Source organism: Molossus molossus, unplaced genomic scaffold (assembly GCF_014108415.1).
Source record: "Molossus molossus isolate mMolMol1 unplaced genomic scaffold, mMolMol1.p scaffold_m16_p_12, whole genome shotgun sequence".
In the NCBI taxonomy this organism is placed as follows: Eukaryota; Metazoa; Chordata; class Mammalia; order Chiroptera; family Molossidae; genus Molossus; species Molossus molossus.
This window is the reverse complement of record NW_023425347.1, coordinates 20,928,095-21,072,273: the sequence shown is the minus strand read 5'-3', so window position 1 is coordinate 21,072,273 and position 144,179 is coordinate 20,928,095. Positions and strand designations below refer to the sequence as shown.

Genomic DNA, 144,179 nt, shown 5'->3' with positions numbered 1-144,179 from the left:
CTCTCTCACGTCGATGTTTTTCTCTCTTCCTCCATCTCTCCCTCCTGCTCTGTCTGAAGATAAATGCAAGCCCTGGCCGGTTTGCTCAGTGGTTAGAGCGTCGGCCTGTGGTCCCAGGAGACCCGGGTACGGTTCCTGCTAAGGGCATGTACCTCAGTTGCAGTTTGTCCCTGGCCCTGGTTGGGTTATGCAGGTGGCAACCACTCGATGTGTCCCTTTCACATCGATGTTTCTCTCCCTCTCTCTCCCTCCCACTCTATCTGAACAAAAAAGTGAAAAAATGTCCTTGGGTGAGGATAAAAAATAAATAAATAAATAAAGATAAATGCAAAAATGTCCTTGAGTGAGGATAAAATTTTTTAAAAAATACTTTTGCACAAGAGACCTAAGATAAATACTGTAAAAGACATGTAAAGAGCTACCAAGTTAATCACAAAGTTTACCATTAATTATTGGGTTGAAATGGTAATGATCTAAATTACTTGTTTGAAATAGTAATGACTCTATCTACAAAGTTTTAGGCACATGTTGTTTAAACAGAGAGTGAGGAATACTGACTCCCTGGGGTTGAGTACCTGAGCGCGTCCTTCACAGAGAACCCAGACACGTTCTTCGTAGCCGTCATTCCTGTCCCTCCACTTCTGCGGCCCTTGTTTGGACGCACACAAGATTGTGGTATATCTCCTAGGGAAACGCAGGAACATATGCAGGATGACCTGGGGCAGCTTTTGTTTGTTTCGTTGCAGAATTTCTTTTTCACATCCTTATTACTTGATTTCCAGTGTCAGTAGTTCAGCACCATGTTACCCAGAAGCTCCCGACCATTAAGTTTCAACAAACACACCTGTGACTCCCTCTCCGGAGAACCATCCCTAGGATCATAGCAAAGACTATGTGGTGCTGTGTCCTTCCCAACCCTTTCCCACTCTTTCCCCTTGAGCGAGACTGATCTTCTGACACGTCCCCACCGCCGCCAAGGCTCCAAGCCAAGCATTCAAGAACTGGATGAAACCAAACTCCAAATAGATATCAGTCCACTCCAACTTTTGAGAGAAAATTATGTTCAAGGAAAATCATAGCTATTTCTCGAGAATATCATTTTACATAATGTTGTCATATAACTTCAAGGTAAATGGTACTTAAGTGTGTGTGTATGTGTGTGTGTGTGTGTGTGTGTTAATGCATACAGATTATGTCCTCACTTAACATTGTCAGGAGGTCCTGTGACTTTAAGTGAAATGATATAACTAATTTTACCATAGGCTAATTGATATAAACAAGTGTTCAGTTCCTACATTGTTATAATGAAACAACATTGAACAAAACAGTATTATTCAAGGACCTGCTGTGTGTGTGTGTGTGTGTGTGTGTGTGTGTGTGTGTATTCTAATGCATATATATGGTGTGTGTTTAAACTTGAAATTTCAAACTTCATGATTATTTTCCGAAACTACACCCACAATTAGAGCAGACTACAATGAGGCAGTAAGTGCTTTGACTGTGTGACACAGACTTCCAGATTTAAACTGTGTGTGTGGTTAATTAAGAAAGCGATTACCACCCTGGCCGGTTTGGCTCAGTGGTTAGAGCGTTGGCCTGTGGTCCGGAGAGACCCGGGTTCGGTTCCCACTAAGGGCGTGTGCCTCGGTTGCAGTTTGTCCCCGGCCCTGGTTGGTCGTGCAGGTGGCAGCTACTCGATGTGTCCCTTTCACATCAATGTTTCTCTCTCTCTCTCTCTCTCTCTCTCTCTCTCTTCCTCTCTCTCCCTCCCACTCTACCTGAACAAAAAATGGAAAAATGTCCTCGGGTGAGGATAGAAAGAAAAAAAAAAGCGATTACCATGCTTTTCCTCCACATGTTAGCTTAAGCAAGTCACTTAACGTAATCTTGGTTATTTTTACAAAATGGGAGTGATGATATCTGCCCTTCTGAACTTTCAAAGTAGTTAATGAGGAACAAATAGGATTATATTGATAAAACAACTTTATATAAAACAAGGGAGCTGTGATTATTATTATAGTCATGTACCAGTGAACAATGGGAATACAATGGGGACGCATTCTGAGAAATGTGTCGTTAGGCGATTTTGTCATTGTGGGGACTTCAGAGTGCGCCTACACAAACCTAGAGGTTATAGCCCACTGCACACCAAGGCTGTATGGTCTAGCCTATTGCTGCCAGGCTACAAGCCTGTACAGCGGGTTATTGTACAAATAATATACAGCATGTTACTATAAAATAGAGATTAAATCAAGCACAAGAGAAAATATTGCAATCAAGAGACACGGTAAACACAAGATGTATGAAGCTGCTGCTGGTGCAACTCAGCATAGTTTTACAGCAAACTATTTTTTATAGGTATAAAGAAGAAACTCTAAAATAATGATGAGAGTATAGTACAGTAAATACATAATCCAGTGTGTAGTCATTTATTATCATTATCAAGAGTTTGCACTTTACATTATTGTATGGGCTACACTTTCATACAGCTGGTGGTGTGGCTCATTCACACCAGCCTCTCCACGAACACGTGAGGAATGTGTTTCGCTACAACGTTACAATGGCTGCAATGTCACTAAATGATAGAAATTTTTCAGCTCCATTATAATTTTATGGGACCACCGTCATATATGCGATCCCTTGTTCAGACTGGAATGTCATTATGTGGCATGACTTTATTCAAAAGTGTCTTTGAAACCTTTGGGTGCTTTGCTATCTATAGACCATCAGGCAACCTAGCTATTGTGGGTATTGAAGGAGGCCTTCTTTGTCTTTCCATTAAAACTACTTCTAATCTTGGACCCAAGACATGTGAGACCAGAAGTAATTCTACTTGGAAAATTCTAGAGCCTCACCAAACATTGAGTCAACAAGTGTTTTATTAAACGTTCTGATACGCCAGGCACAGCGATAGATCTTGGAGATGCTAAGACACATAATTCAGAGTCCCTGCCTATAAAGGGCCTGGAATATAGCCAAAAGAAACAAATAAACACATGCAATAAAATTTTATAGGTGCTCTATAGAAGCACGTATGGAGAAGCAGCAGCACGAAGGAGGGAGTGGTGGAGTCCAGTGTGGGCGAGGAGTGGACAACTCTGCTGCTCGCCTACCTAGCAATCACCCGTGCCCTTCCCTCCCACTACCTCCCACGACCTCCCACTAAATAGACTTGAAAGTCGAAAACTCCTGTTCTCACCCTCCCTAGCTACTAAGCGTGCACATGACATAGATGTGTTCAATGAGATATGTGTAGCCCTGGCTGGGTAGCTCGGTCAGTTAGAGCATTGTCCCAATATGCCGAGGCTGCGGGTTCGATCCCTGGTCAGGGCACATACAAGAATCAACCAATGAATGCATAAATAAGTGAAATAATAAATCTCTTCTCCTCCCCTCTTTCTCTCTCTCTCTCTCTAAAAAAAAAAGATCACTTAAAAAAAAAAGAAGATATGTGTACATTTGCTGGGTGGTTTCTGGGAAAGTGTTGCTTTCTTAATAAAAGGGCTCATGGCAGTTTGTGGTTTTCAAAGATGGGCACAACAGTATCACCCACCCCATCTGCTCTTCCTACATTGTGATCTTAAATCTCCTCCCACTAAGATGGGATCAGTGTCCTCCTTTGATCCTGGAGTGAGTTTTGTGATTGTCTTAGCCAACAGAGTACACTGGAAGTGACACTGTGATGTCTGAGGCTAGATCATAAAAGTGCCACACATTTCAACTTTGTTCTTTTGGGATACTTGTTTCTGGAAGCCAGCACACATGCTGTGAGGAAGCCCAAACTAGCCTATGTCAAGAGACCACCTGACCCTGGCCAGATGGCTCAGTTGGTTTAGAGCATGGTCCCAATACACCAAGGTTGTGGGTTCGATCCTGGTCAGGGCACATACGGGAATCAACCAATGAGTGCATGGATGGGTGGAACAACAAACCGATGTTTCTCTCTCTACCTCTATCTCAAATCAATAAATACAAATTAAAAGAAAAAAAAGAGAGCACATGGAGAGACCATGTCTCAATGTTCTGGATGACAGTACAGTGGAGGTCCCAGTCAACATTCAGCACCAACCACAAGACATGTGAGTAAGGACACACTGCAGCCCCCACCACTGAACCATCAGGTCTTCCTAGCTGAGTCCCCAGACATTGTGGAGCAGAGACAACTTTTCCCTACTGTGCTCCATACAAATTCCCATACCACCGAATCTGTGAGCATAATAAAATGGTTGTTTTTATACTACTTAGCTCTGGGGAGATTATTTTACATTGGGAATGTGGGTATGACTAGAACTACCCTTTCTCTCTTCTTCCAGCCTTGATTCCAGGAGCTGAGCAGAGTGGAAGAGGGAGAAATCTTAAGACCATGTGGTGAAAGCATGACATTGACCTTGACATTGATCTGCTGAGCCAACACCCACAACTGTCCCTCTCCAGACCTCTTTGGATGTGAGAAAAATAAATAAGCCCTGGCAGGTTTGGCTCAGCGGTTAGAGCATCGGCCTGTGGTCCAGAGAGACCTGGGTTCAGTACCCGCTAAGGGCATGTACCTTGGTTGCAGTTTGTCCCCGGCCCTCCTGGTTGGTCTTGCAGGTGGCAGCCACTCGATGTGTCCCTTTCACGTCAATGTTTCTCTCTCTCTCTCTCTCTCTCTCCCCTCCCCACCCCCCTCCTCTCTCTCCCACTCTATCTGAACAAAACAATGGAAAAAATGTCCTCGGGTGAGGATAAAAAAAAATTTTTTTTTTAAAGAAAAATAAATAAGCTCTTGTTCGTTTATGCCACTGTATGCCAGATTATTTCTTACTTATAGTTAGAAGCACCCTTAACTCATATAACTGACCCCTACTGGTAAAATGTGGTAGATTTGATGGGAATAAAATTTGATTTTAAAATGTCAGAGACTATCTAATCAGAATAAAATTAGAGATAGCAATTTAGCCTAGTCTTCTGAAACATTCGTGAAGAAAATGAGAAACTTTTATTACCAACAGATGTTTGTCCGGTTTTAAAAAACATGGCACATCATGTCACAGAGGCATGTCTTCAGGTCTTTTTCCACTGGGAAACATCCTAGACCCATGGAGTCCTGGGCCAGATGATCGCAAACCTGGTTAGACTCCCGGCAGGTTCTTGTTAAAACCCTGCCACCTAAGCCCATGCATTATTTGCCCAGCACCTGCAACACTGGTTCAATGGACCGGATCCCTGTGAATCAATTCCTCAAGAATCATACCACATATCACCCAGATAATGGGGCAGCTGCCACAGCTAACTAATACCTTCCATATGGCCAGCTGAAATATTCCTTCCGTTGTAATTATGAATTCTCTTATCCATCCTTCTCTTTCATTCCAGGACTACAATTGTGCCTATAGCAAAAGCTCCAGGTCATTCTGGGACACACTTAATGGGGCAAAGGCTTGGTGTGAGGGACACACTTAATGGGGCAAAGGCTTGGTGTGGAATCTCTTAAAAAGTGTAGCCAATTAAAGGAGATCTTCAATAGGTGATATGACCTTGGTTGCTATATTCTTTATATGTCATCTCTCCAGCTCTCCAGAAAACCTCAGGGTATCTCTCTGAAGATATAGATAGCTAAAAATTATCCAGCTAGTGATTTCATTAACTCTCACTGATGTGGACAGACAGAACACTGCTCTCTCTTTCCCTTCTGTGCTTACCCATTGTTTCCCTTCAAGATTAGCCATTGTTCCCCATAGGCACTCCTTGAGGTGGGGCAAAGGGGACAACAGAGTGTTCTGCAAAGCTGTCATTCCAAGCCAGCAGCTATGTGCCGTAACTGTTGGTCAAGAATTCCTGAGCCAGAGTTCCCTCCCTTCCTAGATATAGGCACGGTGATGATCAGGTCTCCAGCCAGCTGGGCTGAGTTTCAGTCCTACCAAGAACAAACACTAGGAATGGGAACAATAGATCTGCTCGGTGCAGGGCCACATAGGATGAAGGTTCCTTAGTTTAGATACAGATGTCATGAACATTCGTGGGATTTCATTTTGTTTTTGTTTTTTATCCTCACCCGAGGACATTTTTCCATTTTTGTTCAGATAGTGTGGGAGGGAGAGAGAGAGACATCAACGTGAAAGGGACACATTGAGTGGCTGCCTCCTGCATGACCACAACCAGGGCCAGGGACAAATCGCAACAGAGGTACGTGCCCTTGACCGGAATCGAACCCGGGACTCACTGGTCAGCAGGCCGATGCCCTAACCGCTGAGCCAAACCAGCCAGGGCCGATTTCTATAGCCCTGTCTCCCCCAGAAATAAGCAGCAGATTATCACCAAGCTCCCTCATCCTCTCCCCCAGGGGGCGAGGAGCTGCTGACATGGACCACCTGAGCTGACTCCAACTGGCTCAGGGCCTAGGGGGAGGCAGATGGTTATTTCTAGCAGACGGGGGTGTGTTGCTGTGAGTTAGGGACAGTGAAGGCAGGAGTTTACGCCCTCTCCTCTCACCTCTTTCAGTGCCAAGGGATAAACTAGCATGAATTTTTTTAAAATTCTTATTGAGGGGGAGGGGGGAATCAGTGGGGGGGAAAAGGAGAAACATCTGTAACAAAAATTAATTTAAAAAAAGAAATTCTTATTTAATTTATTGGGGTGACATTGGTTAATAAAATTATATAGGTTTCAGGTGTACAATTCTCTAATGCATCATCTGTGTATTGTATTATGTTCACCAAAGTCAAGTCTCCTTCCATCACCATTTATCCCCCCTTGACCCACTTCTGCTTCTCCCCACCCCCGTTTCCCTCTGATAATCACCATACTGTTGTCTGTGTCTATGAATTTTGGTTGGTTGGTTGGTTGGTTTTGCTTAATCCCTTCACCTTTTCATCCAGTCCTCTTATCTGCATTTTTATTTCCTTGAGTTAATAATTGACTTTGTTGGCATAGGTTTCTGTGTCCTTATTGCTAATTCAACCCAAAACCTTATTAGATGTATAAATATTTTCTTCATATGTTCAGACATATCAGTTGTTCATCATTTTCATCCATCTTCTTGAAGAAATGGTTACTGTTCTGTCCTATTTGTTCATCTTGCCTTTTGTGGCTGGTACACAGCTGTCATCCTAGAATTCCCTTTCCCCATCATCCTGGGACTGCTTGCCTCTCCCCACGTTGGATTCCCTGATTTCTCACTTCCTGTCTCATGTCTGTCTTAGATTTACTCCTTCATTTGTGTGCATTACATCCCCGAGCAGCTCTTTTCTTCTTGGGCGTAGATACATCTCGCTCTTGCTTAGCCCAGGCTGCTTCACCATCTCTTGTGGGTTTCTTTACCCTTGCCCACACTCTTCACCTACTCCTTCTGGGTGTGCCATCTCTGCAGCTGCAGTTCTCAGTGTGGGGGGAGGGGGGCTAACCGCAGACATTGCTCACAGTCCTGGAGGCTGGAAGTCAAGATCAAGGTACCGACAGGGTTCATTCCTTCTGAGGCCGGCCTTTCTCCTGGCTTGTAAGTGACCACCTTGTCTTCACCTGGTCTTCCCTCTGGTTGTGTCAAGGCATGAATTTATGCCTCCGCTTTCATTAACTGGGCTCAACAACCACTGATAAAATAATTTTAGTGTTTCTTTTTCTTTACAAATGGAGAAATGCTAGCAGAAAACCAAAAACAAGATGATGGAATTCTACCCAGCCAGAGGAAAAGCCAGTAAAAATTGTGGATATTTGTTATATATCATTAGGGACCATTTCTATGTCCACAATAGAGAGACCATATGGTTCAATGCCTGCATATTACAGTAGCCTGAAATAATTTCAGCCCAAATATCTTAAAGAGGCATATGTTTCATAGGCATACTTTTTTAAAAAAAATCCTTTTCGGCCCTGGCTGGTTTAGCTCAGCGGTTGGAGCGTCGGCCTGTGGTCGGCCTGTGGTTCGGTTCCCACTAGGGGCACGTACCAAAAAAAAAAACCCTTTTCATTTCCCACCCATGGTCCCAACAGCTCACCTCTCAGTTCTCAAACCCTTCAGAAAATACGCCCCTAGCCCTGGCCAGTTTGGCTCAGCGGTTAGAGCGTTGGCCTGCGGTCCGGAGAGACCCGGGTTCGGTTCCCGCTAAGGGCTCGTACCTCGGTTGCAGTTTGTCCCCGGCCCTGGTTGGTCGTGCAGGTGGCAACCACTCGATGTGTCCCTTCACATCGATGTTTCTCTCTCTCTCTCCCTTCCTCTCTCTCCCTCCCACTCTATCTGTACAAAAAATGGAAAAATATCCTCGGGTGAGGATAAAAAAAAGAAAAAAAAGAAAAAAAAAAGAAAATACGCCCCTACTCAATGTGCCTCTCCTCCTTCTCCCCTTTTTTCTTTCTTCTAGATTCTCATCAGAACGGCCCAAGGAGTTTGTCTGACAAGGTAAGTCCTTCCACAGAAAATGAAGGAAACAAAGAAACCTACTGGGCAGAGTTAGATTTCTCCACTGAAGGTGGAGAGAGGGGAAAGCTGAGATTGCATACATTAGCAATCATTTTCTTGTCTTATCTGTTCATTTTCCAAAAAAAAAAAAAAGAATGTTTTTCTACATCAAAAATATTCTTCTATGTAATATTTATGAATGGCTTCATATTATTTCATTGGATAGATGAATTATAATTTCTTTAACCAAATCACTATTTAGTTTATTTTTAACTTTCACATAAAAATAAATTTCATTATTACCTAAGTTTTTGTGCATAACCTCAATTATTGACTTAGGAAAAGTCCTCAAAAGTAGGAACTCAAAAGTAGTTAGGATATTTTTGGCCACATGTGTGACATGCAGTGGCTTCAATAGCATGAGACTATGTGTGTGTATGGGCACGCGCGCATGAGTGTGTGTGTGTGTGTGTGTGTGTGTGTGTATAAACAGCCACTTTGAGGCTAAGAGGAAACGATCATATATATGATAAAGTCAGAGCTGGTACGGTGATTCTATTCCATGATGTCAAAGACCCAGGTTCTTTCTATCTCATGGCTCTGCTATCCCTAGATACTGCTCTTATTCACATGATCTAAATGCACATCTCTATTCCAGACAGCAGGGCAGGGAAAAGGGAAAACAAAAGACCATACTCCTGCCCTTTCAGGGCTCAACCCTGAGGTTACACACATCACTTCTGCTCTTATCCTATTGGCCAGCACTTATTCGTGTGCCCATTCCTAGCTGCAGGGGAAGCTGGGAATATAATCTTTATTCTGAGAAGCTGTGCTAAAAATTCTCATACCATGGAACAACAGGTTAATGTACATACATATTTTTAAGGTCTGCAGAAAGACAGTGGGAATTTATACTTCCATCACCTTGCCAGCACAAGACATTTAAAATATCTTGCCGAGCCCTGGCTGGTTTGGCTCAGCGGTTAGAGCGCCGGCCTGCGGTCCGGAGAGACCTGGGTTCAGTTCCCGCTAAGGGCACGTACTTCGGTTGCGGTTTGTCCCCGGCCCTGGTTGGTCGTGCGGGTGGCAGCCACTTGATGTGTCCCTTCACATCGAAGTTTCTCTCTCTCTTTCTCTTCCTCTCTCTCCCTCCCACTCTATCTGTACAAAAAATGGAAAATAAAATATCTTGCCAAGAAGAGCTGAAGGGACACCTCTCCAAACAGGACATACAAATGGCCAAGAGACATATGAAGAAATGCTCAACATCACTAAGCATCAGGGAGATGCAAATTAAAACAACAATGAGGTATCACCTCACACCTGTCAGAATGACCGCCATCAACAAATCATCAAACAAGTGTTGGCGAGGGTGTGAAGAAAAGGGGACTCTAGTACACTGCTAGTGGGAATGCAGACTGGAGCAGCCACTATAGAAAACAATATGGTGCTACCTCAAAAAATTAAAAATTGAACTGCCATTTGACCCACTGATCCCACTTCTAGGAATATACCCTAAAAAACCTGAAACACCAATCAGAAAGAATATATGTACCCCCATGTTCATAGCAGCAGCACTATTTACAATAGCTAAGATCTGGAAACAGCCCAAGTGTCCATCAGTAGACGAATAGACAAAAAAAGCAGTGGTACATATACATAATGGAGTACTATGCAGCTGTAAGAAAGAAAGATCTCTTATCCTTTGAGACGACATGGGGGGACCTGGAAAGTATTATCCTAAGCGAAACAAGCCAAGCAGAAAAAGATGAATACCACATGATCTCACTTATATGTTGAATATAATGAACATAACAGTCTGAGGAATAGGGTAGACCCAGAGGGTACAGACTGACAACCCTCAGAAGAAGGGGTGGTGGGGGGAGGGAAGAGATAAACCACAGAACTTATATGTATGTACGCATAGCCAATGGACATGAACAACAAAGCCGGGGATGGGGTGAAGGGGATGGCGAGAAGAGTGTCAATGGGGTAAAAAAGGAGAAACTTCTGTAACAAAAATAAAATAAAAGAATAAAAGAATCTATAGACACTTAAAAAAATAAAAAATAAAATAAAATATCTTGCCAAATTAATAACTGAAGAAAAATATTACCATGCTATTTTATTTTACATTGTCTCAATCTCTAGTAATGCTTGCACCATTTTTTTTCTGTTGAAATACATCTCAGAAGTGGATTGAGCAATTGATTCTAAATGCAGAGCTAAATGGGAAGCCCAGATTTCAAGATTATTGACTTTCCATGGGTTAGCCAGCTTGTCAACCATCTTCCAGAGCTGTTTTATTGAAGATAATTCTAGAGGAGCATTTGAGATCTTGCTCCTTGGCATATGTTGTCAGTTAGGCTCAAATAAACTTACGAAGGTCTTTTTTTAAAAAGACAATTCTAATCCTGGTACTCAGGGGTGGTCCCTTTTCTTTCACTGGGTATAAATCTACTGTTGCCAAAGTAGGTCTTCCCTTGGGTTTTACTGTTTCAAAGACATGGTGAGCATGGTGAGCAGCCACTCTGAGACTAAGAGGAAACTACTCAGAACTTGGAGGACTGTTTCTTCTGGGAATTCCAGCTAGACAAAGTTCAATGTTATCTTTATTCATTTAGTGGCACAGGTCATCCAGGACCACCAGTTCTAACTCAGACTACATAGCCTGATCCAGGGCCACAACCACACTTGCCAGGTCTGAGAGATGTCCACTGTATCTCTCAGGAAAGGCTAAGTTCTGCTAAGGTAACAAACACTCCCAAATTTTAGTGACTTAACACAACATTTATATATATATATATGCTTACATCATTGTCTATGTAGTCTCAGTATAGGGGGTCACCCTTATCATGGGACCCAGGCTAATAGAACCTCACCCTCTGGAACATGGCCAGTCACTAACATGGCAAATCATGCACTCACTCCTAAAGGCTTTTACCCAGAAGTGGCAAATGTTACTTCATTAGCCAAAGCAAATCCTATAGTTCTACTTAACTCCAAGGAGGAGGAAGGTGCAATTCTACCATGTTCCCTGAAGGAAGCAAACCAGAAATATTGGAAATAGCATTAATGACTACTATGAAAGTAGTGAGTGGAGAGAGAACTTCAGATTTCAGCAGTCTCCAGAGTCAAGTTGGGAAATTTTCTAAAGGGACTGTGCATGTTTTCCATGGTCCTTGTGAGCCTACAAGCTCCTTAAGGACAAAATCCCATCTTACTCAACATTGGATCCCCAGCACCTGGCATATCTCTTGGCACATGGCAATTGCTCAGCAAATATTTATTAAAATGGGACTTCCGGTCAAGATGGCGGCGTAGGTAAACATGGTATCGCGTCCTCCCACAACCACATCAAAGTTACAACTAAACTACAGAACAACCATCATTCAGAACCGCTTGAAATCAAGCTGAATGAAAGTCCTACAACTACGGAATTAAAGCAGCAGCCACATCCAGACTGGTAGGAGGGGCAGAGGCGGACGGGCTGGTCCCTCACCCACGTGTGGTGGATAAAAATCAGGAGGACACCTCGGCTAGGAAGGTCCTCCCTGAGGACTGAGGGGTCCTTGTCCCATACCAGGTGCTCAACTCAGAGTTCAAGTGCCAGGAAGAGAATCCCTGTAACTTCTGGCTGGAAAAACCAGTGGGAACTCAGGCTCAGGGAAGCCGATGTGGCTGGAGCCCCAGACAGCTCCTTAAAGGGCCTGCGCACGGACTTAACAGACTCACTCCCTCTAAGCTTGGAGGGGAGGCAGCTTGAGGGGCACTAGAGACATACAGGGAAGAACTGAGCTGTTTGGCACTGGAGCGAGGGCTGGAGAAGGGGCTTTCTTTGGGACAAACGTGCTGTCAAACCTTTGTTCCTTTGGTGAGCACTTCCCTTGGGCGGCAGACAGTCGCCATATCTGGGACTCCAGCAACCTGGCTCACACTGGTAGCCCCGCCCTGGTGATTCCCTGAGGCCCTGCCCCACCCCACCCAACTTTCAGGCCCACCCAAGCTGTTGCCATTTGCTTAACCATAGGATTGGCCTGTCTTGGATCCTGCTTCAGGTTTTTCTAAATTCTTTCAAACAAGCAGCATCTGGTCTCAGCTAGCCCCATACCGCTCGTTAATTAATACACAGAAACAAACACAGGGAGGCAGCCAAAATGAGGAGACAAAGAAACAGGTCCCAAATGAGAGAACAGAACAAAACCCCAAGAAAAGAACTAAGCAAAATGGAGATAAGCAACCTAACAGATGCTGAGTTCAAAATACTGCTTATAAGGATGCTCAATGAACTTAGTGAGGGCCTCAAGAGCATAAAAAAAGGACCAGTCAGAAATGATGGATGCACAGTCAGAAATGAAGGAGGCATTAACTGAAATAAAGAATAATTTACACAGATTCAATAGTAGAGTATGTAAATCCAAGAAGCAAACCATTGATTTGGAATATAAGGAAGCAAAAAACACCCAATCAGAACAGCAAAAAGAAAAAAGAATCTAAAAAAATGAGGATAGCGTAAGGAGCCTCTGGGACAACTTCAAGCGTGCCAACATTCGCATCTTCAGGGTGCCAGAAGGAGAAGAGCGAGAACAAGAAATCAAAAACCTGCTTGAAACAATAATGGCAGAAAACTTTCCTAACTTGGTGAAGGAAACAGACATACAAGTCCAGGAAGCACAGAGTGTCCCAAACAAGATGAACCCCAAGAGGCCCACACCAAGACACATCATCATCAGAATGCAAAAGCTTCAAGACAAAGAGAGAATCTTAAAAGCAGCGAGAGAAAAGCAGTTAGTTACCTACAAGGGAGTTCCCATAAGGCTGTCAGCTGATTTCTCAAAAAAAACTTTGCAGGCCAGAAGGGAGTGGCAAGAAATATTCAGAGTGATGAAAAGCAAGAACCTACAACCAAGATTACTCTATCCTGCAAAGCTGTCATTTAGAATTGATGGCCATAGAAAGAGTTTCCCAGACAAGAAAAAGTTAAAGGAGTTCATCACCACCAAACCGTTATTATATGAAATGATGAAGGGTCTGTTTGAAGAAAAAGATAAAATATATGAACAAACAAAATGGCAATGAATACATATCTATCAACAATGGAATCTATAAACAAAATGAACAGGTAGAACAGAAACATTCTCATAGATACAGAGAACATTTTGTTGGTTGCCAGATGAGAGGGGGTTTGGGGGAATGGGTGAAAAAGGTGAAGGGATTGAGAAGTACAAATTCATTGCTAGACTGACAAACCTCAAAGGGAAAGGAGCTGGGGGGTGGGAAAAAATAAACCAAAGAACTTATATGCATAACCAATGGACACAGACAATAATGTGTGAAAAGGCAGGAGGGGGGCAGGAGTGGGGAGGAGGGGGTCAATGGGGGAAAAATGAGGAACATCTGTAATACATTCTAAATTTAACAATAAAGATTTAAAATATATATATTTATTGAAATGGAGAATGAGCCCTGGCCGGTTTGGCTCAGCGGTTAGAGCGTCCGCCTGCGGTCCGGAGAGACCGGGGTTCGGTTCCCGCTAAGGGCATGTACCTCGGTTTCAGTTTGTCCCCGGCCCTGGTTGGTCGTGCGGGTGGCAGCCACTCGATGTGTCCCTCTCTCTCTCTTCCTCTCTCTCCTTCCCACACTGTCTGTACAAAAAATGGAAAAATGTCCTCAGATGAGGACTAAAAAAAAAAAAAAGAAAGAAATGGAGAATGAGATAGGGAATACCATCCCTGGAACAGGTACTGCAGACTGAAGAGCTAGAAAATGTGGCTACTTGCTTGGAGCACTTCAAGTCACCCACCACATGAAAAAAGGCGCAATAACAAGTCCATGCAACATAACTAGGATATGTGAGTGAAATGGTGGGTAGCTGCTAGAATGGAAGGACATCAGCCCACTATTCTCATTATCATACACTCATACCCAAACAACTTTGATTCACACACACCCTAGCATATCTGAATTTGCTTATGTACCAGCTTAAGTTCCAATAATCACATAACACTATGTGTGTGTACTTATAAACATGCACACACATACATCCAACACCAGTTGATTATAAATGTTTTGTTCATTCTCTAAGAAGCTTGGTAATAATCACCACCACCTTGAAGAAAGCAAGAATAAAAACACTGAGAGCCCTGCCTGGTTTGGCTCAGCAGTTAGAGCGTTGGCCCACAGACCAGAGTCCAGGGATTGGATCCTGCTTAGGGCACTTACCTCGGCTGTCTTTCGTCCCCAGCCCTGGTTGGGGCTGTGTGGGTGGCAGCCAATCTATGTGTCTCTCTCACACCGATGTTTCTCTCTCTCTCTCCTTCCATCTCTCCCTCCTGTTCTATCTGAAGATAAATGTAAAAATATCCTTGGTTGAGGTTAAAAAGAAAAAAACAAAAAACAGTGAGAATCCTCTATGATTTCACTCTTCATAGGCAAGAGGACAAAATAAATCCATTGTTTAAGTTTTATCTTGTTAATATTTTAAACTAAACCAATAACAGGTGTTGTGTCAGTAAAGATATTTTTGTTGCAAATCCCCGTATCAAACTGAAGGAGAAACAAATAGAAGAAACTAACCCTAAAAATCAGAGTAACTCCTGAAAGCCCAAGAAAGGCAAAAACCAAGGGAAGTCACAGAAGGCTTGACTCCAAAAACGATCCATTTCTATGTGTCTGTTTCAAGATTCAGATTCAAAGAGTATCTGATCAGCCAAGGTCGGATGATATGTCTCCACTTTTATGTTGGGTGGAACGAGGAGGCGGGAAATGAGGGGAGACACGCAGGACATACAGATCACACAACTGAAGGCCAGGCAGTTGTCCAAAGAGATGGACACGAATTAGAACAAGAGTAACAGATGTTTACGATGTATACTTATAATTTTTTAAATAGAAAAGTAGTATACAGGAAAATAAATAAATTCACCTATATTCCCACCACAGTTCATATTTTGGTATATAGCCTTCCGGACATTTCTCTAGTCATATGTATTTTTCCTTGCACAAGTTGAGTCATTGTATATATCTTACATTGTAATTTGCTCCTTTTCACTTAAAGTACCTTTTGAAAATTCTATATAAATAGCCACAGGATTGAAATTTAATTCAGGGTAAGGAGACTCAAATGAATTATAATTTTAAAAAAAATAGTGACCAGTAGACTAATTAATCAATATTAGAGTAAGAATTTTGGAGTCATGTTTCTAGACCTATAGTTCTATCCATGAACAACTACTACTGTATATCTGAATTTCCCTCTCTCTTGTATGTCTGTCTACCTACATACATCTACCCATCATCTACCTAGCTACCTAATTTACCAGTCAGGATGGGCTAAGTTATGCTCTAGTAACAAACAACCCTGTAATTTCCTTGGCTGAATAATTGCATTTTTCACATATCCAGTATAGTTTGGGGAGACTCTTTTCATTTAGGCACTTGGAACCAGGAAAATCAAAACTCCATTTCAATCCACCAGGGGCACAGAATATGACAAAGCACAACCTAGTTCTCAGAGCTTCGGCCCGGAAGAGATACTTCTTTTTCCTTCCACTCACAGTTCATTGGCCAAAGCACGTCCCGTGGCCAAGATAGCTCCAGAGCGGCAATCCTGCTGGGTGGCCCTCCCATGTCCACAGGAGGATTACAATGTTTGTGAGTGGCAAGTGGAAAAGATGACATTTTATTTGTATGCATGTACAAACAATTTAGTAGTAGAAATTGGGTTGGAACAGAGAATAAATCCTTGATTTGCAAATCCTTTAAGAGGATCAAATGGTTTAACCATTTCCATTTCTATCTCAAACTATATTTTGCCCTCCCCTAATCCTCTATTCATATAATATCACCCAAACCAGAAAATAAGCCTGTGCTGGTAAGACACAGAAGACAATTTTGTGATATCACAAAAATCCCAGTGTTATTCATTCTACATGATCTAAAACAAAATATGAATAGTTTTTATTATTTCAACTGCTTTAAAAATTACTCCTGAGGAATTGAATATTACTTTTAGAGCATGATCTTCAGAGAGTCTGACAGAAACTATTCTGAAAATAATACCAATATGTAGCTTTGAAACTAGTTTATTTTAAGTGTTGCCTACTGAATATATTAACTGGATAAATGTTACAGGTATTTTTTAAAAGTAACATATTATATAGACTATAAGGAAATACTTCTGTAGCCACTATATGGTGTGTTTTAGTTATATCAATCTGTTAGACTTATTGACTGGTCCGGAGAGACCTTGGGGAAGAGAAAGATGGAACGGGTTATCATCAGAGGACACCTGAGCCAAGAACACGTTGGGTACCACTGGAACCAAAGTATATAAGGAGGAAGCTGAGCTAGAAGCAAAGGTAGCTGACTAAGTCCTACTGGAAGCTACAGATTTCAGACAGACAGTTTCCCGGAATGACCAGTATGAGACTAGACACAAATGCTCATGTATATCCAACCTCATCAACTCACTGGTAAATGTTCATCTGGCATGGGAAGAGAGGCAAGGGACAAATGACAGGCCCCAGAAACAGTCTGCAACTCTCAGAAAGGGAGCCAATGGAAGGCACAGCAGAGGACGTCCTGAGGCCCCGGGAAAGGCATGATGGGACCTGGGCAAGGAAGGACTTCTGCATGTGGGACAGCGAGGAAGGATGTTTCCTGGGAAACAGTCAGAGAGACTTCCTGAAGAATGGAAGTTCTGCAGAGGGAAACTCTCAGCGGGGCTAAGGGGCTGGAGTTTAGCTTTCTAGTCCTGTCTTCTAGTCCTGACCAGACAGGAAGGGTGAAAACATCCTGTGTTAAGTACACACTCTCTCGCCAGACCTCAACTACTTGGAGGGGAGAGGAGAAGATCTCCCAATCCTAAAAAATAGAGGGACAGGCTGAGGGAAGAGGTATAGACGAGGCCAAATGGGAGTCAGAAAAACACAGCCAGTTCTGCTCCTGTTCAGTTAGTCTATCCTCCTGTTGGAGTCCAGAGGTTTGGGGATATAAATGCAAGTTTTAATCAAGTCAGCAAGTATTTATTCAGTTCGATATAATAAGCAAAGTGGTTAAAAGCCATTATTATTTTTCAAATGCCTCAAATATATTGGAATTTTTTTTTAATTCTAATTACATGAGTAGTACATGCAAATTGTAGGAGTTTTTTGGAAAGCAAAGTGTAAAGAAAACAATTCTAAGTACCGATAATTTCATTGCCGATAATTTCATTTCAGTAGATGGCTACTGTTAATATTTGTTTTCTTTTCTTTTTCTTTTCTTAATTGATTTTAGAGAGAGAAAAACACTGACGTGAAGGAGATACATCTATCGGTTGCCTTCCATACACTCCCTGATTGGGGCTCGAACATGCAAACCTAGGTATGTGCCCTGACTGGGAATTGAACCCACAACCTTCCTTTGCAAGGTACGATGCTCCAACCAACTGAGCCACACTGGCCAAGGCCTGTTAATATATATTTCCTTCTTGTCTCTGTTTATGCAATTTTTAAAAATGATTTTAGAGAGAGAGAAAGAAACATCGATATAAGAGAGAAACATTGATCGGTTGCCTTCCAAATGCACCCCAACCAGGGATTGAACCTCAAACCTAGGTATGTGCCCTAACCAGAAATTGAACCTGCCACCTTTTGGTTTATGGGATGATGCTCTAAGCAATTGAGCCTGCCAGACAGGGCTATGCAATTTTTAACAAATTAGATTTTTAAAAATATTTTAGCCCTGGTCAGTGTGACTCAGTTGGTTGAGCGTCATCCAGTGCACTGAAGTGTTGCCAGTTTGATTCCTGGTCAGGGCACATGCCTGGGTTGCGGGCTCGATCCCCAGTGGGAGATGTGCAGGAAGGAGACAGCCAATCTCATATTGATGTTTCTCTCTCTCTAAAAATCAATAAAATCTTTTTTAAAAAATTTTTTTAGATTATATGTTGCATACAACATGAATTTTACACTTATCTTTTAAAATTAAAATATGAACTCTTGGCCCAGCCGGCATGGCCCAGTGGATTGAGCGTCCCATGGACTGAGAGGGTCCCGGTTGGATTTCCAGTCAGGGCATGTGCTCTGGTTTGGGCTCGATCCCCAGTAGGGGGCATGCAGGAGGCAGCCTATTGATGTTTCTCTCTCATGTCAATGTTTCTATTTCTCTCTCCCTTCCTCTGTCTAAAAATAATCAGTAAAAAATATTTGTTTTTACTATTGCCCTGACTGGTTTGGTGCAGTGGTTAGAGCTTCGGCCCGCAGACTGTAGGGTTGGGTTCAATTCCTGGTCAAGGGCACATACTTGGGTTGCAGGTACTGTCCTGCAGGAGGCAACCACATATCAGTGTCTCTCTCTCCCTCCCTCCTTCCCTTCCACTCTATCTAAAAATCAACAGAAAAATATCCTCAGGTGAGGATTAACAACAACGACAAAAATGCTACCACAGTTTTAATGACTTTACACTATCTTAGTGGTGCACTAACATTTATTTATTTTTCTGTTGTTAGTCATTCAGCTTATTTCTAGCATTTCATTATTATAACTGATACTGAAATGTATGTATATATGTATACTTGAACATAAAACTTTGTCCACATTTTGAATTATTCCATTAAGATAAATTCCTAGAAGTGAGATCACTGGGTCAAAAAACAAAATTTTTTTTTTTTTTCTCATCTTCACCCGAGGATATTTTTCCTTTTTTTGTTGTTGTTGTTGTTTTTGTTCAGATAGAGTGGAAGGGAGAGAGAGGAAGAGAGAGAGGAACATCAACATGAAAGGGACACATCAAGCAGCTGCCTCCCGCACAACCCAACCAGGGCCGGGGACAAACTGCAACCGAAATACGCGCCCTTAGCGGGAACCGAACCCGGGTCTCTCTGGACTGCAGGCCAACGCTCTAACCGCTGAGCCAAACTGGCCAGGGCATAAAGACAAAAGTATTGAGGCAGTTTTAAAACATGACCTCAGAATTCTTTGGCTCACCTCCTACAGAGACCTGGGGTCTATTTCCCTTCTCCTTGAATCTGGGCAGGTTTGTGACAACTTCAACCACAGGGTAAGCTGAACTGATGCTGTGTGATGTCCACATTTTGGTGGCTTGGAGCATTCACACTTGAGCCACCATATGAACAACCTGATTACCCCAAGGCCACCATGCTGTGAGGATGCTTGTCCACACAGAGGCCAGTGAGGCACTCCAGGGGACAGTCCTGGTCTTTGCATCACACCAGCCCAGGCACCAAACTTGTGAATGAACACACCTTCAGAAGATCCCAGCCCCCAGCCTTCACATCTTACCAGCGGAGGCCCCACATGTCATGGAACAGACAAGCATCTCCTGTGTTTGAATTCCTGATTCAGAGAATCTGTGACATTAATAAAATGGAGTTTTAAGCCAAGTGTCTGGGTAATTTTTCATGTAGCAATGGTAAACAGGAACAAACATGTATAAGGTTCTTGATAGATCCTGTCAAATTGTTTTCCAAGCAACTTATAGCGATTTGGGCCCCCATTTAGAGCGTATGAGAGCGCCCGCCTCACTGCACTTTATCCACACTGGCACGTTCCAGAGTTTACCATTTGTTTAATTTACAAAATTTTTATTATGGAAACAAATAGCCACAAAAATGAGAAAATAGTATATGAACAGAGGCCCATGCACCCATCACCCAGCTTCAATAATTCCCACTCATATTCCCTCTCTTCCCCTTCTTACTCCCATCTCCTCTTTCTATCAGCAGAGCTATTTTCTTTCTATATCATTCTTCTCAAATAAAAGTATATTTGGCCCTGGCCGGTTTGGCTCAGCAGTTAGAGCATTGGGCTGTGGTCCGGAGAGACTTGGGTTCAGTTCCTGCCAGGGGCACGTACCTCGGTTGCAGTTTGTCCCTGGTCCTGGTTGGGTCGTGTGGGTGGCAGCCACTCGATGTGTCCCTTTCACATCGATGTTTCTCTCTCTCTCTCTTCCTCTCCCTCCCTTCCACTCTGTCTGAACAAAAAATGTCCTCAGGTGAGGATTAAAAAAAAAAAAAAAAAGTATATTTGCTTCTCTTGGTCAATGAAGACCAAGACTTGCCAGAAATAGCTAGATTAAACAATAAACACCAATAACGTAAGAAAATAAGATATTAGTAACTACATAGAAAATATTTACAAAAAGCTAGAGACTATTTTAAACACATCACATAGAATAACTCATTTAAACTTCATAGGAACTCTAAAAGGTAGGTAAAATTCATTATCATCACCTCATTTTACAGATGAGGAAACAGAGGGCCAGGGTAAGTAACTTGTTCCAGTTGTCACAGCTAGTTGTGAGTGGTACAGACATTGACACCAAGCAGTCTGGCTCCAAAGCCCACGCTGATCATCACTCTACATCACTGCTCTTAAAGGAGACTGATTTCTGGGGAAGTTTGGAGCAAACCAGTTTGTAAGGCACACTGAAGTGATTCTCTGATCCATCATTACCCCTCAGTCACTGGGGAGATCATTGAAAGCTGGAGATCACCTATGGAGCCATTTTACCAGATGACTCAAGTAGAAGTATTGCTGGTTTATGTGTGGAGACTTGTAATGAAAAAAGCCAGGCCAGAAAAGAGGAAAATGTGTTATAGCCTACTAAGGTCAGGCTAATAAGACCCTACTATATATGGAGTAAGGTCTTACTCATATTAAAAGGGGGGGGGGGGATCCAACTTATGGATTAATATGGAGGAATGGAACTGCCTCTTAGCTAATTCCTAAGGAAATAATGAAAAAAAAAAAAAAAAAAAGCAAAAGCAAGTCTTAAAAATTCACCAGTAATAGTTAAATGAGGAAAGGACACACTCTACAACATAAACCTCAAAAAGGCAGTCCAGGCCCTGGCTGGTGAAGTTCAGTTGGTTGAGCATCGTCCCATGCACCAAGAGGTCCCTGGTTCCATTCCAAGTCAGGGTACATGCCAGGCATTCGGGCTCCATCCTGACTCCCAGTAGGGAGTGTGCAGGAGACAGCCAATCAATGTTTCCCTCTCATCTTTCTCTCTCATCAATGTTTCTATCTCCCTCTCCCTCTCCCTTTCTCTCTCTGTAAAATAGCAATAAAAACAATCAATGAATACATACTTAAAAAATAAAAAAAAAAGGTCCTGGACGGTTTGGCTCAGCAGTTAGAACATTGACCTGAGGTCCAGAGAGACCAGGGTTCAGTTCCCGCTAAGGGCATGTACCTCGGTTGTAGTTTGTCCCCAGCCCTGGTTGGGTTGTGCAGGTGGCAGTCACTGCAGTCACTCGATGTGTCCCTTTCACGTTGATCTCTCTCTCTCTCTCTCTCTCTCTCTCTCTATCTGAACAAAAAACAAAAAAATGTCCTCGGGTAAGGATAAAAAAAAAATTTAAAAGGCAGTCCAGGAAGGACACAAGATTTGGGAGCCAAGGTCAGTAGCATCTTGGTAGGACTGCCAGTCCCAACTCATCCTGTCATAAGTCATAAAATTCTCAGCATTCCCATCGATACTAAAATCTCTAAAGAGCCCTGGCCGGTTTGGTTCAGCAGTTAGAGTGCTGGCCCGCGGACCAGAGAGTCCTGGGTTCGGTTCCCGCTAAGGGCACGTACCTCAGTTCCTTGGCCCTGGTTGGGGTCGTATGGGTGGCAACCAGTTGATGTGTCTCTCTCACATGGATGCTTCTCTCTCTCTCTTCCTCCCTCTCCCCCTCCCACTCTATCTGAAGGTAAATGGAGAAATATCCTCGGGTGAGGATAAAAAAAAAAAAATTAAAATCTCTAAAGTGCCAATCTATGCAGTTATCCTTATTATCCATTCCTCCATATTAATCCAGAAGTTGGATTTCCTGTTTTCCAATTGCAGTAAATAATGGCTGCTGAGTGAAACAGTCACCTAGAAGCACACAGCTGGGAGAGCTGTAGGGGGTCTACTCTCTTAGTATGAGAAGGGATCCAAAGCCTGTGGAAATGGATGCACCAGGTGGAATCAAGTCTCAGACAGAAATAAGCAGAGCTGAGGGTTTCTAGTGATGAGTGCACACACCCTCAGCTAACCCCCTACCATACAGCAAACAGGCAGCAAACATCAAGCCTGCCAATTACACCACTTGGGGGAAAACAAACTGGTCCCAGATAAGGTGGGAAGGCAGTCACGAAGTCACCCACACTCCCTCAGAGCCAACAGGGAACTTGAGCAAGATGAAAAGAATCAGCCCTGGCAAGGAGGCACCGGTGTGCCCTCGGGGCTGGGGGCGGAGCGGGGTGGGGGGTTGGTGGTGGAAGGAACAGAGTCTAACAGAAGACAAACACACACCGCAGCCTGCAGGAAAATTTAACTCCAGGAAAAGAAAGAACTGCTCTTACCGGAGTGTCAAGGACAAGGCAGAACCTGGTGATCGGGACCTTCAGGAGAAGACTACCGTGAAGAGGAGGGATTAACGAGAAGAAGAGAATTCCCACAGGAGAGATCCTCTTAAGGCCTCACCTGGAAGGTCCCAGACCAGATTTCTCTGTTTGACTCAGGGGAGTTGTCGGGGGAATATGTTCTACAGAAAGTAGCCTCATGGGGTGATCTGATCAAAAAATTTTAACTGGACAGCTCTAGGTGGGTAGTCACGCCCCAGGCATATAGCTTTTTTACTGAAAGGTTTATCTTTGCCTTAAGCAAGCCCTGTCCATTGTTTCTGTGCATCTAGGTTAACACGCCTTTGAAAAAAGTGAAACCACCCTGGAGGAGCACATAATCTTGTTTGTTAACTATCCAATCCCCGCCTTGCTTTCTCCTACCTTCCTGTCATCTTCCCTACATTCCCTCCTTAATTCCAAATGCATAAAAGAAGCATTTGAAATCTTGCTTTCTGGCAACTGTCATCCATATTGTCTCAAATACGCCAATAAAAACAATCTATAGGTTTGGACATTTCTTGCATCCACAGAGTGAACCAGCTCCAGCTTTAGGACCCTCACTGAACCCTTCAGAAAGAAGACAGCTATTTGAGCACCGATGTGTTAGGTACCGGGCTCTTTTCCTGTATTAGCTCTTTTCATCCTCACAGCAACCCAAGGGGAAACTTTTGCCCTGGGCCACACAGCTAGGGAGGTGGCCTGGATCAGAGTCTATCCTCTTACCTATTCTAGTCCCTCCACTCTCCTTTTCTCAAAAAAGTTTCCTCTTCCTCCTGAGCTGGAGGAGCTCATATGATTTACCAGGTAAGCAGGAGGACTAACCAGACTGCCTAGCTTTGGAGAAATTAAGAGTTCTTTGATTCTCCTCCCCACTCCTATCCTCAAAGAGAAGCTGGGAAGGAGTAAGGCATCTGCCACGTGGTTACATTTTCTTTTGCTAACAAAGCTTATTTTACATGTAAATTACCAGTTGAAATTAATCTGATCTTTATTAAGTGTTCAGATCTTTCTCTTAGGTAAATGAAAATCCCTTCACCAACAGGTTTAGCTTCCCAGGCTGTAGACTACACCCCTACCTAAAACACCCACACAGGTACACACAGCTTGCAGCAGTCTCTTAACACAGACATCATTATGACTCACAAGTAAGCATGGCTGGAGAATAAAGCACTCAAACAGAAGTTACATAAGCAGGGATGGCATCCACTTTTACTAGAGCAGTGCTAACATGACATAATGGATTGGAGATTAAATGAACAGAAGGCAGGATAGACCATTTACTGCCATGAGGTCCTGAAGTGAAGGATCTGCCTTGTAATCGCCAGTTCACTGTGGGGAGTGTCATATTCTACCAATTAACAATAAGCTCAATGATAAGCCCAAATTTTGATTCCAGAATTTTGCCTGCAAAACAGTGACTCTAGATGCTTTCCCTGTGGACTCCGCATCTTGTGTTTTCAAGTTACTGGCCTTTTGTAACTTCCACATGTGAATGATGATGAATTTTGATAACTTCAAGAAAGTACCTAGATTGTTTCAAACACCTCAACTTCCACATGTGAATGATGATGAATTTTGATAACTTCAAGAAAGTACCTAGATTGTTTCAAACTCCTCAAATCAAGAAGAGGAACCAGCGCCTTGGCCAGATTGGCTCAGCGGTAAGAGCATCAGTCTACAGACTGAAGTGGTGTGTGTTCGATTCCCAGTCAAGGGCACGTACCTGGTTGCAGGTTCAATCCCGGCCCTGTTCGGAGGTTGTGGGGGAGGCAGCCAATCAATGTGTCTCTCTCACGTGGATGTTTCTCTCTTCCTCCCTTTCTTCCAGTCTATCTAAAAGATCAATAAAACATATCCTCAGGTAAGGATTAACAAAAAAAAAAAAAGAAAAAAGAAAAAAAAAAATAGGAAAGAGCGAGAAAGTCAGGAACCTCAGCTCAGGAGCTTGAGGGTCCATAAAATGCCTACAACAGGGCAGCAAAAGCATTTGGCCCAACTGTCATACTTGCCTCCCTATTTAGTCCCCTCTGTCTCCCCCCAACCCCACGGGGGAGGGCAAACGCAGTCCCACCACCACAAGTTATGCTCGAGTTTCCCACACTTGGGGAAATCGCGGTCAGCGCATCCAGAGAGCAATGGATAAGCCTCCCCCTGGGAAACGGCCTTCGTGATCATGGTACCTCCCCTGCCAGGTAAGCATAGCCCTTCTGTATGGCTGGCAGCTCTGAGGTGTCACATGACTTCGGGGAAAGAGATGGCCCCAGGAGAAATCGAAACCACCCAATACCTCCTCTCTTCGTTATGCAGAATCACCCACCCCTCGACCAATCAAGTACCTCCCCTCTTCCTTATGCAGAATCACCCACCCCCTCGACCAATCAAGTTTTTCCCCTCTTCCTTATGCAGAATCACCCACCCCCTCGACCAATCAAGTTTTTCCCCTCTTCCTTATGCAGAATCACCCACCCCTCGACCAATCAAGTACCTCCCCTCTTCCTTATGCAGAATCACCCACCCCTCGACCAATCAAGTACCTCCCCTCTTCCTTATGCAGAATCACCCACCCCTCGACCAATCAAGTACCTCCCCTCTTCCTTATGCAGAATCACCCACCCCCTCGACCAATCAAGTACCTCCCCTCTTCCTTATGCAGAATCACCCACCCCTCGACCAATCAAGTACCTCCCCTCTTCCTTATGCAGAATCACCCACCCCTCGACCAATCAAGTACCTCCCCTCTTCGTCCCTCAACCTCCCCTATAAAACTTTCCTGGCAGACTTAACAGCGTGACTTCCCTGGCCCAACCCCGGACCAGCGAACCTCCCCCAGCAGTGCTCCTGCCCGCTTTTGTGGTTCCATTTCTTCCTTCCTCGGTGAGGAACCGTACATTTGGTGCCAAAACCCGGGAGGAGCTTGAGCCCTCTGGGCAGCTCATCTCCCTCCCTCCTGAGGAAGGCCAGGGGCCACCGACCTCCTATCCAGTTCGGCTTACGGTGTGGTAGCCTCCCCTCCGCTCCGGGACCTCCTATCCTTTCGGGGTGCGTGGGGCTCCATTCTGAGTGAGTGGGGCTCCGCAGAGACACTCCGGACGCCCCCCACTCTTTCTGTCTGTCCAGTGACCAGAGATTGAGTTGCGGGGCACCAGTTCTCCTCTCTGATCACCCCGGGACTGAGGCTGACCATGGGCCATCAGGAGTCTCCACCGGACTCGGAGACACCTCTAGGGTGTCTCATACTAAACCTCTCAAAAATAGATCCCTCCCCAAAGAAGAAACTGGCCTTCTTCTCCCCCCGGGCTTGGCCACAATATCCACTAGACAGTCTATCTAGATGGCCTCCTGAGGGGACTTTCGATTTTAACATACTCACCGACTTAACAAAACTTTTGCCAAAGAAATGGGAGACGGTCGGAAGTCCCTTACGTTCAGGCCTGTGGTATTTGCGCCCGGTCCTAACCCGTGTGCCTCCTGCTCCACGGCTCAGGTCCTCCCAGCCAAGGACACCCCTCCAGACCCTCCGCTCCTGACCTCTCCTCCTTTGCTGACCCCCCAGAAGAACTTTCTCCACCCCCATCCTCACATTCCTTTCTGGTCATGCCCTCTTGCCCGATACCTCTTTTGGGCCGAGACATAACTCCACAGCCTTGGAGCTGCCATCCAACCGACATCTCACCTCCGGCCTCCTCATCTCCTCTTACCCCTCCTTGCCGGAGACTCTCCCTCCACCACTGACCTCTCTCTCTCTCACACCCCACCCATTCCCCCAGATATTGTCGACCCTCGGGTCTGGGGCACCTCTACTCTGACAGTAGCCACACACCATACTCCCATTCTTATCCGACTAGAGGAGCCCTCTCAGCACCCGTCAAGGCCGCAATTCCCTATTTTGGCTGCCCACCGCCAAGGCCTCAAGCCTATCATAACCCTTCTAAGTCAGGGTCTACTGATCCCCACCGACTCACCCTGCAACACCCCTATCCTTCCTGTTCGAAAACCCTCAGGGGCTTATCGCCTCATCCAGGACCTACGTTTAATAAACGAGGCGGTTGTTCCCCTCCATCCAGTACTCCCCAACCCTTACACCCTACTTTCACACATCCCACCGGATACCACTCACTTCACCATCCTAGACTCAAAGATGCTTTTTTTTACTGTCCCTCTCCACCCCGATTCCTACTTTTTATTTGCCTTTACCTGGCCCGACCCAGACACAACATAGCCCAGCAGCTCACCTGGACCGTCCTGCCCCAGGGATTTCGCGACAGCCCACACCTATTTGGGCAGGCCCTGGTGCGGGACCTCACTCCTGTTCGCTTGAGCCCAGTACTCTCCTCCAGTATGTCGATGACCTCCTCCTCTGCAGCCCCTCGCTTTCCACCTCAAGACAACATACCGCCACCCTTCTAAGGTTCCTGGGTCCCAGGGGATACCGAGTCTCCTCTACTAAGGCCCAGCTTCATACCAAGACTGTCACCTACTTGGGAGTTTCTCTAACCCCTATCACAAGGAGTCTTACCACAGACCGGACCCAGGCCCTCCGCAGCCCCCAGCCACCTGAGACAGATGAACAGATCTAATCCTTCCTTGGCCTGATGGGCTTTTTCAGACACTGGATACCTAGTTTTGCCTCCCTAGCCAAGCCTCTCTACACGGCAGCCAAGGAGACCCCTCCAGGACCCATCATCTCATCCAATACCAGAAAAAGGGCTTTCACCACCCTCTGAGACACCTTCATCTCTTCTTCTCCTCTCGTTCTGCCTGACCCCAGACGCCCCTTTCACCTTTTTACAGATGAAAAACAAGGAAATGCAGTAGGGGTCCTAACTCAGCCGATAGGGCCCAGCCACCTCCCAGTGGCACCTTTCCAGTTAGATACACTGTCCGGGAACGGCCACCCTGCCTTCGGGCGCTGGGCGCTGCAGCTGGGCTTACAAAGGAAGCAGCCACACTGACTCTGCCAGCCCATATCCGTCTCTCCCCACAAAGGCTCAATGATCTCTCACCGAAATCTCTCTCCCTCTTAGCTCCTTCCCGAATACAGGAATTCCACCTCCTCTTCCTAGAAAATCCTTCCATCACTCTCTCACCTTCCCCCCATCTCAACCCAGCCCCCTTGCTTCCGTTCCGGCCACGCTACCGGAACCTACCCATCCTGTCCAGGACGGACAGACTCTCTCAGCAGACCCGGGAGGGTCTGTCTGACTCACCTTTAGAAAACCCGGACCTTGTCCTTCTTGTAGATGGGAGTTCAGCACTGGGGCCCGATGGGTTGTGGTGGGCGGTCTACGTGGTAGTCACTGACTCCTCTACTCTAGAGGCCCAGCGCCTTCCAGATGGCACCACTCCCCAAAAGGCTCTTACCCGGGCACCATTCTAGCCCGGGGGAAACGGGTAACCATCTATACCGACTCTAAATATGCCTTTTTCATCACCCCTAGCCACTCTGCACTCTGGAGGGAATGGGGATTCCTCACTACCAAGGACTCCCCCGTTATCAATGGTACCCTCATCTGCATTGCAAAGGACATCAAACCTCACAGGATCCTGTTTCTCTAGGGAACCCTTGTGCAGACACAATAGCTCGGGGTCTCACCTCGGACACCTCTACACCCATCATGTTTCTCTCCACTCCCATTAAGCCCTCTTACACTTCCCAGGAAGAGGAGACTCTTCTACAAAAGGGAGGAAGAAGAACTGAGCAGGGATGGGTATTCCTCGAAGACAAAGTTGCCCTGCGGGGGAGCAGGCTGCGGCCCTCCGCTCTGACATCCACCGCTCCCCACATATAGGGCCTGAACCCCTGGACCGGTTTCTGCAGCCACTTCTCCTCCCAGGCCTCCAGCGAGCTATTGAAGAAGTACATGCGGCCTGTGCTATCTGCTTAAAGACCTCTCCTCGAGGGGGGTCTCCAGCCCCGATTCTCTACCCACCAAATGAGAGGACATCAGCCAGCCCAAAACTGGCAAATTGATTTCACCTGTATGGCTCCTCACAAAAAAACTCCACTACCGTCTTACCTTTGTTGATACCTTTTCAGGATGGGTCGAGGCCTTTCCCACCCCCGGGAAACAGCGGACACCGTCGCCTCAATCCTCATTGACCAGGTCGTCCCACATTTTGGACTGCCGACGACCATTCGATCAGACAACGGTCCTGCCTTTACTGCCCAAGTGATTCAGCAGGTAGCGAACTCCCTTAACATCACCTGGAAACTCCACATACCATATCATCCCCAGTCATCTGTATCCTAAAAAACCACCTGACCAAACTTTCTATTGAGGCCAAACTCTCCTGGCCAGTCCTTCTCCCTCTCGCTCTCACCAGGACTAGAGCTACTCCACGAGCCCCTACTGGGCTCAGCCCCTTTGAACTGCTTTACAGGAGACCATTTCTAATTAACCACAATGTTCCCATAAACCCCCCACCTCTGGCCACACACCCCCCTTTCCTATCGCTGCTCTACCACCTCTTGAGGGAATATGCAGATCAGACCCTCCCACCTATAGGGGGCCCCGACGCCCAGCCCACGGTTCCCCTCCAGCAGGAGACAGCGTCCTCCTACGAGAACTCCAGCCTGGCTCCTTGCAACTTCGGTGGACGGGACCCCATACGGTAATATTAACCACCCCCATGGGGACCAAACTCCTGGAAGAGACTCCCTGGTACCATGTTTCCTGCCTCAAACTGGCCCCGGCCCAAGACCACTGGCAATCCGAACCCTTGGCCCCCACCCATCTCCGGATTACCTGGAGCCCGGCTCCCTTGGCCCCTCCTCCTGCTCTGATCCTCATTCCCGGAATTCCCAGTAAGACACCAGATCCAGGCCTACGTCTGGCATTTCTATGTACAAGAAAGCTGGACTGAAGGTGGGACAACCCACACCCACTTCCTAACCACAGTGGGCTGCCAGCCTGAGGGCTGCCAGGCAGCGGTTACCATCACAGCCCAGAGGTCAAAAATAAAAAGTGCACCTGATTCCAGCAGCTCCGCCGTTTGTTTCCTTCACGAACAGACCCGGGATCACTACCGCTGGTGGCCTGAGACATTTGGAGGCTGCCCCTACCGGGCCTGTGCCATAAACTACCTCGGGCCGTCCAAATTTAAGCTCATCATCAAAGACCCCTGGGACAGAAATGGGTAAAAGGTGTAGAAGGAAAAGTCTACAGATGGCACATGGACAGCTACCTCTCAGGTTCCTTAAAAATTTCCAGACCTTTACCCACATCATCCCAGAACCCGTAGAACAACTGGGACAAATGTCCAATACCATCCCACATAATGAGGCCGCCCTGGACAGTCACCTGCAACCCCGAAAAGACCCACTCCCCTGGCTGGCCCTGATACGTCAAGGGGCAGAAACCTTGAATCACTCAGGACTGGGTAGTGTTACTGACTGCTTCATGTGTGCTTTTCTTGGCTGTTCACCACTCACGGCAGTTCCCCTAATCCAGGGCTTCAACGACTCGACTCCGCCCAGCCCACCCTTTCCTCCACTGACAGAGGTACCCCTATTCCCGGAATTCCTCGCCCAAAACTTCTCTATCTGTTACAGGGGCTCTTCTACCTCCTCATCTCATGTCCCTCGCAACTCCGCTATCGTGGTCACTGCTTTACTCAATGCACCACCTGGAGGATTCTTTGGTGCAATGAAACCCTAACTAAATCTATAAACACCTCATCCCCTCGTCCCTGCTTACTGGTTACCCTAGTACCCCAACTTATGATGTGTGGCCAAGCGGAATTCCTCTCCTTGCTATCCCAACCAGCCCACCGGGAGAAAAGAGCAGTCTTTCTCCGGGTCCTGGTGGGCTCCCTTTAGCCTCCTCCCTCGTTGCCGCAGGTATGGGAGGTGGCGCCACAGGACACAGCATAACAACCCCTTCCCAGCTGGAAGAAAACTCCACATAGCTGTAGAGGCGTCAGCAGCATCCCTAGCCTTTCTCCAGTGCCAGATCACCTCCCTTGCTCAGGTTACACTCCAAAATCGACGGGCACTAGACCTACTAACAGCGGACAAGGGAGGGACCTGTCTCTTCCTCCAAGAACAATGCTGCTACTATATCAGTGAGGCTGGTCTAGCAGAAGAAAATATCAACGTCCTGAATCGCCTGCAAGACGAGCTCCGCAGGAAGCAGACAACGGATAACCCTTTCTCAGGATGGTGGCAGTCACCAGCATTTCCATGGGTTGCACCCATCCTAGGCCCTTTCTTAATTATCTGCCTATTCCTGATGTTGGCTCCTTTTTTCCTCAGATTTTTACAAAGCCGCATCCATGAGGTCTCTCGAGTAGCCATCAACCAGATGCTACTTCACTCCTACACGCCACCCCCTCTGAGCTGCCTACCACGGACCTTCCCTCCCCATGACGCCCCTACCCAGTAGGAAGCAGCCAGACAGGAAACGGCGCCCATATCCAACACAAAGGGTCCGAATGTAAGGTCGGTGGGCTCCGAGGAGTCACATGACTTCATGGGGGAAAAGATGGCCCGAGGAGAAATCCAAACCATCAAACAAATACCTCTTCTCTTCGTTATGCAGAATCACCCCCCTTACCCCTCGACCAATCAAGTACCTCCTCTCTTCGTTCCTCAGCCTCTCCTATAAAACTTTCCTGGGTGGACATAACAGTGCAACTTTCCTGGCCCGAACCTCGCCCGGGAGTGCTCCCATAAACCTTTCTTGCCCGCTTTTGCGGCTCCATTTCTCTTTCTTCCTTGGTGAGAAACCTTACACCCTCTATCTTAATTGTTCCTTGATCCTTCTCTAAAATATTTGATGTATGTGAGGATGGAAAACTTGTGAGAATAGGAGGGGCAGAAGAAGTTGATATGCCCTACCCTCAATGATCTATTCTTTATAACTATTTATCACACATTAGCATTGTTATTGCTTTCTCTGTCGTACACCCACCTGACCGCACATGTGCAGGTGTTCATTGTAAGGTATGTAATGGAGAGTATGATTGACCTATTATGGAGAATAGTGGCTGAGGCCTACGTTGGCACAGGTAAAACTCCCTCCCCACGGAATGTAAGCTTTAAGGCAGAAAATGATCGCACATTTTGAGAAACTGAGGCCACCAGTTTGTACACCTGAGGCAACCGTGGGTGTAGATTTCAATATAGAACAAGTTCGTAAGAACTATTTCTTAGAAACATCTTGGGGATATAAGTACTTTGAGTGGTCACATGTTTAGGGGGCAGAAGAAGGACGTAGACCAGTGGGAGAATTTGGAAGAGTAGCAAGAGAAGGAGAAGGACCAGGAAAAAAACAATTTCACAGAAGTCAAGAAAGTAGAGTTTCAAGAAGGAAGGAGAGAGGTAAATGTGCCCAAATATTAGGCTTCTTGAAACTTTTTACCTTATAAAAAGTTTTTCTGGCCCAGCTGGTGTGGCTCAGTGGGTTAAGCCGTCCCATGGACTGAGAAGTCCTGGTTCGATTCCTGGTCAGGGGACAAGCCTGGGGTTTTGGGCTCGATCCCCAGTAGGGGGGCATGCAGGAGGCAGCTGATCAATGATTCTTTCTCACATTGATGTTTCTCTCTCCCTTCCTCTCTCTCTAAAATATCAATAAAAACATATTTTTTGAAAAAGTTTTTTCTGGATTCTACATATTCTGCTCACCATCTCTCCCCAACTACTGTCCAACCACACACACTCTTCCTTAAAAGAAGTCCTCCAACCCGTTACTGAGTAATCCAATCTACTTTCATTGTTTCAGTCCCCAATTTAGTCCTCCTGCCTAGACCTCCCCCGGTGGTTTAGGCTCATTTTTTCCAACTACAAGCATACCTCAGAAATATTGCAGGTTCAGTCCCAGTCCACCACGATGAAGGTATTCTAACAAAGCAGTCATAATCATTTTGCTGTGGAGGGTCTTGCCTTCAATTTGTAAAAAACAACATCCATGACGTTCAATAAAACAAGGTAAGCCTGTGCTTGCTAAGCATTTTCTTTTTAATTTTTTATTGTTGCTAAGCATTTTCACTTGGATGTTCCACAGATCCAACCGAATCCTTCATTCTTCTTTTTAGTCTTCAACTCTCAGCGAGACTCAGTAGTATCTAATCCCAAGGCTTGCCCCTTTGGGTTCCTAAATGTTTCTCAAATTCATCACCCCTTTTCCAGACTGAGTTTCAGCCACATCATTTCTCTCCTCTCCCACCACTGGTCTTCTGTTATTGGTCTCCCATCTCTGGTCCTTCCTCCCTCAAATCTACCCTTCCCACATTCTCAGAGTCACCTGATGGCAAAGCTCACAGTCTCTCTCTCCTGTTTAAAACTGTCCATTTGGTGTCCATAATCCACAGACACTGTGAAAACAACCTAAGTGTCCATTGATGGACGAATGGATAAAGAAAGTATATGTACCTACAATGGAATATTACCCAGTTGTAAAAACAAAAGAAATCTTGCCATTTGGGATAACCTGGATGGACCCTGAGGACATTGTTCAAAGTTAAATAAGTCTGACAGAGAAAGACAAATATCATATGATCTCACCTATATGTGGAATAATAAAAAAAAAAGCTCACTGATACAGAGAACAGATTGATGATTGCCAGAGGCAGGGTGTGGGGAAATGAGCAAAATGAGTGTCAGCGGTCAAAGGTACAAACTTCCAGTTATAAAATAAATAAGTCATGGGGATGTAACGTACAACATGGTGACTATACTATATATTTGCAAGTTGCTAGGAGAGTAGATCTCAAAAGTTCTCATCACAAGACAAACAAAATTTTAACTATGTATGGTATGTACGTTAACTAACTGTGGTGATTATTTCACATTATATACAAATATCAAATCATTATGTTGCACACTTAAAACGAATATCATGGTATATGTCAATTATATCTCTTTTCTTAAAAATGAAACAAAACAAAACCCATTTGCTGCCCAGCAACCACTGGATAACGTCTAAATGGGCCTTTCACCACCCAGCCCTGCATCCCTCCTGTCTCCTCTCAGTGCTCCTTCTTCAAGCTCCAACGGCAATGAATTTCATAAGTTTCCAGTTACGCAGACACTTTTTTATTCCTCTATATCTCTGCTCGTACCCCTCCCTAAGCCCAGTTTAGCCTATCTCACTCTCATACTCTAAGGCTCATCTCCCTTTTGCTTTCTCCAAAAAGCTTACCTGATCCTCTAGACTAGTTCTCCCCCCATTACCTTATACATTGTAGGATTTTTTAGGTCACGCAGGTAAAACACTCAGAATAGTGCCTGGTGTACAATGATTACTCCAGTGTACGTTATACAGAGACGTGATTACATCCCACGTTGTGATATAAGAGCCTGTTGTTGTTTCTATTAGACACTGATCTCCTGAGGACTTGCCAGATGCCAGCCCCACTCTATCCTTCTCCTTCATGCTCTGCTCCAGAAAGCTGATGTATAGACTGTATCAAGCAGCTTCCTCTCACCAACTTCCAGCTGGCTTGGAAGGGGCACCATGGGGTAAGGAGAGTGAGGTCAGGCTTTTATTCCCCAGCTCCCTTCTTGCTAGGTTGCCATCTGCTAACTGTGCTTTGACTAAATGCCACTCTGTATCAGGAAGCATCTCTACATAGCTTGCTGGTAATCCTCCTATACTTCCCATGGTCCAGTAGCTATGCCCCACCCCCACCCCATTTCAGGCCTAAAGATAGCCATCTCCACTATTACTAGCCTTACACTACCCCTTGTGGCTTCCTTAAACTCTATCTACATTCTCCTCAAATGACCCAATTTGAAGTGCCATCTGTTTCCTGCTGGGACCCTAACTGATACAAGGACAATGACGGTTTACTCATCTCCGGAGCCTCACATTCAGCGTAGTGCTTGGCATCTAGTAGGAGCTCGATAATGGTTGAATGAATAATGAAAATATGTATCATCCTGCTGAAGTTGCCAAGTCATGGTCAACTATGTCTGACATAACAGAAAGTGTTAGTAATTGATGAACTAATCAAATTTAGGTTAAAGAGGAGGTAGAAGGAGATGCTTCTAAAAGCAGAGGTAGGGGATTAGTCTCCCCAGGGGGACTCAGAATTAGCTAGGATGAGAAAAGAGAGGGGATGGTCTGAATCTTCCTGGTGGATTTAGAAGTTCACCTTTGGAATGTGAAGAAGGTTAGAACAATTGATGTGAAAGACCAGATATGAAAGATATAGAAAAAAGAACTGTCAGCTAGCAGAAAAAGCTGAGTTGATGTTAGTATATCTTTTTTTTTTGCATTTGCATATATTTATGGTATGCCAGGGCAGCATTTCTCTGAGTTGGATGCAGGAACAGAATTAAAATAAACATTGTATTGAACGCTTCCACATGCCAAGCGTTGTGGTAGGATCTGGAGACACAGGAATGAATGAGACCCAATTTCTATCCTTGAAAAGTTCACATTAGAGAGAGGAAGTCAAACATGTAAACAAAGCATTTCAAAGCCACCTGGCTAGTATTATGACCTGTGGGGAATGCCAGCAGGAAGGGCTATCTAACCCAGCCTTGGGGAGAGAATGGGAAAGAAGTCCAGAAGACTTCCTGAGGAGGTGAGCTCTCTGAGACACCTTAAGAGGCATTCAAGTGAAGAAGGGCAGCCTAGAATTGAGGTACAGTCAGAAGAAAAGGTCAACGTAGAGAAAAGAATAGGACCCCTTCACCCAACCCCAGGTCCAAGATCTAAACGCTATGATCTACATAGAAAACACTAATGTTTTTATCATTAGCTTTAATTACAAAAGATACCATTACAACATGTCTATAAAGAATGCAAGGAAACCAAAAGAGGTTTTCAGAGTAACAACAGAAAATCTGCGTTCACCTCATTACCTGCTCCCTTCGTTCCTCAGACAGTTCATGAAGCCTTCTGACAGCTAGGTAGGTCTCCCAGATTTCTTCTATGCATGGTGAAATATTTTGGTATATTAATCAGAATGGCTGTCTTCAGTATTTGTTGCTTTAGATAATTTGGGGGGTAATTTTTGATTATGTGTTGACACGTGCAGTCGTATTTCTCACATACCCACACGTTAAAGAAGGCTCCTCAGGAAGGGGCTTCACAGGTATCAAGACAGCTCATGGCCAAAACTTTGGATTCCAAAGACCTGAAGGAAGGGTATTCTAGTTCCCAAAATTTGATGTTATGAATCAAAATCAAAGCCCTGAAACATTTGGGGCTAAAATCTCATGGCACAACCAGCAGTCTGGAAATAGAATGGATGAAGAGCCCAACTTCCTGCCACCAGAGACTAGCTAGGAAGTGGAGTGATGGAAGGAACAGGATATGACAAAGGGTGGGGTGGGGGTGGCTGTGTGTCTCAGAATGACACACAAGGCATGAAACAACCACACTTATAGAAGAAGAGGCTCCACCTTCTTTTCTGTGCCCAGCAGAGAGCCAGCAGGGGACAAGGCAGTGTCTGCAGAGGGTCCCGCAGCCAAATGAAGAAACAGAACCAAGAAACACTTTAGTTGTTCCCTGGTTGCCCTATAAGCAGCAGCCCTGGACAGCATCGGTTGTCCAGCATATATGATGTCTGTTTATGCCCCGGAACTTTGCCCTTTTCAAGGCCCAGGCCATTTATAGGCCTCTAAGATGAAGGGTGGAGCCAGAATACATAAGAAGAGTTGAGGTGGAGGAGCAAACTCCAGTATCCACAGGAGGTAGCCTCAGGAGAGCCAGCTTCAGACCTCTGCACTGCCAGGACAGAGGGGACCACAGCCCAATATACATTTGGATACAGGTGAAGATGTTGGCTAGTACTCACCAATCATACTACATAGACTATGCCATAACTTAATAGTTGTAACTTTCAGCATCTGGAGCAGTAAGAACAAAGTAAGTCCTCAATAAACATATGTTTACTAAGTGAACAGTATATGAGTGATCTTTCCACAAAGAACATATGAATTTCCACTATTCCTTTAATTGGCTGTACCGTACTCTATCATATGATATAATCTATTTAACTATTTCCCTACTAATCAACATTTCAGCAAGTGTATTTCTGTAGATTAGATACAAAGTACAACTGCTAAGCCAAAGGATATAAACAGTTTGATAGATATAGCCAAATTGTCCTTCAAAAAAGATATGTCAATGTATACTCCTAGTGAAAGTAAATGATATGATAGCCAACGTTGATTGTGAGTTTATTGTACCCAAGGCATCTTTTCAAATATTCTGCATGGATTGATTAATTTATTACTTAAAACAACCCTTTAAGATAGGTTTGGACATACAAATGGCCAAGAGATATATGAAGAAATGCTCAACATCACCAATCATCAGAGAGATGCAAATTAAAACAACAATGAGGTATCACCTCACACCTGTCAGAATGGCCGCCATCAACAAATCATCAAACAACAAGTGTTGGTGAGGGTGTGGAGAAAAGGGGACTCTAGCACACTGCTGGTGGGAATGCAGACTGGTGCAGCCACTATGGAAAACAACATGGTGTTACCTCAAAAAATTAAAAATTGAACTGCCATTTGACCCAGTGATCCCGCTTCTAGGAATATACCCTAAGAAGACTGAAACACCAATCAGAAAGAATATATGTACCCCCCATGTTCATAGTAGCACTATTTACAATAGCTAAGATCTGGAAACAGCCCAAGTGTCCATCAGTAGACGAATGATAAAAAAGCAGTGGTACATATACACAATGGAGTACTATGCAGCTGTAAGAAAGAAAGATCTCTCATCCTTTGAGACGACATGGAGGGACCTGGAAAGTATTATCCTGAGTGAAATAAGCCAAGCAGAAAAAGTCAAATACCACATGATCTCACTTATATACCAAATATAATGAACATAACAGTCTGAGGAATACGGTAGACCCAGAAACATGGAAGTAGGGCACAGACTGACATCCCTCAGAAGAGGGGGTGAGGGGAGGGTGGGAAGAGATAAACCACAGAACTTATATGCATGTACACATAACCAATGGACATGGACAACAAAGCCGGGGAAGGGGCTGGGGGTTTGGGGAGGAGGGTGTCAATGGGGTAAAAAGGAGAAACATCTGTAACAAAATAAAATAAAAAGATAGGTTTGTTTGTTTTTTTAATCTTTACCTGAGGATATGTTTGTTTGTTTGTTTTTTATCCTCATCCGAGGACATTTTTCCATTTTTTGTACAGACAGAGTGGGAGGGAAAGAGAGGAAGAGAGAGAGAGGGAAACATCGATGTGAAAGGGACACATCGAGTGGCTGCCACCCGCACGACCAACCAGGGCCGGGGACAAACTGCAACCGAGGTACATGCCCTTAGCAGGAACCGAACCCGGGTCTCTCCGGACCGCAGGCGGATGCTCTAACTGCTGAGCCAAACCGGCCAGGGCTACCTGAGGATATGTTTATTGATTTTAGAGAGGGAAGGAGAGAGAGAGAAAGAGAGACGGAGGAGAGAAACATCAATATAGGAGAGAAACATCAACTGGTTGCCTCCCATATGTGCCCCAACAGGTGATTGAACTCACAACCTAGGTATGTGCCCTGACTGGGAATCAAACTCGAGAACTTTTGGCTCATGAGATGACACTCCAACCAAGTGAGTCACACCAGCCAGGGCTAAGATAGGTATTTTTATCTTCATGCTACATAGTTTAGAAACTGGAACACAGACAAGTCAAATAACTTGACCAAAATCATGGGTTAGTAAATTGGATACCAGAGCATATGTCCTTAACCATGTGCCTCTCTGAGGAAGGGTATCAATAATATGAGAACATAATATAATATACAAGCTGGCAGCTCAAAATGGATGTAAAAGATAAAATGTTAGCAAGTTGACTCCATGTGGCCACTTCTCCAGAAGACACAGATTTTAATATTTTTGTGACTAAACCAAAAGTTCTGATGTTCTTGCTGACAATGTGAGAGTATCAGCTGGGGATCTGAGTTGCAGACAGCAGAATCCACTGTCGCTAGTTTCAACAGAAGTAAATGTATCGTTGCTATCTCAGTTTACAGAATTTCCAAGAGGGCCAGAACCAAGTTTGATGGCCACACAGCCAAGAACAATGCTGCCAGGAGAAACACCCAACTACACCAGGAGCCTGTCCAACACCAGGAACACTTGCAGCTGCTGTGGAGACCACTGGCCACTGGACAGCTGTGCAACCATCCAGCTTCCCTGGAAGATCACAGTCTCCACCACCAGATCCTCTCTCCCCAGAGGCTGCCAGCTCCTATTCTCTCCACCCTCCAACTTTCTCATGGACGCTACTCGCAAAGGAGTCTGAGAAATAGATTTGTTTTGCTTTCTAGCCTCTGAGGTACAACTGAGAAGGGTTTGGAGTGAATTCTACACCACTGGCAGATTCCGATATATTTCAAGAGGATGCCTGAAATCATAGATGGTACCAAACCCTGTATATACTATGTTTTTTCCCACACATGCATACCTATGATAAAGTTAAATGTATAAAATAGGCACAGTAAGATATTAAACAACAATAACTAATAATAAACTAGAATTATTATAACAATATACTGTAATTAAAGTTATGTGAATGTGGTCACTCATCTCCGAGGATCCCTCAATGAAGCCTTTGTACAGGCTCAGTGTTTCTGGTGCAACATGTTACCTGTCACTCAAAGCACACCGTGTGTTCATGTCTTCCACCCACAGAGTTCATGCCTTTTCCATCCTATGTAAGCACTCATCATGTACTGCGGCCATAGTTTCAGTTTGAGGTGCAACAGCAAAACCAGCACACATTTCTGTTTCCTTCACAATTTCACAAATGTAAAATGTGTATTTGTTCTTACCATAGGTCTTAGCAACCTTAGCATATGATTATTTTCTTTCCTCATTAAGTTAAGCACTTTCACCTTTTCACTCAGAGGAAGCACTTTACGGCATCTCGTTGGCACATCCAAATGGCCAGCTTCACTATTCTTGAGTTTGGGGCCATTATTAAGAAAAATAACGGTGACTTGAACACAAGCACTGAGATCCTGGGACAGTCCTTCTGCTCACCTAGTGATGAACGGGAGTGTATACAGCATGGAGACACTGGACCAAGGGATGATTCAGGTCCCAGGGGGACCTCATGAGATTTCATCACATGACCCAGAATGGCACACAATTTAAAACTAAGGAATTGTTCATTTCTGGAATTTTCCATTTTATATTTTTGGAACTTTGTGGACCATTGGTTACTGAAACCACAGGAAGCAGAAGCATGAATAAGGGAGGCTTACTAAAAACATACACCTTTTCTCCCTAAGGATTCAGTGAAGTTTTGTCCTCTGAATGAGGGAGAAAAAAAATATGAAGAAAAAATGTGATCTCTACATACCTTTATTTTGGCTGAATTGGACATTTTGCAATTTGTCATACAAATGAGGGCAGGGCTCTGAGTGAGAACTAGCTCCAGCTGTGAGGAGAATAAAGCAGAACTGGAAACTGGTAAAGATTTGACATTTCCAAGGTAACTGAGCACCTGTTTTTGTTTTGTTTTTTAAGGTGTCATAAATAGTATTGTAATTATTTCACAATTGGTCCTGTGGTCTAAATAGGATAGAGAATCACCGCCCCTCCCCTCCCCGGTCCCCCCTCCTATTTCTTCTCCCCAGTACCCCAAGGCTGGCCAGCTTTACAACTCTGTCTTCTATAAAGATCAGGATAACCTACCCTACCCTGCTCCCTGCCCTCTACTTGCTGTCCACCAAGGCAGCGGGTGAGGTGAGGAGTCAGACAGGCACGGTTTGGATCCCAGCTTTGTAACCTTGGGTAAGTTAGTTAACCTACCTGAGCCTCCATTTTCAACTCTGTAAAATAGAGAAAATAAGAGTACCCACCTCAGGTCCTGGCCAGTTTTGCTCAGCGGTTAGAGTATCTGCCCACAAACCAAAGGGTTTTGGGTTCAAATCTCAGTCAAGGGAACAAACCTGGGTTGCATGTTTGATCCCCAGCTGCAGTTGGGGTTCTGCGGGAGGCAACGATTGATGCCTCTCTCTCTCTTTCCCTCCATCCCTTTCTCCCTTCCACTCTTCCACTCTATCTAAAAATCAATGGAGCCCTGGTCGGTTTGGCTCAGCGGTTAACGCATCAGCCTGCGGTCCAGAGAAACCCAGGTGCAGTTCCCGCTAAGGGCACGTACTTCAGTTGCAGTTTGTTCCCAGCCCTGGTGAAATTGTGCGGGTGGCAACCACTCGATGTGTCCCTTTCACGATGATGTTTCTCTCTCTCTCTCTCTCTCTTTTTTTTTGTTACAGATGTTTCTCCTTTTTTACCCCATTGGCACCCCCCATCCCATCCTCCCCAGCCCTGTCCCCGGCTTTGTTGTCTATGTCAATTGGTTATGCATACATGCATATAAGTTCTGTGGTTTATCTCTTCCCACCCTCCTCCCACCCCCTCTTCTGAGGGCTGTCAGTCTGTGCCCTACTTCCATGTTTCTGGGTTTGCCGTATTCCTCAGACTGTTATGTTCATTATATTTGGTATATAAGTGAGATCATGTGGTATTTGACTTTTTCTGCTTGGCTTATTTCACTTAGGATAATACTTTCCAGGTCCCTCCATGTCGTCTCAAAGCATAAGAGATCTTTCTTTCTTACAGCTGCATAGAACTCCATTGTGTATATGTACCACAGCTTTTTTATCATTCGTCTACTGATGGACACTTGGGCTGTTTCCAGATCTTAGCTATTGTAAACAGTGCTGCTATGAACATGGGGGTACATATATTCTTTCTGATTGGTGTTTCAGTCTTCTTAGGGTATATTCCTAGAAGCGGGATCACTGGGTCAAATGGCAATTCAATCTTTAATTTTTTGAGGTAACACCATATTGTTTTCCATAGTGGCTGCACTTATCCATTTTGAGTTTATTTTTGTGTATGATGTAAGTTGATGGTCTACTTTCATTTTTTTGCATGTACTAGAGTCCCCTTTTCTCCACACCCTCACCAACACTTGTTGTTTGATGATTTGTTGATGGCGGCCATTCTGACAGGTGTGAGGTGATACCTCATTGTTGTTTTAATTTGCATCTCCCTGATGCGTAGTGATGTTGAGCATTTCTGCATATGTCTCTTGGCCATTTGTATGTCCTTTTTGGAGAGGTGTCTATTCAGCTCCTCTACCCATTTTTTAGTTGAGTTCTTTGTCTTCCTTTTGTTGAGTTGTATGAGCACCCTATATATATTGGAAATTAACCCCTTATCTGATATATCATTGGCAATGATGTTCTCCCATACAGTGGGTTGCCTTTCCATTTTGATGATTGTTTCTTTTGCTGTGCAGAAGCTTTTTAGTTTGATGTAGTCCCATGTGTTCATTTTTTCCTTTGTTTCTGTCGCCTTAGGTGATGCATCAGTGAAAATTCTGCTGCGTATGGTGTCTGAAATTTTGATGCCTACATTTCCTTCTAGAATTCTTATGAATTCACGGGTCACATTTCAGTCTTTTATCCATTTTGAGTTTATTTTTGTGTATGGTGTAAGTTGATGGTCTACTTTCATTTTTTTTCCCAACACCATTTATTAAAGAGGCTGTCTTTACTCCACTGTATGTTCTTGCCACCTTTGTCAAATATTAATTGAGCGTATTGCCTTGGGTCTATTTCTGGGTTCTCAGTTCTGTTCCACTGGTCTATATGCCTGTTCTTGTGACAGTATCAGGCTGTTTTGATTACAGTCACTTTGTAGTATAACCTGATATCTGGTATTGTGATTCCACCTACTTTATCCTTCTTTTTCAAAATTGCTGTGGCTATTCGGAGACTTTTTTGGTTCCACATGAACTTTTGAAGTATTTGTTCTAGTTCTGTGAAATATGTCGTTGGTATTTTGATGGGGATTGCATTGAATCTATAGATTGCTTTGGGTGGTATGGACATTTTAATGATGTTAATTCTTCCAATCCATGAACAACGTATGTTCTTCTACTTTTTTATATCTTTCTCTATTTCTTTTTTCAATGTCCTGTAGTTTTCTGCAAATAGGTCTTTTACTTCTTTGGTTAAGTTTATTCCTAGGTATCTTAATTTTTTTGTTGCGATGGTAAATGGGATTGTTTTTTCTGTTTCTCTTTCTGTGAGTTCATCATTGGTGTATAACAATGCCATCGATTTCTTGACGCTAATTTTGTATCCTGCTACTTTGCCAAATTCATTTATTAAGTCTAGTAGATTTTTGATGGAGTCTTTAGGGTTTTCTATGTATAATATCATGTCATCTACAAATAATGACAGTTTTACTTCCTCCTTTCCAATTTGGATCCCTTTTATTTTTTCCTCATGTCTGATTGCTGTGGATAAGACTTCCAGTACTATGTTAAATAAGAATGGCGAAAGAGGGCATCCTTGTCTTGACCCTGTTCTTAATGGAAATGTTTTCAGTTTCTGCCCATTGACTATGATGTTGGCTGTGGGTCTTTCATATGTGGCCTTTATTATGTCGAGATATGATCCCTCTATTCCCACATTGCTGAGCATTTTGATCAGAAATGGATGCTGGATTTTGTTGAATGCTTTTTCAGCGTCTATTGATATGATCATGTGGTTTTTATTCTTCATTTTGTTTATGTGGTGTATCACATTTATTGATTTGTGAATATTGTACAAGCCTTGCATCCCTGGAATAAATCCCACTTGGTCATGGTGAATAATTTTTTTGATATATTGCTGGATCTGATTTGCTAGTATTTTGTTCAGGATTTCGGCGTCTATGTTCATCAGGGATATTGGCCTGTAGTTTTCTTTCTTTGTAGTGTCTTTTTCTGGTTTTGGAATTAAAATTATGCTGACCTCATGGAACGAGTTTGGAAGCCTTCCTTCTTCATGAATTTTTTGAACAAGTTTGAGGAGAATGGGTGTTAGTTCCTTTTTGAATGTTTGGTAAAACTCCCCGGTGAAGCCATCTGGGCCTGGGCTTTTGTTTGCTGGGAGAGTCTTGATTACCTCTTCAATTTCTTTAGTTGTTATTGGTCTGTTCAAGTTTTTTATCTCTTCCCAGTCCAGTTTTGGGAGACTGTGTGTTTCTAGAAATTTGTCCATTTCGCGTGGATTGTCGAATTTGTTGCCATATAATTGTTCATAGTAGTTGTTAACGATCTTTTGTATTTCTGTGGTGTCAGTTGTTACTTCTCCTCTTTCATTTCTGATTTTGTAAATTTGGTTCTCTCTTTTTGTTTCTTGGTGAGTCTAGCTAAGGGTCCATCAATCTTGTTTATCTTTTCGAAAAACAAGCTCTTTGTTTCATTGATCCTTTGAATTGTTTTTTGTTTTGTTTTTTTGGTCTCTATGTCATTTATTTCTGCTCTGATCTTTACTATTTCCTTCCTTCTACTTGCTCTGGGATTTTCTTTTTGTTTGCTTTCTAATTCGTTAAGTTGTGAGGTTAAACAATCAATTAGAAATTTTTTTTGTTTCTTGAGGTAAGCCTGTAGTGCTATGAACTTCCCTCTCAGAACTGCTTTCTCTGCATTCCATAGATTTTTTGTTGTTGTGTGTTCATTTTCATTGGTTTCCAGGAAGTTTTTAATTTCTTCCTTGATTTCCTCGGTAACCCATTCATTGTTTAATAACATGCTATTTAGCCTCCATGTGTTCAAATGCCTTTGCTTGTTCTTGTTGCAAGTGATTTCTAGTTTCATGCCATTGTGATCTGAGAGAAGTGATTTCTAGTTTCATGCCATTGTGATCTGAGAAGATGCTTGATATGATTTCAATCTTCTTGAACTTGCAGAGACTTAGTTTGTGTCCTATCATGTGGTCTATCTTTGAGAATGTCCCACGTGCACTTGAGAAGAATATGAATTCAGTTGTTTTGGGGTATAATTCTCTGTAGATATTTATTAAATCCATTTGGTCTAGTGCTTCATTTAGAGTTTCTGTTTCCCTGCTAATTTTTGTCTAGAGGATCTATCCGGTGGTGTCAACGGGGTGTGGAAGTCCCCTGCTATGATTGTATTGCTGTCGATTTCTCCTTGGAAGTCCTTCAGAAGATTTTTAATATATTTTGGTGCTCCTATATTGGGTGCATATATGTTTATCAAGGTTATATCTTCCTGTTGGATAGATCCTTTTGATATTATGCAGTGGCCTTCTTTGTCTCTGGTTATGGCCTTCATTTTGAAATCTATTTTATCAGATATGAGTATTGCTACCCCAGCTTTTTTTTCTTTTCCGTTTGCTTGGAAGATTTTTTTTCCATCCCTTCACTTTCAACCCATATGAATCTTTTGTTGTGAGGTGGGTCTCTTGTAAACAACATAGAGATGAGTCATGCTTTCTTATCCAATCAGCTACTCTGTGTCTTTTTATCGGTGCATTCAGTCCATTTACATTTAAGGTGATTATTGATATGTACTTGTTTATTGCCATTTTTGTTTAGTGTGGTTCTATTTTTCTTCCTATTTCTTCTCGTAATTATAGTAGTCCTTTTAACATTTCTTACAGTGCTGGTTTGGTGCTAATGTATTCCCTTAGCCTTCTTTTGTGTGGGAAGCTCTTTATTTGACCTTCTATTTAGAATGATACCCTTGCTGGGTAGAGTAGTCTTGGATTCAGATCGTTGTTTTTCGATTACTTCATGCCATTCCCTTCTGGCCTGTAGTGTTTCTTGTGAGAACTCAGCTGAGAGCCTTATGGGGTTTTCTTTGTAGGTAGCCTGCTGCTTCTCTCTTGCTGCTTTTAGGATTCTCTCTTTGTCTTTAATTTTTGGCGTTTTAATTACTATGTGTGTTGGTGTGGGCCTCTTTGAATTCTTCTTACTTGGGACTCTCTGTGCTTCTTAAACTTGAATGTCTTCTTCCTTCACCAAATTAGGAAAGTTTTCTGTCACTATTTCTTTGAATATATTCTCTAACCCTTGCTCATTTTCTTCTTCTTCGGGGACCCCTATGATGCGTATATTATTACGTTTCCAGTTGTCTCACAGTTCTCTTAAGCTGTCTTCCTGTATTTTAATCATTTTTTCCTTTTGGTTTTCTGATTGGTTGATTTTTTTCTACCCTGTCTTCTAATTTACTGATCCAGTCCTCAGCTTCCTCTACTCTGCTCTTTAGACCTTCCAATATGTTTTTCATTTCTGATATGCCATTTTTTTTTTATCTCTTCTTGGTGGTTTTTAATTTCCAATTGGCTTATTTTCAGTGTCTCTATGTCCTTACTCATGCTGTTAAGCTTCCTCAAAATCATGGCTCTGAATTCGAGCTCTGTTAACTTGCCTAACTGCTCCACATTGATCTCATCTTCAGTGGAGGTCTCTTGTTCTTTCATTTGGCTTCTGTTTCTGTGTTTCACCATTTTGCCTATCACAGTGGGCTTTGGAGCCTGTCAAGTTTTCCCTGTGGGTGTTGGTGTTCTGCTGTTTGTGGCTCCCTCTCCTGGGTTTAGATGAGCGAGGGAGGACGCACGTTAAACACCACTGTCAATTCTTACTTTCCTGGTTAAAGTTTCTAGCCCAAGTAAGGTACTGTTATCCTCTAGCTTTTTGCCTGGAGGCTAGCAGTCAAGGTTACTTGAAGAGTTTTGGGTTGTCAGTTGATTGAAAAACTCCCTCAGGTGCTCAGCATAAGGGGATTTCCTGAGGGTGGGGCAGATGTTGGTTGTTAATGAGCCTCAATTAGCATTTCAGTGGCCCAAAGGGTGGGGTTGGATCTTAGAGGGAGGGGCTGCTGCCTCTCCCCAGAGCCCTGGGAAGGAGCAATATGGCCACCGTCCTGCGTGGCAGCAACTCAGCAAAAGCTCTGAGCGCCCTCCAAATCCCAAGTATCCCCACACAGTTCCAGTCCAGTCTGCCCTCCCTCTGCCGGAGCCCAAGGTGAGTGGCTGTGGCTGTTTTAGCCTCTGTCCCGGCTGCGCTGTGGAGCCGCCTGGGAGTGTAACCCGAGGGCACTGCTCCCAGCTGAGGCCGCTGCCGAGCTGCTGACCGTGGGCTCCCAGCCCCCGTCTCGCGCCTTCGCAATCCTACCAGGATCGAGTCAGCGTCCCTGGTTATATGGTCCTTGCAAGCTGCTTTTCTATTGCTTTTTTTCGTTGATTTGTCTGTGTTATAGTTGTAATTCCAGTTTGGTTCTGGGAGACGGACTGTGTAACTTCCGTTCACTCCGCCGCCATTTTGGAATCCAATGTTTCTCTCTCTCTCTCTCTCTCTCTCCCCCCCTCTCCCTCTTCCTCTCCCTCCCTCCATCCCTTCCGCTCTTCCACTCTATCTCAAGCACCTGTTAATGTAGCTGTAACAGTGGTGGGTATCAAGGCGTGTTGTCCCCCCAGCATGGACTTCTCTGCTCCTAAGACATGCATTCCCACCACCACTCCCATCCATGTGGCTGCTGGGGGTCCTTCCTTATTTATTTATGCTCTTTATCATTTTTGCACCACTATGTCTCCCCAAATGTGACCAGTCTGGGGGAAGGCACCTGGCCCAAGCTAAGACAATGACTGCCTTTACTAGTAGTTTTGAATTTGTGACTCAGTGGTAGAACCCATATGATATGGAACTAGAGAGCTATTGGTAGCCCCATCTCTTGACTGTAGAGCAAGCCAGTCCGCAGTGAAAGGGTGAGGCCAACCCAAACAAGGGAAGCACGGCCATAGAAAGTTCTGATAGTGTTTGACAACCATCAGCTTGTTCTTTATATATATGGGTCTTTTTCTGTTTTGTTTTATTTATTCATTTGTTTTGTTTTGCTTTGGATTTCACATATAAGTAAAATCATATGGTGTTTGTCTTTCCCTATCGGACTTATTTCACTTAGCATAATACCCTCTAGTTCCTTCTATGTTGTCGAAAATGGCAAGATTTCTCCTCCCCCTCCTCCTCCTCCTTCCTCTCCTCCTCCTCCCCCTCCTCCTCCTCCTCCTCTTCTTCTTCTTCTTTTTAATTTAAGTGCCGCATCATCATACATTGTATATACACCACATCTTCTTTATCTGTTCATGGATTGATGGACCCCACGCTTGCTTCCATAGCTTGGCTACTACTAGCAACACTTCAACAAACCCAGGAGTGCATATATCTTTTCAGATTAGTGTTTTTGTTTACTTCAGATAAATACCCAGAAGTGGAGTTGCTGAATTATAAGGCAGCTCTATTTTTAATTTTTTGAAGACTCTCCATACTGTTTTCTGTAGCACTAATTTACAATTCTACAAACAGTGTATGCATGTTCCTGTTTCTCCACATCCTCGCCAAAAAATTGTAATGCAAATTTTTAGAATTAATGAAATACAGTTGTTATTCAAGTCCTCCTTGGAGTCTAAGCGAATTCAAGTTGGCTTGCCTGACTTCTAATCACAAGAATAACTAATACATTATGGACTCACATATGTGGCTACGATGCAAAGATAAGTTCCGACCTGGGGGTAGAATAATGTGTAAAAGACACAGCAGCAATTCTTAAGGGAAAAATTATTTCATGCAAGGATTATAAAGAGCATATATTACTTGAAGTAATTGTGATTGTCAGGGTCCTAATTTGCTCTAGTATTACTTGCAAGCTCTCTAGTGACTCATTGTGAGGTGAAGAATTAATGACTATAACAATAGTTTCAAGCAAGTAAACCAAGATGTTTTCCTATAATTATCAAACATAATTTTGAATATTGGTTAATATACATGAGCATCTTCTCAAGAGTTAGCCAGTCCTCAGAATCCATTCTCCTAATATAATTAAATTGTATTCTAACAATTAGTAATGAAAGAATGATTTGAACTAAAGAAAGCTTTAGAAAGAAAGAAAGAAAGAAAGAAAGAAAGAAAGAAAGAAAGAAAGAAAGAAAGAAAGAAAGAAAGAAAGAAAGAAAAGGGAGGGAGGGAGGGAGGGAGGAAGGAAGGAAGGAAGGAAGGAAGGAAGGAAGGAAGGAAGGAAGGAAGGAAGGAAGGAAGGAAGGAAGGAAGGAAGGAAGGAAGGAAAAGCTTTGAAACTCCACAAATAAGCAAACTTTTCTTTGGTAACAAAACAATTTGGAAACTCAGATTTACCTTTGTCAGAGCAGGTAAAGGGCCCTGTCTGAAAGCCAACAGAGATTGACAACATCAAACCACTGAAAAGAATTTATAGAGCTGAACAAGACTTTATTCTGATCTGTCCAACTGTCCTGCAGCCCACTTTGACTTTAAATTGGGCGTGCGGTCCTGCCTCTGCCATAGTGTGAGCTGTGAACTCGCGTAGCCTGCCAGATGGCAGTGGGAAGCCCATTAGTTATGCATCACACATCCTGATCAAAACTGAAAGAAATTATGTTCAGATTGAGGAGAGATGCTCAAGAGTGAGGCAATGATTAGAATTTTCTGTATTTTTACAGAAGATTTCACATAATCATTGTCCATAAATAAACTCATTCTTAGGATCTGTGGACCCAAATCTGGGATAACTTCCAAAGGGACGCTTCTCATGGTTTGGGTCAAAACGTGCCTATTCCCATCATATTCGTTAGAGAATGCCATAGAGCTGATGATGCTCGTTCAAGGTTATCTCGGGCATCAAAGTGAAAACTAATACATTAAATGTTGTGCCTTTCAGAGGAGGTCTATTCTGTAATAGGTACTGGGGAGGAAATAGAGGAATTCAGTTACAAAGAAAGCTTATTAGAATCTTTGAGAGAATAGGCTTGATGAAAATAAATGGGGAATGCAGTATAGAAATACTGCTAATGAGGAAGGTTCCAAGTAGTGCTTTGAAAAGGGCTGAGGGACCCAAAGTCTATAAAGATGGTAAAGTTTATAATCTTTGAAATAAAATATATGGTTGTGTTGTTGCTCAACACAATCATGAGATTGAATCGTAACCATACATTACCAGTTTTCTGCTAAGCAGAAGACATTTATATAAGGGCTTGTTCTAATTTACTCTCCTGAGAAAAGATCTTCCTTTTCATTGCTGAAGAAGAACCAATCATTGTAAATGTGTCCATGGAAGCTAGTCCCAGCTCTGCTTTGAATCGTCTTTTTGGCAAGGAGAAAATAAATAAATACTCATAGTCCTCGATTTTGCCATCTATAGGATGAGAATAAAAAAGCCTGTCTTTTTCCACCCACTGAAATACCATGAAGAAAAATGTCAGAGAGTGACATTTCAAAGGGGGAGAGCCCTGTCTCAGATGAAGAGAGGAAAAATCTCTCCTGTCCCCAACGTGTCTGAGAAAACTAGACAAAATCAAAAGATATTCACCGAGTGTCTGTTATAACTCCCAATCAGCTCTAAGGGTAGCTTAGAAGACCACAACACGCAAGTGCAGTAGAAGTAGGGAAAATAGTGCTGAGTCCAGGGTGAATGTGGCCAGCCAGTCATGAGGGATACACTGTAGATGTCCTGCTCTCATGGAGCATCTTGTCCAGGGCCCTGAAGATCCCTGGTGCTGCCGTGTCCAAGCCTGGCTCTGCATCAGAATCACCAAGGAAGCTTCCTAAGAGCACAACCTCAGAGTGCCTCTCCCAGATCCAGTGAACTGGGGCATCTGGAATGAAGAGGGTAGACTGGTAGCGGTGATCTGATGATGTCCCTGGACTTCCCATTTGAACTTGCATCACTGTCGAAGTGCCCTGATTTATGTTCAGCAAGATTTTGTTTGAACAGAAAATTCACTATCCAAAATAAACCTTTGAGCCCTGGCCGGGATGGCTCAGCAGTAAGACTGTCGCCCGAGGACCAAGGAGTCCCGGTTTCAATTCCGGCCAAGGGCATGTACCTCAGTTGCGGTTCATTCCTGGCCCCTGTTGGGGTTGTACGGATGGCAACCAGTCCATGTGCCTCTCACATTGATGTTTCTCTCTTTCTCTATCTCTTCCTCCCTCTTTCCCTCCCACTCTATCTGAAGATTAATGTGAAAATATCCTTGGGTGAGGATTTAAATAAATAAATAAATATTTAAATAAATAAATAAATAAAAATAAAATAAAATAAACCTTTGTATTTGAAAAACCAGTTTCCTCATAGGCAGGAAATTATTTCTAGAGTTTCATTCATTCATTCATTCATTCATTCATTCATTCATCTATTCATTTAACAAATACTTATTGGATGCCTGTTGTGCACTAGGGTCTCAGCAGTGAAAACAGCCAAGTCCCAGCTCTTACGAAGCTATCACAAACATAAACTGCACATCCAGGCCTCCAGCTTTTGGGTGTTTTTTTTAGGTTTTACTCTTTAAATGAACCAGATGTTCTTCCCATAATTCCACACATTCCTTCTTGCCCCACCCCCTTTCTGCCACCCTTTCGTCCCTCCAGAAAGTCATTTCTACTTAGTCACAAACACATTTTAACATTTGCTCATCTGAAGTATATTAGTCCCTTCCTATTTCTGCCATTGGTTCTGAACCGGGTGGTGCAATAAACAAGTATGTCTGTGGAACATGTGCTTGCTCCCTTGTTTCATTTTCTTCTGTTTTATATGCAATTTGACATGTGGGAAATATGTCTCGGAGCAGGATGTTTACATGTACGTACCTTGGGTAGATAAGATTTGGTGGGCAACATGGACATAAGAAAGCAATCAACAGATATATATGGAGACAGTCCTGAACATAGACAATCACATCCTCATTCTCAAGAACCATATCAAATTTCTCGTGAGGGACAGGTCAATAAAAGTGCGCATGGCCGACTCTCTCTGCTGAGTAATCTAAGAAGAGAAGGAAGAATGTTAAAGGTTACAGGTAAATTATTTCTTCTTGGACTCCAAAGCCAAAATGACCGTATCAGAGTGAACAGTTTTACATTAGGTTCCGTGTGTGTGTGTGTGTGTGTGTGTGTGTGTGTGATGCCAAGAACAAGACTAGTGGGCACCTCGAGGGATAAACTTTTCACTGTTCCTGGTGGATATCTCACCAGCTTTGGGCAGCATGAAAATAAGGTTGACTCTAGATAAAACCAGCCAAAGGGAAGGTGGACCTCTGAGTGTCTCTTTCTCCTTTGTTCTTCCTGCTCCCCTTCAGGTGGCTTTCTCATGGCTTCATCAGCCCCAACACCCACCCATCTTTCTACTCCTAGAAAACTGTTCCCCAAGGCCTGGGTGTGTATCCTGCCTTCTTACTAGGGTATGAGGATGCAGCATTCATACCCACCCCCTGAACTCCATTCATTAACAGAGTGGATCCAGCTGCTTTTTGGTGAGTAGACCTTGCTTCCTGCCTACTCCAGAATGTCCCTCCTAAAGATAGCTCTTCACAGGGAGGAGATGATCTTCCCCAACCAAGAATGACTTTTGTCCATGTAAAGAGTCTACCGATATCTCCAACAACCCTTCAAGATCTTCTTCTTTTTTTTTTTGGTACATGCCCCTAGGGAGAGCCGAACCCAAGACTCTCTGGTCCGCAGGCCAATGCTCCACCCACTGAGCCAACCCAGCCAGGGCCCTTCAAGATCTTACTGTGCTTTCTCCACCACCAGAATTAGCCTCTCCAATCCAAAGTCCTGGACATTGCTGGTAAATTTTAGCAGATCAAGTAAATGGTTTCATGTTCATCAGCCAACAAGAAAAGAGCCACAGAAAATCTGAACACTAACCCTCTACCTCTCTCAGGTGTCACCTGTGAATTACTCCACCCTCTAAAGACAATGTCCCGACCTTCGTTCTCTAATGGCTCTAAAGGAGGGAATTTTTGGCCAGAATACGAAGGAATGTTAATATCACTCCTTCATAGTCAAGGGTGAAGTAAAAAGAAAGGAAGCCAAATAATTGCAATAATGTTTTGTCAAAATAGCAAATGTAGAATATACATGTAGGCAAAGAGCAGCTCCTAGAACTCATGAGTTAGAGGCTAGATGTAGGGGAAGTAACTTAAATACTGCTCTGCTTCTTGGACCCTCCCTCTGAGAGCACCCCACAAATTCCAAACTGGGCTCTTTCAGAACACAACAGCCCTATGTGACCAAACCCCCCATTACAGGCTATCCCCAACCCCAAACTAGTTCAATAAAAAAAAAAAAAAAAAAAAAACAAAACGTAGTGACTTTCCTGCAAGCCCTCTTCTACAAGGAGAGAAAAATAATATATACTTCAAGTAGCATTCACGCTTTCTAAATTTTCTGCCATAGTTTAAGTTGAAAAGTTTTTCACACTACCACAGTGTATAAATATTTCTCAATTATTTGCTCTTAAACCAAGGACATACTATTTTCCTTTGAACTCTTAAATCATCATTGAGTAACTGAAAGATAAAAAATCATAGTATTTCTGGCTTTTCATAAGAGCTTTTGTTTTGTTTTGAGCAACTTAAAGATATAAACAGGAAATTTTTATCCTGACCAAAAGACTGTGATCATTGTTTATGAATAAGTTGATAGCAAAGGCAGTTACCTTTGTTATGTAGAATTTACCTGGTGCGTTAGCATTCTAGGGCTGTTGTAACTTGGTGGCTTAAAACAACAGGAATTTATTGCCTCAGTTCTGGAGGCTAGAAGTCTGAAATCAAGGTGTTATCAGGACCATGCTCCCTCTTAGACCTGTAAGGAAATTCTTTCTTGACTCTTCTAGCTTCTGGTAGTTTGCCAGCAACCTTTAGCATTCCTTGGCTTGTAGCTACACATTCCAATCTCTGCGTTCATCACGACATGATGTTCTCCATGTGTCTCTGTGTCTTTGCATGGACATCTTCTTATGAGGACACCAGTCACATGGGATTAAGGGCCCATTCTATTCCAATATGATCTCATTTAACTTAATTAATCATATTAAATATTAAATCATTAATCATATTAAACCTATTTCCAATAAGGTTACATTCTGAGGTACTCGTGGTTAGAACATTGAGATATGTTTTTGCCGGGGGGGGCAGGTGAGGACATGATTCAACCCATAGCACTTGGGATCTGCAATTTTGAGAATGACTTGGAAACCATATCTTGCTGTCTGGAGAAGCCGGCTACTCAGTTGAAACCAGTGATCCATTTTTAGAGCTGTGTCATTCCTAGGCCACTGGGCTCTCATTTAGAGTGGCATGCACTGAAGAAGGGTCACTGAATCAAGAGTAGGAACATCTGAGTTGGAAATTCAATTCAGCCACATAGCAGGTATGAGACTTTGAGCTTGGCATTTAATACTTATAACCCTCTGTGTTGTTTTTCAGAACGTTAGAAACACCTACATATTACAGAGTGTAAAAGCTGCTAGCCTAGTTGTTTTTTGTGAATATTTGTTAGAAATTTTAAAACAAGACTACATATTGTAAAATTATATATTTTTTTATCCTCACCCGAGGACATTTTTCCATTTTTTGTTCAGATAGAGTGGGAGGGAGAGAGGTGAAGAGAGAGAGAAAGAAACATCCGCATGAAAGGGACATATCAAGTGGCTGCCACCCGCACGACCAACCAGGGCTGGGGACAAACTGCAACCGAAAGTACACGCCCTTAGCGGGAACCGAACCCAGGTCTCCCTGGACCGCAGGCTGACGCTCTAACCACTGAGCCAAACCGGCCAGGGCAAAATTAAAATATTTTAATGTAAAAAGCATAAGACTTTATAATCTGCAATGTACTCACAAATTAGGATAACATTATATTTAATAAATCATACCCAATGTCTTAAAAATTCTACTATTCCTTCCCAAGAACCTACCATTCACCTTATATTTCACTTGTGTGAATAAAGAATTCATAGCATTCTCACAGTTCCTCATTCTACCTCTTCCTTTTCCTCCTTTTTACTGTTCACCTTTTGCATGTGCTCTTCAGCTTTTCTGCTGCTGTTTGTCTCAGGGCTTCTTCTCCCCTCAACGGCATTACTAAAAACACACAGGATGCTCTACTACATGCCTGCCCTTGGCAGTAGGTTCTATCTTGTGTGTGTGTGTGTGTGTGTGTGTGTGTGTGTGTGTGTGTGAGAGAGAGAGAGAGAGAGAGAGAGAGAGAGAGAGCTCATTCCGTACAAGAAGAGGACCAGTGAGTGCCTAGAGGGATCAATTTTCACTTTTCCTCATGGTTATCTCTCCAGCTTTGGGCAGGATGAAAATAAGGCCAACTCTAGGCAAAATCAAACTAAAGAGAAAGACAGCCCTGTCAGCTTCCAAGTATTAAAACCAAAGACCTAGAAAAGACTTACTAGCCAGGCCTGGATCCCATTCCCACCCTTAGAGTAGGGGTAAAAGGGTTCAGCTTCAACTAAATCACGTCGTTCCTGACTATGGGGAAGAGGGGCCAGCAAGCAAAAGCAGCGGATGCTTTATGTATGTCTGTGTGTATCACCCTCATATAATCCACATACACCTATTTACACAACAAACAGTTACTAAGCATGTACTATGTGCTGAGCACCAAAATGATAAAGTTGACTGAAGAAAAATCTACTTTCAAGATGTTCACACTGTCATGGAAGAGAGTAGAAAACAATGAGAAATCAATAGAGTTTCATTTTAATTCATATGTTTTGGAAAAGGAGAGGAGACATCTAAGTCTACCTGGATTGTCTGGTCTAATTCACTACGTCTCACTTAGAGAAGAGGTGGACAAACTCTTTCTGTAAAGGGCCAGATAGTATTTTCAGCTTTATGGGTTAACTGCCTCTGTCACCAATACTCAACTCTGCCCTACTAGCCTGAAAACAACCATAGACAATATGTAAACAAACATGCTTGGCTATGATCTAATAAAACATTAATGGAAACCAAACTTTGAATTTCGTTTAAGTTTTCATGTGTCATGGATATATTCTTCTTTTGATTTTTTTTTTCCAACCACTCAAAAATGTCAAATGTGTAAAAACTATTCTTGATTGCAGGTTGTACAGAAACAGACTGGTTTAAAACAAAATAAAGAAGAACAACAAAAAGTCTGTGGTTCAGATTTGGCCCAGGGGCCAGTTTGCCCATCCCTGACATAGATTATCACCACAGCCTTGGCTCCTCCAATATATTCCCCATACCACAGCCAGGATTCCTCTGAAGACTGAATCTCATTATGTCACAACTCTGTTGCAATGGCTTTTCATTGCCTTCAGGATAAATTCCAATTGTCTTGATGATTGTTTATAAGATTCTTCACAATCCTCTGCTGACCCATTTTCATTCCCTTCAACGAGACATGCGTTCATGTTACCTGCTTCCATTCTATATTACCTACATAATTCCCACTCATCCTTCTCCCAGTTTCTCCTCCAGGAAGCCTTCCTTAAACTCTGCCCCAAACCTGGATTAAGTGTCCTTCTGCAGTGTGTTGATAGCCCTGTGTATTGTTTCACATTGCAGCACTTAATGTATTATGATTATTTTTATAACATCTAGTTATACTATTATTGTAATTCCCTATTTGCTAGCCTATATCTTCAAGCTTGATAAGGACACCCTTATCCTATCTGTTTTTCACTTATATCCACAGTTTCTAAATTGGAGTCTGGAACAAAGTCGATGATCAATAAATATTTATTGGATAAATGGATTGGGGAAGGGTGTTCTGAGGAGGCTTCACAGAGGAGGTGTTCCTTGAGCTGATCTTAAAAGATGAATAAGCTCTGCCCAGTGTGGCTCAGTCGACTGGCACATGGTCTCATACATGGAAAGGTGGCAGGTTCAATTCTCGGTTGGGAAATATAACCAGGTTGCAGGTTTGATCCCCGGTCGTGGCGTGTAAAAGAGGCAACCAATCTATGTTTTTCTCTCACACTGAAGTTTCTCTCTCTCTCCCTTCCTCTCTCTGAAATAAATGAAAAACATATCCTCTGGTGAGGATTAAAAAGAAAGGTGACTACTAGTTTCTAACATTGACAGGAATTAACAGGTATGTTCAAGCACAGGGGCAGCTGTATCAGACACTGAAGAGGGAGAGAGCACTTGAGGAACTCCAGGTAGTTCAAGTGGTTAAAGTGCTCATTGTCTGTTGGAAAATGATGTGAAATGAGACAACAGAGATACTTGAGAACTTGCAGGCTAAGACAAGGAATTCAGCCTTAACTTCAAATAATGGGAAGTTTCAGAAAGACAGAATTTGTTGAATATACATTTTAGAAAGTTCACTTAGATCTCTTGCCCATGTAGATAGTCTAGATCCAATTAAAGTGTCTGGAATAAAATAGACAAGATCATTTTGGCAGTAGAATTTATTGGAGTTTGATGCCCATTTCACATAAGGAAATAAATTTAGAGTCTTCAGCAAGAGTTCATTTAAGAAATAAAGACCACAATTAAGAAAATGTTAGTGAGCGAGCCCTGGCCGGTTGGCTGTTGGTAGAAGCATCTTCCCATATATATATATATAGGAGATATATATATATATCTCCTCGGATGAGGATAAAAAAAAAAATGTTAGTGAAAACATAGTGGAAGTGTGTATTTGAAACTCAGGAAAATGGCCAGGTTGGAAATACAGAATTAGAAGAAGGCACAGCTTATAGATTTGCTAGTCACATATAGCTATTTAAATTTTAATTTATATTAATTAGATGGGAGAAGGGGGTCAAAAGCTACAAATTTCCAGTTATGAAATAAATAAGTCATGATATAATGTACAGCACAGTGACTATAGTTAATAATTCTGAGAGCATCAGCCCATGCCTCAAAGAGTCTCGAGTTCGATTCTTGGTCAAGGGCACATACCTGGGATGCAGGTTCGATCCCCGCCCCAGTCAAGGTGGTCGCAGGAGGCAACCAATCTATGTATCTTTCTCACATCAATGTTTCTCTCCCTCTCTCTTCCACTCTCTAAAAATCAATGGTGGAAAAAAATGTCCTCAGGTGAGGATTAACAACAACAACAACAAATGAACAAAAACAAAAAATAATAATTCGGTATTGCAAAAAATAATAAATAGAACTTAAAAGTTCAATTCATTGGTCAAACTAGTTACAGTTCATGTGACCATCAGCCACATGTGGCCAATGGCTACTGTATTTGATAGTAGAATTATAAACATGTTCATTATTGTAGAAGGTTCTATTAGATAACACTACATTGACTATAGCTGAAGTTTAGATAAGGTCAAGATTGTCCAGGGAGTTACTCGAAAAGTTAAACATAGCACTAGCATATGACCCAGAAATTCCACTCCTAGGTATATATCCAAAATAATTGAAAGCAGGGACTTGAACAAATATTTGTGTACTAAGATCCCGACAACATTACTGACAAAAGGCAAAAGGTGAAAGTAACCCAAGTTCATCAACAGATGAATGGATACATAAAAGGTGGTATATACATACAATGGACAGACAATGTATATACATACAATTATTTTTAATAATAAAAAATATCGACAAGATATTTTTTAAAGAGAATAAAGAAGAAAATAAAGCCATCAAGAAGAACCAGAAAGTCAGGGGGAAGAACAGGAAATAAGAGGGGGTGCTGTTAAGGAAACCAAGGTGGAGAAAAGTAATTTTCTACCCACGGGCCCCTTTACAATATGTTGCCAACAATGTTCCCTATTTAGTGCTCCTCTGCTTCCCCCTGTTCCACATCTCATCCTAATCAGTGCCTATGTGAATTAAGTATTTTCACTTCTCTTCTTCAGCTTGCATTTTCAAATTCTTCCTCTACGAAACTGGAAAGAAAATGGCTCATAACTTTCCTTTCCCTAATGCTTGCAAATGTTTGCTACCTGGCATTCTTTCCAATGCCAATCCAATGTGGGAGGTTCAAAATTAATTAAAAGCAAAGGGAAAGTAAATCTGAAGACAGTGGTGAGGCAGCATCATCCTTCCATCAGTCCTTACCCTCACATGGAAACGGAAAGGACACCTAGACAGGAAAACCAAAAATTCCCAGGCAAGATTTACCACAAAATTGATGACAGGGTAGCCCCATGAATCCCAGAATACGAATGAGCGGGTGTGTGTGTGTGTGTAACCACCAACTGTGTAGTAAGAGGAAGGAAGGAAGAATTGAGTGGTGCCTGTTGGCCCAAAGAAGAGGAGAAGCCCCAGAGAGCCAGCAGATATTCACGGCCACGTGAGTGGGCTGCTGTGGGAACAGCAACTAAAACCGAGAGGGGTCTTGCCCTCCTAGAGCAGGTGAGAGCAAAGCACAAGGAAGGACGGTCTGAAGGGACTGCAGCAGTCTCACAGGTGCACCTCTCAGAACTGACCCTCGCGGCTCCCTTTTAAAACAGGAAGGTGCCTTGGAGGAGCTGCAGGGAATGGAACCAAAATTGATCAGGACAGGGACAAGAGAGCTGAAGGAACAGGGAAGCTCTAGATTAGACTGAAGTAGGGGGTGCCGAGGGCACAATAAGGATATCTGAGAGCAAGCTTCCATATTCATGGCAAAGGCAGACAAGTTTATCTGAACCCTCCTCACTCTAGAAGTCCAAGAAGACTAATTTTACATACAAATCAGCGACAGAAAAGTATTGAGGCCCAACCGGTGTGGCACAGTGGTTGAGCGTTGACCCATGCACCAAGAGGTCGCTGGTTTGATTCCCAGTCAGGGCACATGTCCGGGTTTTGGGCCAAATCCCCAGTAGGGGGCGTGCAGGAGGCAGCCAATCAATGTTCTCTCTCATCAATGTTTCTATTTTTCTCTCCCTCTCCCTTTCTCTCTCTGTAAAAATCAATAAAGAAAACAAAAAAGAAAAGTATTGAGGACAGATATCACGTAAAAGCAATATAAATGAAAGTAAGGAGCGTGGATGGCAGCTAAGATCACAGAAAAGTGACAAGCAAACATTATTTGCCTCAGATTTACCAGAAGAAGAACACCGGAGTCTGATCCAAACTGTGGATCCAGCTGCAAAACAGCAGGAAACACTGAGGACAGAGGAAGATGGTCAACTGCACCATGAGTGTGCAGTCTGCCAAATTCAGGCTGTGAGGTTAAGTGGCCCAGGTTCTTTAAATGAGTTCTCTGGAGCTATTATGACAAATGACTGCAAATATGGTGGTTTAAAACAATAGAAATTGCCCTGACCAGCGTGCCTCCGTGGTTAGAGCATCTGGCCTGTGCACCTACAGGTAATGGTTTCAATTCCCAGTCAAGGGCACCTACCTGAGTTGCAGGTTTGATCCCCATCCCAGGCAGTCAGGGTGCGTGCGGGAGGCAACCAATCATTGATGTTTCTCTCTCTTCCCTACCCTCTCCCTTCTACTCTCTAACAATCAATGGGTGAGGATTAACAAAATAATAATAATAATAATAATAATAAACAGATATGTATTCTCTCACAGTTCTGGAGGCCAAAAGTTCAAAATCAAGATGTCAGCAAGGGCCCTGTCTGGGTAGCTCAGCTGGTTAGAGCATCATCCCAATAAACCAAGTTTGTGGGTTCAATCCTGGGTCAGGGCACATATAAGAATCAACCAATACATGTATAAATAAGCAAAAAAACAAACTGATGTTTCTCTCTCTCTCCTCCTCTCTCTCTAAAATAATTTTTTTTTTGTTTAATTGGAGGCAGGGCTGGTTCCTTCCAAGGGCTCTCAGAAAAAATCTATTCTATTTTTCTCCTAGTTTCTGATAGCTGCAGGCAATCCTTGGTGTTCCTTGGGTTGTAAACACACCACTTAGTCTCTGCCTCTGTGTTCACATGATCTCCTCTGTTTCTCCTCTCTTCTTCTCTTATAAAATAACTGGCATTGGATTTAGAGCCTGCTCTAATCCAGAATAATCTCATTTTGAGACCCTTATCTTAATTATTCTTCAAAAAACCCCTTTCCAAACAAGATCAGATCCACAGTTTCCCGTAGACATATCTTTTGGGCGGGGCCACCATTTATCTCACTACATTCTTCAAAATAAATTCTAAGGTAAGTAAGAAGGATGGATGAGGAACCATAGACTAAGAGACTTAAAAAACATATCAACATTTTATAAATGGGCAAGTTTGGAGATACATATTTGGGTGGTGGAACTTAAAAAAAAAACCACACACACAGAAAAGTGAAAATTAAATATATCAGGCTAATGGTTACTTTTGCTAGGAGGGAAGAGGTTGTGACGAGGATGGGGCATGTGAACAGGGTGCAGATCAAGTTCTATTTCTCGACCAGGGTGGTTACAAGGGCGTTTGTTCACCTTACAATAATTCATTCATCCAAACATTTGTTTTCTTTGGTTTTATGGTTCTTTAATTTGTTTATAATACAGATATATTTGTTTCAAAAAGGCAAGGAAACACATACCTTTGAGATAACACCTTTCTTTTCCATCCAGTGTAAAGATAATCCAGAATGATTTAATCTATAGAGATTCTTCATTTAATTATACCTGCAAAGACCCTTTTTCCAAATAAGGTCATAATCACAGGTTCTGGAGATTAAGATTTAGGTGCATTCAACCAACCACACAGGCCAATTCTGGGACAGCTATCTGCCTTGGGCCACTGTCAGAGCAAGGGAAAGGGGAGTGGTAATTGGCAAGAGTAGTCTGGCTCTAGTGTTAGAGTAATCTAACCTTTAAGGGAAGGTCAAGCGGGTTCAGACTTAAACCATCCAGAATCTGTCCACTAACAGATGAGCAGGTTAGAGTGGGATGAGAAGCAGAGTTGACTTTATTTTATTACCCTAAACTTCTGAGTTCAGGATTCTATAATCCCTACTAACCAGAACATGGCTGTGCTCCTACTTTCAGACAAAGCCAAGCTGCCACAGCAAGTGATATCAAGGGGCAGTAGGAAGATTAGAGGCTAGGAGTCAGATTGGGCTACAAAGGGATGCAAAGCACAACCACACAAATAAGTGGAATCATAGATAGCTGACACCTATTGAGCACCTCTTATATGCCTGGTACTTTGCATTTATTGTTGCCTCTTTTCATCATAACCTTTCAAGATGGGTTCTCATTTTACATGAGAAAACGAGATTTTAAAGATTAAAGTTATAAAACTAGTAAGTGGCACAGCCAGAATTTAAACCCAGATTTCACTGGCTCCAAAGCCCATTATCTTTCTACTAAAGCATGCTACCTCTCTACAAATTAATAGCCTACCTCAAATTTTAGCATCTTGCCTTCTAACCTTCTCTTCTCTCTTTGAACTCTTCCCTCCACCTTCTCGTCCTGGGGTTCACTAGACATAAAAGGTCAAAACATCTGTTTCTCTGCCAAATACTCTACATTAAAGAATATAGCTTGGGTAAGGTAGAATGGTAAATATTTCTGCTTTCTAAACCAGAATCACAGGTGTGGATTTGGATTGTGAACACTTGTTCCCCTGTGGCTGTGTCCCTTGTGAAGGTCTAGCAGGGATCTGTACACAGTCCCAAATCCTAGGTTTGTCTCTTATCTGAAGATGCAGGTCTATAATGACTGTACATTGTAGCACCCTCCACCCACAACCCTCACCACCACCAAATGCATGCTACTAGTGATGTTTTGCAAGTGGTAATATCCAAGTAATAACAGTACTAGTTTTCTCCACAGTGACCTACAGTGGAAAGCAATATTGATGGAACAATATCAAGGAAGTTTATAATACATTAGCCTCTGCCCCAACTAAGAATTGGTATACTACTTAATCTGCCCTAAAGATAATGTCAGCTCTACTGTGATAAATATCTGGGTCAGTAATTGTTTAAGTACTAGTCCATGGATCCTCAGCTAGCTTGAATGCAAGACCAAAATATTCCACCTGGTGCAAGATTTAATGAGTTTAGCTCATTCTGTTTCAGACAAGGTAATAGGGCTGGGATATTAAGGAATCTGAGCCTGAACTGACACGTTTTCAGGCCTTTCATAAGACTGAGTATATGAGTTTTTGAAAATTAACAATAATAATAGTAATAATAAAGTCTTGGAAAAGGACTTGAGATATTACAATTTTCATCCCTCAGTGAACACCGGACGTCATTTGACAATTTTATATTTTTCTGGTGACAATTTATAGTTTACTAAAAAATGTTTTTCAAAAAAATATTTTGAAATAGGTTTGGGTCGTCTTGTTTGCTTTTAGTCAGAGAACTTGCTAGGAAACTGAGATTGTAAAGTGCTGGTGCCTGGAGGTGCAGCAGGGTTGGTTGGGAGCAAGACGTCATAGTGGGAAACGTGTACTTCTTCGGATTACTGCTTGGCGGATTAGAAACCGCCAGTCCTAGGTTAGCCCTGATTAACTGCCCTGAGTGCTTCTGGGCCAGTGTGGGGTGTTTGCTAGATTCAGATAATACTGGTGGTGATATTTCAGTCGACAAACCATTGAGTTAATTTTTACTTAATAAAATCCAGGCTAATAATGAAGCTACCAGGAATGATCTAGAATGTTAACTAAATGTTGCCCGCTATCACGTCAGTCCAACCTTCTGCCCCCACGATTCTGTCTGCCCATATGTTTCTGTCTATCAGCCTCGGCCTCCGGATCAGCTCTCGCTCCGGCATTGGTTGGATTCAGGAAGGGAGAAACCCATGATTTAAAGGTCTCAGTTTCCACCTGCCAGGCATCGTCCGCATGGTCCAACTTGCCTTTGGCACATATCTGGGAAAATCTTCGGCTATTCTTCATCTATTACACTGACTAGTCAAAGAAAAGGAGCTCCCGAAGGTGTCCCCTTAGTCACCTTGACAATTTCCAAAAGCGAAACTTGCGCTCTAGATTAGCGACACTGAGTCTGCGGGGCGCTGAGTTCCAGCCCAGGTCAGCAGCGCCCATCCGGCTGGTGGGCGGGGACTGGGGTGGAGCCTGTACCAGGCGTGGTCTTCCGTGGGAGAGAAGGAAAAGCTTTGCCCCACCTTCTTAAAAACCCCTGCTCTCTCCCAGCCAATCAAAGTAGCCTATGCAAATACAACCCCTGTCGCCCGGGCAACCATGATGCACGACAGCCAATGGAAACCATCAAGTCGTGGTCCTGCTCTACGATTGGGACTGAAGTAAGGAGATAGAGACCCAATGGGCTGTGGGAAAAGTCCTCGGCGGGTTGAGGGGCGGGGATATGCAAATATGGTTTGAAAAGCCGGCGGGAAATCTGAGTTTCGCGGGAGGACCTTGGCGCGTAAACCGTATCCCTTCATTCATTGTCAGCAGCAGCTTCCTGGAGCCATTTTTCAGCTGCCGGCCGCAGCGCCCGGGCTGCTGCCGCCACCTCGCAATCCGTTGCATCGGCCGCCCCCGACGCCTCCATCCCCTCTCGGGGCCCGATATCCCTGTGGCCGGGACCCTCCTCTCTCCAGAGCCCCGATTATTTTTGGCCCCCGGGGCCCATTCGGTGCCGAAAAATAAAAAGAAAAGAGAGAGAAGGGGCTCAGAAGCGCCGGGCGGGGAGGAGAGAAGGAGGAGAGACTTGGAAACTCCGACTGCAAATAATAAAGAAATTGAAAAAAAATACATTAATATACCATAGCAATAAAAAGAGCAGGAGCGAGAGATGAAAAAGGGGATCCAGCCCGCCCTGGAGCAGTACCTGGTGACCGCCGGGGGTGGGGAGGGGGCGACTGTCGTCGCCGCCGCTGCTGCAGCCTCCATGGACAAAAGGGCACTGCTAGCCAGCCCCGGCTTCCCCGCCGCCGCCGCCGCCGCTGCTGCTGCCGCCGCACCGGGCGCATACATCCAGATCCTCACTACGAACACTTCCACCACCTCCTGTACCTCCTCCCTCCAAAGCGGCACCGTCGCCGCCGGCCCCATCCTTCCCAGTGCCCCCGGCGGGGAGCAGACCGCCGGCAGCCTCCTCTACACCACGCCGCACGGACCCTCCAGCAGAGCCGGGCTGCTGCAGCAGCCACCAGCGCTGGGACGCGGCGGTAGCGGCGGTGGCGGCCCTCCGGTAATGCCCTCCTGTTCCCACCATCCCCAGCCCAGGTTGGGGGGTGGGCTCGCACCGCTTGGGTTGGTGGGCGTGCAGCGGGCTGCCCCGGGAGAGCGCAGGCCGAGCGCTGTGGGCCTCTGAGCTGCCCCTCCAGTAAGGGTTTATTGTTAGACTTATGCGCTCCCCTCTGCGCCAGTGAGGTCGGGGGGCTCCGCAAGGCGCGCGGGGCCGTGGGGATCGCCTTGGCGCAAACCACATCAAACACTCTGAAACTTTTTGTTGCCCCCCCTTTCTTTTCCTGCACTTTTCCCTACCCCCACTCTCCCTTCCCCTCCCCTCCAACTCGAAGCTTCCTCTTTCTCGGGCGTAGGATGGGGTCACGCCCCGGATGGAGAAGGGGTGGGGGAGGGAGTAGTGAACTGGGGAGTAGGGGACTCTTGGGGGGGTGGAAACCGGGGGACAATTGGGCTGATCGCTTCTCGCTGGCCTTCAAGGCCCTTTGGCGGCGGGGGTCCCTAAGGCTTGCTGGGAGCGCAGAGGTTATGCCCGGCTGCGCGTGTCACATTTTGGGATCTGTAACTCCTGGCAACAAAGGGGCTGGGGGCAGCGGAGGGGGGTGTGTTGGGGGAGGTGGTGGAGCTAGCACTCGGATGCGGGCTGGAGCATGGGGTGTCCGCGGGTGAGGGGCTAGTGAGAGGGCGCTCCGGCCTGGGTGCATCCTGACGGTGGCAGCGGCGGCGCCCGCGTGGCCCGAGAGTCCGGGCCTTCCTCGCTGGGCCCCGGGCCTGCCCTTGACCCGCCTCTCCCCTTACCCCTTCCTTCCCCGCCCTGTCCCCCTCCCCGCCCCCCGGCGACGGAGGGCGGGTGCAGCCGTGTTCCCGTCCCGCCGCCCGGGTCTGTCCCTCTCTCCGGGACCCGCCGGTGACGTTTCGCACACGTGCGCGGAGGACGCGCCTGTGACTGGGGAGGAGGCGGCGGCGGCGGGAGGGGGCGCTGGAGGGGAGAGGGGGCACCCACTTCCTCCTGCACGCCGGCTCCCAGGCTTGGGACTGTCCGGGCGCCCTCGCACCCGCCCCCGGCAGGGCCACCCTCCCTCTCCTCTCCCTACCCCCCCCCCCCACGGGCGCCCGTCCTTGCCCGGCGCCGCCGGTCTGCTCGGCCCTCCGGGCCCCTCTCCAGCCGGCCCCCCACCTCTCCCGGAGCCAGGCTGGTTTCGGAAATGCCCTTACAGCAGCAGGTTAGTGACCGGGACCGCGCGGGGGCTGCCACCAGCACGGGGACACTGGATTCTGTTGGGGGCTGGAGCCAAGAGGGTAGGCGGTTGAGCGGGGTTTTGGAGTGGGAACGGGGGGTTGGGTGCTTCAGGGAAATGAGTAAGCAAGAAAAATCTAACTAAGTAAATGCCCCGGCCTCCGGTTCTGGGGACCTTTGGGTGCGAGTGCCCGCCCCAGGGGGTTGGTTTGGTGTTTACGTGTATTTTTTTTTCTGGGGGGCCTGTGGATGGGCGATTGAAAACCCGAGGGGGCTTCTCGCCAATGGCCGAGTTGAGCCCTGCTTTCTGTCTTCCTTCCCTTGTGCTGGAGGGGGAGGGGGCGGGTCAGAGGGTTGGGTGTCCGTAGGATTCCCAGGCCACCCGCCACCCCCTCCCTTTGTCCCTGTAATTTATAAAGCGCCTTTGAGAGATGATTTAGGTCAGTATGCGGCTTCTCTTTTTGTTGGTACTAGAAAGAAGTGTGGCCCGGAGGTCCGTCCCCCCCTACCCCCACCCTTCTCCCTTTCTCTTCTTCATTCCCTTCCTCCATGCCTCCTGTCTTCACCCTCGTGGTCAGGCTTGGCCCCCACGAGGCTAGAAACAGCCAGACTCAGACAAATGGTTAGTTGATAATACCAATCGTTGACCTCACCTTGTCTAAGCTCCAAATGGGTTTATTTTTTGGAGGATCAAGGTATTACAGGGGTCTTTAAGAAAGTCAGCACATAAGCAGTACTTTGGGAAATGAGATGGGTTTTGGAATAATGAAAATGTTTATTTCCTTACTCTTCTCAATGTCTTCCCTTGTTGGATCTTAACTGCTTTACAGCCACAGAGATACTTGCTAGGAATGTGTGATACTGTCTCAGTCAGAGGTTTCTTTTTGGTTTTTGTGTGTGTGTGTGTGTGTGTGTGTGTGTGTGTGTTTTAGTGACTGGGGTCTGCCAGCAGAAGGAGAAACAATACAAGTACCTGCTTACACATACAGCTCTGTCTGCTGGATTTGCAGTCACAGGAGTATTCCATGCTTTTATTAGTGTTAAATACTATTACTGACTTCACCTAAACTTGCTTGGACATATTTTAAGCATATTTGCCCCCTACACAGTTCTAGTACTACATCACAAACCTAATCTTAAACAACCTGCTATTGACATACTTCTTGGATTGGATTCAGATTTATGGGAGGTTTTGATAATGAGAATTTGTGAGACTACCAGATTACAATTTTTTTTTCCTTAGCCAGCTTGTTGGGCCAGGTCTGCAAAGCAGTCTAGCCAAACTTATATGTAGTTCATTGTATTTAAAGTATAAAAAATTACCCTCCTCACCTTCCAAGTTATTTCAAAACTTTGTCCTCCTTGCCGTAAGAACATATATAATTCCAAAGTCATGAGCCCTAAATACAAAGTTTGATTTGCTTTTTCTTATTAAAACTACATTAGACTTCTATTTAATTCTTGAAATTTATTGATATGTATTCCCTAATCAGGAATGACAACATGGGGACAGCGAAGTGATTGGCTGAGCAAAGAGACTTTAAACTCTTTGTGTCCAAGAAGTGGTTGAGAACTTGTGTTCAGGTGGCCAGAATTGCAGACCCACTTGGTTCTTATTACATGTTCTGTCTCAAGAACATCTGAAAACTAACCCAGGAGCAAATTCTTCACCTTTTTTTTTTTTTAGTGAGAAAATATATAAATGAATAATATCTTACTAGCTGATTGCCTCTCATTTACAAGTTGTATGGTCTTAGGCAAAAAACTTAGTCTCTCAAAACAACTTCTTCTGTTAAATAGGGACAGTAACAAGACTAACTTGAAGGGGGTTTTTTGGTAAAGGTTTAATATGATAACACATGCAAAATACTTAGCACAGTGCCTGGTAAAGGGACACCCAATTAAATGAGTATGCCAAAATGTTATTTTTTATAGCTTACAGAAAAGGTGTAAGGCCACATGTAGAACTGCCCCTTTGTTTACATTTATGAGCAAAATGGTTAAAAGTTCTCTAAAGTGAAATGTAATTCATTAGTCCTACCTAATTAATTTAGGTTTTTAAATCTATAAAACATGGCTATCCTAGCACTGGGTCAAATAGGGACATGTCAGTAGACAGGCCTATGTAGAGACGGTGGTGTTGAACTGCCCAAGCATGAGCTTGTGCCTTGTTTGTGACAAATTTAGAGCAACTCATCCTCACTTTTTTGCTGAGTTCCACTCCACCCATGACTCATGGACCTGCCAACTTTTGAATGCATCTGTGCTTAGTGACTTTTAGATAACTGAACTCTCAGTTGTCACCAAGTCAGAGACATGCACTCGATAAACTCACTTTGAAATGGTGAACTGTTGGAAATGGAAGAGCTCGAGAGAAACCAGTCAGAAGCGCTATTTTCTGGAACAGAAAGGGCTTCTTCATTTTCTGCCTCTTCTAAAAAGCTGAAATTATTTCATTCTCCTAGAAAACTTCAGCTCTATTAATGCAAGAGACAGTGGCCTGTTACATCTGATTTAATGTAATGCAATCATAGCAACCCACTGATTATGCTTTGGGAAAGAGCCCACAATGCTTGAAATTTCTATGTAAGAATGGAGGAACCATAGGTGCTATAGCTGGATCTCTTTTTTCCTGTGCAAGTATAAAAGAAGAATGCTGGATTCCTGTGGTTCAGTACTCAATAATCTTGCTTCTACTGAGATATATGATTGATGCTAAGTTTAAGCTAGGAGAGAATTTTTAGTCACTACATACACCATTATGGAAGTTTTAACATAATGCAGTGCCCAGACTCAGGCAGTACAAATAGCTCAATGCCATAATCAGTACCAAGGGCGCCACTCTAATCATCCTCCGAAACAAAGCACCCTTACTTACATGTGGCCACTGTAAGCTAAGGAACCCAGGCTTGAGAACAGGAAAGGATTTTTTTGTTTTTCTATAAATCGTCACCTTGTGTAATACTTGGAAGAGTAGATTCTGAGATTAATGTTGTGCTGTGTAAAGCTAACTTGAAAACAGAAAATAATACTCTCGGCTTAGACATGACTAACAGCACCTGGAGATGGAAAGGCTGGGGGAAAAGTTGCTGTTATTCTCTTTTCTCAGAGATAAGTGCAGTCGTTTTCTTTTAACTCTGCAGTCTTTATTGCCATCCTAAACCGTCTACACCTTTAACCCCTTTCTGAGGACTTGGATTCATTTGGCCAGGCTTCAGATACTCAGTTAATTTTCTGACTGGTTTTATAATTTAATGTGATTTATATATATATTCCACTTTTATGTCTACTTTACATCCACTTTCCAGACTAACCAATTCCCATTCCTTTTTAACCACCCATTTTCTACTAACAGCTTAAATCTAGAATAAGTAAAAAATCAGTTGCCTATGTTCAGCGAGTCAAGTCACTCATAGATTCCTATGAAATCACCCCAAATAATGCCAGGCAAAGAAGGTAGATTTTCATTCTTACAGGTTATCTGTTTCATTTTAGTTTTTAAAGAAAAGAACTACCCTGAATTCTTTGAGATACTAAGCATGTGGTTTAATGCATATTTTCATGCTTGTTAGCAGCTTAAAAATAGTGTTTCAGGGACTATATTTACAATTGCTAAGAAGCATTTTTTTTTCTACTAATCATTTTTCATGGAACTAAGAAGGTAAGATAACTGGGGAGGCCGTAAATAATAGGAAACCACTAATGGTATCTCCTTCCTCCTACTCTGAACCTCTCTTTGGCTTCAAAGAGTGACTTGAAAAATGTATCTTACACAAGGAAAAGTTACACAGCAGAAGGTACAAAAAAGCAACAATTGAGATGGGGAGAGGAAATTTGGAGGGAGTAGGTGGGGGTTAATATCGAGGAGTAGCATGTAGCTTTTGCTTTAGTAAGAAGGAAATTGGTTTGTTTTCTGTTCTCAATTTTGCTTCAAACACTCTCCCTCAAAAACAGTTTGCTTTTAGAACTCAAGGAATGTGCAGGTTACAGGACTGCATTCTCATTCTCCTCCCATCCTTAACTGGGGGGGGGGGGGGGGGCAGTCTTGTGGCCACAATAGTCTACAATATAACTCGTTGCCAGATTGTATCACAAAGCCTATGCACTTGGCTTTATGAGAGAACCTGAGTGAAGCAAGCCACTGCTTAGCTTTGAAAACAAAGGTGGGGGTCAGTGGGAGGTTGATAACAGTTAAGAATTGACAACTGATGGAATAGGAGGGAATAAAAGTAATTGACTTTAATGTGCTTTCAGTTACTGTACCCCCACTGTCTGGGACCATTTGTAGTGTCCAGGTAACATTCTTTTTTAAAAATATGTTTTTGTTAATTTTATAGAGAGAGAAACATCAGTCCGCTGCCTCCTGTACGCCCCCTACTGGGGATGGAGCCCAAAACCCTGGCATATGCCCTGATGGGGAATCGAACTGGGACCTCTCAGTCCATGGGATGACACTCAATCCACTGAGCCACACTAGCTGAGCCAGGCAACATTTTTATAGCTTGACAGTCCCTAAAAATAATACTTTAGGCTATCATAGGCAATAATCGATATTGCCAATGGTCTTCGAATTATAACATTTGAGAGCTGTAAAGCAAAAGTCATCATCTGACCCAATCCCCTTCATTTTCTTTTTTTTTTTGTAGGAGAGGAAATTAAGACCCAATGCAGTTACATTACTTGCCCAAGGTCACAAGCTAGCTGGTGGCCAAGCCAGAACTGAAACTGGAGACTTGAATTCTTAGAAGCAGCCTCATTCCCCAAGAGAAAATTAACTATGTCTTACGTGCCCTATGTGTGAAAATTGGGATGTGTAGAATACATTTAGATTGCCTTCAGGAGTAGTTACATGCTTTAAAAATGTACACATACAGAAGTGTCCTTTGAACAATTAGTTTTGCAGTAACAGCTCATTCTCAGAGAGACAAAATAAGCGAAGCTGCTTTAGATGTTCAATGCAAGGGAATTTTTTTTTTAACGGAAGGAATGGCTGACGTATAAAAACATCATAGTAGTGTTATTTTAAGCTTTATTTGTTATATGCAGATATGATTGTTTTCTGTGGAAATGACATTTCTGGTGCTCAAAAAGTGAAACATGTACTTCACAGAGAATAAGGACTTGGGCAGTTTTCCAGGAGAGGGGCGCAGTGTAGCTCTGGGATTAGAGGGTTTGTCCTGGGCCATCCATGTCCCGAGTGCTGTGGTTTCCAGAGGGCCCTGGGCCCTTGCCTACCAACATGACGCTAGGTTCTCTTCCCTCAGAAGATTTCTGGTTTAGCCAGGTGGCTGGTCCATTAACTCTTTCAGACGAAGCCACCATCCCTTAAAAGCCAGAACTAGTTTTCTTAAAATGTCTTCTTTTACTTGTGGAACCGAGAAAGCTTAAAAATAGAATCACTTCAAGTCCTGAAGCCTAAAAGTGAAACATAATCCAAGGTGGTTGCAGTTCACCAACTCACTAGGGGCAGGGATCTATGGCTTGTGTCTAATCCACAAATCAGGAAGGTGCCACGTGTGGATGGGTCTCACGGCCAGTGAGCAGTAAGTAGCAATTAATGATGAGAGCTGTGTTTACTGGTGAGGCTGGTTTTCCCTGGAAGATTTTTTGGTGGACAGAGTTCGTCTTTAAGGGAGTGGAGGAGCTAAAAGCCCTTGGCCCTCCCAGCCAGCTCATGCCTGGCTGCTCCGCAGGTCCTTTGACTCCTCCAATATGCTTTTGACCAACTGCTGGAAAAGCTTCTCCCTGCTTGTTTTCAGGATCCTGAAGGTTGTGGCTCTGGGCAGTAGGGGTCATGGGAAGTGACCCCCCTCTAGATTTCTTCTCTGCTTTGCCCTTTTCTGTTCCTGATGTTTTAAGGCTTTAGAAATGTATAACCAGAAGCAGCAGCCCTGTGGCCCCATACTTCTGAGCCTTTTTGGGTCTGGTAGCCCTTAGGAGAGGGACAGGCTCCTGACCCCAACCTGCACCAAAAAGGTGTAGCGAAGAGCAGCTGAGTATAAGAGGGAGGCGATGGCACCTGAAACCCCGAGTACCTGGTTCTTACTCTGGCTCCGCTTAGCTTTGTGTCTTAATTTCCTCACCTGTAAAGTGGGGAAATAAATGCACCGACCTTCATGGGCTCAGGAAGATTAGATATCACGTTTGTGAAGGGCTTAGACCTTTGCCTGCCACGAGGGAAGAGGCTGTGAGTGTTCAATACATCCACGGTGGAGCCGCCCTTCCCTCCACTGCCTTCCGTCGGGCTGTCCTTTGGAGGTTTATTTTCTTTTAATATTTTTTCTTTATTGAGTTCAGAGAGAGAGGAAGGGAGAGGGAGGGGGAGATAGAAACAGCGATGAGAGAGAACATTGATTGGCCGCCTCCTGCATGCCCCCCACTGGGGATCAGGCCCACAACCTGGGCATGTGCCCTGACCAGGAATCAAACCGGCGACCTCTTGGTGCAGGGGTCGACGCTCAGCCACTGAGCCACACCGGCCGGGCGTGGTTTATTTTCTGAACTAGCCCTAGTGTTCATTGAAACCCAAAATACCTTTCTAAAAAATGATGGCCCTGGCCATAGCTCAGTGGTTAGAGCGTCTGCCTGTGGATTGAAGGGTCCTGGTTCAATTCCCAGTCAAGGGCACATACCTGGTCCCTGGGTTGCAGGTTTGATTCCTGGCCGCAGTCGGGGTAGTGCAGGAGGCAACCAATTAATGTGTCTCTCACATCGATGTTTCTCTCCCTCCCTTCCTCCTTCCCTCTCTTCCATTCTATCTAAAAATCAATGGGAAAATATCCTCAGGTGAGGATTAACAAAATAAATAAAAACAAATAAACAGGGCGTGAGGAGGAGGAGGGAACTATGGGGTGGCTTTCTCCTAATGTATTCTTTCGGATCTTTGTATGTCTTTATAAGCTGCTATCCATGAGACTTCTTATTATAATAGCACTTTCAGTAGTGACAGTGTTGTGACTAAAGTCATTATTTCTGTGATTAAGTGTGTTAATATAGTTGTACTGTTAACGTTAATTGCACTGTTAACATGATTTCACTTCTGTACAGTAAACTGTGGCCTAAGACTAAATGGCAGAAGTCAGGGTGTCTGACGTCTCTGGGTCCTGGCAGCCTTGGAGGCCCCATTGTAAAGGGGGTGGGGCGGTCTTGCTCTCCAGAGTCACGGAACCTGCCTCTGGGACTTCCTTTCCCATTTTCATCTCCCTCTTCCCTTGTTTTTTGTGTTATGGCTGTTCTTCCCCTACCCCTCACCTCTTCCTCTGCCTGGCTTTTACAGGGATGCCAGAATTTTAGCCTTCACTGGCTGCTTCCATGACTTACCAAATTAATTACGGCCTTTTCCCTGGTGTTTGAGATAAAGTGAAATCTTGTCTTTCCCATTTTGCTTCCCATTCCTCCCAACTGGATTCTGGCATGGCTCAGTGGTTCAGGTGGCTGAGGTTTCCTTCTAGTGTATTCATTTGCTCATGGGTTCTCTCTCTTCTCACTCTACCTGGCTCTGGTTGCCATCCTTCCCGCTGGCCCATCAAGGAGACCTGCACAGAGCCTTTCTTGATTGTCCAGGGGCTAGGACCCCGCCTTCCCTCACATGACTGCTTTCCTGTAGCTCATCTTAGTCTTATCCTCACCATTGGCATTCTTGACTTACTCCTTCACCCCTGCAAGCTGTGAGAAATCAGCCTGGTTTTTTCATCATGTGGTCCTTATAATGCCCTCTACATTGTAGACTCTCAAATATATAAGTAAAGGCATTTTCATTAGACAGCTACAGCGTGCTTGGCGCCCCAGTCCTGTTGCGGATGCAAAGAAGTATGAAGTATGATCCGCCCACTCTTGAGGTTGCAGTCCGGGGAGACGGGCTTTAAACACAAGTTGATTCAAAAGCAAGACTAAACAGGAGTCAGGAGAAAAGCAAGACTCATCTAGTCCTCAGCTGGACGGTTTCAGCAGGAAGTGCCAGCTGGGCCATGAGGATGGGGAGGCCATAGCTCCCTGGTCATCAGTCTTGGAGCACATTAGGGTACACATTTGAATCACCTAGATGATTTAAAAAATTACCAATACTTGGGCCCCACCGAGACTAGTTAGAATCTCTGGGAGTGAAGTCCAGACCCAGACATAGGCATTTTTTTTTTTTACCTTCCCGGATCATTTTAACTCACGCTCTCAATTGGAACTACTGAGCTAGGTGGAGATGGAAAATTGGGGAGGTTGTTGCTGGCTGGGGAAACATCATAAGGCAAAGGTAGGGAGGCAGAAAGGTTAGCACAAGCAGAGACCAGTTGGACTGGAGTCAATATGGGGGAACTCCCAGGACCTCACATTGGCTATGTTGGTAAAATTGGTCTAGAATAGAGATTGCCTTCCTACAAGGGCCAGGCAGGGAATTGGCTGGTGGACAAACGTGTGTGGGGTTGAGCTTGAACAAAGAAGAAATGCCCTATCAAAAGGGGGCCATGGGACCCCATCCCAGGCCATCGCCGCCAGAGGGGAAGGCAGACCTCACTTGCTGCCAGATCTTCGGGCTTAAAGTGCCAGAAATATACCAGTTTTAAAATGTTGGCTTGATTGAAAAGGAAAAAGTGAAAGCCAAACAAAATAGGTCTCTAGGCCAGATTTGGCTTCAGGGCTGCCACTCAGCAGTCTCTGGTCTCTTGGATAATAATAGATAATGTTTATCAAGTGCCCATGTGGATGGAGGGCACCGGACTAAGTGCTTTGCACGCATTAGCACATTATCCACATAACAGCCGATGAAGTGGGTATTATGACCAGGCTCGTTCTGCACGGGAAGAATCAGACAGACACTGAGGGGTAAAGGGGCTGGCGCAGCGCTCCGCTGATGAGTGGGGCACCTGAAACTGAACCCTGGGAGCCTGGCTCCAAAGTCTTCGCTTATTCCTGGTTTTTATCCCCTGTTCTCTGATTGTGTTCGTTACATTGTAGGGACCCAAGATACCTGTCCAGAAGAAATGACCCAATGTTTTCCCAAGCTTACCTGATCAGGGTTGTCAGTATCACTTGTTCCAGATGCCCGTTTCCAGGCCCCACGTGTACCCTCCTCAGTCAGAGAAGCACCGAGGTCTTCTGACCTCCTGGAATACTTGGGAGACACTGCTGTGGGCAGTTGAGCACAGGCAAAAGTTTCTTGAAGCTGGAATGCCCAGGTGATGGAGGAGTGGCCGCAGGATCGGTGGAGAGAACAGTCCTGCAGGTCCCAGGGACCTGGGTGGGTACATTGGTGCCCCATACTCACCCTTGTGGTACCAGCGCCTGGATTTCCAGGTCCTTGCCAAGGCAGGCCATCCAAAGATGGGTTATCCAAAACCCAAAGAAGGTCAAACAAGAGGGGGGTTCCCAGAGGGCAGAGAATCTTAGCTCAGGAGGTTCGAGCGAACACCACTGCCGTGTTCCATGTGCCAACAGCAGTTGGGAACCTGGGCAATGATTCTGGACACCCCGCTCTCAGAAGGTGTGCTTGACCCTGTTATAGGAAGGCTTTTCATTCGGTCAGGTCTGGGCCTGCCTGGACCAGGTTACAGATGGACAGAAGGCCAGGACTTTCCCTGGGAAGAGAAGGGCATACCACTAGAGTGTGGGTGCTACAGATTCGATGGTTCTGGGAGCAAGACTGCTGCAGTGACAGTTCGAAGGGCAGATGGAGGTGACAGGCTGAGGGGGTAAAGAAATATAAAACTTTGGACTCTCAAGACGTTTTGCTCCTGGAGCAGACAGAATGGATGAGGTTGAGCTTTTTCATTAAGCCTCACCCAAGGATATTTTTTTCCACTGATTTAAAAAATATATATATTTTTTCTTTATATTAGAGAGGAAGAGAGAGCTAGAAACATCAATGAGCGAGAACATTGATTGGTTGCCCCTGCATGCCCCCCATTGGGGATTGGGCCCACAACCTGGGCATGTGCCCTAATAATCGAACCAGTGACCTCTTGGTGCATGGGTTGACGCTCAACCACTGAGCCACACCAGCTGGGCTCCATTGATTTTTAGAGAGATGGAAGGGAGAGAGAGAGAGAAAGAAAACAACTTCGATGTGAGAGACAAATCGATTGGTTGCCTCCCGTACTCACCCTGACCCACTGGGGCCAGGGATCAAACCTGCAACCCAGGTACATGCCCTTGACCAGGAATCGAACCTGCAGCCCTTCGGTGCATGGGCCAACACTCTAACCACTAAGCCGCACTGGCCAGGGCAAGGTTGAGCTTTACTTATGTCCAGGGGGTGCACTGTGTGGAGCGAAAGGTTAGTTTGGTCTGAGTTGGCTGTGCGGGACACCAGCGGCCATCTGGCTTTCTGAGCCGCGAGGGCTGAGCCCTGGAAACGTGGCCTTGGCATCTAGGCTTTAGTGGACGTCTGGATGAGCAATCACAAGCGCACAACTGGTCTTCCCAGCTTCAAAGAAAAAATGAGGTGCCACAGAAACCTGTCATCATCTTCCCTTCTTCCATGATATGAAAACAAGACAGATTCATCAGGTTAATTTTGGGGGATTCATATTGTCAGGGCTCCCAGAGATGAGCCGTCAGATGTTATTTATTAGGTGCTTTACCGGGTCTGGGCTGGCTCCTGGGTGCTCTGAGAGAGCCCGCAGTTCGCAGCCTCTCAGAGCAGAGAGCCAGCTGCAGAGCGCTGTGCATAAAGAGTCACATCAGCCCTGGCCGGTTTGGCTCAGCGGTTAGCGCGTCGCCCTGCGGTCCAGAGAGTCCCGGGTTCGGTTCCCGCTAAGGGCACGTACCTTGGTTGCAGTTTGTCCCCGGCCTCTGTTGGGGTTGTGTGGGTAGCAACCAGTTGATGTGTCTCTCTCACGTCGATCTTTCTCTCTTCCTTCCTCCCTCCTGCTCTATCTGAAGATAAATGCAAAAATGTCCTCAGGTGAGGATAAAAAATAAAATAAAATAGAGAAAGAAAGTCACACGATTGTGCCCTGAGCTAAGACGGCTGTTTTGACCACTATGTCCTATGTTCTTTGATTTTGCTGATTAAAGAAAGTCTTGAATTTTTAGCCTTTTAAAGTTTTTAAATGAGAGTCTTTTGAGTACTGCTCTCAAGGAAAGAGCTATGTAAATTCTAAGTACCTTCATCATTGATTTTTGCATATGTAATGTGTTTAACCCTACTTGCAGCACTTGGAATTGACTGCTTTTGTTGCCATATTGACTAGCAAAACTTGTGACAATCCCACGAATAATGTGGTAAAGTTTCCAACTCTTCGTGATGTGTTTTCCTTGTACCCGTCTCAGACACCCTAATTCTGGGACGAGGCTCAAGGAGGTGAGGTTTTCTGCCCTGGGAGGTGGTGGTGGATATGGAAGGAGCGTAGGACTTGAGTATCTGGCTCTGGAAACATGCTTGGTCACTTACCAGCCTGTGACCTTTTACAAATTGTATCTGTGAGCTGCAGTTACCGAAAATAGTGTCCCTGTTTCCTTCGATCGTTGGGAGAATTAAATGAGATAGTGTTTATAGGAAATGTACTGTGTGTGCTCCCCACCATGTAAGAACTCTTGAGTGTTGGTTGAATCTAAGTTCTCAGCATTTTACCCGCGTCAGGGGAAACAAACTATTGGACAGACACTCATTGAACAGCCGCTTTGTGCAGAATGCAGTTCCCAGTATTCTGGGGACTGAGATGCTCTGGCCCTAGTTTATCAGGAGATAAGGGAGACGAAACATGCTCAGGAACTTAAGACAAGATGAACGAGAGTGAGCGCCATAAGAAAATGTTGATGGAATCTTAGGCATCCAAATGGGGGTGAGGGGACAGAGAAGGCTTTAGGAAGTTTGAAACTACTGTATGGTTTTCGGCACCATTGACATTTTGGCCAGATACTTCTCTGTGGTGGGGGCTGTCTTGTGCATTGTGGGATGTTTAGCAGCATTCCTGCCTCCACTCACTGGATGCGAGGAGCACCTCCCACTTACACCAATCAAAATCCACCCTCGATATTGCCAAGTGTCCCCTGGGGGCAAAATCAACCCTCCTCCCATTGAGAACTACTGAACTAGACCTTTTCCTTTGGCATGCCTAACCATGGAACCCCAGAGCTGGGACTCACTGATCCACTCTTCCTAGATGATACAGCTGCTCTGTGCAGCCTGCGGGAGCCCTCCCTGCCTGCTTTGTTTATGATCATGCATTCTATGGATAGACAGGCCACTTGGAGTTTCTCTGTCAATTGGAGAAGCCAGGATCAAAGTCTGCAGTTCAGGGCAGGCCAAGGAAGTTTTGCATTTATCATTTACTCGACTGGGTAATTAAGAGAGACCTTCTGCTCAGGACGAACATCTCGGTGTGGCTGTTGATCCCAGCTTCGCCATGGCTAGTTGATGATGTGGGCACATCATTTCCCCTCTAACCTGCTTTCTCACCTGCTTAATCGGAGTAATCAGGGTTCCCACCTCTTAGGATCGTTGTGAAAATTGGATGCCACGATGCCAGTGAAGTGCTGGCTCCAGCGCTGGTCAGTGCCGGACACTCTGAAATGTTTGTTGTCATCTTATTGCTGTTTTTGTTGCTGTCTTTGTTAGTACGTTGAGCTTCCCTTTCAGGACAGTTGAACTGTTAACAGCCATTTCCTTTGTTGCTGGTGCTTCTGCAACCACTTTCCCTAGCTCGTCCATTCCCACGCTGTGCAGAGGGCATCCGGACTCACGGGACTTGTTTAGCACATGTGTATGAGGCCCCTGGCATATGCCAGCCCCTGTTGTGGGTGCTGGGGAAACCGGGTCAGCACAGACAAGATTCCCTGCCTATGTGTGGCCTGTGTCATAATTGGTGACGATTTTGTCACATCATAAGTACCCTGTTCCTGTCTTGGATGGATTTGGACCTGTGTTTTTACAACAGTGATCATTATACAGTGTGTTTGGACCAGTAGCACTTGGGAGCTTTTTAGAAATGCCAGATTTCCGGTCATTCCCCAGACCTATTGAGTCAGGATCTCTTGGGTGGGGCCGGCAGTGTAGGGTTATAAGCCACCCCCCCCCCCCAGGTCATTCCAATGCACCCAGTCTGAGGGCCACCATTTGGGGAAAGATACTTCTCATCAAGGGCTGGGGAAAGCCCTGGACCTTCATTGGGCTACAGAGTTGCCTTCAAAGAAGGTATTGCTCATATAGTGCGACTCTAATAATAGCGGAGCTTAAAAAGCAAGTCTTTGGTGTGTGGAGATGGTTCAAAACCTGGCAGCACCCTAGGATCTCTTGGGCCTGCAGTGCCCCCTTGAAATGGGAGGGTCCTGTGTGCCTCAGTACAGAACCCAGTGACAGAAATGCTTGGCCACCTGGGGCTCTTCATCGTCCAGTGGACAGGGACACTTCCTCCCTCCCTGTTCTGCAGAAACTTTGACATGTTTGACAATTATTTTCCTTCTTTTAACTTCTTCTCTTTTTATCAGCCACCATTAAAAATCTTTATAATCAAATCACCAGCCAGATGTGCAAATAAAATGGTTGCTCTCCTTAGGCAACTTGACGTTTAAAGACATTGTAAGGAGTAAATGAAATGAGAGACCATGGAAAGCATCCAGCCTGGAGCGGGGCACAGAGCAACTGGCCACTCGGTAAACGTGGTACAATTCCAGCCCCTAGCCCCAAATCATCAAAACCAGTAAAGGCAGAAGAAACACCACAATTCTTTGTGTGCAAAGCATTCTACAACCCACAGTTTGAATGGGTGTGAATAACTATTGTATAAATTACAACTAAAGTCATGGAATCAGAAGTTTTGATTGTTTAAAACTTTTACTAACTCATGTGTAAGCCCTGGCCAGTTCGGCCCAGCAGTTGGAGCCTGAGGACCAGAGTCACGGGTTTGGTTCAGGTAAGTTTATGTATCCTGGTTGTGTATTCCCAGCCCTGGTTGGGTTGTGCGGGAGGCGACCAATCGATGTGTCTCTCACATCGATGTTTCTCTCTCTTTCTCTCCCTCCCATTCTATCTGAAGATGAATGTCGAAATATCCTTGGGTGAGGATTTTAAAATATTTTTTTAAATCTGTAATTAAATAAACTTAAATGCTCAAAAAAATAGCTGTCGCCTGATTTGTTTTCATGAAGATGGTTGGGGTGTGGGGAGGGACTTTAATCAGGCAGAAATTCTGCACTAGCGCAAACTTGGGTCTGCTTATAAGTAACTAGTTGATGTAACAGCCATCTTCAGTTTGCAAATGCTAATTAATTGCTACCATGTTAAAAGGAATGTTTGGGATGGATGGACAAATAGTTCCTTTGATAAAAGGCTGTGTCTTGAAAACATATGTGAAAGATTACAAAGCTTGTCCTGGCTAGTCTGGCTCAGCAGTTGGAGCGTTGGCCCACAGACCAGAGAGTCCCGGGTTTGGTTCCCGCTAAGGGCACGTACCTTGCTTGCAATTTGTCCCCGGCCCTGGTTGGGGTCCTGTGGGTGGCGACTGGTCGATGTGTCTCTGTCTTCCCCCTTCTCTCCCTCCCGCTCTATCAGAAGAATCTGAAGACAAATGCAAAAAAAAAAAAAAAAAAAAAAAAAGATAACAAAGCTTTCTGACCTAGGTTTGTCTTGGTTGTTGTCTTCTAAAAATGTTTCTCTGCCCCATGGTGGGCATTTTAGTTCCCTTTCCATCCACCTTCAGCCAAAACAACTTCTGGTTACAGGGACGGGTGTAAGTTCGCCATTTGTGGCTCTTGATGTGATAGAGGTTGGGAAAGTGAGGCCAGCAGTGCTCACTGAGAGGGTGAGGATCAGCTTTCTAAGCCCTTGACTTCAGAGTTCGCTGCTTTGTACAGCATGGGTGGCCAAGGTGTGGCCCTTAAATGACCGCCACCTCTGAAGTCCTAGCGTGACTCAGCTACTGCCATCTTTCCCAAGCCGGGTTTGCTGACCAGAGTATGAGTCTGCTCTCTGCCCTGAGTAGTCAGAGAAATTGGAATAGAGCCCTGCTGTCCACACACTTGAGTTTTATAAATATTTGTTACAAATATTTGTTACGATGGCTGTAGACATGTATTGTCACGTTTGACAGTAATAAGTTGCCAAGTGCTGAGCTCTTCTGAGTCTTGCTTTTTCTTTGCTGTAACATAAGAATAATATTAAGTCCTGGCCAGTGTGGCGCAGTTGGTCGGGCGCTGACCGGTGTACCAAAAGGTCACCATTTGCATTCCCAGTCAGGGCACATGCCCAGGTTTCAGGCCCTGTGCAGGAGGCAGCCGATCGATGTGTTGCTCTCACATCGATGTCTCTCTCCCTCTCGCTTTCTATCTCTCTAAAAATCAAACTGTGCTTTAACAGAAACAGAAGAAGAATGTTAAAATGGCCCATTAGTTGGCTATCCCTTTTAGATAGGTAGGTCTCCTGCTATTTTTGCACCTTAGAGATCTCAATGGGAATAGATACAGACCCCAACTTTGCATGATTAGGAACTCAGATGCATTGCTCAGGCAGACTATTTTGTGTTAATCAGAGTTCTGAAGACCAGTGAACCAGAATGTGAACTTATTAATTTACCTGAAGAAGTAATACCTGACAAGTGGACAGTTGCAGAATTTGTCGTATTCGCTGAGTCAGAATAAGGGAGCCGATGACTACTAGTGCCCACCACCTGTGACAGCTGCTCTGGAGTGGACCTGCAGAGGCTGGAGTCCTGCTGGCCGTGTCAGAACATATGGACACTGGCATTTACTCGGGGGTCCAGCGGTGACTGTTAGGAAACACTGGCTTTGTTGCCTTTTTTTTTTTTTTTTTTTTTTTAAGAATACTTATTTTTAGTGTATGCTTGCTATTTAAAGAAATCAAAGAATATATGTCAGTGGAGTAAAATTTAAAATACCCCTCTTTACTCCCTGCTAGTGCTGCTTTTCTCCCTAGAGGTAACCACAATAACAGCTTGGCCTTTCCCTTACATATCCATTTGCAAATATACTATTTTATATCAAAGTGCAAATTGTGGCTTGCAGTTTGTATTTAGCAAGGAATAGGAGTATTTCCGTACTGATGTCATTCTTCTTGGGAATAACTAACTGCACTGCAGCTATGCTATGGATCTGCCTGAATGTAGTTAGATTGTTACTTCTGCTATTTCTCATTTTAACTGTCAATGTTATAAACAGTGCTATATGAAAATCCTTATACATATGTTTTTGTGTACGTGTGGATTACATAGGCCAGATTTCTATATATTGAATTTCAGTCATAAGACACATACAGTCAAATGCTGATAGATAAGGCCAAATTGTCTTCCAAAAAGGCTAAACCGATTCTTATTCCTGTCACCAGTGTAGGTGGTGCCCGCTTTCTCATACTCTTTCCAATACTGGATAACATCAGTCTTGTTGCAGTTTTGCTAGTGGAACTGGATGGTATCGCTTGATTTTTATTTTGTGTTTCTTTAATGACTACTATTGTTACCACCACTGATACTACTTTACTGCTACTGGCTAATATTTATTGATCGTTTTTATGTACCAGGATTGTTTTAAGCATGCTGCATGACATTTAAACTTCAACATCCCCTTGAATTTGGTGTGATTATTGTCCTCATTTTTCAGAAAGAGAGATGGATTAGTACATTTAAACCTTTATCGGTTTTACAAGGCTGTTTATAATTTTCTTATTAATTTATTGGAACTTTTAATGGGTTATGGATATTGGGCTTTCTCTGGTGTATATGTGTAGTATAGTGAATATTTTTGTCCCAGTTTGTCATTTTTCTTTTAATTTTCGTCTGTGAGATATCTTTCTATAGAACTTTTACTCACTTATTAGAGCTGTAAAACTATAATCTTTATAGTTTATGAGTTTGATGGCTTGTTGGGAAATTCTTTGCTAGTCACCAAATTATAACAATATTCCATATTTTCTTCTGACTTCATAATTTTAGTATTTTGATCTTTAATGTCTTTGGGAAGGGTATATGTGTGTGTGTGTTTTGTTTGTTTTTATTTTAGAGAGAGAGAGGAAGGGAGAGGGAGAGAGAGAGAGAAACATCAGTGAGAGAAAACATCAATTGGATGCCTCCTGCATGCCCCCCACTGGGGATCGGGTCCACAACCTGGGCATGTGCTCTGACCAGGTACTGAACTGCTGACCCCTTGGTGCACGGGTCAATGCTCAACCACTGAGCCACACTGGCCAGGCATGTGTGTGTTTTATAGATCTGATTTTAGCCCTGGCTGGGTGGCTTTGTTGCTTGGAGCATTGACCTGTACACCAAAAGGTTGTGGGTTCTATTCTAGTCGAGGCCACATATCCAGGTTGTAGGTTTGATGCCCTCCCATTCCCTGCCACCTTGTCAGGGCACCTGTGGGAGGCAACCAATCAATGTTCCTCTCTCACACAGATCTCTCTCTCTCTCTCTCAAATCAATAAAACATATCTTTGGGTAGGGATATATATATATATATATATATATATATATATATATATATATGATTTTCTACTTTCCCCAAATGGATAGACAATTATAGCACCATTTATTGAGTGGTTCAGTCTTTCTCCATGAATCTGAAATGCCACCTGTATCATGTTGAAGCAAGTGCTCTCTTGCATGTGTGTGCAGGGATCTGTGTTGGTCTGTATGTGAACCTTCTACTCTGCACCATTGATATATCTTTGTTTCTAAGGAAACAGCATGCTGCTTTAAATACAGTAACTTTGTGGTATGTTTTGCTATAAAGAGGGAAGTCTGCCCCCTTTCATCTTATACTTGGTTTCTTTTTGTTGTTGTTTTTTATCCTCACCCAGGGACATTTTTGCATTTATCTTCAGATTGAACGGGAGAGAGAGAGAGACATCAATGTGAGAGAGACACATCGACTGGTTGCCACCCACTGACCCCAACCGGGGCCGGGGACGAACTGCAACTGAGGTACATACCCTTAGCGGGAACCGAACCTGGGTCTCTCCGGTCTGAGGGCCGATGCTCTAAGCACTGAGCCAAACCAGCCAGGGCTACTTGGTTTGTTTTTTTGATTAAAATTATAGTTTTCATTATTATGCTTTTTTTTCTTATTTACACTTTCTTGAAAATTTACAGATTCCCCATCCACTGTGAATTTAGGGTAATAAGAAAGATAATTACCTGCCTTGTTGGTAGTTGTGCACACTGGGAACGGTGCTGAACATTTTGCATATATTAGTTCTCATCTGTAGGTGAGGAGCGTGGGGTTCAGCGGGTAAGCCGTTGATTCCAGGCTGCCCTTCTTGACCGTGGTAGAACCAGGATTCCAGACCAAGTGATTTCACACCTCTCTTAACCCTGATCCACCCAGTCACCGGGCTGTTCACAGGCTTGTCTAGGATGGTTACTAGGTGTCTGTATTCTGCGGGCAGTGGTGAGTGGCATTTGTAGTGTTTATTGTGTGAAGTGGAAGACCTCACAAGGTTTCTCCTGAGAGCTCACATGTTGGGGCAGCGAGAATTGAAAAATTCAGCTTTGCTAAGGGAATTTGTTCCAACTTAGGACACGCGTCTGCGTGGGACCACAGTATCAAATGTAGGTGAGAGGGGAGGGAAATCATGTCCCGGATGCTTCTTCTCAGGTACAAGAGTTGTTCAGCCTTCCCTCAGCTCCAAGAGCCGTGGGTCTGGCTGTGGTCAGAACACAAAGTGAGAAGGACAGCCCTGGACATAAAGGAACAGGCCTTCTGGTGGCAAACGCCACACCCAACTCAGGAGTCTGTACCTTTTCAAAGAAAAGGCAACTTGTGTTCGCTCTCTGGTGGAGGAACACAGGTCTGTGGTTGGCCTGGAAAGCTTTGCCGAAGATAGGGGTATTTATTTATTTTTATCCTCACCCAAGGACATTTTTCCATTTTTTGTTCAGATAAAGAGGGAGAGAGAGAGAGAAACATCAAGTGGCTGCCACCCGCTCGACTCAACCAGGGCTGGGGACAAACTGCAACAAGGTACGTGCCCTTAGTGCGAACCGAACCCAGGTCTCTCCACATGCCGACGCTCTACCTGCTGAGCCAGACAGGCCAGGGCGGAGATAGGGGCATTTAAGCTGGGGCATCTTTCCTCTGTTGAAGTCAGTCTACCTCCCAGTCCAAACCTGCCCATCTGCTGCACGTGGTGCCTTTTGAGATGGTTTCTGTCGGGTGCCTCCTGTTGAACCTCAGAGGGGAAAGTAATCTTTGGAGAACTTTGAAACTGCCTCCCAAACAGAAGTCCAGCTGAGCTCTCCCTGGGAGCCTTGGGAAAGTAATCCTATTTATTAGGAGTCGTATATTGATTTTGTGTGTAAAAATGGACTCAGAGGCCTGTGACAATGAGTGCGTTTGAAATTATAATTTAAAATATCTAACAGAATAGCTGTGCTCTAGAAGTACAATCCCAGAATATAAATGATTGGATGCTTAGTGAATTTCTCGAATGCATGTAATTAAATTGGCAATGAGGAGATCAAATTTGTTTTCATAACCTAAGTCCTTTAATTTACCTTTTCTTTAACAATCACTGGTGTAAGCATAGACGAATAACTATTTAGTCTTATAGGCCTTTATAAAAATACATAGGTGTGCTTTGTTCACTTATTTGTTTAATCAGTTCACATTGCCCGATCTTGTATTATAAAATAGAAGGCACCTCATCAAAGAATTCTCCTTTTTCCTGCATGACTGCACTCTTCATTTTGTGAAAGCCGGCAAGGTTTTCTCCCAAGTTGAAAGGTAAATGTATAGTTTTTTTATTATTTATCAGCACACGATGGGATGGCCGACCTTGTTTACGTCTGCAGTCATGGCTGGTACATCTACTCCACTCCCTGCCTCCCTGGTCCTGGTATCCCTCCGATCACCACCTCGTGTCGCTCGGGGATTGTGATCACAGGTGGGCCTGCCGGGCTGCGCTGGTGACCTCGGGTGCTGGTAACCCTGACGTCCATGGCTCTGCCTTGGCTGACCTGGGCTTTCTCTCACTCGCAGGGTTTAAGCTTTGGTCTGTCCTGTTAGCAGTTTTCTCCACATTTCCTTCAAAGCAGACATTCACTCCTTCCTTCCCGTTCGCCCCCGCCCCCGTTACAACTGCCCTGGCATCCTGGCTTTTTCCATTCTTGACAAATGATCTGTCCACTGTAACTGTAGCTCCGCTGTGCTGATATCTGTTGAAATTAGACCTAAGAATCTAAATGTGGCTTCATGAAACGATGGGTGAGACATTTTTCTCTTCAAATAGTCTGTGGTCTGCTGGCATCCCAAATCACCTATCTGTACCTTCTTTCTCCCCTGTGATATTGGGGGGGAATGGGGGAATGATATGTGCCTGAACGTGACTAAGAATGAAAAAATTCTGTATAAGGAGCAGTGTTAGCTGTTTCATTGCATCTATAATAAAGTAGAGAGATGTTCACCACCATTGCTGCCTGCCTCCCCCAAGCATATTGAATAGACTTCAACCTAATTGCATTTCTTATCATGTAACAGGAATCAAGAACCCTCCCTATATTTGCTCCATAGCTACTTCTTACTTTAATGATGAGACTTTGTAACCCAGAGGTTAACTGTTTCATTTGTGCTTCCTGGACTGAGTTACACAAACACTTTGTATTTGGTCCCTTTTCTCTTCAAAAACCAATAATTTGGCCCTGAAACTACTCCTGCAAAATAGATAGATGGCACATGTAACTCTCTTTGTGCTTGGAGGCAGGCCAGACTGTATGGTGATTACTTGGAACCGGAGGCTGCTTAGGAAAGAGGTTGGGGTTTGCTGTGTAAGTCAGACTTCGGGGACATGGAACCTGGCTGGGGTCACAGCCTGGATGGGGTGGATCAATTCTCCAGTTTATTACTGTCAAATGTGAGTCCTCTTTATGACCCCCTTTCCACTCAGGCCTTCCGTGACTTCCTCTAAGTCCCAGGGGAGGTTTTGCAGCTCAAGGTGGCCCCTCATTCTGCCACCATGCACCACGCCAGGGAGAATCATTGGAGGTGACTCAGACCTTGTGCAAGGAAGGGAGTGTCAGTGGGAGTGGCCTCCCTCCTACCTCTTGCCAGACCCCTTTCCATCCAGACTTGATGTCTCTGCTTCTCTTTTCAAAGTCATAAGGGTTAATTATGATGTTTACTGTTTACATTTGCATTCCTGATAGTGCTCTTTCAAAGTGAGTTGGCACCAGTTCATTTTCAAATCTTCAGAAGGATCTCAGAGTCAGGGTGTGGTTCTGGTGTTTGAGGATGTTACAGGCCTGCAGAATCTTATTATCACTGCAGGTTGCCAGGACTTTGGTTCTTACTCTCCAACAGCTCACTGAACTGCCTTTAAGTTCTTGCAGTGATTCTGAGAAATACTGAAACATTTCCTGTTGCAGGTGAGGAAGCAGAATGAAGGTCAGAGATATTGAGTGGCTTTCCCCCCCCAAGATGAGAGAGGTGGTTAAGGGGTGAGACTTTGAAGTTACTTGGGTTTAAAACCCCATGTGGTGGGAGCTCGGGCAAGTTATTTCACTTTGCTAGACCTGAGTTTCCTTATCCATGACATGGGACCATTAATGACTTAGCCTCTCAGGATTGATGGAGGGAGAGACTGAAGGAGAATGCAAGCTGGAACCTGGAAAGTGTTCAGGAAAGTTAGCTCTTCTACAGGGGTGGGCAAAAGTCGGTTTACAGCTGTTTTTCTGTGAACTCTGTTTTGTGTACTCAGGACTGTAAACTTTCTTTTGCCTGCCCCTGTATATGCTGAGCAAGTGGAGAGATGGGACTAAAAACAGGTCCCTGCTGGAAATCTCGTGTTAGTGCCCAGCTTCAAGTATCTTTAGATAGATAGACCTGTTTGTTTTAATGATATATAAATATATTTAGAACAATTTCAATCAACATAGATTTGGTGGAAACTTTGTTACAGCTTTTTTCTCTGTTATCCTAAGCTGCCCTGCAATAATATTTTTAAAAATGGCTGGGAACTCAGGACTGTGATTGCCAAGGGAGAGCTAAGACACTAAAGGTTTTTCTAGGCCAGTGGTTCTCAAGTGGGCCCAGTTCTGCCCTCCAGGGGACATTCAGCAATGTCTGGAGACATTTTTGGTTGTCATGACCGTGGATGGGGGGCAATGCCATTGGTATCTGCTGGGCAGAGGCCCTCTCGCAACAAAGAATTACTGGGCCCAAAATGTCAGTAGTGCCGTGGTTTGAAACTGCTCCCAGGTAATCCTGTTCCTATTGCTGGCAGGCTTTCTCCACTTATTGCAAAGTCAGTTAAGTCTTTTCTAAGGTATGTTGGGTTTCCATATGAAAAATCTTCAAAGTCCTGAAAATCTAGGACCATTTCTTTCATATAGCTTGAGATTTATAAAGCTGTCAGACCCGATCAGAAATTTTCTCAACAGCTTTCTTTTGTGTGTGTGGGTTTTGCTTGTTTGTTTGTGCTGTTTTAGTGTTTATAAGCACTAGGTAAATAGTAGCAAGTATGCAAACAAAATCTTATTCTTATTACATATTAATTGCTCTTTTTTATACAAATAATACTTGGCTTTTGTTCTTACACATTGATTTCTAGAGGAAATTTATTACTTTTTAAATATGTTTTTATTGATTTTTTTCCAGAGAGAAGGGAAGAGAAAGAAACATGGATGTGAGAGTAACACTGATTGGCTGCCTCCTGCACGCCCCCCTGCTGGGTATTGAGCCTGCAACCTGGGCATGTGCCCTGGCCAGAAATTGAACCAGGACCTCTCAGTCCATGGGAGGATGCTCAATCCACTGAGCCATACTGGCTGGGCTCTAGGGGAAGTTTAATATTTGTTTTTAAACTCTTCTATTTCTTTTAAATTCCGCTACCCCAGTGTCAGAATAAACCATCGGTTCTAAAATGAATCCTGTCAGAATAGCAGCTTGTTCTGATAGTCATGCTCTGAGCATTCTGCCATGGGTTACCGAAATTAAAATGGGAAGTTTATATTTTAAATAGAAATTCTACTTTTAAATTCTAATTTTGCTAATTTTTCATTCTGGACTATTAAGACAACAGGATGCCAAGTTCAATTTGAATTTCAGTACAACACATTTACACTTATACTTTTAGTATAAGTATATCCCATGCAATAATTGGGATATACTTATAATAAAAATTATTTGTTGTTTGTTTGAAATTACAGTTCATCTGAGTATTATTTGTTTTTGTTTGCTAAATCTGGCAGCCCTAAAGATAGGCCTTGGGTGATTGGAAAATGTCAGGAAATGCCAATCATGTCTGACATCTTCCTGCATAACTTCATCCCAGATGCTGTACTTCACAAAAGTGTTAAATAAGAAACCCCAGACAACTGTTTGCCCAAAGAAGGAAATAGTTTTCTGAAGGTAATTTAGAAAGTTTGTTCTCTAATCACATTCATTGATCTTTAAGGATAGCTTGAGTCAACTGGAGTTAGAAATCTCTTACCTGATATTCAGAAGTACCAAATATTTAACTCAAAAACTCAATTCTGGAGGTAAAACCTGGATAGGAGAGAGAATCCTTTCAGTGGGTTGGCTTCCAGGAATTACCTAAAACTTAAATTTTAGTTTTAGGTGGTTATATGGCATCTAAACTCTTTCTGCTGTTTGTAAGCAGTAGGTTTTATTTTGGAGCTGAAGGGCCAGTTACAACAACTGGAACAGGTTGATTGTAAAAGAATTCCATTAGCTTGGGAAAACAGCAAAAAAAAGCCCAACCGAAAGTCTCATTTAAAATACAGAATTTATGCCCTGGCCAGTTTGGCTCAGCAGTTAGAGTGTCAGCCCGCAGACCAATGAGTCTCGGAGTCTTGGGTTTGATTCCGTTCAAGGGCATGTACCTCAGTTGCTATTCATTCCCGGCCCTGGTCGGGGTTGTGAGGGAGGCAGCCGCTCCATGTGTCCCTCTCACGTCGATGTTTCTCTCTTTTCTCTCTCTTCCTCTCTCTCCCTCCCATTCTATCTGAACAACAACAAAAAAGGAAAAATAGCCTCAGGTGAGGATTTAAATTAAATACGTAAATAAAATGATAAAATACAGAATTTGCAAGAGTCTGCTGAAAGGGAGCATGCCTGAGCTAGCGTTCTTCAACTCTTCTTCATTATCTAATGACACCCATATGTACCTTTTGGAAGGAAAGCAACTGTCACAGGATGCCAGCATCTTTACATCTTTGTGGCCTCAAACGGGTCCATCAGACAGTCTTGCTGCCTTAACAGTGATTTTGCCTCCGGGGAAAGAAGCAGCTATGTCAGCTGTGGTCAGCTAACCGCACATCCTTCTGGTCCCACATCATATCCTTGTGGCCCACCTCCCCGGCTGCATCAGTCAGTGTCCTTGGAGCTCAGACTCCCCCCACTGTCCCCACGCGGACATTAGCTCGCCTCAGGTGTATACGGTACTGCTCTTGTGCTCTCTCCCAAGGAGCTGCTCGGGTGCCACTGCCCTCCCCAAACCCGCAAGTCAAGGAAGTTTCTCCGGGGGGCATCACCCTTTGGGAACAGAAGAAAGCCAGTGAATGGGGAAATAGCCCTGTCTCCTAGAACAGTTTTAGGTGATATTCTGGATGCTTCCAGGAGGCCCCTGCAGAATTAAGTTCCCATTACCTATAACCATGACCTGGTTCATGTACCCTTAAATAACTCACCTGCCTCACTCTTCCTGCTCCCTCACTTCTGCTTCCTGGGGACACATCCAAATAAACTACCTGCACCCAAGTGCTTATCTTCATCTCCATTACTGGAAATATTGAAATTAAACTCCTGTTATATTAGTTTTTGGGGGCTGTCATAACAATACTACTGAGGGGTGCTTAAACAGCAGAAATGTACATTTCACGGTTCTGAAGGCTGGGCAGTCCAAGATCAAGATTGGATCCAATCAAGGCCAGCAGGGTTGGTTTCCTCCGAGGCCTCTCTCCTTGGCTTGCAGATGGCCACCCTCTTGCTGTCTCTTTACATGGTCTCTGTGCATTTGCACCCCAGTGTCTCTCTGTGTGCCCAAGTCTCCTGTTTATAAGGACACCAATCAGATTGGGTTAGGGCCTGCCCGCCCTAAGAGCCTCGTTTGAACTTAATCATCTCTTTGAAGGCCTCATCTCCAAATGCAGTCATTCTGAGGAAGTAGGGTTACAGCTCCAACAGGAATTTTGAGGTGGACACAATTCAGCTCATAACACCTGTGAAGAAAACCTTCATCTAGAATACAAGCTACCCCAACATAATTATTTGCTCTCAAGTTTGTAGCTATTTGCACAAAACTTTTCCATCTTGTCTACTATAGGGCCTTGAGGAGATGGGTCTATGAACTTAGAGGAGGTTAAATTTATGAAGCAGCCTCTGTTTCTCCACTTCTGCTTTGTACATTCTGGAGGAGAGACACAAGGCAAGGTTGCTGCTAGCTCAAAGGAGCTTAAAGCCTAGCCCTGGCTGGTTTGGCTCAGCTGTTAGAGCATTGGCCTGTGGTCCCAAGAGACCCGGGTTTGGTTCCCGCTAAGGGCGCATACCTCAGTTGCAGTTTGTCCCCGGCCCTGGTTGGTCGTGCGGGTGGCAGCCACTCGATGTGTCCCTTTCACGTCGATGTCTCTTTCTCTCTCTCTCTCTCTCTCTCCCTCTCCCTCCCACTCTACCTGAACAAAAAATGGCAAAATTTCCTCAGGTGAGGATCAAAAAAAAAGGAGCTTAAAGCCTAAATGAGATGAAACCATTAGACATTTATGAGCAGAGAACGGTTTAGGTTTGTTTGAGACAAGATCTATGGCAAACCATAAGTTTAGAGGAGACATACTGCTTCAGTGGGGTTGAGTTTCTTGTCATTGAAAGGATGGTCAGATTGTTATTTGTATGGATGAATTAGATGATTTATGGAAACTCTGCCCTGAAATTTACTGACTGAGAGAGCAGTGTGGCCTGGAGTATTTGAAAATGTGATAGATGAGGGGAAGAAGGGAAGGGTATAGGAGAAATGAATAGAGCCTCTTCCAGGGTCTTAAGAAGAGACCAGAGTTCTTATGTGAAGGACCCAGAGGAAATGTTGAAGGACGTGTGGTGCGGTTGGGTGTGCTGAGGAATAGAGAATATTGTATGTGTTCCAGCAAGGGCCCCACAATACAAAAGTGTTTCAGGAAGATGCACTGGGCAGTGCCGTGCTGGAGGGAAGACAGGGCCAGGGAGGGACAGCTGCTCTTTAGAGCACAATAAGTTACCGGGTAAGCGAGACCTGCGCCCGGTTGCTTCCTGCCTCTGAGCCTTTGCTCTTGTGGTTCCTTCTGCCTGGAGTGGCCCAGGCACATGCTTTCCCCATGCTTCCCTGGGCTCTTATCATCACTGGCTCAGCTGAAACCTCACAAAGCTCTTCACCACCCGCAGCGCTAAAACGCCCCTCCCCCGCCAGGCACTCTTCAGCCTATTTTCATGTTTTATTTCCTAACATTAATCACCATCTGCAGATAGGATCTTATGCCTGATACTTGGTGCTCCGTGAATGTTTGTGAAATGAATCAAGAACTTGAAGTAGGCTGGCAATAGGTGGACTAGCTGAGATTTGGGAGTTTGTAATGTCACCCCAGCCTTCCTCAGCTCCTTTCTGATGGGTTTTTAAGTCAAGACTTCTGTTGATTGGCTCAATTCAATTGGTTGAGTTCAATTCAGACCTACACTCAGTGCCTATTTTGTGCCATACTCGGTACTAACCAGATCCCAAGAAGTTGAAGGTGACTAAGACCTTAAGGAGATCACAGTCTAGTGTATGTTTCTGAACCTGGGTCCCTGAATAGAGTTCTGGACGTTACTTCTTTATTTTTACCTCTTTCTAACTGAAATTTAGCATTTCCTCCCATTATGAGTGTAGGTAATAAACCACAGTGGTATTGGCAGTATCTATAACTTTGTCACCCACAGAAATCTCATATATTTTCATATCACACTACACCTTGCAGATATCTTGAAATATTAGTCATTTTTTTTACCCACTACTGGATTTTTAAATTTAAAACACAATGTACTGTTTCATAGATTTCTTTTTAATATTTTGAATAGCTATATTTTATTTATTCTTCTCTTTGAATAGCTAGATTTTAATAAAGTGTTTCCTCTATTTCCTTTATTACAGAAGAAATAAAAGTATTAGTATATGCAAGCACTAGGTATATAAAAATACTAGTCTGCGAAGGGGTTCTGTAGTCTTCACCAGGGGCCAGAGGACATGGCACAAAAAGGGTTGAGAGCCCCTGGTGCAGTTATGTAACAAGAGGTCCAGTCATCTCAGTTTGAAGTGTTTGAGTAAAGATTCCTATCAAAAATGGTCTCACCCTCTGCTCTGGGCTTATTCCCATTGAATCTGCACCCCTGGATCCTTTGTAAATCTCAGGATGTACCTTTTGTGAAAGATTCCTTTTCCGTTTGGTTGGGAGAAGTACGCACCTCGTCAGGACCGTAAGAGGATATTGCAAGCTCTGAGGATTGCGCAGAAAAATCTTAGGACAGCTTGTCAAAACAAGCTTGTCCCGCCTTGTGGGAGGGGCAGAGCTTTTCAAGTGATCTTCTGGTTCTGACCTTAATTAAAAAACAGCCCAAATTCACTGTGGCAAGAATTTATTAAAATAAGCACGAGCAAATCCCTGTTGTGGTGCAAAGGAAGGAGTGCCCCAGTGGGAGTCAGGAGTCTCGAATTCTGAACTTGGCACCAGGGAGCCAAGAAACCTCGGGCTGGTCGCTCTGTGATTTGTGATCCGTGTAATTAGGGGGTGGGCTGATCACTAAGATCTAAGAACCTCTGAACTTGAAGACACTACTCTTTGTGGCGTACTTAGATATAGTTTAAACTGTGCCATCAAGGTGTCAGAAGAAAGATTTTTAATTAATACATCCAACTCGCTTCTCCTATGCCACTTAAATCTCAGATCCACTAAAAGTGTCTAAATGTATCAGTGGGTTTTTCAGTATTATCACAAGTGTATAGACTCTATACACTTCCAGTGGATCCCAACCTTCCCAATGCCGCAACCGTTTAATACAGTTCCTCATGTGGTGACCCCCAATCATAAAATTATTTTCGTTGCTACTTCATAACTGTAATTTTGCTACTGTTATGTCTTAGGCGACCCCTGTGAAAGGGTCATTCGACCCCCAGAGGGGTCATGACCCACAGGTTGAGAACCAACTGCTGGTATAGAGGAACGCAGGTGTCCTCCATATGCCTTTATTAAGTTTGTTGTGCCTTGGAGCTTCATGTCTTTATTTCATTCAGGACCAGAAGGGGACCAGGCAGCTGAATATCCCTCCCCTGCCTGGACACCCAGTTTACTGTTGCAAGCTTTATAATGCTGTGGTCACCCTTGGTATGCCTGAGAGCTGGGGACTGCACCATGGGCAACACTGAGCAGGACCGGTGGCTTCTGCTCTTCAAAATTAGTAAAGGCAGCCCTGGCTGGTGTGGCCCAGTTGGTTGGGCATCATCTGATGGCCGGTTCAATTCCCGGTCAGGGCACATGCCCAGGTTTTGGGATTGATCCTTGATAGGAGCATGTAGGAGTCAACCAATCAATGTTTTGTTCTCACATCGCTCTCACATCGACGTTTCTCTTCCTCTCTCCCTTTCTCTCTCTCTAAAAACCAATAAACTTTAAGAAAATTTTAGAAAGGGCACATGCATATACAATCAGCGTGGCTGATGGAGAAGGGGTGAGGAATCTGAAGTGACCAGACCCCGGCGTAGGCCTTGGAGGGGAGGGCGCAGCTGGCCCTTGCTCCCGGTGCTCTGGCACTCATGGGCACCTGGGCAAGGCCCCACACGAGTGAGGTTCTGCCGGATTATTTCAGGATATGTCAGGGTGGTTTTTATTTGTTCTTCCCAACAGTAGTTCTTTGAAGTACTAGTAGTGTGTCCATTTACAGAGGAAGAATGGGAGAACTAGGTTGGTTATAACTTGCCCAAAGTTGTGTAGAAAATAGTCAGCCCCGAATATCAAGGAGACTCGAGTACTCCTTGGCCTTTGGGTTGGATAGTGGGACCAGACCACTTTAGCATAATTAAAGTTACAGAATTTGACCAAGCCCTTTTATTAACGTTTAAAAAAAGAGAGAGGGAACAATGAGCATAACTAAACAATTCATTGAATTGCTGAATACCATAATTAAAGGAATATAGGAGGTAAGACAAATGGACTCCTTCTGTTTTTATAGAACAACAGTAATAGCAATAGTAATTAGTATTATTGCAGCTCTTTCATTCCTCGATTTCTTGTGCCTCTCAAAAAAGAACTTCATCAAACTAAGGTCGTACACTACAGAATTGTTTTTATTAAAAAGGAGTATTTGAATCTTCTCCAATTATGGTAGAATGGAGATTCCTGATTTTCATACTTGAGATGCTCTCTCTCCCTCGTTAGTAGCCCCCTTGCCCCTCCTTCCTTCAACAGAACTACTGGCAGAGAAGGAAGGCAAAGGGAACATGCTGACCAGAATTTGAGCTCTTGAATTAGGTGAAGTTCTGACATGGACGTCTGTGAAAATGTGACAATTAATCCCATTTAGGGAGTGGCCAAGTCTTTCATAAACATCAAAACATCAAAAATCACTATTCCAGACAAGAAATAGAAGTCTCCTGGTTGGACCTAGCTTATATGGAACGTAAAACATTGGTTATTGCCAGCTGTAGGTGATGGATAGTTCAGAACAGAATGTATCAGTGTTTGAAAAGGTACCAGTTTAAAGGGAGTAGGTTTCGTGTCAAGGGCAAGACTTTCCTTTTCTGGCTTCCGATATCTCTGGTCTGTCTGGAGAATAGAAAAAAATGGCTGATGAAAATCAAGTTTGGAAATGGAACTAATCAGTGTTGTAACCTGCAGAAAGCATTAAATCATTCTAAATGTGTTCTAAAGTGTTTGCGTACCATTTTACTTAAGCTGGGCAAAAGTTGGTAAAATGCAGCTTAGAACCCTGTTTCCATTTAGTTGGGGAGAGTGGAGAGCCATTGTCTTGGGGAAGAAGCTAATATTCAGAGGGGGAAGAAAGTTGACCCTTTGAATTCTGAGTAGGCGTGAACAGAAAAAACTGAAGCCACTTAGTTTCATAATCAGCTTGATGTTGAAGGGACTTTAGAGGTTCTCTAGTCAGCCCTTTCACTTTACTGATTAGGAAATCAAGTCTACGAGAAATCCTTGCCTAAGCTCACCCAGCGCCCGTCGAAAGCAGCCTTCCTATCTGCACCTTTCCGTGCAATCTATATTTTCAGTCCAAGTTTGGTTATCAGATTTATTTAATGACATGTGTTGACACTATTTGTGATGGTGAATACCACAGATTTGACTGGGTAAAGTGATCACTTTTATTTGCTTTAAGTTAACTTTAGCCTTTAGCGTGGTATGATGGGAAGGGCACTCGGATCCAGAAGGCTTGGGTTCAAATTTCAGCTTCAACATGAGCTTTGCTTCAGCAAATCTGAGGGCCCTATTTTCTTTTTTGTTTGTTTGTTTTATAATTTTTTTTTCTTTTTTTTATTCTCTCCCGAGGACATTTTTCCATTTTTTGTTCAGATAGAGTGGGAGGGACAGAGAGGAAGAGAGAGAAACATCGACATAAAAGGTACACATCGAGTGGCTGCCACCCGCACGACCCAGGGCCGGGGACAAACTGCAACCAAGGTACATGCCCTTAGCGGGAACAGAAGCCGCGTCTCTGGACCTCAGGCCGATGCTCTAACCCCTGAGCCAAACCGGCCAGGGCTTTTTTTTCTTTATTGATTGATTCTAGAGAGGAAGGGAGAGGGAGAGAGAGACAGAAACATCGATGAGAGAGAACATGGGCCCTATTTTCTTAATCTATAAAGTGGATTCACCCAGCGTACCTTGCACAGTTGTGGGGCTAAATTGTGAAGGGTTTTGCAAAAGTATAAAGTGCTGAATAAACATAAGGGTGTTGATCTTACACCTTTGGTAATAGGCTTACAAGACATTCAAATTTTAGCTTCTTTAATTTGCAAATTCTTAAATATTATCTGTTTTTATGCTGAATATTCTTTCCCTTTAGAATTTCTTTGTGCTAGGAATGCTAGAATGGAATTTTTGATATTTTTATTTAGTGTATGATAATTGCGTCATTTAGGGCCATAGGGCACTTAAGCTAATGTCCAAATTTATATTGTGAAAACTCTAGCATGATCTTCACTGGGGAAGTAGAGGTTCGAGTACAGTTTGTGGTAATGATCATCACCCTAAAACAGCCCACCTAGGCACACAGCCTTGGCGGCACAGATTGGAAGGAGATTTGGTAATTACACTCTTTAGTCCCTCTGTGAATATAGCCGACCTGGGCAATTTGGGCACCAGAGTGGATACTTAGGCCTGAATTATCTGGTTAAGTTAGCCAGATAATTGCCAGCTGTCTCCTTTGCTCGTGCTCTGTAGACCCCAGCCTGAATAACTGTCCTCTGTGTACTCATGCAAAGAAGTTACTGGTTTCCATTTTCAAGCAGAAACGAACTACATATTAGAATGGTATTTTAATTGAGCTATTTTTGCTGCTGATTCAGAGGTCTTCCACTTCTTGCCAAAGGAGTTGCCCAGTGCAGAACCCATTAATTTAGTTGATTTGGGGGCTTCCCTTGTTGACTTTGGGAAAGACTTAAACATAGTAAAATAGAATTGGAAGTTGATGGTACGAGATTTTGCGAAACATTCAAAACTTATCTTAAATTCTGACCAAACATTTTTTTTTTTACTAATTTTTCTAACTAAATGGAAACTCCAGCTGTATAAATAATGATTTTTGTTTGAAAACATTTCATCCCTTGTTTTTAGAACTGTCAAGGGAATTAAAGTATAAATAAGTAGCAGCAAAGAACTACTTTGTCAGTGTGAAGCAGAGTCGCTCAGATTTTGAACCGAGTTCGAGAATGCAGAGACAACCCTTTCGCCTGGGTTGATGGAGCAAGCTGCCCTTCGGGGAGAAGGGTGAGGCTTACTCAGAGGTTTCTTTTTGTTTGTGCCTTTATTCTGCTTCTCCATTTATTTGCCCATCTCTCTCTTGGGTTTGATTTAAACACTGCAGTTCTTTCCGTGTACTCTTCACTGCAGTGACATGTCCCTCAGCAAAGGTGAATTCACACTTCACTGACCTCCCAGAGGCCATCCTACTTGAGCATATATAAATACTCACGTTTGTGACCAACACTGGTACTTTTCTCTGTATGTTTTCTGTTGATCTTCTGCAGTGGAGACAGCAGCCCAGCCAGTGCTCCTTGGTCGCCTGCCGTGGACTCCTTATGAAGACGTTATGTGCTAGCTGGTGGCCTCCTCACAGCTGCTCGAACTCCCATCACTATATATCAAGGGTTTACTTGTGTTGTTTGAACTGTGAGCTTTCTCACAAATCTGAACTCTATCTTTTGTTTGAGGGAGTTGTTCTCATTGTATTTTTCATTCCACAAATATCTAACCAATGCATATTTTGGGACAGGCACATTACTACCAAAGAAATCATAATACTTGTTTAACTTGGTAATCCAGAAAAATTATAATAATTTAGATTAATAGTGTCCACAGTATGTCACATTGAACATTTTCCAGAATTGCGCAACAGAAACAAATGGCTGCTGTGGGTTTCTACCTGCACCCCAGCTTGCTTTTTATCCAGGCAGTCGGTTATAATTGGAGAATTGTATCCATCAGCCCAAAGAAGAGGAGAAAATGTGGCCCCTGCATCGGGGACAGCGAATGATTCAGCCATGTGTACCTGGAGCCTCGGTCCCTTTTCTGTCTCTTTTCTCTCTCTCTCGGGTTTTTTGGTAGGAAGTCAGTGCTACCAGTAGGAAAACAAAACATTTTTCTTACTTAGGATTTGGTCTGCTCTCTGGAACCCACTGGAGAAACTGAAGTTTTCTTTCCATAATGATGTTAAGTGTTGCTAGTTACCGTCTCTGTGAAAACTCATTGAGAATGACTTACTTTCCTGGGGGGGGTCACATGCTGGCGCTAGGAATGGAACATCAGGAATAAGGATCATTAACCTCTTGCTTTAACTCTGGTTCCCAGATTATTGGAGTCTGCTTCAGCCAGGAGTAAATTCAATGGACATCTTAGGTGGGGAAATACACAGATGGTCAAGGACAGGGCAGAGGGCCAGAGGTAAGGATGGGAGGACCCTGCAATCCACTGTGGACAGACAAGTGGCAGGAGAGGGCATCATTTCAGAACTCTTGTTTGTTTGTTTTATTGTGGTAAAGTATACATCACAAAAAAATTGACTGTTTTTAGGTATGTAAGTTAGTGACATTAAGTAGATTGCTAGCCCTGGCCAGTTTGGCTCAGCGGTTAGAGCATCAGCCTGCGGACCAAAGGGTTACGGGTTTGATTTCGGTCAAGGGCACGTATCTAGGTTGCAGTTTGATCTCCAACCCTGGTTGGATTCATGCTGGAGGCAACCAATTGGTGTGTCTCTATCCCTCCCTCCTACTCTATCTAAAAAATCAATGGAAAAGTGTCCTCAGGTAAAGATTAAAAGATAAATAAATAATAAAAAGATCACTCTTTTTTTTTTTAACCCCTGCCCAAGGACACTTTTGCATTTATCTTGAGGTAGAGTGGGAGGGAGAGAGGGAGGAAGAGAGAGAGAGAAACATCAATGTGAGAGAGACCATGAGTGGCTGCCACCCACACCACCCCAACCAAAGCCGAGGACAAACTGCAACAGAGATCATGTGGTATTTGTCTTTTTCTGCTTGGCTTCTTTCACTTAGGATAATACTTTCCAGGTCCCTCCATGTCGTCTCAAAGGATAAGAGATCTTTCTTTCTTACCGCTGCATAGTACTCCATTGTATATATGTACCACAGCTTTTTTATCCATTCGTCTACTGGTGGACACTTGGGCTGTTTCCAGATCTTAGCTATTGTAAATAGTGCTGCTATGAACATGGGGGTACATATATTCTTCCTGATTGGTGTTTCAGGCTTCTTAGGGTATATTCCCAGCAAAAAAATAAATAAAAATTCATAAAAAAAAAACTGCAACAGAGGTACGTGCCCTTAGCGGGAACCGAAACAGGGTCTCTCTGGTCCACGGGCCCATGCTCTAACTGCTGAGCCAAACCAGCCCGGGCCATTCTTTCTTTCTTTTTTTTTAAAAGTACATTTATACTGTTGTGCAGCCATCACCACTGTTCATTTCCAGGATTTTGTCACCATTCATTCCTATCAGAAACTCTGTCCCGATTAAACAATGATCTTCATGCACCTCTCCTTCCCAGTCCCTAGCAACCGCTATTCTACTTGCTGTCTCTATGAATGTGTAGACTCTAGTTGCCTCGGATAAGGGGAAACTGTCCTGTTTCACTTAACATGTCTCTGAGGTCCATTGAAGTAGCATATATCAAAATTTCATTGCTTTTTTTATGGCTTAATGATACTACTTTGTATATGTACTCCAGGTTGTTTATCCATTCGTTTGTTGATGGACTCTGGGGTTGTTTCCACCTTTGAGCAGCTGTGAATAAATAATGCTACTATGAATGTTGGTGGAGAAGTATTGTTTTGACTTCCTGCTTTCAATTCCTTTGTGTATATACCAGAAGTGGATTGCTGGATCATAGGGTAATTCCATGTTTCACTTTTTTTTTTTTTTTAATGTGTGTTTAACTTTTTGAGGAACTGCCAAACATTTCCACAGCCGTGCACCAGGCAGAGACCCTTCTTTGGACCCCTCTGAGTGTCACCTAAGTCACTTGCTCACCATGGCCTCATTCATCACTGGGTCTTCCATGACTGACTGTTTTTGTTGCATGGTGAGTTGGCCTTGGTTGAGGAAGGAGCATTTTTCTTTCGTTGTTACCGGTGGCCTGTGCCAGCCTGTTAATGAGGGGCAGGAAGGCTTCGTGTGGTTGCGGTGGCCGGTGCCGGGTCACTTTGTGTTCCTCACTGTAAAGGGAGCCAGCTCGGGGAAGTGTGCTCACCTTGCCTCCTCCAGAAACAGTCTGCCTTTGAGGCTTTTCATTCCCCTGGTAACCACCTTCGTAATAGCTGCAGGTTCATCTAAATGAAAAATTTATCTTGTGTCGCCTACCCAAAGGAAGGGCTCCTCACATGTCAGATACTGTTTTACCAATTTTCTTGGTAACTTCTGTATTGTTTTAAAGCAAAGTTTAGAATTATTTGAGTTTCTGTAACATTCAGCTTATTGATATCTTTTTATCATTATGTAACAATAAATTAAGCAAGGTTTAGTATTATTTGCACTGCTCTCACGCCTTCCGTTGTGTGTGTGTGTTTATATCTGGACATGATTCTTCTCATTGACCAATGTAGACAAAGCCTTTCGTGAACATTCAGGTTTCATGAATAATCATTTTTATAAAAATCTCAAGTCCTTTTTTTTTAAATTTAATCTTGGAAACAGTCGCATGAAGTAGGTGGTTCACGAGCACCGTTATCTTCTTTTGGCAGATAAGAAAATGAACATGGCTGTCAATGAGGAAAGCTGGACCTGTCCACGAATTCCCCTTGGGGTACAGTGGGTGGGGGCCAGTGTGGGAAGGGTGTCCACCGTTACCTGGGGGGCATGAATTGGGGCAGGGATGTCTGCTTTCATTTCTGTGACTCTCCCCATAAATGTGCCTTCACAGATCCTCATTTTTATTTCTCTTGATGAGTTAGTATTAGAAGTGTACATAACTATCCAGCATCCCAGCTCATAACTTCCCCATTCTTTCACTTTTTATAAAACGTACACTTTCTTAATGCAAAATCTGGTGTGGGGTGATGAGTAACATTTTTTGAAAACCTCTGTGCTTCTGATACTGTCTCGGCCTGTGTGAATTCTGATAGCTTTGTTGCCTATGGGAATTATTAAGCAGTGAATTGTGTTTACCTATATATTGCATATCTTCCATCAAATTGAAAGTTAATTGTTCTGTTTTATTTATTTTACTTTAATTTCCTATCAAGTATTTTATTGTGGGTTAGCTTTTAAAAATGATAGAATGCTCTTTGCAGCTCAATTGTGAGCTTTTCAGAGATAAAAGTTATATATTGGTGTCGCCGTGGTATCTTGTACACTGTAAGTACACGGCATATATTTATGATTTGATACATTGCTTTTAGGCGAGGAGATTTTTAATATTAGCTACTTGTGACACATAATGACTTCGGTCTTTGTGAAGTGAACTTTATTCAGATCCTTGAGATGTTCATTTTTCATTAGACTGACTTAGTCTTCTAGTACATTCCTTCTCAAAGCAGCTAGTATCTAGCACGATCCCTAGTGAGCCCTCAAAAAAATAATCGTTTCCCCCTCAGATCCAGTTGTGGGTCTGTTTCTCTGTACCCGTTGGTGTGAGCTCCTCGCCATGGCTGTGCCTGGGGGGAAGTGCAGCAAAGCAGGGTGCTGTCCTCCCAATTCTGCACCAAAGCAAGGGCCTTGGAAATGAAATGTTGTGTCAGAATCAAAAAACAACAAACAACAAAAAGAACAGAGGAAACACATTTTCTTAACCATGGATTCAAGGCTTTATTATTAAGATGAAATTGAGCCTTGCTGGTGTGGCTCACTGGTTGAGTGTCAACCCATGCACCAAGAGGTCGCTGGTTCGATTCCCAGTCAGGGAACATGCCCAGATTGTGGGCCCGATCCCCAGTGGGAGGCGTGCAGGAGGCGGCCAATCCATGTTCTCTCTCATCGATGTTTCCATCTCTCTCACCCTCTCCCTTCCTATCTCTCTAAAATCAATAAAGAAAAAAAAAAGACGAAATTGAGAAATGTTTCAAGTAAGTCCAAAGGTCTTGGGAAGTCCCCTGAGCTGTGGACAGGGTGAGAGGACAGGGGTGTGGGTCTCTGGCGTTAGGACCTTTGGGCTTCTTGCTCAGAGGCTAAGTCTGTGTCGTCGTGCCCCCACCCCGCCCCGCCCCGGGCAGAAGTCATGCTGGTACCCAGGCCCAGCAGTTCCTGGCCTTTGGCAGGTGCTCGGTGCCATCTTGTGAATGGAACTGCCAAGGCCCCTCCACAGCTCGGCCTGAAGTTCCTCCTCAGCCAGGGTGGGAAGGAGCATGGTGAGTTGTTCCTTTTGTGTAAGAATGCGTATTTTTCTCCGTATTCTAAGACATGCTTTCTGTCATATGTCCACATGCATCTGACGTTAATCCCCCTCTACATTTGTTTATAACACGGTGGCACATCACTGCAGTTACATCTTGCCCTCAGTAGCTTCTTAGAGCCGAGGGATTTTTCCCATCACTCTCGGAGGTAAATTGGTATTGGAAAGACTTGTTTCCAAGTCCACACTTTGCCACTTCCTAGCTGACATCAAGTTCCCTTGCCTGTGACGTCGAAGTTGAAAGGATATTGCTTAGCACAGCGATTCGGCTTGCAGCAGAGACTCAGTACATGTTAAGTAGAACTATTTCACCACAAGGTTAGGGACGCACACGAAGGCATTAGGAGGCCCTACATGACACATACAGTGTTGTGTAAAGGCCAGGGCTGGAAGCATTGCTGACCCCTGGTGTGAAATACCTGCTTCTGGACTAGCATATGACAAGTAAGATTTGTAATCCGCCCTCTGGATTATTTTTCTTCTCTGATTTTTTAGAGAGGAAGGGAGAGGGAGAGAGAGATAGGAACATCAATGAGAGAGAACATCGATTGGCCACCTCCTGCATGCCCCCCCACTGGGGATCCAGCCCATAACCTGGGCATGTGTCCTGACCCGGAATCGAACCGGCGATCTCTTGGTGCATGGGTTGATGCTCAATCACTGAACCACACCGGCTGGGCACCCTGGATTATTTTTGATGGGATAGGCAACTCATACATTTAGAGGGAACCCAGAAAGTTAAAAGTAAAAAATAAACCTTTGTAACAAAAGCAGTTTCATAAAATGTCACAGTTATAGTGCATCTTTATAAAGAAATACAGCCACCTTGGACCCAGATGATAGTTTTTTGAATCATATTTCTTTGGTAATATCAGGCTGCAGTATAATAAGTTAGATTAACGTATTAGCGTGTGTCTTCTTGTCAGGGAAAATAGATAGGTCCTCAGAACACAGAGGAGCGAGGAACTTCGGCGTTATCCTGTTTAATGTCATTTTGAAGGGGACTAGGCCCTCCAGTACCTGCTGTTCTGCAGCTTTTGACAGACGTGAGGGAAGGGCATGCACCTCGTGAGGTTTCTTACCCAAGGGACAAATGAGCTAAGAACTACTGCGTTTTTAGTTGTGTGTGGGGGGGTGTGTGTTTCTCTCTACCTTGCATGTTTTGCCAGTTTTGCTCTGTATCTGACAACCAGCCCTTAGCGCAGTAATGTTATCCTGAACCCAAGCCGCTGCTTTCTGTGCTCAGGCCCCTGAACTTGAGCAGAACTTGGAGGCAGTGCACCTGACCCAGACCCATGGCCATCTTTGGTAGTTTTTTTGTTTTCTGAATGTCAATGATTTGTACTGATCCAGCCTCTAAAGATGGGACCGGATGAAACAGAGAATGTGTTTTTATATTATGTCATCTTGTGCAGAGACTGCTATATAATCAGGAGTCAGAAACTAAAGCATTAGGCTGTGAAGTCATTTTGTCCACGGGTTGGGTTACAACACATTCATTCATTGTAAGTACTCACCAACAGAAGAACCCACAGTCATCACCATAATTTATTCTTGCCAGTAAATTGGTTTTTCAAGTGACAGAGAAAGCTACTGGAATTAAGCAACCTAGAATTCAGAGCTCTGTTCATGAGTGCTGGGATAGAACTTGTGAGACCCCAAGGACCACCACCACCACATTTTGGAGATGAGCAAAAGAGGCCCAGAGAGGGAAGTGACTTGCCCGGGGTCACACAGTGAGTTAGGGACATAACGAGGACTAGAAAACTATTTACTGAATCTTGGTACCCTGTCCCCGGGTCTTCCTACTCCAGTTCCTGGTGACACATGGGTAGGATTTTACTGGTTTCATTCCTGGGGGTTGATAAAAAGGTTTTCCACTTGTCTAACCCATTCTTTTCTTCGTGTAGATTACAGGTGGTACTTTAGAAACTGAGCCAGGGATGCTGAAAATCTAGTTTGTGCAGTGGCTTTTTTTGGTTTGGTTGTCATGAGCGCTCTCCATGCTTAGCTTACAAACATCTCCAGAGAAATGATAATCAGGTCTCCAAGGAGCACTGTTCCGACTGGCATGTCCCTGTGCTCGCTGGTAAATGTCCTCCTGTAAATACCTGGCCGTCAGAGTCGGCACAGGAGAGGTCAGCCATACTTGTTTTCTTTCCTTGACATATGACAGACGGTCATAGAAATGTAGCTGGTGCCTTGACATGTACCCAGAGTAAGTTAAATGCATTCATCCTTTAAAAAAAATAATTATATGCCCTGGCCGGTTTGGATCAGCGGTTAGAGTGTCAGCCTGCGGTCCAGAGAGACCCGGGTTCGGTTACCGATAAGGCATGTACCTCAGTTGCCGTCTGTCCCTGGCCCTGGTTGGGTCGTGTGCGTGGCAACCACTCGATGTGTCCTTTTCACATCGATGATTCTCTCTCTCTCTCTCTCTCCCTCCCTCCCACTCTATCTGAACAAAATATCAACAAATGTCCTCGGGTGAGGATTAAAATAAATAATAATCATTATTATATAATAACATTTATATAAAGTGTACATTAAGTGTTTATAATTCTATGCAACAACAGCCTGAACATAGGGGGTGACCTTAAAATATGATATTTAGGAAACCTGTAAAAACTGGCCTCTCTTCCGGTAGACAGAGATACTGAAGCCTCGGTCAGCGTGACGTATCTGTACGTTCCATGCGGTGTCCTCTGTGCAGCACCTGAAGATGTCTCCTCATTTCGAGTTAGAATAATACAGGTTCGCGGGGTTGGGGGTGAGGAGACAGAATGTATGTCCTGTCTGATGCAGGAAATTTTATATTCCTGAAGTCCATGATTAGGGGCTTATGTTGATTGTTTATTTATTAAAAACAAAGGTGGGAGAGATTGCCACAGAGTGAAAAACATTCTGTGGCAAACATCTGAGCTTCTCTTAAAAGCATGAGCTGCGAAGAAATGTAAATTCATTGCCTTAATTGGAGGAGAGTATTTATAGAAATTGAATGGTCCAGTACAACTGAAAGCCTGGCTTCTTTCATCTGCAGAGACCGGCTGCAGTAACTGTTCTGAAAAACCCCTGCCTGCAAAGTGGACTTTGCCACCTACTGTCCGGCCCCTGCAGGTCAATAACTTGGGCCTAGCTCGACTTGACTCATGTTTACTAAGTTCTTTTATTTTTCTTATTTGGCTTTGAATTGTGCTAAAAACATCTAAAGGGGAAAAAATGTTCATATACACCAGATTTTTCTTATTTTTTTAATGTAGTTCTGCCGTTTGATTTCAATAACTATTACTAAGGAAATTTTATAAGAAGGTATACTTGAAAATCTTGCTCTCAGGCCAGGTTCTATCTACCCCACCCTCCTATGCTTTTTATAGGTCATCATTTCCATTAGTTTCTTTTGAATTTCTCCACTTCATGCAAAATCAAAAATTAAATATTTTTTATTTCCTTTCCTTGGAAAAGATGATAACTATGTAGTATTGTGTACCTTGTTTTTATATTTAACAATATGCTTTGATAAGCTTTCAATGTCAGAACATACAGTACTGCCTCGTATTTTTTCAAGCTGTATAATATTCCATTGTATGGATGTGTCGTGGTTATTAAACCAATCTTTTGTGAACAGGCTCTTAGATTCTTTCAGTCTTCTGCTATCACAAACAAAATTGCATGAGTATTACTTTATACAGTAGTGGGCATATCTGCAGGGTAGCTTCCTACAGGGAGAATTAGAATTTGACCAGAGTGCATGTGCATATGTACTAGAGATTATGGACTGCCTTTGCTAGGGCTTGTTTCATTTTGCACTCCTACCAATAACTTATGAGAGCTTCAACAAAGTGGGTTATCACACTTTTGGATTTTGCCAATCTGATATGCAAAATATAGTATCTCGATATGGTTCAAATTTGCATGCCTTTTTGAAGAAGTGTGAGGTCAGAGGTATTTCATTTTTGGCAAATTATGTTCCTGTACTTAACTTGCTTTTCTATTGGGTTGTTTGTCGTTTTCTTATTGAATTGTAAGGTTCTTCATTTATAAGGTAATTAATTAGCTCTAAGTCCATGATATGATTGCCAAATATTTTTCTGAGGTTAGCATTTTTTTTTTTAATCTTTGAAGTTGTTTTTTTTTTCTTGATTAATTTTGAGAGAGGGAGAGATAGAAACATTCATGAGAGAGAACATGGATTGTCCGCCTCCTGCACGCCCCCCACTGGGGATCTGGCCCACAACCTGGGCGTGTGCCCTGACCGCAAATCAAACCAGCGGCCTTTTGGTGCATGGGTCGACGCTCAACCACTGAGCCACACTGGCCAGGCTAACCTTTGAAGTTTTTTGTTTGCCCCATACAGAAGTTAATTTTTACAAAGCATGTTTTTTTCATTCTTTTTTTCCTTCTTTTATGGCTCCCAGATTTTGAATCATAGAAGGTATCTTTCACTATCCCCTTATAACAGGAACTGACCCCCCTTTTTTAGCAGAATTTCGGTGTTATTTTACTGTATAAGCCACTTGTGGCTTATACTGTTCTTCTGTAAAGTACATATTCAACTTTATTTTTCCAGGTGTTACTCCATTGAGTAACTAGCTACTTAGTTAAAAAGCCCAGCTTTACCCCCACTTAAATGCCACATTATAAAATAAACATTTTCTTTTTTAATCCTTACCCGAGGACATTTTGTTCAGACAGAGAAGGAGGGAGGGAGAGAGAGAGAAACATCAATGTGAAAGGGACACATCGAGTGGCTGCCTCCCGTACAACCCCAACTGGGGCCGGGGACAAACTGCAACCGAGGTACTTGCCCTTAGCGGGAACCGAACCCAGGTCTCTCTGGACCATGGGCTGACGCTCCAACCGCTGAGACAAACTGGCCAGGGCTAAAATAAACATTTTTTTTTTTGTTTTGTTTTTTTTTAATCCTCACCCGAGGACATTTTTCCATTTTTTGTACAGACAGAGTGGGAGGGAGAGAGAGGAAGAGAGAGAGAGGGAAACATCGATGTGAAAGGGACACATCGAGTGGCCGCCACCCGCACAACCAACCAGGGCCGGGGACAAACTGCAACCGAGGTACATGCCCTTAGCGGGAACCGAACCCGGGTCTCTCTGGACCGCAGGCAGACGCTCTAACCGCTGAGCCAAACCGGCCAGGGCTAAAATAAACATTTTTGTAAGTGAAAAATACCCACTATTCCCTTATGAAACAAGAAATCATGGGTCAGGGGTTGGGGAGGGGGTATTTAGGTCCTTTTCTAACTTAAGACAGCTCTTCCACTTTTTCCTCCAAGGGTAATATTTACTCATGAGGGAATGAATGAAGTTCCCTGAACCCGGCTGTTGCTAACTAATGATAAACTTTTGCCTTGTGACTTAAAAATCTCAAGATCTTTTCTTTTTCTTTCTTTTTTTTTCAATCCTCACCCGAGGACATTTTTCTGTTTATCTTCAGATAGAGTGGGAGGGAGGGAGAGAGAAACATCCATGTGAGAGGGACAAATCGACTGGTTGCCTTCCGCATGACCCCAACTGGGACTGGGGACGAACGGCAACTGAGGTACATGCCCTTGACCGGAATCAAACCCATGACTCATTGGTCCGCAGGCCAATTGTCTAACCACTGAGCCAAACTGGCCAGGGCTCAAGATTTATCTTAAGAAAATGTCTCATTTCACTCGGAGTAATTTGTCTCTTTATCACAACTCCTAATGCAGGATAGAAACCTTTCTAGTTACTCACAGAGTATGCCATTGCAGAACAGGTCTGAGAGAGTGGTCCCCAGACCAGCAGCAGCAGCATCACATGGGAATTTGTCAGAAACTCCCATCCTTGACCTACAGAATCAGACCCTGCATGGGGGACCCCAACAATCTGCATGTAACGGGCCCTGCAGGTGATTCTGAGTATGCTCAAATTTGAGGCTCATGATCTTGCAAGTTATATTTAATCCTTTAATGGAAAAATTGCAACTTTTGAGTGCTACCCTCTAACTGGATAGTTTTGGTCCTTATCTTCTTGATATGGGAAAATCTAAGGACTAGCACAGGAAATGACAATGCCTGTTCTTGGACAGTGGTATTCTTAGAGTAGAAAACTCCTCTGGGTTTCTCCAGGAGTCACAAAGATATCTCACTAGTGCTTTGGACTAGAACATCTTAAATCCAAAATTCTGACGATTGGGTCAGTGCTTCCCTTTGTCATATAATAAAAAACCAGCAAAACTGGTTTCCATGATATGCTAGGAAGCTTTGTAGCATTGAAAACTTCTCTTACCCTACAAAAGCATCATTGTTCCTTCTTGTCCCTTGCCCCTCTGCCTTTGAAAATAATTTGATATCAGAATAGAATCATATTTGCCGCTAATGGCTGTTAGCTGCACCATAATTGTGCTTATGCTTGGCCAGATAAGGCAGACTTCCCATAAATAGTGTCTTCTGAGTCTGTTTGCCAACCAGCTTACAGCAGTGCTTCTGAAACTCTGCTGGACCTTAGTATCAGCCGAGTAACTTCTTGAAACCCTGCCACCCAGACCATGCTCCCATAACTAAATTACTCTCTCGTGGCTAGGGCCCAGGCATCAGAAGTTTCTGAATTCCCCACTCAGTTTTAGTGTGTATCCAAGTTTGAGAAACAGGACTTGTGCATTTGTCTGACAAAAAGGACCGTATAAGAGGACTACAGCGTGCAAGAATGTGGTTCTGAAGATTCCAAATACAGTCAGAACAAGAAATCTGCGGTTTAAACAGCAGCTTGCTTGAAACTTAAACCACCGCCTTTTTGCATGACTTTTTCATCATTTGAAGAACGCACATTGTAGTGTGTCTTTCTGCACCCTCCAGTTCATTGTCACAGTGTGCGATTTTGTTGGCTTCAGGGAAAGTGGCAAAGGACCAAGAGGGGTCAGTATTCGACTTTCCCATTGGCTCTGCTTTGATGCATGTAGGTGATTGATTCAAACCCCTTTGGAAGCTTTGCCCTCCAGAAGCTTCTGCTAGCTTGGAGAGCTCCTGGGAAAGCTGTGCTCCTTTTTAGACCTTTGCCCGCCTTCTGGTCCACCAGATATTGCTTCGTTCACAGCAGCGGCTGACAATCACCCCTAGAAGTCCATCATTTTATTAGTTGACCCTGCTGTACAGTTTTCCCTGTAGCAAGTCCTAGTTAGCTGAAAGGGGGGATGAGGCTTGAGTACACACAGTTAAAGGGGACAGGGCCCTGCTCATCATGAAATGAGCATTCTTCTGCACTGCCCTGGGGTAGGGTGTCCCAGATGATTTGACAAGGGTGCCATTTGGTCAGAAACAGTGTGGTAATGGGGCGGTGGCAACAGAAAGAAGTTCTGTCATCCCTTTTGCAACTCCAGGCAACTCTAGAACCAAACCTTGAGGAACCTGGGGAGAGCTCATGCCGTGATCCAGTGGCTGGGCTGTGCCTCGGCCTCTCCCCCAGTTTAACAGTTGAAGGAACTGGGGACAGAGCTTCTGTGTTTGGCAAAGTCACAAGTCAAGAGATTTTTTGGTATTCAACTTTTGCTTAGGATTCTGAAATGGTTTTTGATGTATATTTTGCTTACCTTGTGTTATTAGCTGTAATCTCATAAGAATTTCGGGTGAATTTAGTGTTTGTCAGGTTTCGGTCAGTATGTACTTCTGCAGGAAATGTTGCTCAGAGACCGGAGCGCGAGTGGACAAGTGGTAAACTTGATTCGCAGGTGAGGCTTCAGAAGTGCTCGCGGGCGTTCAGGTCCTGGGAAGTAAGCCAGTGAGTTTTCTAGTTCCATTCACTTTGTACAGACGAGGAAACCGAGACCCAGGAAGGCTCTGTGACTTGGCCCAGGTTTTCTTGCCATTCTCCACAATCTCACAGTTAGAAATGTTTTGTTTTATTTTGCAGAGTAAAACAATTACCACTCTGAAAATGTTATATAGAGCATTCTCCTAAATTGTGATTCAGATGGTCCTGTTTTCCTCCTTGTTTTTTATACACACACACACACTTCAGTGAGCAGTGCAATATATGAGTAGAAATAGATTTTGTAAAAAGTTAATATCAGTCCATTAGTTGAAAAAGGTACCGAAGTAATCACAAAATTCTTTAATCATATATTTAATAAAACAAGCGTTTTGGGGTGGGGGTGGGGATTGGTTAATCATTTTATAAAGCTCCAACATTCTCTGATCTGTAAACTTTTAACAGATTCGTTAAGATCATGAAGCTTTATTTATCACACAGATAAGTATCTGTGTATTTTTTAAATTACCATTTGCAGTAATTAATTGCAAACATGTTAACACTGGTAAAAGGATCCTCTTGGTGAATGCTCAAGTAAGACCTCATGCAGAGTTTCTGGAGTTCACTTGGGGTTATTCATCAAGAGAAGCAATGCAGGTCAGGGTTATGAACTCACTGCCCACAGGTGAGATCTCCAGATTGCGAACCAGTGGCAGAAGAGCCAGAGGGAGGATCTGTTCTTCTTACCCCTCTTGCCTAACGTGGGAATAACTGTAGATATAAGGGAGAAATTGTTCTCAGGTTCAACTAAGTACTTTTTGAGATCCTTAGTTTCCAGTTAACAAATGTGTATTTAGGTGACAGCTGGTGCCTAGAAGTGTTGTAAGGTATATAAGCTGGAGGTGGTGACGAGATAAATGGATTAGAAAACCCACTGGTAAGAAAAGGAAATAAGCTATCAGCATAGTGACTTCGCTGTACCTGCCACTCACCATTGCCCCTTAAGAGAGCCTCATCGCTCTGCAGGAGGGAGAGCCCTGTTCCCATCAGCCACTGCTTCTCCTGTAACCATCGAGCTGCTGATTTGAGCCAGATCCTTGATCAAATTTGTTTGTTATTGATTTTTATCATTAATGAAGGTTAGCATTATCATCATCCCTTTGCTGTACGGCATACTAGCATTTTTTTTTTTTCAACACTCATGTAGGTAAAGAACATCTTTCTTTGTTCACTGAATTCAGGATCAAGTTTGTATGTTTTCAGAGCTATTGTAGCATCTCCCATCTTTGTAGCATTTATTCTTAGTATGTTTTCAAGTTCTTTTTACGTGCACTTGAAAGTGAACACAATTTCATATGTATTCATTAGCAATCACTGCCGTAGGCCTTTCTGTTTGAGCTTGCACGCTTGTGTGTGTGTGTGTGTGTGTGTGTGTGTGTGTGTGTGTAGTCCATTTTAAAGAATCTGTTCCCCAGGAATAGGATGCTGCTTTGGACAGGTAGGATAATGGAGGCTCTTCCATCATGTATTTCAATAGAATAGCATGGTGTGGTGACATTAACAGTACAGTTGAAGACTATTGTTTCCTTCCCCAATTTAGGGTCCCTTTTTCTCTATATTTCCCGGTATTTTTCATGTTTTTCTATATATGTATTATGCATGTATTTCTTTTGGTACATATGTATTATAATAATGCTATTTAATGGCATGGACACTGTGTACATTTTTTTTTAACTCGGTATTAATTGTGTGATTCATCTATGTTGATAACTATGGACCAATACTAATGCTACTCTATAAACTGTCCACATCTCCTTGTGCATATGTGTAATACTTTATAGCACTTACTGAGGAGTTGATGGTTTTTACTAAATATTGTAGAAATGTTTCTCCAGAGGAATTCCACCATCACCCCTGTAGCAGGGTGTAACAGTTTTGCATGTTTTCATCACTAGGTCTTTTAAGACTTTGCCGTTTTTACCAATCTGAAAACGTAATTTCGTATTAATTTACATTTCCCTGAATACTTATTTTACTATTTTGATCATTTAGTACCCTCTTCTGGGAATTGCCTAATTCCCATCTCTAAGCCATTTTTCTCTTGGGTTCTTTGCCCTTGTTGGTTTCTTACTAATTCCTTATCTATTCTGGATAAGAAGTCCACGGAGGTTATGTGTGTTGCATATATCTTCTCCAAATCTGTGGCTTGACCTCGTTATTTTATTGTGGTCTTTTGATGATAATATCATTTTTTGCATGTATGATTTGTGCATTTCTGTTTCAAGAAAACCTCCTCTGTACTGAAGTCGAGTATTTTCTTCTTTGTTCCTTCTCATAACTTTAGCTTTAAAGTTTGGAGCAAAACTTTATTTAGGTCTGGAGTTGAATTTTGTGTGAGTTGAGGTAGAGATACAATTATATTTTTTCTTCTCAGATAAACAACTGTCCCAACACCATTTGTTAGCTAGTCCATCCTTTCTAGTGATCTGCAGTGTCCCATTTGCAGTATGTGACATTAACAGGTATGTGTGCAATTTTTTGTGTGTTTTCTATCCTAGTGTCTTGGTCTATTCGCCTAATCCTGTACTAGTACACATTTCACAAATTACTATAGTTTTACAGTAAAAGTCTGGATATCTGGTAGGGCAATTCTCTCTACCATGTCATTCTTCTTCACAATTGTCTTGGTTGTTTTTGGCTTCTTGCACTTACTCTATTCATTGTTTAACTCTGCTTAAAGTGGTACCACTTCTCTTATAATAATATGCTTTTCTTTCTCATCTCCTAGAATTATGTTATTAATATCATGTATTTTATGCATTTGTTATAAACTCCACAACACAATTTACTATTTTTGTTTAGACAGTCAATTATCTAGACATTTAAATATAAGGGGAGGGGAGACCACATATTTACCCAGGTAGTTACCATTTCTGATGCTCTTAATTGCTCTGTATAGATCCGTTTTCCCAACTGGCATTTCCTTCTGCTTGAAGAACTTCTTTAATATTTTTCTAATGCAGGCCTGCTGGTGAAGAATTATTTTAGCTTTTGTATCTGTGGAAAAGTCTCTATTTGCCTTTGGATTTTTTAATATCTTTGAAAGATATTCTTACTAGGTATGGAATTCTAGTTTGACGGTTTATTTCAATACTTATAAAGATGTTACTCCACTGTCTTCTGGCTACATTGTTACAAATACAATTGCTGTCATTTAAAAAAATATTTGTATTGGTTTTTAGAGGGAGGGGAAGGGAGAGAGAGAGAAAGATCAAGATCAATGTGAGGGCAGAACATCAATCAGCTGGGTCCTGACCCCTGCCCAGGATGGAGCTCATAACCCGGGCAGGTGCCCTGACTGGGAATTGAACCGGCGATCTTTTGGTGCTCGGGGTGTTGTTCAACCAACTGAATCACACCAACCAAAGCTGCTATCATTTTTATTTCTTTGTTTGTAACACCCCCGCCACCTGATCGCTGCCTGCTTTTAAGATTTTCTCTCTTTGTCACTCATTTTAAACAATTTGACTGTGATGTGCCTTGGTCTAGTTTTCTTTGTGTTTTTTGTGTTTGGGATTTATTGAACTTCTTGAATCTGTAGGTTTCTATCATCTGTGTCTCTGCTTAAGTTTTTGAACATATGGAATAACATTAAATTAGCTCTTTTCTGCATTCTTATCTTCTGATTCTAACATTTGTATTGGTTCTAGGTCAGTTTTGACCGATTGATTTTTCTCCTGAATATGATTCATATTTTCATGCTTCCTCAGAAGCCTGGTAACCTTTGGTTAGAGGATAACCATTGTTGGGTGCTAGACATTTTTGTATTTCTGTAATTATTCTTGAGTTGTATTCTGAGATGCAGTTAAGTTTCTCAGAAACAGTTTGGTCTTTCAAGTCTTGCTTTGTTAGATGGGCCCAGAGCAGTATTTATTCTAGAGCTAATTTTGCCTCATTAATGAGACAACAACCTTTGGGTATTCTCGCCTGTGCCTTATGAATAATAAGGATTTGGATGGGGGCTTCATTCTGGCTGGTAGGAGCTGTCTGAACAATATGCCTTTATTTCGGGCTCTGTGGAAGCTCTAGGAATTATTTTCTATTCCTTTCAGGTATTTATTTTTCCAGGCCTTGGATAGTTCTCTCACATGCATTGTACTGATGAATACTCTGCTGAGTCCTCAAGAGGGACTTTCTGCAGATTTTCAAGGTTCTTTGAATAGTTTTCTCCTTTCCAAAAATCTGTCAAAATTCTAGATCAAAGTAACTAGAATTCTTACCTCCATCTTCTCTACTCGGAGTTTATTGGCCTTTACCTGGGTTCTTATTGTACTGCAGCCTGACAGCTCCCAACCCCCCCCCCCCCAAAACAGGACTTGAAGTCAGCAGTAAATGAAAGTTTGAGCAGGAAAGCAGCACTTTTGGCTTTCAACCCATACAGTAAATTCAGTTCTTTCTGTTTCTTAAAGTAATGTTTTATTTCAATCTGTTCTTAGGTTCATAAGTCTTTCAAAAGTGTTCTTACTTCTTGGAGTCCTTTTATCATGCTTCTGCACCAGGAGACAGTTTGTGGAACTGTGTCCCAGGACCAAGCCAGAGTGATAACTACACACGCTCTTTTTTGGACACTTAAGGTGCTAGCACTGCACTGCCAGCCCTTTTAGTAACTAGGCTCTAAAGGGAACTCCCTGGAATGGCTACCCTGATGTGTTAAGAATACCTCCGTGGGAGAAAGTTTACTAATAGGAGATGTTTTTGGTGCTAGTAATGAAGCGATTGAATCACTACTCTAAACTGATGAACCCATAGTATGACTTTCTTTATAGCTCTTCATTGCATCTATAAACTATCTTCTTCGCTATGAATCACTGACATGAAAAGGAGCATCTCCAAGTGTTTAATTATCACTGTTTTCTGTGGATGGGATGAGGTCCAACTAAACTTGCTTTTATTTTTAGTGCTTGCTTCTAGTCCTTACACAAAGTATGTCAGAAACGTAATTCCATTATCCAAAAAGATGATTGTCTTTCTCACTTCATAAAATTTTAGTGTTTGGTATGAGCAATGTAGATATACTTTAATAAAAACAGTAGTAATTGCAGGAGGGTAGTGGTTTATCCCGTGAGTCCACAAATGACCTGCCAGCTAAATCTGGCCCACTGCCTATTTTGTAAATAAAGTTGGAGTACTGGGCAACCCATTCATTTACGTGTTCTTTCTACAACAGGAGAATGGAGTAGCTACAACAGAACTATGTCCCACAAGGTCTAAAATACTTACTCTATGGCCTTTTACAGAAAATGTTGGTCAGCTTCTGGTGTACTCCATTGGTGTTGAAGTGAGGTAAAATCTTAAAACCAAAAACTAGGCATCGGAAAGGGAAGTAGAGATAAACTAAATAGTACTCTGGGGGGAGATTCAAGTATACTATTGTGGGAGGCATCTGAGCAGCAGGATTCAAGCCTAGGCTTCCTAACAGCCATCACTGAGTATATTTGAGATACTTTTGCCAACCTCCAGATTGGAAATTCAGATGTCTGAAGAGAAGAATTCTTAAATTCCATTTTATGGTCAATAACTACATACTTAAGGTTAGCAACAATTTAAATGAAAGAAAAACACATTATGAATTTAGTAATATAAGTAAATTAAAAACCCTCTTTTTAAGTTAGTGGTTTAATTGCAGTTTTTCCTGCTGTTCGAAGGGAATAATAAAGCTTAAGCATTGTATTGGGGATAAAAACTTTTGCCCACTCAGATTTAGAGGCCACTATGACTCACAGATATAGAGTCATCACAGCATTTCTCTTCTTTAAAATACCACTCGTTTTCTCTCATTTCACCCAGGTGAAATGAGACATTAGGTCCATTTAATTATTAATCAGAACATTCTCTTAAGCTTCTTCTTACTTCATTCTTAATTTGGTATAGAATATATACAGATATAGGGATAGGTAAATAATAGAAAGAAGGGAGGGAGGGAAGGAAGGAAGGAAGGAAGGAAGGAAGGAAGGGAGGAAGGAGAGAGAGAGAGAAAGAAAAAAGAAAGAAAGAAAGAAAGAAAGAAAGAAAGAAAGAAAGAAAGAAAGAAAGAAAGAAAAATCAAATTAATCTATAAAAGGTGTTCAGAGGTTTTCGCTTTTTAAGATCACAGTCAATTATTGGGTAAGAGACTTAGGTAGGGAAGATGTTAGGGCTTCAGCTTCTATTTGCAAAAGAAATCATTGCCTAGTTTATTTACTAATATGAAGTGCCTAGCACAGTGCCACATATTGTGAGTAGTCAGTACCACTTGCTGATAAATGAGAATTATAATACATAGAGGGCCAGTTCTTGTTCCGAAAAGCAGACTGTAATATATATTTATCTCCTTCCCCTTGAAACCCCATGAAAATAATAGTAAATAGTTGTTGTTTTTTAATCATTGAAAATGAGAGTGGGGCCTTAATGGACAAGATTTCTAGAATACAGAGAATGAATGGGGGGGTGACAGTCCCTATAGGAGAACAGAAGAAGCTATGGCCAAAGAGACTGCCTGTCTGCTCTGGAGAATCACAGAAGCTCAAGTGCGGCAAAACCAAGAGTAAAAGAGGGATTCGCATGAGAGTCTTTTTGCAGAATAAATGTCCAGAATCCAGGAGTGTTTTACCAGACAAACAATTTTTGAGAAATCTCAATGTAAATGAATTGGCTCCTTTATGGCATTTAAGGGTATCACCTCAACTTGAGTCATGCGGCTCCCACTTGTCACTGTATTGCTTCACTCCTAAATATGAACAGACACAAAGCTTGACTAGATGTTTGAGAAAAGTCTATAACATTATAAGTGACATCAAGATTTTTCTAAATGGTAGGAAAAGATGACTATGAAGAAAACAGATTAAACAGGAAACAAAAGAAAACTTTAAAGGAAGTAATTAGTGGCATCAAAGAGGCTATCCTATTGGTAAAATAAGAGCAAGGTGCTATACAAGTAGATTGATCAGAAAATGAAACATGTTCTTGGAAATTAAAAATAGAGTTGCCCAGCCCGGCTGGTGTGGCTCAGTGGTTGAGCATCAACCCATGCACCAAGAAGTCACTGGTGCAATTCCTGGTCAGGGCACATGCCCAGGTTGTGGGTCCAATCCCCAGTGGGGGGCATGAGGAGGCAGCCAATCAATGTTCTCTCTCATCGATATTTCTCTCTTCCTTCCTCTCTCTCTAAATCAATAAAGAAAAAAATTTTTTTTTAGTACATATATATTTTTTTAATAGAGTTGCCCAGCCCTGGCTGGTTTGGCTCAGCATTTGGAGCATTTGGCCCTCAGACCAAAGAGTTGCGAGTTCGATTCCAGTCAAGGGCAGGTACCTCGGTTGTGGTTCGGTCCCTGACCCTGGTCAGGGTCATGCAGGAGGCAACCAGTTGATGTGTCTCTCTCACATTTATGTTTCTCGCTCTCTCTCCCTCCCACTCTATCTAAAGATAAATGGAAAAATATCCTCGGGTGAGGATTAAAAAGATAAAAAATAAATAAAAATAGAGTTGCCCCAATTTTTTTTTGAATTAGTGAAGTGGAAGCTAAATTTGCTGTAAGGACACAAGTAAGTAGAACCAAAACAACAATAATACACAAAAACAAACAAAGAAATAGAAAATAAAAGCTTTAGAGGATGAATCAAGAGGAAGAGGGATTTTAGAAAGATTAGACAGAGACAATGAGGGAATGATCTACAACATAAGTATTTCTCAGAGCTAAAGTCCAGTTTTTAGGAGCCCATGAGTTTCTCACACAATGAGTGAGAAAAGATGCACACTGAATACGTTGTGCCATTTTACAATAAGGTAAGGTAGGCCTAGAAGGTTTCAGAGAGATTCAAGACCGACTCTCTTCAAAGGAATGAGAACCAGTGGCTGCAGGTTTCTCATCACTGGAGCCTTCAGAGTTCTGAGGCAAGTGATGTTCAGCCTTAAATTCTTTACCCAGCCCAACTGTCAAGTGTGAGGGTGAAACGTGCATTTCAGATGTATAAGGACACAAGTTGGATAACCAACTAAATCATCAGGACGATTCGAGAAGCAGACTTGGAAAACAGGCAGGAGCAAGGAAGGATAAATAGACAGAACTACAGCCAAAACATCAAACCACAGAACCAGTCCAGCATCACTAGTCACTTCTCCCAGGCTCCCCAGCCGTCACCATTGGTCTGTTTTCTTGCAGGAGCAACTCCAGCCTCCCAGTCCAGGGGGGTGTGCCTGCCAGTGTCAGCCTCGATAACGATTTGGGGAGGCTAAGAAAGGGCACGGGGGGTCTTCAGCTTCTGTGGAAGAAAGGTGGCCGTGCCTCCCACCAAGACTGACAAAGTAGGGACCTACTACCGATGGAGGGGCAGGTCCAGAGGCTGGGCAGTCACATGAAATAACAGGTGTCTGCCTCAGCTACCAGCCTGCCTGCCGTGAGGGAGAACTGCAGGAAGACCGCCGCGCGGTGGGCTTGGTGAACAGTCACTCTAGTGTCTAGACAGCAGGCGGTCCAGGAGTATCAGGCAGGAGAAAAAGTGGGGGCTAAATAGAATCTCTGATAGGATGGAGACTTGGAAAAGGTGAAGATGTGGTGAGGGCAAATGGTGCCAAAAAACACGAAAGACCATTGAAAAGTCCCAAGAAAACAAATGAGGTTGACAAGAAAGGAAATAATCTCAGTGTACTATTTGACTTTGCAGTAAATGATATGTGTATAGTTAAAATGCATGGCACTGGTTTTTAATTCAAACAAAAATGATGATGTAACTATTGGGTTAAAGTATGGAAGAGAGGTATGTGTAGTATATGAAGGAAGTATACATAAATAATGAAATGGCTATAAACCAAGAAGTAGCTGTGTAAGCTTATTAAGAGATTCAGATACTGGGGAGGTAGTCATTATAAACTCCCTTAGATAGTGGGTTTTTAAAAATCATATGCATTTATCTAGCCATTGTTGCTCAGTGGTTGAGCGTCAACCCACACACCAAGACAAGAGGTCGCAGGTTCAATTCCCTGTCAGGACACATGCACAGGTTGTGGGCCCAATGCCCAGTAGGGGGCGTGCAGGAGGCAGCTAATCGGTGTTCTCTCTCATCGATGTTTCTATCTCTCCCTTTCACTTATCTCTCTCTAAAAAATCAATAAGGAAAAAAATCATATGCATTTATTTTTAAACTGTCTTAAAAATTTTTAAGACAATGAATGTATACAGAAAGGAAGGGAGTCACCAGTTCACCGGTAAATGGCTTCTATTCCAAAGTTGTGAGGCAGTTTGAGGTTCCTTTTCCTTTAGAAACATTCATATGTATGTGGTTAGATTTTCAAATACAAATACAGGTTATACCGAAGTTAAAATACCCTAGATCTATAACTTAAAAATCAAAAAAAGAAAGTTGGCCAAGTCTGGGGTCCATTCTACTAATCTAGTGAGAAGCGATGGGAGCATTTAGCTGCGAGAGATTCTGCTCACCCACTGGTGGACTGTGGGATTTAAGGGGAAAATCTCTACCAAGATACAATGTATGCTTGCTATTCCTGTCGCCACATGCCTCGGTCAGGGCTTTCTGCGTGCCTGTTCAGTTCACCAGCTCTCTGAGGTAATTTGGTTTCTGATTAGGCCTCTCATCTAATAGCTCATAGACACACTGTTCATGTTAGAATGTGAATTAACCTCTCACCTAAAAAGCCAGAGTAGACCTTAGAGCTCTTCGTCTTAAGTAACCTCATCTCTGAGAAAGGTAGGTGTTGGGAGGGTTGTTATTAGCATGATGAGTAAGGGAACATGGTCTGGCTTCTTCCTATCCTCCGCGCCTAGTCCCTCCCTCCCGCAGAACCTCTAAGCCAGGGCTCTTAAAAGTCTCAGTGCCTCTGTGCATGGCCAGCCACTCAGGTCCCCTGGCTGCACTCACTTCTCTGCAGGACAGAGCCCATTGGACTTGGTACCGCCACCTCTAACTGCTCTCTCCAGACCCCACCCATTTCTCTGTCCAGCCCTCCTTCCTGCCCTCCTGTACCCAGCCTCGGGTTCATTTTGGTGTTGGTCATGCATTTCCTGTTATTTGTGTGCCTGCACCCTCTTATATATCGGGGATCACCATGTTGCCTTTATACTCATCTCCCGGTGCAGGGAGGGCCTGGTATACAGCAGACACAATAAATAATCGGATGGGTGAAAAAATGGTCAGACACATTGAGTTAATATATAGTAGTTACAACTGGAAACTAGATATTCTCTTTTTTTTTTTAATCCTCACCAGAGGACACCGTTTCCATTTTTTATTCAGATAGAGTGGGAGGGAGGGAAGAAGAGAGAGAGAAACGTCAACGTGAAAGGGACACATCGAGTGGTTGCCACCCCCACGACCAACCAGGGCCAGAGACAAACTGCAACCGAGGTACATCCCCTTAGTGGGAACCAAACCCAGGTCTCTCTGGACCTCAGGCCGATTCTCTAACCGCTGAGCCAAACTGGCCAGGGCAATATTCTCTCCTTAAACTCCTCCTGCCCTAACCCTCTGAGCTGATGGCCAGAATCCAAGCGAGATGCAGCTGTGGCCCGGGCTCCAGCTGGAGATTCCTCCTGGGCTGTTTTCACTAATGTGCTTAACCTGGTCCTCATTCTTTTTATTTAATTTCCATTTTCTTCTGTTTCCCTCCTTCTTCTGTTCAAAATGCCTGTCTCATGTTTGGCTTTGAGACAAAATGTATCATATATCTAGTTCTTCTGCTTGCCCAGATCTCCTGGTAACTGGGGTGAAGGGAGTTGATTTTAGTGTTCACAGCTTGTTAGCCTCCAGCAGGCCGTGCCTTGTTCTTGATTTAATTTTTTCCGGGAGCTCAGTTGGATGGTAGATAAGGACACCACTTGCTTTCCCGTCGTGAGGCTGGAATGCTCTTTCTGGAGCGTAGCCCATTTCTGTGTTGAACCCAGAGCCATACACCTCGGTACGTAAGGTTTTCAACAGTCTTAAAAAGTAAACTACCAGACTTGTTTTATTTAACCTCAAATGGAAATGATTTTTGTTTTTCTTGTAATGCAAGTAAGCCACGCTCACCTTAAAATAATGTAGAGATATAAAAAGCTAAGAAAATAAAACCATAATACTACGACCCGAAGATAAATACTCAAACTATTTGGTATGTATTCTTACATACCTTACTTCTATGCATGTAATTTCCCTACAAAAAATACAATTCTGTCCTCGCCGGTCTTGTTCAGTGGTTAGAGCGTCAGGCCGTGGACCAGTGAGTCGCGGGTTCAGTTCCGATCAAGGGCACATACTTCTGTTGCGGTTCGTCCCTGGCCCTGGTCGGGATCGGGCGGGAGGCAACCAGGCAACGTGTCCCTCTCACATCAGTGTTCTCTCTCTCTCCCTCCCTCCCTCCCTCCCACTCTGTCTGAAGGTAAAAAGAAAAATATCCTTGGGTGAGGATTAAAAAATAATAATAATAATGATGATGATAATAATAATACAATTTTACTACTCATACCTGCTTTTTAAAAACTTGTATATAACTAGACATCAGTATTAATTGAGTAACATTCCATTATATAAATATACAATAACTTACTAAATTATTCTTCTGAGATTGTTGGACATATGTGGGAAAATGTAAATATTTAAAGAAACTGGTAGTGCCCGGCCGATGTGGCTCAGTGGCTGAGTGTCGACCCATGTACCAGGAGGTCACCAGTTCGATTCCCAGTCAGGGCACATGCCCAGGTTGTGGGCCAAATCCCCAATGGGAGACATGCAGGAGGCAGCCAGTCCATGTTCTTTCTCATCGGTGATTCTCTCCCTCTCCCTTTCTCTCTAACATCAATAAAGAAAAAAAATTGTTTTTAATAAAATAAAAATTAAAAACTGGCTGTGCTAGTTTTAATAGACAAATCCTAGAAACAACATAAATGTTCTCAGAATATACTTCAATAAGTGGAATTGCTAGGATGAAAGGTATAAATGTAACATATATATAGACACATCATTGTTAAAAATATAATCAAATGCTACAGAACAATAAATATAAAATCAATATCCTGTGTTTTAGTTCTTAGAGATTACCTCTACTAACAATTGATGTGGCTCTTTCCAGGCCTTTTCCTCTGGGTACTTGGAAAATTTTATAGTGAAGTCTATAGTTTTATAATTTTTTACCCCTCTGAGATCATATTATACATATCTTTCTGCAACTTTAACTCCTCCCCTTAGATTTCTTGAGAACCTGTCCAAATACAAGGTGGGACAAAAATAGGTTTACAGTTGTTTGTATGGAAACTAATATAATAACTAATAAACAATAATACAAAAATAATGTGTTTCACATATTCACAGTTGTAAACCTTACTTTTACCCCACCCTATATATGGAGCTTAATCTGCAGGATATATAAATACATGTACATACCTATATATACATGCACACATATACTTTTTTTTTAAATTCCCCTTACGCATTGGTAATGTTGGAACTTGTGATTTACTTGCCAAGAAACTTTGAGAATTTATTTCTTGGTTCATTCAAAATAAATAAGTAAATGTGCCTGAGTGCATGCCATATGCAAGGCTCTGGGGAAACTAAGCTGCTAAAGACCTTATGTGTTATGATTGGCAGCCCAGAAGTTGCTATGACAGCAGAAGAGGACATCTCAATCAGACCAGGGGAGTGCTCACTAACAAATTATTGTAACAGACCTCAGTTCAAGTCTTGGTATCTGTGACTTATTAACTGAAGCTATAGGTAATCTTTAATGTATCTGCCTCAATGCAAGATGGGAGAGTACCTACCCCACTATGCTGTCATAAGTATTTATTGGGAAAATGAATATAGTAAAGGTGTGTTGAACGTCCATTAGTAGGTTTCTCATTAAGTAAACAAATCATGATATCGTAATACAATATTATGCAGCTATGAAAAATAAGGTCATTCTAAGTATACTAATAGGAATCAACCCTGAGAGGTGTTATAAGAATAGTATGTGGTTTCCTACCATTTGTGTAAAATACTTTTTTTAAAGGTATGTTATGTGTATATGCATAGACTATCTAAAAAGATATCAAAGTAACTTAATAGTGCTTGCCTTTAAGGAATGAAATTAGGGCTCACGATTAGGAGGAAAATATGCTTTCCATGTATACCCATTTGTGCTGGGTGAAGTACCATGTGCATTTATTTAAAGGAATTTTTTTTTAATTATGAAAATAAAACTAAGTGTAATCATAAAATACGATGATATCAACATAATAAACTCAATATATTTTTACATGGAAATTTTTTACAATCATTTTTTAAAGTAGTTATAAGCTTAGACTTTGGTGTAAGCATACTTATTGGCTGTGGATTCTTAGAAAAATTATTTAAGCACTCTATAAATCTTAACTTTCTCCTGTAAAATAGGAGATAATAATAACTACCTTGTGAGGTTGTGTGAAACGAGATAACATAATATTTTGGAAAGCAGTTCATGGGGTGCATGATATATTGTAGGCACTCAAATGTTCATTGGGTTATAATTAATACTAAAGGGCATATCTATCAGGACTCTTGGTTGCCACTGGTAGTAATCTAACTCAGTTGTCTTCTAACCAAAAAAGGGATTTGTTGGCTCACACAGACGAAAGTCTAGGATAGGACTGCTTGTTGGCATGGCTGTATCTAGCACCTCCCTGGAAGGTATTGGGACTCGGCCTCTCCCCAAGCTCTTAACTCTACTTTCTTCTATGTTGGCACAGTTCCCAGATAGCTCCAGGCTTGCACCATGCTGCCTACTAATTCCTGGTGAAAAGAACCCAGTACTTTGCAACAAAAATCCCAGGATTGACTGATGCTGGCTTTGTTCATGGGGCCCATCCCTAAGCCTGTCACTTTAGTTACGAGACTGGAAAGCACTGATGGGAAGGGTCAGTTGAAGATGAGCAATATCAGATCTTTTGTCTTCAGGCTTGGAGACATAGAAACCACCTGAACTAAGTTCCTTCCTCAACAGAAAAAAAAATAAGAGCAGCCCAGCTGTTGTGGCTCAGTGGTTGAGCATCGACCCATGCACCAAGAGGTCGCCGGTTTGATTCCCAGTCAGGGCACATGCCCAGGTTGTGGGCTAAATCCTCAGTGGGGGGCATGCAGGAGGTGGCCAATCAATGTTCTCATAGATATTTATATCTCTCTCTCCCTCTCCCTTCCTCTCTTTCTAAAATCAATAAAGAAAAAATTTTTTAATTAAATAAATAAATAAGTGCAACAAAATGCCCAGCAGGTGGGAACTGTACATGTTCTCACAGCCCACTGCTTGGCTGCCTGACCATTAACCTGTTATTTTCAGAAAAGCTTAATGGTGTAACTGTTCATTACAAAGGAATGTGATCTTAGTGAGAGCTGAGGTTCCAGGAAGGTGCCATGTGGTGATCTACCCAGCATCTCTCATGCCCCCCTTGACTAGTAGGGGCCATATAATATGAAAATCTGTTCAGAATAACTCCCAGTTCAGCAAGATGTTCGCACCAGGAGCAGCCAAAAATTGAGATGACCAAGAGAAATTTTCATCTGCCCTGGTGCAGGGCAGTGGCGTGTAGGCAGACTGCCTGCCCTGTTTAAATCCTCCCGTTGCACTTTTGGTTTGTTTTTGTTTGTCTTACCAAACGTGTGCTTGAATTTGCTAAATCAAGTAATACCGTTCCAGCATATGTCCAAATAATCAGCCTTTCCCCAAAAGAGAGTCCAGTTGTTACGTCCATCCTCAGATCTGGGACCTGCAAGTACCGCGAGTTCTCTCCCGTCCAGTTCAGCCCCACTCGCCCAGCAGTGGGAGGAGGTAATAGGGAACCAGCGGAAACTCCCCTTTGGAAAAGGAAAGTGACACGGGGTTTCCCCCGTAGCAGCCACGCCCTCCTCAGCAGGAACCCGGTGCCTGGAGACGTGCTTGGCTTGTGGTGTGATAGGGCCCCCTGATTTCTGCCCTCTCCAAGCCCCTCTTGTTGGGTGTAGATTTGTAGGCTTCAGTGGTTGACGGTCTTGCAGGCTGAGACACTGTAGACCTTTGCTTTCTAGAAGTAGAGATTCGCTGGGGATACAAGTGCCTTTAAATTTTAGTCGATTTTCTCACCCAGTATTTAGATCTGGTGAACTCGGAGGTTTGGTGCTTGGGGACCAGTCACACATCGTCACTAGTCCTAGTCCTTAAAGTTCCAGATCAGTGTCTCCACAACAGATTTCTGGAAATTTCCCTAGCCTACAGTTGACTGCTTCCATAGGCCTTTGCCTCAAAGCAGTTTGAAACAATAGCCTTGGATGGGGGTTCAAAACTACTATAACCCAGGCTGCCGGCCAGTGGTTAGTTCCCTATTGTGAGGCTTCAAGGAGAGTACAGTACAGCCTTAGGAGACAAGAGTTCCAGGTCCCACGCTTCCCATTTGCCTGCCTTCTGTGGACTTGAGCATGGGCAGAGACTACAGCTCTCTATCTTGGATCACCTTCCACAGAGAAAACAGGCCTCCATGGCGAGCTCTTTGTTCCTCCACGTTTCGGTGAGCCAGCCTCAAAGGAAGCCTGTCTCTGGCAGTAATAACTTCTGCGCCTCGAACAGGCTTGCCAGCCCCGCCGTTGCACCACACGCCGCTAATCGCACAGGCCGTCGCTTGCAACACCACACTTTCAGGTTCTTGACTCAAAGCGCTTTAAGCAAAAAGGAGATTTTATTGGCTAATGTAACGGAAAAGTCTGGGGAAGACCAGTTGTTGCCCCCAGTGTATGACCTGATCCAGAGTTTGGAACGATGGCCTCCGACCCCTTTCCCTCCGTCTGTCCACTCTGCTTTCCCTAGTAGAGGCTCCACTCCCAGATGGCCTCTGGCTTTCAGCTTATCAACTTGACTGGGAAGGTCCAACCCCTTCTTGCCAATAGTTCCAGAAAAACGCCTAGAGTTGGCCTTTGTTCACCCAGCTTTGGTCGTGTGCCACACTGACCAGTCACTGTGGGTGAAGGGAGAGGAAAGGGAGCAGGAACCATGGGGACGCGCCAGGCCTGGGTCCCCTCTGTGCACATGGCCTGAGAGGAGGGGTACTCCTCAAAGAACAATCGGTGAGCATTTGCCTGATGAAGAGGGAGTTGTGCCCGGCCAACCAAAACAGCAGGCTCACACAGGATTGGACAGAATATTTGGGAGCAGAAAATGAAGTAGAGAAAACAAATGTGCAAATGCTCATTCCTAGGCCCCTAGAGTCATGTTTAGCCAATAGAAAGATGATCTGTGCCAGTAGTGTAAGCTATGTGGTAAAAAAAAAAAAATAGAAGGAAGGAGGTGAAATAATAACTTTAATACTATCTTATTTTATAAAACCAAAATACTGTTTTAACGTCATTAATATGAAAATTATTGATATTTTACCCTTTTTGTACTATCTTTTAAATCTAGTGTGTATTCTATTTTCAAAGTTGTTTTTCTTTTTTTGAAATAGGTTTTTGTTGATTTTTTTTTTTTTTTTTTTTTGGAGAGGGAAAGGTGGAGAGAGAGAGAGAGAGAGAGAGAGAGAGATCAGCCACCTCCTGCATGCCCTGTACTGGGGATCAAGCCCACAACCTGGGCATGTGCCCTGACAGGGAATCAAACCAGTGACCTTTTTTGGTGTGTGGGTCAGCACTCAACCAGCTGAGCCACACCGGCCAGGACACCACTATGTATTTTAAATTCATAGCCTAAGATGACAATACAAACAGCTGACTCTCCACAGAGACGCTGGATGTTTGTCATCAGGTGTTATTACTTCCGTTTCTGTCATGGAAAGTTACTTTGAAATTGTGCATTTCCTCATTAGAGGGGCCTGCCCTAACGTAAGCTAAGCGCACCTCCCGTGTGGAGGGTCTCATCCGTGCCTCTTCTGTGCGGGCGCCGCCACACCCACGCCTCAGTACTCAACGGTTCTGCCTTTCACTCTGTCTTCGCTCGCGGACTCTGGGCCCTAGGTAGGAAAGAACTCATGTATCTTCCTTACCTCTGCTCCCTAAGCCTAGTGCCCGTGCATAGAAGACACAAAGGGGATATTTTTAAAGTGAAATGAAAATAAATTAAAACTTTCATGAGGACTCCTCGTTTGCTAGATTTGGTGACAAAACTGCAGGAGTAATACTGGTCGAAGCCCCCAGATTGAATGTTGTTAGTATTTGCTCTGATGAATGACCACTTGTAGCCGGCGACGCTCGTGTTACCATCCAGTCACTTAGAGAGAGAGACGGAGATTGAATACCTATAGAAACCCAGGCTCTGTGCCAAGCACTAGGTATAGAGAGAGAGATGGGAAGCAGATTAGTAAGATCGCTCTTCTACCCAGTAAGTGTGATGATACAAATAAACACGGAGTGTTTGGGCAAGCACGAGGAAGGACGTCCAACCCAGGGCAGCGGTGGAGAGGGGCAGCAAAGGTTCGTGGTGGGGAGAGTTAACCTCCGTTCCGCGGCCTGCTCCGTTCCTCAGTGCCCAGCCCCATGCCTGGCGCCTGGGTTGAATCGATCAATGAAGGTACAAAGTGACTCCTGGACCTAACCCTCCAGGATGACTGGATTTGACTATTTGAGCGTATATGGGTGATCACTGCCAATGAAGAAGGAGTTTGTGGGACAGCTCAGAGCCTGGCCGTGAGGAATGGCGAGACCCCCAGCAAGTGGGGCAGAGGTGTGAGAGCAGGCACGGGCCTGCCGCGAGGGGCTGGGGCCACATCCCAACAGCCTTGTTTCTTGTGATGGTCCGTGTGACTGGGACAAATGATTGTACTTTCTTATTCCAGGCCAAGCGAAGGCTGGAGCTAGGAGAAAGCGGTCATCAGTACCTCTCAGATGGTTTAAAAACCCCTAAGGGCAAAGGGAGAGCTGCGCTGCGAAGTCCAGACAGTCCCAAAAGTAAGGATTCTCTCCTCTCCGACTCTGTGGTGTGGGCTCCCAACTGTCAGAGCTCATGGCTGGAAGGGTGCCGCGGTGTGAATACTTTTGGCATGTTCGGTTCTTTCTCGTTTCTTTCTGTGCCTGTCCAAAAAATAAATACAGTGTCCGCAGACACCCAGCCAAAGGTTCACGGAGTCACTCCAGTGCCTGCATGCTCGACTTAAGGGGAGGCCTCTTGAAATGTGTGCAGTTTCATTTTTCAACTCAGAATACAAGCTCTCTATGTTCTGTAATCTAATTTAATTTTAACTTTCTTTCGCGGACATTACTTCAGAGACTGAGGCTAACCGGGTGTAGACAAGCTGTGCCAGAGTCACTCATGTCCCTTTCAGTCAGGATCTTGAGGTCAGCTTAAGAAGTGATTGAGACCAGGGAATTGCAGCTCCTTCCCCTTTCCATTGATTGATCCGATCCTTGTTTCCTCCGGGAGAGAGAAAAGGAGGTTGGAGTTGGCTAACTAGACCTTTATGTCTCTGGCACTTGATGTAAAGGCTAAATTGGACTTTGTTCTCTCCTTCCCTGTAGTTTATGAATCAGGCAACCACAGATTGTGTGTACTGCTAAATTAAACCCTTGACCTGTAACTGTAAGAGAGGAGATACAATATTGAATAAGAAATTTCATTCAAGAGGGATGGGAGACTTGATGGAAAGACTCTTCCAGATTCCAGATAGTCTTCCTCCGAAGGAAGCATTATTTCAGATATGGGTGAACAAGTTATACACTCTCAGAGACACTGGAGCCTGAGAGGCCAGTTGAAGTGGGTCTATCTGCGCCCCGTCTCGAAATGCCGGAGAGATCTGGCCCCATCGGGTTAGGGCCACGCGTGCTGATCCCATGGGGCCACAGCTCTTTTTCATTCATTCAACAGACGTTTTTGGACATGTACTACGTGTGAGATACTTCACTAGCCACAGGGAATAGAGTGAGCCAAAGTAGAAACTACTGAGAAATTCCAAGTCAAATGCTCTAATCAAACAGGAATTTTTACTGTCCCTTCCTTTCCTAATAAAGCCGTTTCACAGCCTTCTCTGCAACTTCACAGAAACAACAGCTTTGCTTCCGACACTCATGCTTGGGCTGCAGTGGGGAAGGGCTTGCTCCACCGCGAAGAACCCTTCATTTCTTTACCTTTCCCCCTGTCCCCCACCCGCTCGGTTTTTGTTTTTCTTTAAGCTCCAAAATCTCCCTCAGAAAAAACACGGTATGATACATCCCTTGGTCTGCTCACCAAGAAGTTCATTCAGCTACTGAGCCAGTCACCTGATGGGGTCTTGGATTTGAACAAGGCAGCAGAGGTGCTCAAAGTGCAAAAGAGAAGGATTTATGATATCACCAATGTGCTGGAAGGCATCCACCTCATCAAGAAGAAGTCTAAAAACAACGTGCAATGGATGTGAGTATGCGTGCACCCCCAGCCCGGCCCCTGGCGGGGTCCGTGCACATGCCGAGCTTTGTCTCGGTCCAGCGTTCACGTTCTTGCCCACACTTCATTTCTTTGCCCTCCTCCTCTTCTTTCACTTTCTTTCTCCCTTCCTCAACCCCTCCTTAGCCACAAGTTCAAAGTCTCTTTAGGAAGAGACTTATTTAGATACTATCAGATAAAAGGGTTTATATTCAATTAGCTTCAAGCACGGGGATCCCGGGATTCACGAGGGTCCCGCAGGTGTAAAGTGCTGTTCATGTGTTACCATGAGGTCCATCTGTGTCATCTCAGAGACGCTTGCACGCGTCTTAACTCTAATAGGAATTTGGAAATTAACTATGGCTGTGTGTTAACACATCTGTGTCAACACACAGTCACCAGATACCTTTATCCATCGTTCCAGTTAAGGCAAGAGTTAAGTGCCTCGCTTCCTTCTAGAAAGCGGAGATGATAATGCTTATCACCTATACACCCACATGGGTGATTAAATTTGTGAATTATGAACAGAGCACCTGAACAGCCAGTACTTTAGGAGGAGCTATTAAAGCATATTGGAAGGAATAAATCTGTTATGGGGTTTGAAAATTGCTACTTCAAACCTGATAAGATGAACAGGTAACTTTTTGTACTCTTTGGGGATTTTGTGGCGATGCGGTAATCCCTGTCTGCCTGTGGTTCAGAGAAACCTGTGGGGTGTTGGTCTGTTCTTGCGTACAGCCCATCTGTCTGTGTCCTTACCTCCTTTTCCTTTCTAGTTGTTGGTATAAGATGCTCAGAAATTACCTAGGCCTTTTGTGCTTGTTGGAAGATGTTTTGTTGAATTTTTAATCTTTTCTTTCAAATTTTTGTATCTTTCTGTGTTTTTCTCTCGGCTTTTTTTCCCCCTGGGAGGCATGCGGCAAAAAGGCGCCCCCTCTCTGCCCTTTGAATTTGAGCCCTCTGCAGAGACCGGCCTCCTCTGTAGGAAAGAAACCTGAAAATAGCAATGTTTTGTTTTGTTTTTCACTTAATTCCTATGGTGTCCAAAGTGAAGGACTGTTTGTATTAAAAAAAAAAAAATGTGTAAGTGTTCTAATTTTAACACCTGGCAAATAAGCAGTGTGACCTCCTACATCAAGAGGGGACATTTACCCAAAAGATCATGTCTCCCTGCCCGCCCTTGATTGTTCCTCTCCCTCCTCCCTCCAGCTTCTCGAGTAGCCATGAAGAGTCTGTGTTTGGGTTTCTAGGGGCTGCAGTCTGTCTGAGGATGGGGGCATGCTGGCCCAGTGTCAAGGCCTGTCAAAGGAAGTGACCGAGCTCAGTCAGGAAGAGAAGAAATTAGATGAACTGATCCAAAGCTGCACCCTGGACCTCAAACTGTTAACCGAGGATTCAGAGAATCAAAGATATCCTTTGTGCCACCTGGTCATTGGGGGTTAGTGCCTTCTAGACTGTTTCCAGAACCGACCATCTGACTTATGTACCAGTAGAATGTTACACTGGTTTTCATGTGTGCGTGTGTGTGTGTGTACCCATTTATCTTTGTATTAAAAGTCAGTGTTATGGAAAGGTAATAATCTATTGTGTATTTTATAGCAAGGAGGGAACCGGTTCTTATTTTATTTTTTAAATATGTTTTTATTGATTTTAGAGTGAAAGAAAGAAAGAGGGAGAGACAAACATTGATGTGAGAAACATCAATTGGCTGCCTCCTGCACGCCCCCTACAGGGGTTCGAACCCACAACCCCGGGCTTGTGCCCTGACTGGTAATTGAACCAGTGACTTTTTGGTGCATTGGACCATGTTCAACCAACTGAGCCACACCAGCCAAGTCCAGGGCACCATTTTTTAAATCATTTTATTCATATGTGGTCGGCGCATATGGACACACTCATAGCGTAAGGCAACACTATTATAAGATATAGTGCCAGTATTAATATTAATGACAACATTCAGCAGATTCGTCTTTGGCTTCCCAGATTCAGGGTGGGTGTTAGCTGTCACTGTTGGGGTTCTCACACTATTTTCTTTTCATCAGCTATTGGCGCAATTGGAATTTGTTGACTCTCCCTGATGGAGCTATAATTGAAGCAAGTGAGAGAGTATAAAAAATTACTCTATAACTTTTAAAGAGCATTATGCTGTTTCACAACACCAAAAACATATTTCAGAAACACCGCAAGGCCTGACAAATCTCAATCTATCCATTCATCTACAAACAGTAGTTCTTGGAAATAATAAAAAGCCATTTCTTCTTCTCAACAGGCTAACAATCTGTTGACCATCTCAGGACAGCTTACTGTTCATCATCTCACTTCAGGCAAAAGATTAGGGAGATTACGTCACTGCAAGAAGATGTTGCAATGTTCTTAGTTATTAGTAGAAGACAAAGGCAATCTTTTAAATGACCCCATCTCTAATTTAGCTCCAAACTTAGATAATTCCACATTTACCTTTGTGAGACAGAAAATAAAATGCGTCCTGCCCAATTTCTTCTAGTGTCTCCTCTCCAACAGGCTTTCCCTGGGAGGGTGTGGGGACATTTATTTTCCAATTCAGGCCGTTTTTTGAAACTGCGATTGTTCATTTCCTATGGACCAAAAGATTAACCTTGTCAGCTGGTGATTAGTGCGATGGAGAAAGAGGTGTGCTGATATGAACCCCCAATGGTGGCCAGAGTGGGCTTACAAGGGAAGAAACAAGAATAGCTCCGGTCAGGCTATTTCATTCATTGTTTAGTTGGGAGGCCCAGCGAGGAGGAGATGTGGCAGTTACACTTGATTGGCAGCTTGTAGTTAATGGCATTGTCACGTACATTAGCTTTCTCGGGGGGCCTTTGTTGCAGAAAATGAAAGCTGCGTTGCAGGGGGCTGCTAACCCAAGAAGCAAATTCAGGAGGGAGCCACAGTGGAAGCACTTTTAAGTTTATAAGATTAGAGAATATGTTTGCACAATTTATTTCAAGTTGCCACTCAGTTCCGAATTTGGTACAGCTTGCTCACAAATGTGTTGAAATTTTCTTTCCTGCAGCATGTTGAGTAATTGCAGATGAGTTTTTATTTTAATGAGATCTTGTCACGTAGCTTTTTGACAGTGGGCTGTGGTGTAAGTACCTGGTTATTAGTTTCCTCAGTGTTCTCAGTAAAAATTCAGAACTGTCAAAAGATTTTTTTTCTTTTTTTTTCCTTTTTAATCCTCACCCAAGGATGCATTTCTTTTGATTTCAGAGAGAGAGAGAGAGAGAGAGAGAGAGAGAGAGAAGAATCGACCGGTTGCCTCCTGTACATGCCCCAACTGGGGATTGAACCCACAACCTTTTGGTGTACAGGACCACACTCCAATCAACTGAGCCACACAGCCAGGGCATGTCAAGACTCTTATAAAGGTATCAGTTGGCTTTTTTGATGAAATAAATGGTGACCTCAAGTCCGGAATCCTCCTTGAGCTGTCTAGTTAAGCCCAGCACTGAACTGTCTGTTGTCTCAATTACTGAGACTTCAAGAAGGTAGCCTTGATAAATGCCCCTAAATGTATTTGCAGGTTTGGATGGATGTGCTTTTTTTCCTGATGAGTGGGTTCATAGCATCCTTCAATTTCTAATAAAAAGCCACTGTTCTAAGGGATATTACTTCCTCTAGGCCCTCTAAGTCCTGTTTCTGTGTTAAACATGTTAGAACACAGACTCTATTAGCTGCATTATATTACTTGTAGAAATGCCTTCATTGAGTTGTAATTTTGCTCTTTTACCACAGGAATTTTTTGGTGGGTTAATATTTAAAAATGATGGCTGGAGACATTGTACATTATATTACTTTATGTCCCTTATATAGGAAAGCCATTCGACCTATTCTCTCTTAGTGCCAAGTAAAAGCTTCTCTCTCTAGGCAAGCGTGCATGGATACCTGTATCGTATAATATGTATCGTATTGTTTCACAGTATCCTCGTAGGTTTGGCTTCCAGGGCACTGAAAAGAGCTGTTAGGTGCTCAGAAGTAACTACCCAGAGTACTGAAATACCACTTTACTCTTTTCCTAAATCAGTGTTTCTCACATTCATTCAGGTTGCAGACCATCTGGAAGCTGCTTTCTTGTGAACACTTGAAATAGTGATAGACTTAATAATACCATTCCAAGGATAATTTTTCTAACAGAGAAAGATGGACACTCTTAACATATAATCACAACCAGCCCAGGTACACTTAAGAAAACACGTTGCCTGCCTCGGCAGTATTTTTTTCCACTAATATCTGCTACTAATTCATTCATTCATTCATTCATTCATTCATTTAGGTGGCTGCTGACACTTGCCAATAGTCAGGTAGAAAGTAGAAGTTATTGGAATTTCCAAAAAAAAATTACATTTAATAGAGCTTAATTTTTTCTGTGAATTGGGATCCGCCGTCATTCCATTGGAGGGACGGCGCAATCATTGGAGCTCATGGAACACTTGCGCTTCAGGGGAACCTGGTTTGAAAATCCCAGATCAAATTGGGTTTGGGTTTTCTTTAGATAATTTATTTTAACTATTCTGTTTCTGTGTTGTTGTGGGGGTTTTTTTTTAATGTTTTTTCTTTATTGATATTAGAGAGAGAGGAAGGGAGAGAGAGAAATAAAAACATCGATGAGAGAACATCAATTGGCCGCCTCTTGCATGCCCCCCACTGGGGATCTGGCCCACAACCTGGGCATGTGCCCTGACTGGGAATCGAACCAGTGGCCTCTTGGTGTATGGGTTGACGCTCAACCACTGGACCACACCGGCCGGGCTCTGTGTTTATTTTAATATTTCAAATAGTCATGGGCTTTTTTTAAATGGGCAGGAAACAACTTCACATTTATTTTGTTTAGAGTATCACCCAGAAAACAAGATTTGTGTGAGTTCCTATATATTCAAAGATATAGAAGGCAAGCCAGATACGATCTTATAAATCATAAAGTCCTTCAGAAATTTTTCATGCACCTATTTTGTTATCCTTATAATGGTTACATCTCAGGCAATTAGTTGGAAGATTTCCTTAACACTTGTTACGTTAGCTTATGTTACATATCAAGATATTCGAAAAATTAGTGGCCTTAAAGACCAAACTGTTATAGTTGTGAAAGCCCCTCCAGAAACAAGACTTGAAGTGCCTGACCCATTAGAGGTAAGGAGACGTCTTTCTTCATCTGCAGAGAGCTTTGTGAAATGCCTGAAGTTAAAGAATCGTTGATTGATGGTTCAAGTTCATATCCTCCTAAAATCTGGAAAGTTCTTTCCCCATCTAGTCTACTTAACTCTTAACTTTAAAAAACGTTTCAACAGTTGAATATGTATTGAGTGTCCAAAGGTCTAATTTTAATACAGCAGGGCACTCAGTTCAAAGTGATGTATGAGGACCCATCCCTCTTGTACTTTCTCTTTTTTTTTTCCATAATTTGTTGGTTCTGATCGATTTGAACTTTTGAGGGGTTTTATGTTGATTACTCTAGATATGGTTCCCACTATGAATAGAGATATTAATGTTTTAAAGGATCTCTCTAGCTTATCTTTGTACATTTAAGAATTTATCATTTATATCATGTTTACTTTTAAGAGATGAAATGGGACTGGGTTCTCTGATAGGCTAGAATATTGTAAGAAAGTAGGGGGACAGTTTTGTGATTGGTTTTAGATATAGTTTGATAATAATAGGCCCAGACTATAACTCTAAGGTAAAGAAAAGTAGTAAAAAAGAATATGCATAGAAACTAAAAAGAGAATGAATTTTCAAGCTCCCATCTAGGGTAGAGTTCTCACCTTCAGTGATAATAATAGCTCTATGACCTAGATGAAGAGGACTTTTAAATATTAGTGTGCTGAATTCTCTTATTAAACTCAGTTCCAGTGGTTATTAAAGTTCAACATAAAAAAGCCCTACCATAAAGGAATAATAACATGGAAATAGTGTATTTGGAACACTAAAAGGAACTTTAAAAAGTTTGTTTTTTGGGGTTGTTTTTTTTAAAGAAAATATATTTAGAGAGCATAATTCACTTCTTCCAGAGCAAGGGTCAGCAAAATTTTTCTTTAAAGGAGTAAATATTTTTGGCTTTGTGAATCATACAGTCCCTCTTGGGACTGACTACTCACTGCACAACTCTGCCATTATAGCATGGGAGGGGAAAAAAAAAATAGCCAGAGGCAATGCATAAATAATGGCAATTGGCTGACTCTGTGTCAATAAAACTTTATTCACAAAATCAGTTGGTAGACTGGATTTGGCCTTTGGGCTATATAGTTTGCTGCCCCTTCCTCTAGATGATAACAGTCATTAGACTACCTGTGAAAAAGCAAAATGAACTATGAAAATGACCCTTACTGTACATTTTTAGATGAAAATTACTATAGCTTTCATTTCTAAAAGAACTTTAATTTTTAACTTTTCCCACTCTTCTCTGTTCATAGAGCCTACAGATACACTTGGCAAGTACCCAAGGGCCCATTGAGGTTTACTTGTGTCCAGAAGAAACTGAAACACACAGTCCAATGAAAACAACCAACCAAGACCACAATGGGAATATCCCTAAACCCACTTCCAAAGGTAAAAGTTCTGTTTTTGTCGTTTGGAAACTATGTTAAAAATGAAGGTGACTACAAGGATCCTGTGTCTGAACCACAAGTCTAGGCAAGACAACATTTTCTGTTGTTATTGTTATGAAGGTAACCTTTTTTAAAGGCATTCTGACTAGTTTACAGAATAAAATCATGGTCCTTGGGCGAATGAATCCTCCACCCACAAAGGGAGTCCCTCAGGCTTGTGCGATTGGCAGAAACCACTTCCTTATAGTGTTTGGAAAAGCAGCTGAACTGGGGAGCGAAGCTGGGTGAATCACCAGCCACACGTGGCCGCACCTTTGCATGATGCTACAGAGATCGTTAGAGAAATAAAACATGTTTGGAGAGAAAAGCCTTCTATCAAGGACGTTTGTCGTCCCCAATGTGATGGGGAGAGGATAAGGGAGGAAACCCCCAGCAAAATAAATTTGATTTCACCCTCTACTGTCCCTAAAGCAAAGGAAGCTCTTTGTGTTGTTGTTTTTATTTTTCGTTTCAGGCTGGGGTTATGTATTTAGTCATTTTCCCCCTATCTTCCAATATAGCAGCAAGAATGGCAGTGATTTAAGTGCACAGGTCTGCTTTAATACTGAACAAAGAGTACGGTGGATGTCTGAGGCCGGGGATAGTTCCGAACCCTATACAGCCGACCCGTGAATAACGACAGGGTTTGGGGTACCCCCCCAAATCCACATATAACTTTTGACTCCCCCAAAACTTAAGTTGTCCCTCGGTACCTGCAGAGGATTAGTTTCAGGGCCTCCGTGGGCTGCCAGCTGCAGATCGAAGATACTACAAGTATTTATTGAAAAAAATCTGAGTATAAGTGGACCCATGTTGTTCAAGGGCCAACTGTACATACTGTTTTCCTCTGTACATATGTACCTACCGTAAAGTTTAATTAATAAATTAGGCACAGTAAGAGATTGACACAATAACTAATAATAAAATAGAACAATTATAACAATATACTAAAAGTATGTGAATGTGGTGTCTCAGAATATCTTGACCTGTACTCAGCCTTCCTGTGACATGTGAAATGGTACAGTGCTTACAGGGTACAGTGGGGAGAGAAGAGCGACGCAGGCACTGTGAGATGGCGTTGGGCTCTGGGCGTTCGGTCCCTCGTAACCGAGGTGGTCCGTGGTGACTGACATGCGGGGAGCGTCTCCGGTGTGGAGATGCTGGACAGAGGGATGACTCAGGTCCCTGGCAGGATGGGGCCGGACAGCACGGGATTTCCTCACCCTACTCAGAACTGTGGCAATTTAAAACTTGGGAATCGTTTATTTCTGAAGTTTTCCGTTTAATATTTTTTTACTACAGTTGACTATGGGTAATTCTGAAACTGTGGAGAGTAAAACCACAGCTAAGGTGGGACTACTGTACAGTATATCAAATAGTAAAACAAAAGACCATTTTTATTTGTGTATTTTTAGAGGTATCTTTAATAAGCTGGTTGTCCGCCCTGGCCCAGGTGGCTCAGTTGGTTAGAGCATGGTCCCAATACACCAAGGTTGTGGATTCGCTCCCCCATCGTGGCACATACAAGAGTCAACCAGTGAATGAATAAATAACAACAAATCAATTTCTTTCTTTCTCTCTCTCTCTCTGTTTCTCTTCCTTCCTCTCTCTCAAATCAATAAATAAGCTGGTTGTTCAAAAAAAACTAAGTTAAAATCAGTGAGTTTCTACTAGGGAGCCAACTTAATAGAATGTACCCTACATTTTGCTTTTCCTTAAATAATGACTAGTTAATGTCAGAGAGAAGTTTTTTAACTTGTTGGCCTCTAATCTTTGGGGCAAATTGTATTCTTGTTTGCTCGCGGTAGGTGCTTTAAAAGATGAGTGAGTGAACCAGAACCAAGAGAGGCTGCCGAGAGGTGATCTGTATCATACATAATATTATCTAGTTGTCATTAGCAGAAGGTGAATACTTTTATAACCGCAGCCTGTATATTCTAACAACAATAACAACAACAACAATCGTTTTTATTTTCTCCTAACTTATTTTTGTTTCCACCAATTTTTTCCTTTCAGACTTGGCTTCAACCAACTCAGGACATAGTGATTGCTCGATTTCTATGGCAAACCTTTCTCCTTTGGCCTCCCCAGCCAACCTTTTACAGCAGACTGAGGACCAAATTCCTTCCAGCCTAGAAGGACCATTTGTGAACTTACTGCCTCCCCTGCTCCAAGAAGACTATCTCCTAAGCCTCGGGGAGGAAGAAGGCATCAGCGATCTCTTTGATGCTTATGATTTGGAAAAGCTCCCGCTGGTGGACGACTTCATGTGTAGTTGATTATGCTTTGTGAACTCCCCTTATAAACCAATATTTTTTTATTATGGAACCAGAACACCTGTCATGCAGTGTTGTCCCTTCCTACCTTCTTCCTCCAAGATAGTATCATGAAGTAAACTACAAACTTCAGAACAAAGCTGACATTTTAATGAATTTTTTTATATATATATAAATTGTCTAAACGCACAGTTGCAGGCTCCCTTGGGAAACCCCTGCTTTGCCCCAGGCTCCAAAATCTCCTGGATGTCAGCAAGTGAGAAAATGTGCAATCAGGTGTCTCTCACCCATACGTTTCCTCCTTCCCTCCCTACACCCCTCCCGGATTGGCTTGCTGTGCCTGGCGGACGGGCTGTAGAACGGGGTCTGGCCACCTGGCCCGCTGGAATACAGCAATCTTCCTCAATCGCATTTCAAGCCGTGCCTTCTCTGCAGAATGCATGTCTTTGGGGTCTGCTAATATGGACTGGAACTGCAGGAACTGTAAACATGAAGTCATGCAGAAGTATGAAATGGATGTCTTCAGCTCTTCTTAGGAATATTTAAATTATTGTCGTAATTCAGAGTAAGCTATGGACCGTGTGCCCCACGAGGAGGTCGAGAGAACCTCCGCAGCCTTTTGGATGAAGAACCTGTTTTCGAATACTTGTTGCAGATACAGAAGAACAGTCGAGTTCTGCCACTCTAAGCTGTTGTGGATTTTCCTGTCTCCATAAACCACTCCCACTCCCCTGCCCCCAAAGTGTTTGTGAGTTTAAAGTTGATTTGTAGCAAATGCCTACTTAGGAGTTCCTTGTGGATTGTTTCAGACTTTTTTAATTTTTTTCAGCTGCCATTTAAGCATTCCTGTGGCGCCCATCACCATTTCAATTTAATTGTTTACTTTGAAGCGGTTTTTGCTCAAATGATTTAAGCAGAGTTAGAGAACCTCTCTGATCAGAGCATCTAAACATGTGTGATCTAAGGTTTAGCATCCTCTGCAAGAAGCATCGCCCCATCTGGCTTCCTTTCCCAGAGGGGGAGCTTGGAACGAGTAGGTCCTGGATCCCACTGACATTGGCGGCCCGTTTGAAAGGAGAACCAGGTCAGATGACATAGCAGTCCCAGGGAACAGCAGGTGTGGAACCCTCCTCCTTGGGCTCCCGGGCGGTGACCGGGAAAGGGCTCTCTTACACTGCACTCAGGGAGACCACTTCTCAGGATGGGCTCAGGTGGAGAGGCCTCCAGGGAGAAAGACATCCCAGTGTGTGAGTGGCATTCTGTCGGTGGCATCCACTCGAGCTGGTAAGAACAGGGAGCTCCCACTTGGTGGGGGGCTGCAGCACCCCGTCCCCCTTCCTCCATGAAGGAGTACGTTGAACCAAGGGAAGTGCGGGTGCAGAAAACAAAGCGCGAGAATGCCAGGGTGTTTTCCCGCTCTCCTCTTCAGGAATGGTGTCCCGCGTGGGAGGCTTCGTGTCAGCTCCAACTCCTACTGGTTATGTCCAAGAGTGGCTTTCTCACTGGCCAGGGGAGGTGGCCATTCCCACCGGGAATGTGACGTAGAACCTCACAGCCATTCCTTGGATGCTAAGACCGCGGGAATGAGGGAGTCTTAGAAAAAACAAACCTCAGCACGAACAGAGAGGTTGCAATGCTGTGTGCCTGGCCCGTGGGAGGCGCGGTAGGCACTCCAGTCACCTGTGTGATGGAATGGAAAATGCCCCTTGGGAAAAATCCAAAACAAAAAACCACGAACACCCCAGCCAGTTTACTCTAGGTAGATTTCCACAATATGCAAAGTGGTGGTGGGGTCAAAACCAGACACCAGCACTTTAAACGATTTGTGTAGGTATGCGTGGGTGTGTGTTTGGGAAGAAAAACAACGGTGCAGATTACCCTCCTTTTTCTTCTGCCTCCATCCCCAGCCTCCTCCCCTCACACACACTGGACTTGGTACAAATATGTGGTCCGAGATGAAGCATCGGGGTGGGGGAGGGGGGAGGAAGAGCTTTGTGTCAAGGGCCTACTGGAAATGCACTGTGGGGTTTTTTCCTGTGTGGGAAACCGTTTATGCCAAGCTTTTCCCCATTTCCCATATTTATCTCATCTGGTTAGCGGCCTCAGCTTCCAGCTTTGTGTCATTCTCTTTGCCAGCTGCACGAAGCTGATTTCTTTCCCCCAAAGTCTAAAGACTGAGCTCACCTGGCTAGGTGGTTGTGTGTTTCTGTTGAATTTCTCGTTAAACCTTTCGTAATGTAATGCCGTATTTATTATTTTTAAATGAAAGGAATACTAATTTCTTTAAAGTTCCTTCGTGCGTAAGATTTCTCCAGTCAATGGGCTTCATTAGTGTACGTTAACGGAATGACCATACTGTATTCTGTTTGCTTTAGTTATTTGCTTTTTGACATAGTGCCCGGCACACAAAGTGGGTTAGTTCTTCAGTGTTTGTGTTACTTTAAGTCAAAGTACGCCGGTTTCCTGGTACCATTGAGTTGCTGCTATTAAAGCTCACACATGAAATGGCTAAAAGTTACAAGTGTGCGAATTATGACTGCGTGAGCCTTAGAAAATAAACTGTATAAAGGGCAACACATGAGCTGTCAAACAGTGTTAAGGTGTGTGTTTATATGTACAGACTTGTGCATAGCAATTGTTTTATTTAAGTTGATGTGTAGTCTACTCACATTTTCATTACCTAGCAATTTTGTACAAAGACAGCAATTAATTTGTAAACACTGCCAGAGTATTTTCTAGCTGGTTTGTAATTTTTTAAGAGTGTTATATTTGATTTTTCATTTTTGTTGTTGTGGTTCTTGTTTTCATTTTTGTTGTAAGTGTAGATCTGTAAATAAAATTGCAGTATTTAAAGCTTTAGCTTTCAGGAAAAGGCGTGTGCATGACAACTCGTGTGTATGAGAGGAGGGATTTGAAGGAGATGCCTTGTAGAGCGAGTCAGGTGGCAAATGTCACATTGTGGGAACTTCTTTTCCTATGGGGTACATGATTTTGTCAAAGGGAAATATTTCTCCCAAAACTGGGAGAAGGCAAACTACTAATCAGTTTAGCTTTGTGTTGTATGCTAGTTTAAAAAAGAAAATGTGTAAGATAATGTAAAAAAAAAAAAAAGCTTTTATGATGGATTTTGTAAATAGATTTGTTACAGGGTAACCTGTTCTCTAGCTGTGATCTTACCACTTCAGATGGGTGTAATTTGAATAAATTTTGTATGGTAACGAATCAATAAAATGAATTTTTTTTAAGAGTTGAGACTTGTGGCTGGATTTTCTTACTGTGGTCTTATGCTCCTATATTCATTTCATTTTTAAAGACACACTTTAACAAGTTAAGGGGAAAGTTTGAACAAAAGCTTAAAACACTGTATGCCTTACCCTTTGCTTGGGACTTTAGGAACATTGAACAAAGGAGTTTCACACTGAGAAGGTGACAGGTGGAGTTCTGTTCCTCGTAAGCAGTATGAAGCCAATAAATTTTCTTTCTCAATATTGGTAATTATCTCCCTTATTCAAGATTCTGTGTTTCCTGTGATGCATATTAGGACTTTTTTTTGGCTGCTATGTCACATTCTTAACTCTAAGCTCATCTAAAAAACTTCAAAATGTGTACAAAAAAATTCCCACACTCCCTGGTCTATTCACTCCAGAGTTACCACAGTTTTTTCATTTCACATCCCATTGTTTCCTAGGCATATATAAACACGTGTGTGTGTGTGCATGTGTATTTTAACAAATCATACCAAATATATGCTGACCTTTAGCTTTTCTTTTTTTTAACTAACTACATCTTGGACATCTTTTCATATTTGTGCTTAAAGATCATGTTTGTTCTCTTCAAAGTCTGCATAGCATTCCAGTAATTGAAAATATATTTAATAATTTATTAACCTAGGTAATATCCTATATGAGCAATTTTTTTAATCTTTTTATTTTTTAATCTTCACCCAGGGACATGCTTTTATTGATTTCAGAGAGAGGAAGGGAGAGAAAGAGAAACATCAATCCAAGAGAGAAACATTGATCAGTTGCCTCCTACACGTGCCCCAACTAGGGATCGAACCTGCAACCTGGGTATGTTCCTGACCAGGAATCAAACCTGTGATTTTCCGTTTATAGGATGCTGCTCCAAGCAACCAGGCCACACCAGCCAGGGCTTGAGCCATTATTGTTGTTTTGCTATAAAGTCACAGTCGTCCCTCGCCACCTCACGCTTCGACTCTCACGGCTTTACTCTATCCCGGTTTTTTCAAATATATTCATTAAAAAGTTGATCGAGACAGTGAAAATGATACAACGCGCACTCCGTTATCTGAGTCAATTATACACCCCTGTATTATGAAAATTACTGTACTATGGACTGTAGGCCCATGGATTCGAGCACCCCAGGAATCCCTCAACGCCAGGTGCAACCACTAGAGTCTGGAACGGATTAACCACCATAAGTGAGGGACGACTGTATATAACTGAATGCTTATATTATGCTAGGTAAAATACAACAAAATTATCCATTAATGACATTTCATACATTCGCAATGTTGTGTAAGATCACCACTATTTTAGCATGTTTTCATCCCAAAAGGAAACCCCACACCCACTGAGCCATCTATCCCCAGCCCCTGGCAACCTCTAATCTGCTTTCTGTCCCTATGGACTTGCCTGTTGCTGATTATTTCCTATAAATGGAGTCATACAATATGTGACCTTCAGTGTCTGTCTTTTTTAACTTAGCATAATGTCCTCAAGTTTCATCTAAGTATAGCATGTGTCAGTACTTCATTCCTTTTTATATCTAAATAATATTCTATGGTGTGGTTATACTATATTGTTTATCCATTTTTCAGTGGATAGACATTTGGGTTGTTTCCACCTTTTGGCTCCTGAAATGCCAGGTACGAGTCTAAGTGCGTCATTGAGTGCTGTCTCATCAGAGCCTACGTCACTAGGTAACGTCATCTCTTGCAGAAGGTAAGCTCGGTGAGGAGAGTCACTTGTTATTGTTCACTGTGGTGTCCCCAGTTCTTAGAATACATATTTATCATACGTAATACATATTTGAATGAATGATTTCTGTCTTGATGAAGAGTCTGAGGTTTAAGAATGTCGTTTTGTTGTTTGTTTTGTTAAAGCCCAAAGGCAACAGTGATATGATGATCTCCAAGGTTTTTCACCTTTGTTATCATCTTTCTCCTTTTGTACCTTGTACTGGAATTTTTATTACTGTTATTTTGCAATTTTGCTTTCATCCTTAGTTCTTCCTAGGAGTCTCATTTTCCCAGAATTTGGGAACTTGTTTTCTGTCATCCAACACGGCTATCAACCCAGGGATCTGCACCTTTAGTCAGCAGGTATTTTATGGTTAAACCAGTGATAAAATCTGAACAAAATGATAAAAGATGAATTCCTTCTTCCAGTTAGACTACTGAAGGGAGGGGTGGGAGCTAGCAAAGAAAACAAGAACTGTTCATATACAAAGCAGTTGAAAGATGTAGACAAGATAAAGGTGAGTCAATCATGTAGGGCTGCAGCCTTTAAAAAGGTGAATGTTTGACTAAGATGTGTAAATATTTTATAATTCAGAACCTCACTCGAGTACTGTTTCAAAAGTGGGCTTATACTATTCTGGGAACAATTTAGAAATCTGTCTCAATAGTATTAAGAGACTAAATAAAACCATTATAGTAAAGTT

The 144,179-nt window shown here is 43.4% G+C and overlaps 1 protein-coding gene and 1 non-coding gene across 3 annotated transcripts; one reads left to right on the top strand and one right to left on the bottom strand.

The window, feature by feature from the left end:
* Positions 1 to 24,800: 24,800 nt before the first annotated feature.
* On the bottom strand, positions 24,801 to 24,956 carry LOC118627443. Its single transcript, XR_004959183.1, has one exon. It is a non-coding gene; the product is annotated as a U1 spliceosomal RNA (small nuclear RNA).
* A 38,898-nt stretch (positions 24,957 to 63,854) lies between these two features.
* Positions 63,855 to 141,744, top strand: E2F3 (E2F transcription factor 3). 2 transcript variants are annotated; one of them, XM_036256206.1, is made up of 7 exons: positions 63,855 to 64,320; positions 128,058 to 128,169; positions 129,388 to 129,607; positions 130,867 to 131,025; positions 134,650 to 134,764; positions 136,045 to 136,180; positions 138,235 to 141,744. In XM_036256206.1, the coding sequence occupies exons 1-7, from the start codon at positions 63,922 to 63,924 to the stop codon at positions 138,495 to 138,497; spliced, it is 1,404 nt and encodes a 467-aa protein (XP_036112099.1). In that variant the 5' UTR covers positions 63,855 to 63,921; the 3' UTR covers positions 138,498 to 141,744. The 2 variants fall into 2 exon arrangements, with proteins under 2 accessions (XP_036112099.1, XP_036112100.1); XM_036256207.1 differs by lacking the exon at positions 63,855 to 64,320 and adding an exon at positions 65,455 to 65,539.
* The last annotated feature ends 2,435 nt before the right edge of the window (positions 141,745 to 144,179 follow it).

Bases quoted from the DNA above. Each gene is read 5' to 3' on its own strand.
- E2F3 (XM_036256206.1), top strand. From the start codon at position 63,922: ATGAAAAAGGGGATCCAGCCCGCCCTGGAGCAGTACCTGGTGACCGCC. The intron at 128,170-129,387 runs GTAAGGATTCTC...TTTTTCTTTAAG, and splicing joins AAGTCCAGACAGTCCCAAAA to CTCCAAAATCTCCCTCAGAA. The intron at 134,765-136,044 runs GTAAGGAGACGT...CTCTGTTCATAG, and splicing joins AAGTGCCTGACCCATTAGAG to AGCCTACAGATACACTTGGC.